The sequence below is a fragment of the Aythya fuligula genome, chromosome 1 (assembly GCF_009819795.1).
Source record: "Aythya fuligula isolate bAytFul2 chromosome 1, bAytFul2.pri, whole genome shotgun sequence".
Classification (NCBI taxonomy): domain Eukaryota; kingdom Metazoa; phylum Chordata; class Aves; order Anseriformes; family Anatidae; genus Aythya; species Aythya fuligula.
The window spans coordinates 205,959,798-206,077,746 of NC_045559.1; the positions used below are offsets into that span (position 1 = coordinate 205,959,798).

Here is a 117,949-nt window from a genome sequence, read left to right on the forward strand (position 1 = left end):
GGAGGAGGCGCAGGGGTGCCCTTTCCCATGAGCAGGCTGCCTAGAAAAGCCCCCCCCCCCCCCAATTTCTGCTGCACCCCCCCCCCCTCCCCGTAGCAAACCGGCGTTGAGAGCGGACGATAAAAAATGCGTAAAAGAAGGCAGCTCATAGGAAAGGGCTCCGGGGGGGGGACACGGGGAAGGGGCTGGACGTGGAGAGGGAGGGCTGGGGGTGCTGAGAACCCCCCCTTCCCAATTCCAGCACCCCCCCTTTCCCCCCCCCCAAGGGGTTGTGCCCACAGGCAGCTGGATGAAGAGCGACAACACGGCACGGCTGGAAGGTTATAATTGCGATCGGGTGATCCATAGGCTCCCGGTACAGGTAGAAAACAAAATCCATAATCATAAAAAAGAGAAGCAGCCTAAACGCACGGGGTCTCACTGGCGCACGCCGGCCCAGCCGGGGATGGGGGAGGTTTTTTTTGGGGGGGGGGTGTGGGGGGGGTGGGTGAGTGGCTCGGGGACCGGGGAGCTGGGGAGGGGTGGCCGCTTATCTGTCGTTGAGCTGCGGGGAGTTTGTGCGCTCCTCCTCGTCCTCCTTGTCGTCCTTCATGCCTTTGAGCCGCTGCCGGGCGAAGTCTTCGAAGACGATGTCGTCGTCACTGGCGGGGACATGAGGGACGGGGGGTTACTGGGGGGGACTGGGATTTGGGGGACCGGGGCTCCGCGGCCACGCTGCGGTGCTTCCAGCAGCCTGGGGGGGGGCTCTTAAACACCCTCCCCATCGTCAGCAGCCAGCCTGGGTTCTCCAAGCACCCCCTAAAGCAGCCGGTGCCTCGCTGAGAAGCGCGGGGACGAGGTGGGAGACACCCCAGGGTGCATCCCCAGGGGTGCGCGCGGCACGCAGGGGGACCCCGGGGTTTGCTCGCTCCCCGGGGACAGCAGACACGCAGCAAAGCCCCCCCCCGAAGCCCCCAGGGCACAAAACTGGGGGTTAACCCGCGGGGTGCAGCACGGGCGCAGCATCGCCACCCTTGGGGATTTGGGGGACACGGCGGGGACACGGCGGGGACACGGCGGGGACACACCGCGACGCGCGGTCCCGGCGGGCGCTTTCTTACTGTGAGTGTCCTGCTCGGAAAGACATGCAGGGAGGTGGCAAAGAGGACAAGGGGGGGGGAGAAAAAAATAAAAAAAGGAAAAAAAAACAGGCAGGGCATGCGTTAGGGGGGACGTGCATGGGGTTAGTCAGCGGCAGCCGCATGGGGTGAGGGGGGTCGGGGCCAATATGTGGCCGTGCCGACCGCTGCCACGCTGCATGGCACGGACACGCGTCCCCCCCACAGCTCCCCCAAACCCCCCCCCGGGGTGTTTTTCTCTTACTTTGTGTCAAGCTCTATCAGGTTTGTGTCTATGGGGGCTTCGTTCTCTGGAACTGAACACAGGCACGTGGGTTAAGTCAGCGCGGGTGAGGTGGGGGGCGCATCGCCGGCAGCACCCCTCGGGGACTCAGCCCCCCCCCCGTCCCCAAAATTTTCACCCCGGGATTGCCAACGGGGCGCTGCGGGGTCCCCAAATTCCCCCCCCCCCCTCCGGGGGATTCACACCAATGGTTGGTGTGAACCCCGTGCCCCCCACCCCTCTGGGGGGGCTGCCCCGTGCGCCCCGGCCGGGCGGACACTCACCGTCCCGGTGCGCCGGCTCCTCCCTGGGTTTGGGGTGCATCAGCGTGAAGGGGAGCTCCACCGCTACGTCGCTGCGAGGGGGGGAACGAGGATGGGGTGAGTTGTAGGGCAGAGCGGGGGGGCTGTGGTTTTAGGCTCCCTCTGGTTTGGGATCCCCCCCAGGAGCTCCCCACGCGCGGCTATCCAAGGGCGGGCGCGCGCGCAAAGGGGCAGGAGGGAGGTGAGCGCAGAAAATCTGCCCTTTAGCAGGTTTTACTGGCATTTGGGGCTAAAATCCCGTGGGTTTAGGGGAGGTTGGGGGGTGCTGAGCACCCCCATGGGTGTAGGGCCAGCTGAGATGGGGCAGGACAAAGCTCTGCCTCCTCCACCCGCAGCGAACCCAGGGGAACGGGGATGCTGCGCGGGCACGGGGCGCCGTGGGGAAGGGGCTGGTCCTGGGGGGCTGGGGTGGGCACGGAGGGGACAGAGGGGACGGGGTGACACAGGGGGGTGAGTGGGGTGGCACACGCAGGCGTTACCTGGAGGCGAGGTCTCCCAGCAGGCTGGAGAGAGTTAAATGAGATGGGAAATCAGTCACCGCTCCCCGTCACATATCCCCATCCCCATCCCATCCCAATCCCAATCCCATCCTATCCCCATCCCAATCCCCATCCCATCCCCATCCCATCCCCATCCCATCCCCATCCCATCCCAATCCCATCCCAACCCCATCCCCATCCCCATCCCATCCCAGAGCTGCAGAGTGCTATCCCACCCCGGGGAGGGGGATGCCCAGAGAGGACATCAAGGGGAAAAAGGGTCCGCAGCACCCCGAGGGGGGGTCCGACCCCACACTCACCCTCCTCGCGACACCACCAGCTTCACCTTCACCTTGTAGGACACGATGATGCCCAGGATCTCCTTGTTGGCTCCATCCCTCAGCCTGCGGGAAGGGGATGGGGACGGGGAAGGAAGGGGGCATCAGCACGGGGAGGGGGTCCTGCCAGGGTGGCCCCAAAAAGAGGAGGGGGACAGGGGGGGGCTCACAGGGTGCTGGAGGCCAGGTTGGTGTCCTCGTGCTTCAGCTTCCCGTCCAGCGCCAGCCCCCGCTTCTCCCGGTTGTTGGCGAGGAATGGGGTCAGGGTGTACACCTTGCAGAAGGTCGAGCTCGGGGCCACCATGTCACTGGGGGTGGGTGACAATGGGGGCGGGGGGGTCAGTCCCGGACCCATTGTGCTGCCCCCCAAAAGGGCTGGGGGCTGATGGGGTCGGGGCAGGTTGGGAAATGGGGCGAAACCCTGCAGTTTTGGCTCTGCTTCGTTTATTGAGGGTGCGGTGTGGCAGCACCACGTCCCCCCTCCATGAGCACCCTGCATGGGGTGGAGTTTGCCATCAAAAATGGCCAGATTTTGCCAAAAAAAAAAAAAAAAAATTAAATAAAAAAATAACAATCCCCATCTCCCCACCGGTCCCACCAGGCTGCGCACGCCGGATCCATCCTCTGGCTGACCCCAAATGATTGAGTTTGGGCAGGAGACCTCCCCCAAAGGCTGGGCACCCCACGGGGTCCCCCAAAAGCCCCCCAAAACCCCAAAACCCCAGCCCCACATCACTCACTCGGCATCCTCCACGGCCACGGGGCACTTGTACTGGGCGGTGTTGAAGAGGCAGATGTCGGCGTACTGGCGCACTGGGGCGGGAGATGGAGAGCAAAGGGGTGGGGGGGGGGTCACGGTGGATATGGGGGGGGGTCCCAACCCACGAGGCGGCCCCCGGGGCGTCCCCAAACCTCACCTGAGATTTTGATCTTCTTCACCGTCTTGTTGGTGTTGTTGGTGACGTGCACGTTGACGCTGATGGGCTCCCCGTGGTAGTAGATCTGCGGGGAACGGGGGACGTGAGCGCACCGTACCCCTCCCCGGAGCCACCCCGATGGGGTCGTGACCCCCCCCGGGACCACCGACCCCAAGCCCACCTCCTTGTCCAGGGACGCCTCGAGGTGCAGGGGCTTGTCGGACATGAGGAACTGCCGGGTGGTCTCTGCCATGGGCTGGGGGCCGGGCCGCTCCGGGGCGTACTGCACCTTGCGGATGACCAAGCGCACCGAGTTCCTGCGGGGACAAGGGCAGGGCACGGGCGTCCAGCTGCTGGCAGCTCTCCCCGGGTTGTTTTGGGACCGTTTGGGGGCAAATCCTTCTTTTTGCGTGGGCCAGGTTGGCCCTACCAAGGGGCTCGTCCAGTAGCACCACAGCCATGCCAGCCTCACCGTATCCCAAAGGACATCTCCATCCCCATCCCATCCCAAAGGACGTCTCCATCCTCACCCCATCCCAAAGGATATCTCCACTCCTGCCCCATCCCAAAGGACATCTCCATCCCTGTCCCACCCCAAAAGACAACTCCATCCTCACCGCATCCCAAAGGACATCTCCACTCCTGCCCCATCCCAAAGGACATCTCCATTCTTGTCCCATCCCAAAAGACATCTCCATCCTCACCACATCCATGAGGACATCTCCATCCCATCCCTGTCCCATCCCAAAGGACACCTCCATCCCCACCCTATCCCATAGGAAATCTCCATCCCGACCATATCCCAAAGGACATCTCCATCCCTGCCCCATCTCATAGGAAATCTCCATCCCAACCCCATCCCAAAGGATATCTCCACTCCTGCCCCATCCCAAAGGACATCTCCATCCTCATCCCATCCCAAAGGACATCTCCATCCCTTCCCCATCCCAAAGGACATCTCCATCCTCACCACATCCATGAGGACATCTCCGTCCCAACCCCATCCCAAAGGACATCTCTATCCCTGCCCCATCCCAAAGGACACCTCCATCCCCACCACATCCCAAAGGACATCTCCACCCCTGCTCCATCCCAAAAGATGTTTCCATCCCAACCCCATCCCACCCACTGTGGGGTGCCAGAGCCAGGAGCCCCCTCCCCGCTGCCACTTGCTGCCCCCTTCCCGGGCACCCTCATCCCGTGCCGGCGTCCTCCCCCCTCACCTCTTGTGGATTTTCTCCTCCAGGTTCTCCGCGCAGAAAGCTTTGACCTCATAGTCCACACCACAGGCCTGCAAAGCAGGAGGGGGGGCAGAGGAGGAGGCCAATAAACCCCTCTGCACCCCAAAACCCGTGCACGACACCCTGGCATCCCATCCCCAAACGTGTCCCCAGTCCAGGGACATCACCTTTTGGGCTCCCTGGGGCTGTTTCACCCCGATTCAAGAGCCGGGCTTTGCTGGGAAGGGGCTGGGGGGGGATGCCCAGGGGGGTGCCACAATCCCATGGGACACGGCAGGGTGACCCCAGGTGCTCCTTACCTTCCCCGTGTCCTCGGGGCCCGGCTGCAGCGTGACGGAGCAAGGCAGGTTGGGGGGGATCTGAAACAGAAAAAGGGTGAGGACCCCTGCCCCAAATCCCCCTCCCCAGGGGGCTGTGGCATCCCAAGCATCGGGGAGGGGACGGGCAGGGGGGCGTCGTGCTGCCCTTCCCCTTCTGGCCAGGGTTAATCCGAAAAGACCCCGGAGACCCAAACCCCGAGGAGTTCCGAGCCGTGCTAATGCGCCTTTTTTTTTTTTATTATTATTATTATTTTTTTTTTCGGTTTAATCCGGGGGATTTGGAGGAATTAAGGTTGTTTTGCAAGGGCTCGCGCCTGCTGGTGATCCCGCTGATCCCCAGGGGGGTTTAGCCGAGAGCTCACGCCTGGAAAACGGCACCGGGGTCCCCCGGGGGGGCTCAGGGTGCCCGTGCCCCTCGCCACGGGGGGGGTGGATTTGCCCCCCCATTATCTGCCAAAACCCCCAATTTTGCTCCCCACCGCCAGCTCGGGAGGGCTGCGATGGAAATTTCCTCCCGCTCCTCCCCGGCTCCCAGACAAGGCTGGAATTAACGCAGCTAATTACCGCCGCAATTAAAGCGTGGCGGGGAGGAACAGCTCCGATCCCCTGTGCTCACGGACGCAGCAGGGGGGTCCCCGGGGATTTGGGGCTCCCCGGGGCTCTGCTTCGCTCGGGGGGGGAGCCCCCCGGGGCTGTGCCGCCGCCTGGCCACGGACCCCCTGCGCCACCAGCCCCTGCCTCAGTTTCCCCACTGGCTGCGTTGTGCAGGGGCCACTTTCCTCCGGGGCAAGAGCATCCAGAAGCCACCACGTCCACACCCAGCACCCCTTTTGGCCACCCCAAATCCCCTTGGGATGCTGTGCCTGCGTGCAGGACCCCAAAAAACCCCGCGCCCCAGCACCCAGCACCCGCACAGGCGATTTTGCGCCCCAGGGACAAGCTGGGGAGCGGCACCACCCCGATTTCTCCCCCCCTTTTGGGGGGTGAGAGGAAGAGGAGGGGGCCCTACCTCGAAGGTGAAGGGGTAGGCGTGCTCGCCCAGCTTCTTGATCAGCCGCTCCTGCAGCCGCGTCAGGGGCTTCTTCTCCTCGGGGACCGGGGGAAACGCCTGCACGTTGGCCACGAACAGGTCCTTGCGGAACGTCAGCCCCAGCACGTCCAGGTCCTCGCGGCCGTAGCGGAAGGCGCAGGTCAGCGTCACGAAGACTGAGGGGGTGGCAAAATTGGGGGGGGACACGGTGGCATCGCGGCACGGTGGCACCGTGGCACCGCAGGAGGGTGGCACTGCAGTGTGTTGGCATCATGGCGCAGTGGCACCACGGGCATGGGCACCATGGCACGGTGGCATCACAGCGTGGTGGCACCACGGCACGGTGACACCACAGGCATAGGCATCATGGCACAGTGGCACCACAGCATGGTGGCACTGTAGCGTGGTGGCATCTTGGCTCAGTGGCACCCCAGCACGTTGGCACCACAGCATGGTGGCACCATGGCACCGTGGCACTGTGGCATGGTGGCATTGTGGCACAGTGGCATGGCACCATGGCATGGTGGCACCATGGCATGGTGGAATCAAGGCACGGTGACACCACGGCACGGTGGCATCACAGCATGGTGGCACCGTAGCATGGTGTCATTATGGCCGGGTGGCACCATGGCATGGTGGATTCAAGACATGGTGACACCATGGCACAGTGGCACAATGGCATGGTGGCATCATGGCACGGTGGCACCACGGGCACGGGCATGGTGGCACAGCGGTACCCCGGCATGGTGGCACCATGGCATGGTGGAATCAAGACACGGTGACACCATGGCACAGTGATAAAATGGCACGGTGGCACCACGGCACGGTGACACCATGGCACAGTGGCACCGTGGCACCATGGCATGGTGTCCTTATGGCACGGTGACACCACGGCACGGTGACACCCCAGCCCCACCAGTTTCAACCCAGGCGGCACCGGGACGCAGCGGTGGCACCCGGGAGGTGCCGTGACAGGGAGCTGGGGACAAGTGGCACCGGCTGGGTCCCCGTGGGACAGGGATGGGGGTGGGGGTGCGACCTCAGGGCAGCCACCGCAGAGCAGGGGGGGGCTGGAAAACCTCACCCAAGGGCCCTGCAAACCCCAACACCCGATGAGACCACACGGGGGGGGGATCATTGTCCCCTGTGGGTGCCACCCCCCTGTCCCCAAGCGTCAGGGCCCCCCCGAGGTTACCTTTTCTCTCCTTCAGGTACTCGGGATCCACCAGCACCACTCCGTCTGCAAGGGAAGAGCAGCAGGGTGAGGGGGGGGACGTGCCAGCAGGGGCGGGGGGGGGGGGACACGCAGGGACCCCTGGCACGCCCCTGCCACCACCCTGGGGCCACCCGGGGGGACACCCGGCCCCACTCACCCACGGGGTCCACCACGTCGATGTGGTCCACGAAGTCCCGCTTCCCCAGGTAGACCGTGAGCTGCGGGGACACGAGAGGGACAGCGGGGTGAGGGCTGCCCCAAATCCCTGTCCCCACCTCGCTTTTGGGGTGGGGGGGGGAAACTGAGGCACGGGCATCACCCGGAGCTGGGCTGGAGGAGGAAATTTGGGCGCAATGGGGAGGTCCCCGAGCGCACACACCATTACTGACCCCACAGTGGGGACTGCCCCAGACCCTTTACAGCCCCCTGGCGCAGGGACCATGCCCAGGATGCTCCCCCCCAATTTGGGAGAGGGTCTGCGGTGAGGATGGGGGCTGCAGGGTGCGGATTTGGGGTAGTTTGGCCCCTATGGGGACGCCGCTGTCCCCATCCTTTTTCGCCAGGCGGACCCAAAAGGCTGCGAGGAAGCAGCGGTGCCAGCGAGCCCGGGATGCTGCCGAGCATCCCCACCGGGGGTACCCAAAGATTTCGGGACCCCCCCGAAATCACAGAGGGGACGCCGGGCACGGCGCTGAGGGAGAAGCAACACCAGGGGCTGTGGAGCTCCCGGCAGCCGCTGCCTGGCTGCGTCCCCGCAGCCCTCGCCACAAATCCGATTTGTGCCGCCCCAGCTGGAGCTCGTTAGACCCCAGCCTCATCCGATTAGGCTCCCGGGGGAGCCCCCCCAGCCCCACAGCCCGGCTCAGCCCCCACCAGCCGAAAGCATCCCCGTGGGGCGTGCAGGACCCCTGGGGGTCGCAGCCCCCGATTAAAGCCCTGACCGTGGGTATGGCCACGTCCCCCGGCCCTGTCGTGCCTCAGTTTCCCTTCTGGGGGCAGGGGGACCCCCGTGGTGGCTCTTACCTTCCCGTTGGGACTCGCCTTCTTGAACACCCTACAAAAAAAAAGCCAAAGGGGAAGGCGCGTTAGGGGGCACGGGGATGGGATGGGGGCCACGGTGCCGAGCTCCCAGCCCCTGCCTCAGTTTCCCCTTGGGGCTGGAAAGGGGGCCGGATCCAGCCAGGTTCCACCGCAGGGCCCTCGCTCCTGGCTCCTGGCAGCCTCGCAGTTGGCAGCCGGAGGTTTTTCCCACTTAATTCCCCCCCAGGGAAGCTTTTCCTATAAATCCGGCTGCGCCGGCGGTGTCTCCTTACAGCTGCTGGCCCGCAGCGAGCGCACGGGGCTGGGCAAGGCGCTGCTCCTGGTGCTGGCAGCACCACGGGAGGGGGCTCGGGGGGCTCCAACAGCACCCCCCCAGCCCCATCCAGCTGCACGAGGTGCAGTGCAAGGTGCTGGTGCTGTGCGAGGGGTTGTGCAAGGGGTTTTGCAAGGGGTTGTGCAAGGGGATGGTGCAAGGGGTCGTGCAAAGGCCCTGTGCCATGCACGCTGCTGTGCAAGGTGCTGGCGCTGTGCAAGGTGCTCTGCCAAGTGCTGGTGCTGTGCAAGGTGCTGTGCAAGATGCCAGAGCCGTGCAAGGTGCTGTGCGAGGTGCTGGTGCTGTGCAAGGTGCCGTGCAAGGGGTTGTGCAAACACCCTGCTATGGCGAGCACCACGCAATGGCCCTGCCGTTCAGGGCGTCGTGCAAGGTGCTGTGCAAAGAGCCCGCTGTGCAAAATGCTGTGCAAAGGTGTTGGTGCTGTGCAAAGTGCCAGCGATGTGCAAGGTGTTGTGCAAGTGCCACGCAAAGGCCCTGCTGTGCAAGGTGCTGTGCAAGGTGCCAGCAACGTGCAAAGTGTTGTGCAAGGTGTTGTGCAAGTGCCACGCAAAGGCTGTGCTCTGCAAGGTGCTAGTGCTGTGCAAGCTGTTGTGCAAGGTGTTGTGCAAAGGCCCGGCTGTGCAAGGGGCTGTGCAAGATGTTTGCAAGATGCCAGCGCTGTGCAAAGTGTCAGTGCTGTGCAAGGTGCCGTGCAAAGTGCCGTGCAAAGGCCCTGCTGTGCAAGGTGCCAGTGCTGTGCAAGGTGCTGTGCAAGGCATTGTGGAAAGGCCCTGCTGTGCAAGATGCTGTGCAAGGTGCCAGTGCTGTGCAAGGTGTTGTGCAAGGTGTTGTGCAAAGGCCCTGCTGTGCAAGGTGTCTGCAAGATGCCAGCACTTTGCAAGGTGCTGTGCAAGGTGCCAGAGCCGTGCAAGGCGCCATGCAAGGCGCCGTGCACAGGCCCTGCTGCGCAAGGTGCTCTGCAAAGCGCCACCACAACGCCAGGTGCCACGCAGAGGCCCTGCAGCGCCAGGCATTGTGCAAGGTGCAGCCCAGGGAGTTGTGCAAGGAGTTGTGCAAGGTGCCACGCCACGCACGGCCGGGCGCCCAGCAAGCTAGGAACAGCGGGGCAGAGAGGGGCAGGGTCCCGGGGGGGATCCCTGGGCAACCCAGGCACCGAAGAGGCAGCACAAAGCCCCCCAGAGCCTTCCTCACCCTTCCCAGCTTTTTAGGATTCCCAAATATCCCAAAAAAAAAGCAAGGTTTGCAGGTGGGGAGGGGGGATGCCAGCGGGGCGCCCCTCCCCGCCTCCCCCTGGCGCACGGCCACCCGTAATGGGCTCTCCCCGGATAATCTGCGCTCGCCGTGAAATTCTATTAAAGCTGCCCTGGAAGATTAGCAGCGGCGTTTTCAGGCCGGGCCTGAAACCATCCAAAGACAAAACGCCGGCAGGAGAAAGGAGCTGAAACCCCGCGCTTTTGGGGCAGGTGAAAAAGCGCGTTTTTTTGGTGTTTTTTTTTTTTTTTTTTTTTTTTTTTTTTGCCAGGAAGCGCCGTTCATTCATTTGGTTCCAGAAGGCAGAAGGGGGGAAACCCCAAAACTGTGTTTCCGCCCCCAAAAGCTCCCCGCTGAGGTCCCCGGCCCTTCCCGCAGCACGGCCCCCGGGGGTCCACGGGGACCCTCCAGCTCCTGGGGACCCTGCTGGAGGTTGGGGCGGGGGGGGGGACGCCACACGGCCCCCGTGTGCCACCGGGGACTTTTTGGGGTGCAGGGGGACCCCATAGAAAGCAGGGTGCTGTGTGGCCCAGCCACGGCTCTGGGTGGGGGCTCAGGGGACCACGAGCGTCCTGGTGGCCTCGTGCGCCAGCATCCCTGGTCCCCAAGGGCTCCGTGTCCCTGCCTGTGCCCCTGTGTCCCCAGAATTGTCCCCTGGGGGCTCTGTCCCAGTGTCCCCATGTCCCTACAGCCGTGCCCCGCTGTCCCTGGGTCCCTGCCCCGATGTCCCTGCGCCTCTCTGGCCCCATGTCCCCATGTCCCCGTGTCATGGCCCAGCGGGCACAGGGACATCGGGCACGGGGCCACCAGGGCGATGGCCAAGGCCACCCCATGGCGAGCAGGGCGTGCGGGGGCTGGGGGACATCTCCTTGACCCCACAGGAGCAGCAGGGGGATGGGGACACGGAGAACCCCCCCCACGAGTGGCACCCACAGCCTGAGGCTCCCCGGGGACCTCCGGGTGCGCTCTGGGCGCAAAGCACCCACGGGACCGGGGTGGATGTGGGACCACGGCCACGGGCTGGGTGTCACGGCCCCATAGAGCGTCACGGCCCTATAGGGCGAGCAAAAAGGGCGTGCTACGGGCGTGCAAAACCGGGGGGGTGCAGTGCCACCGGGGCGAGGCACCTTCCGGGTGCAAACGGAGCCGCCGCAGCGCCGGCACCGCCCTTCTCCGGGCACCCAAGGGTGACCCCATGGAGGCACCGGGGTCTCTCCACGCACTGGGGTCCCTCGGGTGCCCTCTCCCCGATGGGTTGGCTCGGCCCCGCTGCCGGGAAGTCCCCGCGGCCTCCTGGTGGCCCCGGTCCCACAACCCTGGCACACGGCAGAGCAGGAAATAATTACTCACGGCACCCGCCCGCAGGCGCGGGGCCACCCCGATCCGGGGCACGGCCGGCACTGGGGGTGGGGGATGTGGGGTGGCCCCACCCTGGGGGTGCGGGGACCCTAAAGCACCATGGTTTGGGTGCAGGGACCCCATAGCCCAATGCTTTGGGTGCAGGGACCCTAAAGCACCGTGCAGGGGGTGCAGGAACCCCAAAGCACCATGATTTGGGTGCAGGGACCCCATAGCCTCATGTTGTGGGTGCAGGGTCCCTAAAGGCCTATATTATGGGTGCACCACCCCATAGCGCGGTGCTTTGGGTGCAGGGACCCTAAAGGACCATGATTTGGGTAGAGGGACCCCAAAGCTCCATGCAGTGGGTGCAGGGACCCTAAAGAACCACGCAGCAGGTGCAGAGACCCCAAAGCCCTACACTGTGGGTGCAACACCCCACAGCCCCACATTGTGGGTGCAGGGACCCCAAAGCTCAGTGTTGTAGGCGCAGGGACCCTAAAGCCCCATGCAGTGGGTGCAGGGACCCCATAGCCCCATCCTACGGGTGCAGCACCCCACATAACCCTACAGCCTCCCCAAGCTGGGGGGGGGATCTCCCTGCCCCAAACCAGCACCGTTTAGGGAATACCACCAGGGATGGGGTGCCTGAACCCATGGGACATCCTGAACGGGGAGGGGGGTTCCCCCAGACCCCACAGTGGGATTTTGGCCCCCCCTTTGCCTGCTGCCACCCCACCCCGAGCTGGGGAGGGAGGGAAGAGGAAGCGCGAGGCCTTCCCTCCCCCCCAGCCCTTCCTGGTGCTGAGAGCTGGGGACGTGAGCAGGAAGCTGCCGTTGGCCCTATAAATCCCCTATTTCCCCCCCTGGGGGGCTGAGGGACCCCCGCTGTGGGGTTGGCAGCCCCATATCCCCCCCATACCCCACCCCGGCACCCTGCCACGGGGCTGTGGGGTTGAGCCCGGGGTGTCCGGATCCCGCTCTCGCCTCCGCATCGATCGGGTTCCTTAACGAGCTCGTTAGGCAGCCGCTCGGCACTAACGACCTCTTCGTTTGGTGGCCGCTAATTAATGGGGTCCCCGCTCCTCCGAATCCACCAGCGATGCCATAAATCCCCCACAGGGGTGAGGGGCAAGCTGCTGCCACCCACCCGCTCCCGGGGGGTCTCCGATGCCCACCGGGTCCCCCTGCGCGTCTCCAAGACCCCCGACCCCATAAAGGGGGGTTTTTGGCCCCAAAATCCTCTCCCTGCGCCTCGCTCGGGTCCCTTGGCACGGAAGCGCGCTGGCGCTGGGATCCGGGATGTCTGGATCCTGCTGTTATTTCGGAGAGTTTGTTCTCCAAACAAAGTCCAGGAAGCCAAAGTCTCCCCTCCCGGGCCGGCGGCCAGGGCTCGTTCCCGCACCCATCGAGTGGCCGAGGTCCCCAGCCCGGCTCCTGACCCCATAACCAGCCCTGGGGGCACCCCAAGAGGCTCTCTGGGGGTTTAGGGCCGCAGTTTGGGGTTAGGACCCCACTGATGGCCCCTGCACCCCATGGGTAGAGGCCATCTCCCAGCACCATCACCCCAAAAGCCCCCACGGCGGGTGGGACAGCGGGGTCCCAGGATGGCACCTTTGTAGGAACGGGTCCAGGGTGCGGTTTTGGGGACTCCCATCCCATATTTCCCCCCTCCCAGCTCCATTTTTGCCCCCACACGACCACCACGGCACCAGTGCTGGGGGACGCAGGCGTTTTTGGGATGCTGAGAAGAAGCAGGCGACGCTCGGCCGCTTATGGGGTCAGGGCAGCCCCGGTGGTGCCAGCGGCTGTAGGGCTCTGCTGCTGACCCCACAAGGACCTTCCCGGGCTCCTTGCAGCGCAGGGATTTAGGGGGGCTCATCGGGAGGCGGCTGCTGGTGCACGGGGCCGCACCAGCCGGGGAGCACCCATGGGTGCAGGGCCGGCTCCTGCACCAGGGGCTCGTCCCAGGCGCACCCCAAACCTGGCGACACGAATGTGGGGTGCGGGAACCGTGCTAAAAGCGGGGTGTCCCCCCCAAAACCCCACAATGCAGACATTGGGATGGGTGGAAAGGGTATCCCCCTTTTGGGGCATCCCCGGAGCCCGGTGGCGAAGCGGCCCCAGCTCCGTGCCCCCACCCTGGGGGTCCCAGGGGAACACCAAACCCCAGTGAATGAATCAGAGGGAGGGCGGCCCTATAGGGCTGCTCCCCACAGCCTCCAGCTGCTCCTAATTCCATCCCGACCCTTTTAATAACCTGCAGGGCTTCGGAAATAACAATGGGGCCACCGCCGGAGCGCACCGGGAAACCCGAGCGGCCGCGCACGACGCCGCGGAGCCACGGCGCACGAGGGGGTTGGGGTTTAGGGCTGGGGTGGGGGGGGGGATTTGGGGTTTGTCATCCCAATCCCTCGGCTCCTGGGCATTTGAGGGCCCCGAGCTGTGGTTTGGGGGGCGGTGGGATGCAGAAATCCCCCCCCCCCGCCAGGCCCCGGAGCAGCACCCACCCCGTGCCCAAAATCGCCCCGGGGAAGCCGAGCTCGCCATGGGGTCCCACGGGTGCCCCCGTCCCCGTTGCGTGGGAAGGGGGGGGCTTCCCCAAAACCCCCCCCCCAGATGGAACCGGGGGGGGGTTTGGGGATAAAATCACCGCGCTCCCAGGGGCACGGCCACGTCCCCAGGGTGGGGGGCGCGGGGGCTGCTGTCCCCAGCCACAGCACAGGGGTCCCCGCGGCGCGTCCTCCCCCCGGCGCTTGGGGGGGGGTCCCCAAAACCCCCCCCCGTGCCACCCCGAACGGCTGCAGCGTTTCTGGAAGCTTCTGCCAGAGCAGGGCCGAGCCCCCCCCCTCGCCCCCAGCCTCCCCTGCTGCTGGGGGGGCACGGGGGTGCCCTCACTTGCAGGGGACCCCCAAACCTCACCGCGGGGGCTGGGGGGCTGCGGGCAGGATGAGGCCGTCCCCGACCGCCCCTGGGGGGCGAGCGGCAGCCCCGAGCCCCCCCCCCCAAGCCCCCCAGCCCTAAATAATTAAGGACAGGCAGGGAAATGGGGGCAGCCGCAGCGGGGTGGCGGGGGGGCAGCGGTGACCCCCGGGCCCCCCCCCCAGGAGCAGGGTTGGGGGCGCACAGGAGGCGATGCTGAGCCCCCCCCCCCCCATCCCCATCCCCAGGGACCCCCCAAATTCCCGGGGGGCACTCCCGGGGGCGAGCACCCACGCGTGTGCCCGCGCCCCCCCCCCCCCGACCCAATGCGGGAGCACGGGGGGGGGGCGCACAACGCCTGCACACCCCCCCCTGGGGAACCCCAAACACCCACGGGGGGGGTCCCCACGGGGATCAACCCCCTCCCCACAAGGGCGCACGGAGGGGGGGGGGGGGGTGCAAGGAAAGGGGGGGGGGGCGTGGGAACGGCGCCGGCGCGGCCCCCCCCGGCTGTCACCGCGCTGCGTGCACGCGTGTTTGCACGCGTGCGTGTGCATGCAGGCGTGTGCACGCGTGTGCCCCCCCACACACACTCTGCGCCCCCCCCCCCCCACCCCATCCGCACTCACCGGGTGCCTTTGTCTCCCATGGCCCCGCGGATGCCGCGGCCGGGCAGCGCCGGCGGAGCTCGGAAAATTCCCGGTGGGGGGGACACGGGGGGGGGTCCGGGGGGAGGGGGGGGTCACTGGGGGGGGGGGGCGCTGAGCACGGCCCGGCCCGGCCCCGAGCGCTGCGCCCGCTGCAACGCCGCGGCCCCGCCGAGCGGCCCGGCCCGGAGCTTGTTGGGGGGGGGGGGGGGGGGGAAAAAACGGGATGGGGGGGGACGGGGAAAGGGGGGGCGCCCCCGCGCGGGCACGCGTGGGTGTGCACGGGGAGGGGCGTGCACGGGGAGGGGCGTGCACGGCGGGCCGGGCGCGCACACGCGCGGGGAGGGGCGTGCGCGGGGAGGGGCGTGCATGGGCACGGTGCTGTGCGCGCGCACGGGGCCGGGGAGGGGCGTGCACACGCGCGCGCACACACGCGCACGCGGAGGGCTGGGTGCGGGCACGCGCGCGCGCGCGCGCGCCCGGAGGGGGCTGCGGGGACGGGCACGCTGCTGTGCGCACAAGGGTGTGGGGAGGGGGGTGCGTGCACACACTGCTGTGAGCACACACACTGCTGTGCACACACCACTGTGCACACACACAGGGAGCTGCGTGCATGCACACACTGCTGTGCACACACACATCGTGCATGCACACACCACTGTGCACACAGAAAATACATGCACGCACCACTGTGCACACATACAGGGAGCTGCGTGCATGCACACACCAGTGTGCACACACACATACAGGGAGCTCGGTGCATGCACACACTGCTGTGCACACACACAGGGAGCTGTGTGCACACATACACACTGCTGTGCACACACGCATCATGCATGCACACACCTCTGTGCACACACAGAAGAAGCTGCATGCACACATACACACTGCTGTGCACACGGAAAATACATGCACGCACCACTGTGCACACACAGATTGTGCATGCACACACTGCTATGCACACAGAGCATGCATGCACACACCACTGTGCACACACAGAGGGAGCTGCGTGCATGCACACACTGCTGTGCACACACAGATTGTGCATGCACACCATGCTGTGCACACACAGAGGGAGTTGCGTGCATGCACACACTGCTGTGCACACACACAAATGGAGATGCGTGCATGCACACACTGCTTTGCACACACACACACACGCAGGGACAGGTGTGCACACACCACTGTGCACACACAGGGCTGCGTGCATGCACACACAGGGAGCTGCATGCACACACACTGCTGTGCACACAGAGCATGCATGCACGCACTGCTGTGCACACACACGTACAGGGAGCTGTGTGTTTGCACACTGCTGTGGACACACAAACAGGGAGGGGCATGCATGCACACACTGCTTTGCACACACACAGGGAGGGGTGTGCACACACTGCTCTGCACACACACACACACACAGGGAGGGGTGTACATGCAGACACTGCTGCATGCAGTGCACTCCCCTGCACACACACACACAGGGAGGAACACATGCACCCCTCTTTGCACACGTACACCCCCATTTGCACACACAGAGCTCCTCAGGGACAAGACTGCACACACCTGCGTGCACTGGCACAGGGGGAAGTGCAACACCCCCAGGCACACGCATGCATGGAGATGCCTGCACACACACACACACACACACACATGCACACACCGGTGTGCACACACACGTGGAGCTACATGCACACACACTGGTGTGCACACACAAAAAGAGAGGTGCATCCCCCGTGCACACACACACTCTTGTGCACACACTCTTGTGCACACACACTTGTGCACACGCACTTGTGCACACACACCCCTGTGCACACACACCAATGCAACTGCACCACACCTTGCACACCCACCCCACACGTGTGCACACACACACACGGAGGGGTGCACACACCCCCTTGCACACGAACACCTCCACGTGCACACCCCTTGCACACACATGGACGTGGGCCCAGCGCACCCCTGGGCTGGGCAGGGGCAGGGGCAGGGGACCCCCTCCCAAATTTCCTCCTCCAATGAAACCCAGCCGTTGCTGCGGGAAGCCCCTCCCCTCCATCCTCATTGGCTGCTGCCACCACTTGCCCCACCTCCTGCACCAAAGCAGCCAATCAGGTCCTCTATGCTAATCAGGCCGAGGTTATTCCCATGGGCACCCCAAAAGGCAATGGCCCTGCGTGCACACGTGGGTGGCTGGGGGTACACCGGGCACGGCCCCCTGCTGGGAGCCCAGCACTGGGAGCACTGGGAGCACTGGGAGCTGGGCACAGGGTGCACTGGGAGTCTGGCACTGGGCATACTGGGAACACAGTACTGGGAGTTTGGCTCTGGGTGTACTGGGTGCACTGGGAACCTGATACTGGGGGCACTGGGAGTCTGACACTGGCCATACTGGGAGCTTGGCACTGGGTGCACTGGGTGCACTGGGAATCCAGCCCTGGGTACAGTGGGTGTGCTGCTGGTTCAGCACTGGGTGCACTGGGAACATGGCACTGGGGGCACTGGGAGCCTGACACTGGGAGCACTGAGTGCACTGGGTGCACTGGGACTCCAGCCCTGGGTACAGTGGTTCATACTGGCCATACTGGGAGCCTGGCACTGGGTGCACTGGGAATCCAGCCCTGGGTGTGCTGCTGCTTCAGCACTGGGTACATCAGGAAGGTGGCACTGGGTACCCTGCATGCACTGGCCGCACTGGGAGCACTGGGATCCTGGCACTGGGAGCACTGGGTGCACTGGGAACCCCACACCGCTCTCTGCCTCAGTTTCCCCTGGGCGTGGTGCAGGGGTCGCAGTGGACAGGGGGATGGGGACACAGCCAGGTGACACCGGGGGGGCACAGGAGAGGGGGGCTCGTGCCCCGTACGTGGTGTCCGTCCTGGTGCCACCGCACCCTGAGGGGACCCCCCCCCAACCACAGAGCATCGCCAGGCCACGGGGAGATCGACGTATGAAATTTATTAGGAAAACCAAAACCGACCAAAAAAATAATACCAAAGAAGAAAGAGAAGAAGGAGAGGAAGAGGAAGGGGAAGGAGAAGGAGAGGGAGAGGGAGAAGGAGGAGGAGGAGGAGAAGGAGAAGGAGAAGGAGAAGGAGAAGGAGAAGGAGAAGGAGAAGGAGAAGGAGAAGGAGAAGGAGAAGGAGAAGGAGAAGGAGAAGGAGAAGGAGAAGGAGAAGGAGAAGGAGAAGGAGAAGGAGAAGGAGAAGAAGGAAAGGAGGAGGAGAAGGAAAGGAGGAGGAGAAGGAGAGGGAGAAGGAGAAGGAGAAGGAGAAGGAGAAGGAGAAGAAGGAAAGGAGGAGGAGAAGGAAAGGAGGAGGAGAAGGAGAGGGAGAAGGAGAGGGAGAGGAGAAGGAGAGGGAGAAGGAAGAGGAGGAAGGAGGAGGAGAAGGGATTAGGATTAGGAAAAGGATAATTAGGATTAGGAGAAGGAGAAGGAGAAGAAGAAAGGAGAAGGACAGAGAAGGAGGAAGAGGAGGAGGAGGAGGAGGAGGAGGAAGGAGGAGAAGAAGAAGAACCGTCTCCTGCTCAGGCCCTGTCCGCAGCGCCCGGGCAGGAGGCGCTGAGCCCAGCACAACCAGCACGGCGAGAGGAGAGGACCGAGAAGCTGGGGGAGGTTTTGCACACCCACGCACACCCCCGTGCACACCCGCTGGTGAGCCGGGCACGCGTGGTGCCCGTGCCGCAGGGTGGGCGCAGGGTGCAGGAGCGGGGCCACGCGCACACACCGGGGACCGGCTGGGGAACGCGCCCGTGGTGCCGGCCATCCCATAAACGTGGGGACACGAGGCCGTGGGACACCCCCAGCTCCGCCTGGCAGGATGCTGGCGGCACGGCACGGGTCGTGGTGCCCACCGGCGGCCACCCACGGGTGGTTTTAGGAGGCTCCGAGCACCCCCAGGGTGGCGGCACCGGCGCCTCGGTGGCACGGCGGTGCCGGCGTCGCGCAGCCCGAGCTGGCACCGGGGACGTCCGTAGAAATCAACACCCAGCGTGCACACGGGGTGGGCGTTTTGCATCAAAACCTGGTTTCTCGCCCCAAAAGAGGGGCTCCTGGCAGCGCCCGGTGGTGCGCCACGGCTGCCAGCGAGGGACGGGCGCGGTGCCGCCGGTGGGGTTGGCACCGCGCTGGCTTTCTCCTATATCGGTTTGGGTTTGGTTGGTTGGTTTTTTGTCTGTTTGTCTTTTTTTGTTTGTTTGTTTGTTTTTTGCCTTTTGGGGTCTGCTCCTTCCCGCTGGTTTCGTCGCTCCCTGCCCCGCGGCGGCACGGGGAGAGGGGGGCAGGAGGCTGAGGGAGGGGGGGGGTCTCGTAGGCGAAGCGATCGGCCAGCATCCGCGGGGAAGGGGCGGCGGGGGTCCTGCGGGGTCGGGGGGCTGGCCAAAGCGTCTCTCTGAAGGCAACTCCGAGGAGGTAAGGCAAAATGGACGCAGTTCGTCGGGACCGGCGCCGTTTGGGGTTTGGGGTCTCCCGGGGCTCCCCCAGGCGCACCCACACCGAAGCAGTCGGCTCGATGCTTAGAGGAGTAAACGGCGAGGGGGGCGCCCGGGGTGGGCAGCAAACGGCCCCGTGGCCACCCCATAACCACCCCATAACCACCCCACGGCCATCCCACAACCACCCTATGGCCATCCCATAACCACCCCATGGCCATCCCATAACCACCCCGTGGCCACCCCATGGCGCACCGGCCCCCCCAGTGCTCTGCACCACCCCAGCCCGACCCCACAGCTCTTTGGGGTGGCTCTGGCTTGGGGACATCGAACTGGGGGCTGTGGGACCCCCCCCCAGGGCTCTTTGCTGGGCTGTAGGATTAGGGCAGAGCCCCCCGGGGTGGTGGGGGCCGGGCAGGGTGGGCTGCAGGCAGGAGGGAGCAGGGGGGGGACCTGCGGGGTCAGCGCACGGCCAGAGGGACCCCAGGGGGGCACCACAGTCCATACAAGTGGTCTGTAGGGTCTGAAGGACCTGGGGAGGCCACCCCAGTTTAGGGACAGCAGTTTGTAGGACTGGGGGGGGCCACGGAAGGATGGCGGGGGGTCCATGCACTGGAGGGACCACGGGACATCAGCAGGGTCCATGCACGGTGGGTCTGTAGGGCCAGAGGGACCACCGGGGGCCATCAGTCCATGCTCTGTAGGATTTTGAGGACCACGGGGGCCGTGGATGGGACCGGGGGGGGCTGTGGACCAGCAGGGACCATGCAGGGTGGGTTGATGGAGCGGGGGGACCCTGCAAGGCCAGCAGGGGCCATATAGGACCAGAGGGACCAGCGGGGGCCACCAGTGCATCCCTGGTGGTTTGTAGGGCCGGGGGGACCACCAGGAGAGGGCAATCCCTGGGGGGGGTGGCGCCGGGGGTCCCTCAGCCCCCAGGTACGGGTGTAGGGCGCTGGGGGGGGATTTGGGGGGTCCAGGGGGGGCGTGGGCAGAGCGAGGAGTGGGGCTGGGGGCACCCCGTGCGCGTCCTGCTCCCGGTGCCACCCTCCTGCCGCCAGCCCCTCACTCTCCAAAAGCCGTGATTTGTCCCCAAATCATCCCATTACACTGGGGGGGCAGCGTTCGTGCCCTCTGCTCTCCTCTTTTGGGGTCGCTTGGACACAGGGCCAGCAGCCGTGGCACCATCCCCATCCCTTTGGGGTGCCCAGCCCCCGGGGGGGCTCCAGCCCCGTAGCCGAGAGCCCCCCAGCACCCCATCTCCCCCACCCCATAAATGCTCCCCTCACCCACCCCATGGCATCCCCGTGCCCTGTTTTTGGGGTCAGCCTGCCTGGAGGTGCTTGGGGGGGGGGGTTCCCAAACCCTCCCCACCTCTGGCTGCCGAGGGAAGCCGTCCCCACACCCTCACCACCAACCCCATGGGGACACCGGGGTGGCACCAGCAGCCCGAGGCACAGCCACCCTGACCCCACAGTGTCCCCAAATGCCCCCGTCCCCAAATACCACCCCAAACAAGGGGTCCGGTCACCCAGAACGGGGTAGGGGGGGGGGGCGCACCACGACCCCATAGCTCCACCAACACAGTGCCGGCGCTCACCGTGCCGCCGCGGATCCCCCCAAAATCCCCCCTTCACCCCCAAAAATCAAGAGGAAGGGACCGCAGGGCTGCGGGGTTGGGGGGCTCTCCTCTCCATCACCGCCTCCCCCTGGCCCTGGCGCCCCCCCCCCCCCCCCCCTTTTCCCCCTTTTAACCCCACAAGGCTCTCACTCGGCCCCCGATTCGGGGTGCCCCTCGGCGTCCAGGCAGCCGTTCATTTGGGCGTCGGGGGCTTGGGGGTCGTACTCCTCGTCCAGAAAATCCAGGGAATTGTTGCTGGGCAAGCCCCGGATGGTGAATTTATGGGACACCTTGGTCCACTGCTCCCGGTTGCTGGCCACCCGCTCGTACAGCTCCGACGCCTTGGGGAACAGATCCTGCAGCAGCCTGGGTTGGGGAAAAAAACCTCAATATTGGGGTTTTTGGAGTGGGACCCCCCCCCTAGAGGTTTGCGCTGCTTGGAAAAATCCCCCCCAAAAAAAAAATCCTACAGAGCGCTGCGCCCGGCGCCCCCCGTCCCACATCGGGATGGAAAGGGGGGAGAAAGGGGGAGCGTCTCCACCCCCCAAAAAAAAAAATAAAAATGAATAAAAACGGGGGTTTTTGGGGAGGTGGGGAGGTGGGGGGGGGGCTCACTTGTAGATGGGCATGGCGATGTGCTCCATGAAGCTGATCTGCAGCTCGGGGATGTAGGCTTTCTCCCGGTCCATCATCTCCAGGGGGCGGTTGCCCATGGCTTTCTCCTGCAGCAGCAACAAGGGGGGGTCAGCGCGACCCCCTCCGATAAAAAAAAACCCCACTGAGCCCCCCCCAGTTTAATCCGAGCCCCCCCCTTGGCGCTGGAGAGGTGCAGCCCCCTCCCCACCTACCAGGTCTCCCTGGGAGAAGAACTCCTTGTAGATCAGCTCCTGCAAGGGACAGGGGGGGGGACACCACACGGGGGGGGGGACACATCACCAGGGTGTCCCCTCCCCACCCACCCACCCCTTTGGGATAATTTCCCTTTTGGGGAACGGCTCCTCATTTTTTTTTTTTTGGAACGAGTCCCATTTTGGGGGATCGGTTCTCCTTTTTTATCAAAAATTGCCCCGTTTTGGGAACAATTTCCCCATTTTGGGAACAATTTTCCCATTTTTGGGAACGGTTCCCCCTTTTTTTCGGAGCAATTCCTGCGTTTGGGGGAAAAAATCCCCCTTTTGGGGAACAATTTCCCCACTTTTGGGAACGGTTCCCCCTTTTTTTTGGAGCAATTCCCGCGTTTGGGGGAAAAAATCCCCCTTTTGGGAACAATTTCCCCACTTTTGGGAACGGTTCCCCCTTTTTTTTGGAGCAATTCCCGCGTTTGGGGGAAAAAATTCCCCTTTTGGGGAACAATTTCCCCACTTTTGGGAACGGTTCCCCCTTTTTTTCGGAGCAATTCCCGCGTTTGGGGGAAAAAATCCCCCTTTTGGGGAACAATTTCCCCTTTTTAGGTGACGATGCCAATCTTTTGGGGAAAATTCCCCCTTTTTTTTTTGAGAAGAACACCCCATTGTTTGGTGACAATTCCCCATTTTTTGAGGACAACTCCCCTTTTTTTGGGAACAATTCCCCGTCTTTTGGGGAAAATCTCCCCATTTTGGAGGAACAATTCCCCTTTATAAGGAAAAATCCCCCCTTTTTGGGTACAACTCCTCACTTTTTGTTAACGACTCCCCCTTATTTGGGATCAATTCCCCCTTTTGGGAAACAACTCCCCATTTGGGGGAAATATTCCCTTGGTTTGGGAAACTTCCCCCTTTTTTTGGGAAAATTCCCTTGTTTGGGGGAAAAACTCCCCCTTTCTAGGTAACAACAACACACTTTTAGGAACAATTCCCCCTTTTGGGGGAAAAACACCTCCCTCTTGGGAACAATTCCCTTTTTTTTTGATAACAATTCCCCCTTTTTGGGGAACAATTCCCCCTTTTTGGGGAACAATTTTCCCTTTTTGGGGAACATCTCCCCCTTTTTTTCGGGATTTGGGGGACGTGGCTCTGGGGCCCGCAGGGCGCAGGGGGCGTCCCTTGGGGGGCTGCTGGTCCTCTGCTGGTGTGGGCACCCAGTATGGGGCAGACCCTGGGGGGCAATTGGGGTTTTTTTTTTTTGGGGGGGGGGTCCCGGGGGGGGGGTCCCCGCTCACCGCGATCTTCCTGGTGGTCTTCCAGCCCTTGGTCTGGTCGGAGAGGTCGCAGGAGGTCATCAGCAGGCAGAGCAGCAGGCTGTGGTGCTGCTTGTTTTTGGGGTCGTAGCCGACTGCGGGTGGGTGGGGGGGCAGATTTGGGTCTGGGGGGGTCACCACGGACCCCCAGTGCCCCCACGAGAAGGTTCTGGGGACATCCAGGACCCCCCACCAGCCTCGATGGGGCGAGCCCCCTCGGCACCCTTTGGGGACGCAGCGGGGTGCCCCGCGACCGACCCACCCTGCGCCCCACCCTACAACCTTGGGGGACAACGGGACCCCCCCGGGAGGGTCCGGGCAGCCCCCTCCCCACCTTCTGCCATCTTCTGGAGGTCCTTGAAGATGCGCAGGTGGTGGGCCAGGTCGGTGGCCAGGATGATGTCCCGCATCAGGTCCAGCATGCGCTGGTAATCCTATAGGGTCACGGGGCTCAGCACCCCCAGCTGGAGCTCGTGGCATCGTGGAGGGGGGGTTAAAGGGGGTTTTGGGGGGGGAAAAGGGGGTTTTTGGGGGGCTCACCTTGCGGGAGAAGTGGTCGAAGATGTTGCAGCCCTGGCTGTTGAGGATGGCAATGGCCTGGGCGAAGTGGTGGCGCTGCAGGGGGAGCGGGGACGTGGTTGGGGATGGGGGCGCACGGGTTTTGGGGGGGCGTCAGAAGGACCCCGTGAGTCAGGGGAGGGGGAAACCATTGCCAAAACCCAAAAAGAGTAGGGCTGGGGGGGGTTTTACCTCCATGACTGAGCCCTCGGAGCTGTACAGAGCCGCCAGGACGGATTTCTGCAAGGAGAGGGAGCCGGGGTCAGCCTGACCCAGAACCTGACCCTGACCTTGATCCTAACCCTAACCCTAACCCTAACCCTAACCCTAACCCTAACCCTAACCCTAACCCCTAAAGCTAAACCAAAATCTGATGCTGCTCCTGACCCTGATCCGAATCCTAAACCTGACCCTGACCCTAGCACTATCCCCTAAAACTAACCCTAAACGCAACCCCTAACCCTAACTCTAACCTAACCCTAACCCCTAAATCTAACCCTAATCCTAACCCTAACAATAACCCTGGCACTGACCCTAACCCGAACCCTAACTGTAACCCATAAATCTAACCCTAACCCCAACCCCTAACCCTAACCCCTAAACATAACCCTGACATTAACCCTGTCCCTAAACCCTAACCCTAACCCTACTGCTGCCCCTGCCCCTAACCCTAATCCTAATCCTAACCCTAACCCTAAAAATAATCCTAACCCTAAAAATAACCCTATCCCTATCCCTAACCCTAACAATAACCCTGGCACTGACCCTAACCCGAACCCTAACTGTAACCAATAAATCTAACCCCAACCAACCCTAACCCTAAACCTAACCCTAACCTGAACCTTAACCCTAAACCATAACCATAACCCCTAACCCTAACCCCTAAACATAACTCTGGCTCTAGCCCTGCCCCTAAACCCTAACCCTAACCCTAACCCTAACCCTGCCCCAACCCAAACCCTAAACCTGCCCCTAGCCCCTGCCCCTGCCCCTAACCCTAAACTAACCCCTAACCCTAAAACTAACCCCTAAACCTAACAATAGCCCTGGCACTGACCCTAACCCAAACCCTAAATATAACCCATAAATCTAACCCTAACCCTAACCCAAACAATAACCCTGGCACTGATCCTAACCCTAACCCTAACTGTAACCCATAAATCTAACCCTAACCGCTAACCCTAACCCCTAAACATAACCCTGACCCTAACCCTGACCCTAAACCTTAACCCTAACCCTACGGCTGCCCCTGCCCCTGCCCCTATCCCTAACCTGCCACTAACCCCCAACTCTAACCCTAACCCTAACCCTAACCCCTAACCCTGCCCCTGCCCCTGCCCCTAACCCTAACACTAACCCCTAACCCTAACCCTAACCCCTAACTCCTAACCCTAACCCTAACCCTAACCCCAACCCTGCCCCTGCCCCTGCCCCTAACCCTAACCCTAACCCCAACCCTGCCCCTGCCCCTGCCCCTAACTCTAACCCTGCCCCTAACCCAAACCCTAACCGTAACCCTAACCCCAACCCTAACCCAAACCCTAACCCTAACCCTGACCCTAACCCTAACCTTGCCCCTAACCCAAACCCTAACCCTAACCCAAACCCTAACCGTAACCCTAACCCTGACCCTAACCCCAACCCTGCCCCTGCCCCTAACTCTAACCCTAACCCTAACCCTAACTCTAACTCTAACCCTAACCCTAACCCTAACCCTAACCCTAACCCTAACCCTAACCCTAACCCCTAACCCTAACCCTAACCCTAACCCTAACCCTAACCCTAACCCTAACCCTAACCCTAACCCTAACCCTAACCCTAACCCTAACCCCTAACTCCTAACCCTAACCCTGCCCCTAACCCTAACCCTGCCCTAACCCTACCCCGGGCCATCCCAGCTCAGACCATTCCCCCACAATCACCGCTGGGTGACCCCCCCATGTCCCCACGGTGTCCCCGTGCCCCGTTCCCCCCGCCCCAACACCCGCTCTCACCGAGGCCACCTGGAAGGAGTTATTGGTGCCCCTGTGGTCCAGGTCGTGGCACATGCAGGAGATGAAGAGGGCGAAGATCTCGATGTCTCTGGGGAAGGGGAGGAGGAGGAGGGAAACTGAGGCAGGCGGGAGGGCGGGGAGACCCCGGGGGGGGTTTTTTATTTTTTAGGGGAAGGGGTCCCGGCCGTACTCCAGGTAGTTGACGAGCTCCAGGTTCTTGTAGAGCAGGTAGCAGAAGTGGGAGACGGAGAAGGCGTGCATCCAGTTGTGGTAGGGGGGGTCACGGTAACCCTTTTTCACCATCAGGCAGAACCTGGGGAGGGTTGGAGGATGATGGGGGGGTGAGGAGGGGGCTTCTCAGCCCCCCCAAAGACCCCAAAATTCGTCCCCGCGACCCCCACCTGGTGAGGGTCTGGCGGTCCATCTTGTAGGTGTTGATGAAGTTCATGTCCTGCAGCATGCTCAGGATGGCCTGGGGAGGGGATGGGGGTGGGCAAAAAGGGGGTGTCCCCACGTCCCCCACCCCCCCCGGCTCACCCCATGGGGGTGTTTTTTTGGGGACCGGCCCCCCTCTCCCCCACCCCCGAGCCCTCACCATGGAGGTGTCGTCCTCGGGCAGGGAGCGGGGGGTGTAGGTGAAGCTGGCGAAATTGGGGTCGATGGTGGCCACGGGCTGGATGCCCTCGCTCAGCAGCTTGGTGTACTCGTCGTCCGACACCTGGGGGGCACGGGCACGGCGCCCACGGGGTCCCTGAATTATCCTGGGGCACCTCAGGCAGCACCACGGCACGGGTACGGCACCCAGGGGGTCCCCAAATGTCCCCTGGGTCACTCCACCCAGCACCATGGCATGGGCGCAGTGCCCGGGGGTCCCCAAATGCCCCCTGGGACACCTCAGGCAGCACCATGGCATGGGTACGGCACCCAGGGGGTCCCCAAATGTCCACTGGGACACCGCAGCCAGCACCATGGCATGGGTACAGTACCCAGGGGGTCCCCAGATGTCCCCTGGGTCACTCCACCCAGCACCATGTCACAGGCACAGTGCCCAGGGGGTCCCCAAAAGTCCCCTGGGACACCGCAGCCAGCACCACAGCATGGGTACAGCACCCAGGGGGTCCCCAAATGTCCCCTGGGTCACTCCAACAAGCACCATGGCATGGGTTCAGCACTCAGGGGGTCCCCAAATGTCCCCTGGGACACCGCAGCCAGCACCACGGCACGGGCACAGCACCCAGGGGGTCCCCAAATTATCCTGGGGCACCTCAGGCAGCACCATGGCATGGGCACAGCACCCAGGGGGTCCCCAGATGCCCCCTGGGTCACTCCAACAAGCACCACGGCATGGGCACAGCACCCAGGGGGTCCCCAAATTATCCTGGGACACCTCAGGCAGCACCACGGCATGGGCACAGCACCCAAGGGGTCCCCAAAATTCCCCTGGGAAACCTCAGGCGGCACCACGGCATGGGTACAGCACCCAGGGGGTCCCCAAATGTCCCCTGGGACACCTCAGCCAGCACCACGGCATGGGTACAGCACCCAGGGGGTCCCCAAATGTCCTCTGTGTCCCTCCAGCCAGCACCACGGCATGGGTACAGCACCCAGGGGGTCCCCAAAAGTCCCCTGGGTCACTCCAACAAGCACCACGGCATGGGCACAGCACCCAGGGCATCCCCAAAATTCCCCTGGGACTGATGCCAAGAACCCCAACAGCTCGGTGCCACCTCCCCAAGGGCAACACGCTGACACCGGGGGGGGGTCCCATCCAGCAGGGGACCCCCTCCCCGTGGGCGCATCGCCCCCCGGGGGGGGGACACCCCTCACCTTCATGTGGTACATCATCATCTCGTTGGCCAGGTGGCTGCGGTACTGCGCCTCGTTCACCTTCTTGTACAGCAGGGACTGGGGGGCAAACGGGGGGGGCGTGGGCGCACTGAAGGCGAGCACCCCCCCTCCGGACACGTCACCGATCCCCACGTGTCCCCTCCCCAAGCCGGGGACCCCCCGGGGACCCCCCCCAGGCACTCACGTGGGCGATGCTGATGCCGCAGTAGATGGAGAAGGCGGTGGCCAGGTCCTCGTCGAATTTGCTGAACCAGGGCCCGTTGATCTTGTTGACCAGCTCGGCCACCCCGATGACCTCTGGGGACACATTGGGGTCAGGGTGGGGGCGGGTTGGGACCCCCACCCCACGGCACGGGGCTGTCAGAGTGTGCTGGGGGATGGTGCTGTGCCCAGGGGGTGGGTTTGGGGACGGTGCGATGCGCTGGGGGTGGGATTGTGCCCAGGTTTTGGGGACAAGACTGTGTCCTTGTTTTGGGGACGGGATTGTGCCCCTTTACTGGGGACAGGATCGTGTCCATGTGCTGGGGACAAGATTTTGCCCATGTCCTGGAGACACGACTGTGTCCATGTGCTGGGGACAATGTCATGTTCTCGTGCTGTGGACAGGATCGTGCCCATGTTTTGGGGACAAGATGGTGTCCTTGTTCTGGGGACAGGATCGTGCCCCTTTGCTGGGGACAATGAAATGCCCTTGTGCTGGGGACAGGATCGTGCCCATGCTCTGGGGACAAGATTGTGCCCATGTTTTGGGGACAAGGCTGTGTCCTTGTTTTGGGGACAGGATCGTGTCCATGCGCTGGGGACAGGATTGTGCCCAGGTTTTGGGGACAGGATTGTGCTCGTGTGCTGAGCAAAATGCAATGTCCTCGTGCTGGGGACAGGATTGTGCCCATATTTTGGGGACAGCATCGTGTCCACATGCTGGGGACAGGATTGTGCCCAGGTTTTGGAGACAGGATTGTGCCCCTTTCCTGGGGACAGCATCGTGCCCATGTCCTGGGGACAGGACCGTGCCCATGTCCTGGGGACAATGCAATTCCCTAATGCTTGGGACAGGCTTGTACCCCTGTGCAGGGGACAATGCCCTCACCCTGGCTCTCATTCTTGATGGGGAAGCAGAGGATGTTCCTGGTGCGGAAGCCGGTGCTGTCGTCCACGCCGCGGTAGAAGAGGGGGTGCGAGTAGGCGTCCTTGATGTTCAGGATCTTGCCCGTGGTGGCCACGTGCCCCGCGATGCCCTGGTCGGCGGGGATGCGGATCTCGTAGCTCTGTGGGCACGGAGAGGCTCGGGGGCAGCTGGCACAGCCCTCCCCGAGCCTAAAATCCCCCTAAATCTCCTTAAAATCGTGCCGCTTGCCCCCGCAGCCCACCTCACCTCGTCATCCACCACGCCGCCGTCGAACACCTTGGCCACCAGCTCGTGGCTGAGGCGGTCCAGCAGGAACACGGAGCATCTGCAAGAGGCCACCGTGGCACTCGCACCCACGGGACACCCCCCCCCAGGGTCCCCCCATGTCCCCCCCGTGTCCCCCTCCCCGCCTGGGGTCCCCGCTCACATCTCGGCGTTGCTGAGGTTTCGGGCTTCCGTGATGATCTCCTGGAGCAACACGGAGACGTCGTCTGCAGCGGGGAGAAGGGTTAGGGGGGGGGCATGGGGAGGGTGCCCCCCGTGCAGGTTTGCAGGCAGGGAGCCCCCCAGACCAGCGGGAAGCCCCCCACCCATGTGTGTAATGAGGGGGGGTCTCCGCTCAGTCTGCAACAAGCGCTGTGCATGCACCGGGGTGTGTGCATGCAGCAGGGTGTGCATGCAGCGGGGTGTGCATGCAGCAGGGTGCACCACTGTGTGCATGCTTATGCAGCAGCGTGCATGCATGTGGCACGTGCACTTGCAGCAGAGTTCATGTGCTTATTCAGCAGCGTGCACACATGTGCCACATGTGCATGCACTGGTGTGCATGTGCTTGTGCAGCAGTGTGCACACGTGCATGTGGCATATGTGCATGCAGTGGTGTGCACGTGCTTATGCAGCAGTGCGTGTGCATGCACATGGCACGTGCACCTGCAGCAGTGTGCATGTGCTTTGTGCAGCAGTGTGTGCATGCATACACGTGGTACATGTGCATGCAGCAGCGTGTGCTTGTGCAGCTGTGTGTGTGCGTGCATGTGGTGTGTGTGCATGCAACTGTGCACGAGCTTTGAGCAGCAGTGTGTGCGTGCATGCATGCAGCTCGCATGCATGCATGCATGTGTGTGCACACACAGATGTGCACACACATGCAGAAGTGCATACAGCCTGCAGGTGTGTGCAACAGGGTGTGTGCATGCTGCTGTGCATGCATGCAGCACTGCATGGGCATGCAGCAGACTGCTTGTGTGCAGTTTTGAGTGCATGCATGCAGACATTGCTGTGCTCACAGCAGGTGCACACTGCAGTGCGTGCAGGCACCCAGCTGTACAGGTGCATGCAGCTGTTTGTGTGCATGAAATGGTGCACGTGCAGCAGCGTGCATGCTTGTGACTGTTTGTGTGCATGCAGCAGTGCAATGTGCATGCACACTGCTATGTGCACACAGTCTGTGCATGCGTGCATGAGCAGCCAGCGCTGTGCATGCTCAGGGGTGCCCTCCTGCGACCAGCAGGGTTAGGGCTGGTGGCGCACAGCACCACGTCCCCCCCCCACAAGGGACAGGGGACCCCGGTGCCACCGTCACCCGGCTTGGCACCACCCAGGGGTGCTCCCCGGGCACCTACCCAAGTGCGTGAAGAGGTTCTTCGCCACCTGCAGCAGGGCCTGGTGGGGACAGAGGGGACATCAGCAGCAGGGGGGGCACCCATGGGTGCCGTGCATCCAGCTGGGGGCCGGGAGGGAGTGGGGGGGCTCACCTGGCACTCGCACTTGAGCTTTTGCTCCTTCTGGAAGGCCAGCGTGCTGGTGAGCACCGTGGAGGTGTAGCAGAAGCAGTGCTGGATCTTGTGCTCGTCCCTCTCCGTGTAACTGGGGGGACGGAGACCCCCGGGGATGGAGGGGACATCGGCTCAGCACCCACCAGAGGGAAATTGGGGATGGGGAGGGGGCGAGGACTGGATCCCGGCCACCCCCAGCCCACCCTCACCTCTCTCCGCTCAGCTTGTTGAAGGCGCAGGCCAGGGCCACCACCTGGGAGGTGGCACGGCTGATGACGGGGACGCAGAGCATGGAGGTGACCTCGGTGCCCAGCATGCTGTTGAGCTGCTTGTGCTCCTCCTGCAAGGGGGAAAAAAAAAAAAAAAGAAGGGGGGGGGGGGGGAAAAAAGGGGTGGGCAGGGGTCACCCCCAGCACCCAAGGGTGCCCTGTGGGGTTGAGGTTCATCACCCACCTCGCTGATGTCCTTCAAGGTGATGGATTTCTTGTCCTCCACCACCTGCCCCAGGCGCCCGAAAGTGAGCTGTGGGCAGAGGGGGGGCTGAAATAGGGAAGGGGGGGACACACCAGCATTGGCCCCCCCTTGGGGCGCTGTATCCCCAAAGCTGGCACCCATGGGTGCCCTCACCGAGAAGCTGATCTCCTCCTCGAGGACGCGGTCGCCCACCACCTAAAAGAGATGGGGCCACGGGGCTGAGCTTCTGGGGGGGGGGTCCGGGATATTTTGGGGGTCCAGGACACGGGGGGAGCCCGTCTGGGGGGGCACCCACCTGGCAGAAGAGCTGGTGGTTGTCCTCCGAGACCAGCAGCAGGCAGCAGCACAGCGACTGGGTCTCCTGCTTCAGCTGGGGGGGGGGGACACGAGGGCAGCCGTGGGTGCTCCAACCTGCCCCGCGCCCCCCCCCCCCCAGAGGGCAGGATCCGGCCCCTAACCCCTCCCCAGAGCACCCCGGGACCCCCCAAAGAGCGGGGTGCCCCCCTGGGACCTCTCCGCTGGGGCTGGGTGCGTTAACCCTGGAGCCTACTGATGGCACCCTGCTGCTAATTAAGGATGGGGGGGGGTGGGAACGGTGAGCAGGACCCCCCCCCCCCCGTGCCACCTCCTCCCCATCCTCGTGCCTGGGGTGGCACCGTGAGCTTTGGAGACTCCTGACAGCTCCGGGGCCGTTCACTCTGGTCCCTACTGATGACCGTGTTTTGGAGACGGGGGGGGGTTCATTTCAATTTGGGGGCTGTTTGGTGATTTTGGGGGATTCGGCGGGGGGCAGCTACTCACATAATTGATGACCTTGAGCTGCAGCGAGGCCGCGTCCAGGTCGTACAGCTCGCCTGCAAGAGGGGCGGCTCAGCACCCTGCCCTCTCCGCACCCCCCCCCCCCCCAATGTGCCCCCCACCCTGCGCGCCCCCCGCCCTCACCGCAGAGCTGCAGGATCTTGCAGTCCAGCTCGCTGTAGCTGCCCTCGGGAGCTTTCTCCGCCTTGGCCAGCGAGGTCTGCGAGGAGCTGGTGGAGAGGCTGACCTGAGGCCAGGGCTGCAGCTTCTGCAGAGCCTGCACGCGCCGGTACGCCACCAGGGTCTGCGGGGAATTGGGGTGGGGGGCGTCAGGGAGCTGGGGAGGGGGGTTTGGATGTGATGCAGGGGACGGGAGGCACCGTGGAGGGGTTGGGGTCACTCACGTGGCGCTCCAGGGCGCGCAGGTTCTGCTCGTCCGAGTCGCTCAGGGGGCTGCAGTGAACCTGGGGGGGCAGCGGGGGGACGCTGGGGGCTTGGGAAAGGCGCGTGGGCACCCCCAGACCCCCCAATTTGGGGAGGAGAAGTGAGGTTTTGGTGGTGGTTTCCATGCGCTTTTGGGGTGCGGTTCGGGTGCCTGCTGTCCCAACCAAGGGGTGTCCCCAGGGGATTCAGGGGGGTGTCCCCAGGGGTTTGGGGGGGTGTCCCCAGCTCTGTCCCCCCCCCCCCCTGCTCACCAGGAGGACGCACACCACGGCCCCGCTGTCCTTGTCCACCAGCGGGATGATGAGCACTGCAAGGAGACAGCGGGCTCAGCCCCCGGGGGGGTGCTGGAGGGGTGGCACCGACCCCTCAGGTTGGGTGTCCCCCCCTCCCCTTCATACCCCCTGTGTGTGCAGCCCCCCGGTGCCCACCCACCCACTCCGTGCAGTCCCCTCCCGTCCATTTCTCCACCCACCCATCCATCCCTTCTCCCATCCATCCATCCGTCCCCGACCCATCTGCCCACCCACCCACCCTCTTGTCCACCCACACCCACCCATAAATCCAGCCACCCACCCACCTCGTCACCCGTGCACCCTCATCCCTCCCTCCCTCCCTCCCTCCCTCCTTCCCTTCTTCCCTTCTTCCCTCCACCCATCCGTCCACCCATCCATCCGCCCACCCAGCCAGCCGTACAGAATCACAGAATCACAGCATTTCTAGGTTGGAAGAGACCTCTAGATCAGCGAGTCCAACCTCTGACCTAACACTAACCAGTCCTCAAAGTAACCAAGTCCGTCCATCCACCCATCCATCCCTCCATCCATCCATCCATCCACCCACCCACCCACCCACCCACCCATCCACCCATCCATCCATCCCTCCACCCATCCCTATATCCCTCCATCCATCTATTCTTCCATCCCTCCATCCATCCATCCATCCTTCCTTCCATCCACCCTTCCTTCCTTCCTTCCTTCCTTCCTTCCTTCCTTCCTTCCTTCCTTCCTTCCTTCCTTCCATCCATCCATCCATCCTTTTTTCCTTCCTTCCATCCATCCACCCACCCACCCATCCATCCATCCCTGTATCCCTCCATCCCTCCATCCATCTATTCTTCCCTCCTTCCTTCCTTCCTTCTGTCTGTCCGTCCATCCCTCCATCCATCCATCCATCCATCCATCCATCCATCCATCCATCCATCCCTCCATCCATCCATCCCTCCATCCATCCATCCCTCCATCCATCCATCCATCCATCCATCCTTTTTTCCTTCCATCCATCCTTTTTTCCATCCTTTTTTCCATCCATCCTTTTTTCCATCCATCCATCCATCCATCCATCCATCCATCCATCCATCCATCCATCCATCCATCCATCCATCCATCCATCCACCCACCCCTCCCTCCCTCTCACCATCCCACCCCCGACCCCCCACCCACCCCATTTACCCCCCCACACCCATTTCCCACCCCCTCCCCATTGCCCCCTCCCCTCCCCACCCCACCCCGTGCAGCCCCCACCTTGCGTGCCGGGGGCGAGGGGCGCAGCCAGGGGGCCCAGCTTCTGGCCCTGCAGCTCGGCGGGGGGCAGCCCCCCGCACTCCACCCGCTTCTGCCTCCGCACCGCATCCCTGGGGGGGACATGGGGCACCCTGAGCCACCCCCCCTGTGAGGCCGGGTGGGGGGCTCCCACCCCAGGACCCCCGCCCGGAGGCTGCTTTGCTCCCAGCCTCTCTTGGACCCCCCCCCCAGGATGTGTCCCCCTGTTTTTGCCCCAATAAGGGACCCCCCCAGGATGGACCCAGTGAGGAGGGGGCTGGGAGAGCTGGGGGGGGGCAGCAGTAGGGGACCCCCAGCCATGGGGCAGGACAGCTGTGGGGGTGGGGGCAGCCCAAAAAATTTGGGGGGAGGTAAAAGGGGGGAGAAAAAAGGGTGTGCAAGTGGTTGGGGAGGGATTGGGGTGGGGGGGGTGTGCACAGGGAGTGTGCATGCGTGTGCATGGGGTGTGTGGGTACGTGTGTGCAGTGAGTGTGCACACAGGGAGTGTGCATGCGTGTGCATGGGGTGTGCATGGTGTGTGTGTGCATGGGGGGTGCATGCATGAGCACAGGGTGTGCATGCACAAGGAGTGTGCGTGCACAGTGAGTGTGCATCTGCATCTGCATGTGCACAGTGTGCATCCATGTACATGGCATGTGCGTGCATGTGCACGGTGAGTGTGCATGCATGTGCATGGTGTGTGCATTGCACAGTGAGTGTGTGCATGTGCACAGTGTGCGTGCATCTACATCTGCATGTGCATTGTGCTTGTGCATGTGCACAGTGAGTGTGTATCCATGTACATGGTGCGTGTGTGCGTGTGCACGGTGAGTGTGCATGCATGTGCATGGTGTGTGCGTGCATGTGCATGGTGTATGTGTGCACATGCATAGTGAGTGTGTGCATGTGCACTATGTGTGTGCATCTACATCTGCATGTGCATCATGCGTGTGCACACTGAGTGTGCATGCATGTGCATGGGGTGTGTGTGCACGTGCACGGTGTGTGTGCACGCGCATGCTTCATGCGTGTGTGCTGGCATGTGCACAGTGTGCACACACATGGCATGCAGGGGGTGTGCACATGCACCGAGTGCGTGCGTGTGCATGCACAGTGCATGTATCCGTGTGTCTGTGCATGCCTGGCCGGGCAGTGCACATATGTGGCTGTGTGTGCAAGGCGTGTGCAAGGTGTGCACACGTGCACGGGGTGTGTGCATGCGTGTGGCTCATCCCAGACCCGCAGCCCAGCAGGGCTTGCAGCAGAACAGGGGGGCTGGGGGCGCACAGCACAGCTCGGGGGGGCCCAAAGGCTCCAAGGAGGGGTCCACGGGGGGCTCACCTGAGCTTCCCCTCGGCGGGCAGCTCGTGGGGGGGGTCGTCGCAGGTCAGCCGGGTGTCCCCATCCAGCAGGTAGATGTAGACATGCTCCTGGAGGGGGGGGGGGCAGCAGCACCTCCGTGAGCCCCCCCCTGCAGCCTCAGCGCGCTCCCGTGCACGGCGCAAGGGGCAGGACCCAGCACCCCGCGTGGGGCTGGGGGCTGCTCCCCCTGCAGCCCTCCCTGTGCCCCCCTCCTGGCTCTGCAACCCTCTCAGCCCCCCCCAGAAGCCCCCCCAGGATTGGCACGGCGTGCCTCAGTTTCCCCAGGAGCATTTTTCCAGGAGCTCCACCACCCTGCAGCAGGCAAGGTCGAAGCCGAGAGCCCCCCAGCTTTGGCACGGGACCCCCAAAACCTCGCAACGCCCGGGAAGAAGGAGGCAGCAGAGCCTCACCAAGCGGCCCCGGCACGCTCCAGCACCCCAGGGAGGGGTGAAAGGAGGGAGGGAAAGGTAATTCATGGCAGCGCCGGGCGATGAAATCCCATTATCAGCTGCCAGCGGGGGAGATAACGCGCGCAGCGGCGGCGCGGCGGGGTGATTTAGTGCTGCGGTGCCGCGGACACGTCAGGGGCCGTGGCTCCGGGTCTGTTCCGTGCCAGCTGCTCCCTGGTTGATGGCCCCGAGCTGTTGGAGCCCTCGGCGGCGGGCAAAGGCCGGATCTCAGCAGACTTTCCGGGCCGAGGGTTTCAGCAATTGCGTGTTCGGCGCCCAGAAATAACACCGGAGGCGTGCGGGGATGCGCAGGGAGGAGAGAGGCAGGATCCCACGGGGATGGGGCAAAGGGGGGAAACTGAGGCAGAGCTGGGGGCCAGGGGGGAGTTTTGCTCGGCTGGGGCATGGTGTTGGCACGGTGTGCGTGGTGCCAGGCTGCCAGCAGCACCCCGGGGACACCAGCACCCCGGGGACACCCCCACCCCGTCACCGGGCACGCCAGCACCCTCCTGCTGCGGCACGGTCTGACCCCAAAAACAACGCAGGGGCTCAGCCCTTGGCAAATGCCACCTGCTGCTGGCAGGGGGGGGTGACAGCAAGGGGACAAGGAGCTCAGGGGTCCTGGTGGGTCAGGGGGTCCCCACCTACCACTTTGGGCAGCAGGGAGAGGACGGCATCGCGCAGGGCGTCCCGCAGGCTGGAGACATCGATCACGGCCCCCAGGCTCAGCAGGGCGTCCTGGGGAGAGAGCAGACACGGGGGGGGGGGACACACGACGGGGAGGGGGCTGAGGTGGTCACCGCTGCGACGTCACCGACGTCACCACAGTGTTTTTTTTTCCCCCCTTTACCCCAAAATCCCCAGCGGGTGATGCCGCCCGCCTGGGGGGCGCACGGTGCCAGGGGCACCCCATGGGGACGGGGAGGGGACCCCGGTGCCACCTCACTGCAGAGGGCTGCTGGGGGCTGCGGCTTGCAGGAAGGTGGGGGGGCGGCCACCTCTTTTTTTGGGGTGCCCCTGTGACCGTGCAAACGGCCATCCTGCTGGATTGGGGCGTACTGGGAGCACTGGGCAGGCGAGCAGCCCAGGATGTGGTGTGACACGGGGCTGGCACTGACACAGGGAGCCGCACGTGGCCGTGTGTGAGCCCCTCTGGTGTCTGCTCCGACCAAACCAGCACCACCAGTACCACACCAGTGCCTGCACCAGTGCCACCAGCACCACCCCAGCACCGGCTGGGAGCAGCAGCAGGGCGGCCGCGTGCCGATAAATCCAGAGCCGGGTCCCCCGCGCTGACCCCGGCCGGCTTTATTTACGCCTTTGATTTCTTTGCATGAATAAAAACGAGCCGAGCCTGCTCCTGCCTTCCACGGCCCCGACAGCCGACGCAGCTGTGGAATTTTAATTTTTTAGCAGCTTTTGTGGGCACCGAAATCTGGCAAAATCCCCGAGAGCCACGCGCTGCGCCCCGGCCACCTTCCCGAAGTGCACGGTGAGGGCACGGCCACCCGCTGGCCACCCTGGGTCCCCGATGTCCCAGCACGTGGCACAAACCCCAGGTGGGGTCGTGCCATGCCCTGGGCACCACCGGTGCAAATTTGGGGCTCCCGAATTCCTCCCACCCCAAGCAGCTGCTGGGATGGGGCGTGTGGAGCGGGGATGGAGCTGCGGTGGTGGCGTTTGGGGAGGAGGGGGCTGAAATTGTCCCCTCAGCAGGGACACCCAGCCCTGTGTCCCTCTTTCTGGAGCAGTGTCACCGAGGGGGAACCCACTGACCCCACACCACGTCCCCAGGGCACGAAATGGGGCTGAAAATGGCAGGGGGTGCATGAGGGCGAGCAGCACGAGGACGGAGAACTCCGGCTGCTCCTCGCTCACGTGCCAATAAATCATCCCGGGGAAGATGAACCAGGAGGGAGGAAGGGGAGAGAGCGAGGAGGAGGGGAACCAAAGAGCTCGTACGTGCCGAGAGCTGGCGGATGCCTCCCAGGAACAGCCCCGTGCAGGAGCAGGGGGCACGGGGAGCAGCCCCGAGACGCGCGCGTGCGCCTGGCACAATTGCGCACGGCTCCCCGCTCTGCTGGGCGTCTCCAGGCCTTGGAGAGGGCTCCGGGTGCTGGGATCCGGCGCCGGTGGGAGCTGAAGATTTGGGCTCTGGCTGTGATTCCAACAGGGCTGCATCTCCAGCCGCTCAGTAACACTGGAGACACATGCACTGTAGAATACAGCCAGGCCTCGGCCGGGTGCCGGCTGCGTGTGCCCGGCATCCCCGCTGCACCCCCCCCCGGGGGGACGAGGCAGAGCCCGAGCGGGACCAGAACGGGTGCTGGGGGGCTGGGGGGCTTGGGGACGAGGGTCCAAAGCCATTTGTCCCCTCCCAGGAAAGCCACAGCGGTGGCACGACAGCAGGGTGACGGCGAGGTGGCAGCTGGACGCGAGCGGTGGCTGTAAAAGGGATGGGAATCCACCCCCCGCACCCCCCCTCAGCCCCATCCCAGGATGGAAAAAAGCTGCGGGAGCTATAAAAAAACCCCAAAAGCCAGCAGAGAGCCAGGTGGGCATCCCGCTCACCCTGCTCCCAGCAGGAGGGGGGGGTCTGGGGGGGGCTTTTTTTCCCCCTTCCCAAGCCCGGGGCATCGCCGCGCTCCCCGGTGCCGCACCGCACCCCTCTGCGCCCCTGCCCCGTGCGGGGCCAGCGTTGAATTTCTTGCCATAAATAGTGCTTGTGGTGTTGGCCCCCCCTCCTGCTGTCCCCCCCCCCGGCCCCGCTGGGGCCCTGCTGTCAGCTCTGTTTATTGCCTTTGCTTAATTGCCGCGCTCAGGAGCCGGCGCAGCACGGCGCGCGCCCTCCTGGGCGCCGAGGGCTTGGCCCCCCCACACCCCGCCCTGCACAAACCTGGAGGGGGCCGTGGGGGGGGGTGGGATTAACCCCTATCCCCCCCCCAAATAAATCCTTCTCCTCCTGGGGGGGTGCAGTGATGCGTGTTGGCCGGGCAGCGGATGAGAATTTTGGGGTCACCGTGCCAAATGGAGGGGACACGGATAGGGAGGGGGCTCGTCCCCCCCCCCCAGCTGCATCCTGCACCATGTGCCGTGATTGGATCCCCCCCTGCACGGTTATGGGGATGGGATTTTTGTCAATAAATCCCCTTTTGTGCCCTAAGAGTGGGATAAATCACCCCAAACACCGGGGACCATACGGAGAGGCTGAGCCCCGCGGGGGGCGCCTGGCCCCATCCTGCGCCGCCTGCAGCACCCCCGTGGCAATCCCTGCTGCGTCGATGCTGCTCCCAGCCCGGGCTCCAGGCACGCAGCCCTGCCAGGGAGCTAATTACGAGGTTAATTAAGCTGCGGGGCCTGGCAGGAGGAGGCTGTGTTGGCACAGCCCGGCGCCCTCCTGCAGCGCAATGCCCGGCAGCCCGGCGGTGGCACCTCTGGGACCCACCGGGGGGGCTCAGCCCCAACCCCAGCCCCGTGCACACCGGGGCTGGGGACCAAAAACCCTTCTCTCTAGAGTACCAACGCTTCCTGGGGGGGTTAATTAACTCCGGGGAGCCGGGGGGGGGCACCATAGAAAGCCTGGGCGTGGAGAGGTCGCGATTCCCAGCTGTCGGAGCAGGGCCTGGTGCCCTCATCTCCGAAAATGCCTCCTGCAAGGGGGGGGCGAGGGGAAGGACCGATTTTTGGAGACACAGCCCCCCCCCCCCCCCCAAGCAGCTGTGCGTGGAGGAGAAGCCGCCTGCCTGGCACGGCCGCACCTCCCCAAAGAGCCCACGAAATCATTGGGGTCCCGGCCCTGGTGTGTGTCTGTGTCCCCCCCACCCCAAAAAAAATCCTTTGTAATAGTGCCAGGGTGGCAGGAAGGGGGCTGTGGGGGCAGGCTGTGTGTCGGGGGGGGGGACATGGAGCTGCGGGCAGCACCTCGGGGTGCCCGTGGTAATGGGGTGATCCCACCCGTGGCCCTGCAACCCCCCCTTGGCTCACCCAGCCTGGCCACGAAGGGCCCCCCCCAAATGGTACCAGCACCCCAGGAGAGCGAGGGGCAATTAAATCTCCATCAGCTCCCCTTTGGGGGCGCCAGGAGCTTTGGGGTCCGCGCCCCCTGCCCACCCCATGCCCCAGCTCCCTTTCGGCTACCACACACCCCCCCAGAAGGGCGGTGAAGCACCAGAGCTGCATCCTACCCCCCCCCGATGTTTCTCGGCGGAGCCGGGGGGTGATTAATGAAGCCATTCATCTCGTTAGGGTAAGCAATCTGTCCGCGCCGACACAAGCCAGGGTGCAGCTACCGGGCAGGAGCCCCGCGTCGGCACCCAGTGCCAGCACCCCACATTCCTCCCGGGGGGTGTGGGGGGGGGGGGAGCACCAGGCAGGTATTTAACCCCCTTTTTCTGCCCTTTCCCTGCTTTTTTTTGTAGGGCAGGGGATTTGTTGGTGACTGGGCAACGCCAAGCCAGCAGTTTTGGAGAGGCACCGCCGCGCTCTGCCCCCGTTTACCCGATGTTGTGTCCCCCCCCCACAAGGGGTGGCAGCACCCAGCACCCTTCCCTGCATGGAAGGGGCTGGTTGGGATTCCTGGGACCACCCCTGCACCTTTCTCGCCCCATCCTGCCCAAATTTCCAGCCTCCTCCTGCCCCACGGGGATGTTTACGGCGCGCCGCGATCCCATCCCGGCCACCTTCCTCTCCAGAAGGGGACGAGAGGACGAAGAAAACCACCTGGATGCAGCAGGACGCGGGTGCTTTGGGGCCTCCCAGCACCCCAAATCTTTTTTGGGGGTCTCTCAGGGCCTGCACCCTCTTTTAGGGCTCCCACTTTTAGGGACAGGGAGAGCGTCCCCGTTGTCCCCAGCCCCTCAGGTGGCCGTTCGCCCCTGGCGCAAGGATGCCACCCGGCACCACCAGCAGGCAGGAGGCGTTTGGTCCTGGTCCCTGGTGCTGTGCTGGTGGCACACACCCTCACCAGGCTGTGTGAGCACCCATGGGTGCTGTCTCCCATGGGTGCTGGCTCCCAGGAGCTCCCCGAGCAGGGAGCCGAGGATGGGATCCCCTCCCCGTGCCGCAGCCTCTGCTGACATCCTCCCAGCGGGGCCGAGAAACCCGGAGCAAATTCAGGATTTTCCTAGCTGAATTTTTCAGCCCAGTTTTTTTTTTTTGGTAAAGGCCACGGGTAAATCACTCCCCGAGGGTGCCAGGAGCCGGCTGGGGTCGTGGTCCCGGCAGCGGGTGGCGGAGCTCCGAGCCCCCTCAGCCCGGGAACGGGAACGCGTCCACCTGGGGACGCGAGGGAAGCGGTCTCAATTAATTTCTAAGTGGATTAGTCAGGGCTCATTAGCCCCCGCCTGAAGGATCGCCCCGGGGATGCGAGCGGGCAGCCGCCGACCTCCGCTCCCCGAGCCGGGGGGGGGGGTGGTAAAATGGAATTAGGGCCCCGCCGAGCCCTGGCCACCTCCCCAAATTGTGCTGGGTGCCGTGGGCAGGTTTGTGCCCCCATCAGCAGCCCTACGACAGCTCCTGGAGCCAGCCTGGGAGCTGGGGGGGCTGCTGGGGGGTTGGGAGCAGGGGGGGGGCCGTGCGTTTTTGGAGAGCTGCATGAGGAAGGGGGGGTGCGCACGGTGCTGGCTGGATTTGGGTTGTGTTTTGTGGGGCTGGAGCCTGGGGAGGGGGGAAACAGGGGTTGGGGGTGGGCATGGAGGAGGGAAAACCATGGGGAATTGGGTTGGGGGGGTCACAAGGAGCTGGGGGGGGGCACAAGGTGGCACAAAGCTGCGCCCCAGGGGTACCCGGGGGGCGTCTCCTCCCCTCCGGGACCCTCCGGCACCACACCGAGCGTCCCCTCCCTGCCAGGAACAACACAGCCCTTTGCACCCAGCTGGCTGTCACCACACAGGGACACGTCTGTCCCCCCCCCCAGCAGCTCCGAGACCCCCCCCCTGGACCCCCCTCGGCCAAGCCTTGCTGCCGGCTGCCAGCCAGCGCGCGCGCCGCCCTCCCCAAGCATCCGCGGAGCAATCTGGCGGCGTTAAAAATATCCCCGAGCTGTCCTGATGCAGGCAGCTCGCCCGGCCCCCCCCAGCCTCGAGGCTGTCGAGCCCCCCCGGCCATGCTGCCCCCCCTGGGTGAGGTTAAATTTAGCCCCGGGTGCTGGTGCGGGGCACCACGAGGCCTCCCCGGCTGTGTTTTAGGATCCCTTGGGGTCGGAGCCTTGCTCTGCCCCATAGACTGCATCCACGGGGCATGGGGGGGGGAAATGGGGCAGGGTCCTGCTCAGGAAAGTGAGAGGAGGGAGGGAGGGACACAGATGGATGGAGAGAGGGGTGGGGGGACAGATGGAGGGGAAGGAGGGACGGGGATGGAAGGACAGATGGAGGGATGGGACAGAAGGGTGGAGGGAGAATGGGAAGGATGGATGGAGAGAGGGGGGAGGATGAAGAGAAGGACGGATGCAGAAAGGGACGGAGAGATGGAGAGAGGGATGGAAGGATGGATGGAGGGTTGGGAGGACAGAGGAATGGACTCATGGAGAGGCAGACGAAGGGAGAGGAGCTCTGCCCATCCGTCTGTCTGTCCCTCCACCCATCCATCCGTCCCTCCCTCTGTCCGTCCATCCAGCCGTGCCTGCAGTCGCGGCCGGGCGCAGTGCTTTCGCTGGCAAATTACATTGCTTTAATCCAATCAGGCAGCAACAACCTGCAAGCCGAGGTAGCCCCTAATTACCTCATCCTTTATCTCGGGCTAATGAGTGTAAACGGGAAGGAAACACTTCTGGGATCTCTCTTACGTCCCAGATGTTATTTCGCCCGGGGTCCTGGCGCGGCAGATAGATGAGGAGCTCGGCACCGTTGGCAGGCGCTCGAAGGGCACGGAGCTGGCACATCCCTGGGGCTTGGACCCACACCCTGTGGGATCAGGCAGCCCCTACACGGCCCACAGCCCTGCTCCACCAGCATCATACTGGGATTTGGCACAGATGGAGGAGTAATAGGGCCGCGGGGAGCCCCTCTGCCCCATTTGAGCCCGCTGCGCCCAACCAGCGCCTGACCCACCACCGAGCAGGCACAAAGAGCTGGCTAACAGCACCAGCCCGAGCCCTTTGCTTCTCCTTAAATAGCACTTGGAGAGGCATTTCAGGTGTTTTTGCCCTATTAGCGAGTCCCAGCTGACGAGGCTGCGATTTAATCACCGCTCAGCCCGGCCGGGAGCTGGCACGGCGGCGTGGCGCAGGGCACAGGGCGCAGGGCGGGCAACCAGGCTCACAGCCACAATTTTGTGCACGGGGAAAGGGGCACTGGGGGGGCTGAACGGGGCAGGGGGAGGCTTGCACCAGCAGCGTGCACGGGGCTGTGCACACAGCGGGTTTTGCACGGGAGGCACGCACGGGGTGGATTGTGCAAGGGGCGCGCGTGGAGCAGTGCGCACGGGGCGGTTTGCGCAGGGTGCTTTGCACAAACGGTGTGCACGGGGCCCTTTGCACCCCAATTTCCTTTTTTTTTGTGACAGATCCAGCTGGAATCGGTCTCCCTGGGGAGCACACGGGGGTGGTGGGGCACGGCGGGGTGCTCCCCAACCATCCCCGTGCACCCCGCGTCGCGGCCAGCCCGGCCGCGGCCGCATCCCTCCACCCGCGAGGGGCCAGCCACGGCCCCGCTGATAAAAAGGGGCTGGAGTCAAGGCCGCTTCCTGTTGATGTACCATTGTCAGGCAGGACAAACGGCCCGGGGACCGCGGCCGTCGTCGTCCTCCTCCTCCTCAAGGATTTCCCGTCACCCAGAACATCGCGGCCTTCTTGGAACAACAGCCCCGCAGGGCTGGCAAAAATCCTTGCGGCTAATTAGCTGCTGATAAGAGCGGGGCTGGAAAGGGGCTCGGGATTTCTCCCGCAGCAGCAGCAGCAGCAGCAGCAGCAGCAGCAGCCCGGCCAGGGAAGGGAAGGGAAGGGAAGGAAGTTGTTACTCGGGTGGTAAACAAATTGCGAGGAGCAGATAAATGGCTTGTCACAGCCCCGCGCCGCGAGAGCCGCGGTGCCGCGCGCCGGCAAAGCCCCGAATCGCCCCAAACCCGATGTTTTTCCTAAGGAAAGTGCTCGGCCACGTCTCCCCTGCGTAAATCGGGAGCCTGGGGTCACCCATGAACCCCGCACAGCCCCGCGTCTCCTGCCCCGTACCCGCTCCTGGGGGCAGCCAGGGGTTGCTCCTGGTGTAAATGGGGTGAGCGCAAGCACCGTGGGTGGAAGGGAGAGGGATGGCCCCGTGGAAGGAGGTGCCGTGACACCCCGGCGTCCCCAGGAAGGGATTTGCCCCCTGCCCTTGTGTTCCCAGCATGGCGAGGAGCTGCTGGCCCCACAAGGCTGCTGCAGCCATAAATAACGTGCTGGAGGATGGGGGAAAGGGGAGCGGGGCCGGCTGTGGGGCGAGGCGGTGGAGCTGCGTGCCTGATGGGTTGGGGACACGTCCAGCCCTGGTGCTGCTGGCCCTACAACTGCCCCCTCCGGCTCTCAGCACCCGGGGGATGCTGTGGCTCCCACCTCGCAGCCGCCGGGGCAGAGGGAGAGCACAACCAGCCCCTAAAACCCTCCTGCACCTCACACCACCGGTGTCCCCAGCCCCACGCGCCCTCCCCGCGGCACCCCGCAGCGAGCACAAGCTCCATCCCTCAGCACGGAGCCCTCTCCACCTCCCCACCCCGTTATTAGCAGCAGCCCTGGCCCCCAAACTCCTTGTCCCCGGGGGGCGCAGACACCCGTGCGCCCCCGCGTTGGTGCCAGCCCTTTGTAGGGTGGCAGAGCCAGGCACGGTGCCGGCACCGCATCCTCGGGACGCGGCGTTCCTGGAAGGCTCCCCCTGGCACCCGGTCCCTTTCCTGTCCCCACCAGCAGCCTGCGCCTCCCGGGCTGCCACCGAGAGCCTCTCCAAGACACCCTGCTGGTGGCTGGGCTCGCCGAGAGGTCACCGTGGCGAGGAGCTGGTGGCCCCCCCGTGTTCCCAACCGGGAGCGGGGCTTTTGGCTATGAGGGTGCCCAGCAGGGAGGGCGTTGGGACAGACCCCAAAAGGAAACCGTGGGGGTGTGCACGGAGCCCCTGGGGGGATGTGGGCACGTGGGCATGGAGAGGGACCCAAAAGTGGGGTCTGGGCAGCGGCGCAGGAATGAGGGGGGGGGAAATGTTCGCACGTCCCCACCCCAGCCGGCACTAATGGGATCTGCGCGGTGATTAGGGAGCTCATTTACCAGCCTCTGATTGAACTGGGGAAATTTAATTGCTGGCCATCTGCAGCCAGGGAGGAATTCGATTTGGGGCAGCTCTCCAAGCAGTACCTGGATGGTCTGGGGGGGGGCCCAGGGCTGTGCCAGCGTTGCCCGGCTCGGTGGGGACCAGGCACGGAGCTGCTTGCAACAACACCACCCTCGGGACGTTGCTCTGTGTGCGTGGAAAAGCTGCTCCTCCCTCCCAAAAAATCTTTTATTTTCCATATATTGAGGGGTTTGGGTTGTGGGGTCCAGCCCTGGAGGTGTCTGGCCCCATGAACTGCAGGAGTTGAATTATTCGGGGGGGGGGTGCTGAGGCGCAGCCCAAAGTCACCCCTTAAATCCAGGCCAGGGCCAGGAGCAGAGCACGCGGCCAAAAACCCGCGGATCTGCCCCAGAAAAGCAGCCGAGCCCTGCCTGGCTCCATCCCTGCGCCCAGCGGGCTGGAGGAGGAGGAGGAGGATGGAGTGGCATCGCCTGGGTGGCATCGCAGCCCCCACCCCAAATCAGCCACCCCTGAGAGGAGGCTGCTGCCCTCCCCAGCTCCAGAACACATTTTAGGGATGCTCACATGAAACCTGGATCCAGCACTGTGAGCCCCCCAGGGGTCCTGAGCCCCCCCCAGGGTCGTCCCCGCTGCGGGCAGGGCCCCGTGCCGTCGCCTCCGTGCTAAATATCTCAGCTCAGCTCGAAAGGGACAAGGTCTGGGGGCAGGGAGCAGTCGCTGTGCCCGTGAGGATGATGCTGGTGCTGGCTCCAGCATGAGAAATTCCTCCCCTCCAGCAAACACCAAAAATCAAAGCCGCTGCCCCAAATCCTCCTCTCTTCCCGGTGCGCTCGGGGCAGCTCCAGCCGGGCTCTGGGCTCCCCCCGCAGCCCCTGAACCCAAAACCCACCCGGAGGTGCCCAAAAACCCTGACTGTGGGCACAGCAGGACGGGGAGCCCACGGGATGTCCCCAGGAGAAGCGAGACCCACGGGGTTGGCGCAGGAGCTGACGAGAGGGTGGGTGGCAGTGACATCCCCGGGGACTTCACACACCTCACCCCACGGACACGGGAGATTTTGGGGAGCCACGACCCCAAACGAGCAGCACCGGGGCAGGCACCGAGGCAGCACGGGCTGATCCTGCACAGGCAGGACGAGCTTTTAAATGTGGGACCCCCTGGATGAGGACACCCGGGGGGTGCCCAGCTCCAGTTTGGGGGTCCCGCTGTGCCCCCAAAACGGCAGGGTGGGGGCCGTGAGCGGGGCAGGGGAGGGGAGGAAGCCGTCCCCCGTCGCACGTCATGGAAAGAAGCGCCCCTGCATTGTGCGGCGCGGCCGCCGCGGCCCTTTCCTCCCCTTTATTACCCTGCTGATGTGTTTGTGTCAGCGGGAGGAAACGGCGGCCGCGCCGAGACAAACGGCTGCGCGCACACACGCATGGCCCCACGCCGCCCCCCGCCCCACAAACCCGGCCCGAGCCCCCCCCAGAACCCATCCCAATGGGGAAACCGAGGCAGGAGAGGGGTGCGCCTTAAAAATCGATGTCCCCAAGGTGGGTTGGGGTGGCCGGGGGGCGCGGGGATGCGGCTGCCCCCTGCCCTGGAGCTGCGCCGTGCCCCCCCCCGGCCCCAGCGCGGGTGCAGCAGCAGTGGGTCAGTGCATTTTCCCCCCCCCCCGGCTGGCTTCCTGCTCGGCCAGGCTGCGAACACGTATCAATTAGGATCTGATTCATGGGCCAGTCAGCGGGTAATTGCATTGGGGCCGCTGCCTGGGAGAGGAGGCAGGGAGAGGAGGCAGCGGTGGAGACGCCGAGAGCTTGGCCGGAGCGGCCTCACCCCACCGTGGGGTGCTCGGGGTGGGGTGGGGGGGACGCATAAAGCTAAAAAAAAACCCCAAAGGTGACGCAGCCCCACAGCTCCGGGCTTGGGGATGCTGGTCCCAAAGCAGCCAGCGCCACCGGTGCTGGTGACCGCGGTGATCCCCAGAGGGACATGGTGTCCCCGTGTAGGGCAGCAGAGCAGTGTCCCCCCCCTCGCCACGCACCTCCCCGTGGCCCCACTCCGGTCCCTTCACCTCGTGCTGCTGCAGCATCGCCCGCCGGAGAGGCAGCTCTGCCCGTCCCGTGTGTCCCCCGGCCCCAAAACACCGAGACGGATGCGCCACAGGCAGCACCGGTTGGGTCCTGGGGGTCTGGGACCACTGGAGACCCCACACCACATCCTTTCACCCCAAAAACTATCCCGGGGGAGGAATCACCCATCCTGCCCCTGCTGGGTGACAGCTCGGATGTCCCCAAGCTCAAAACCCCGCAGCAAACCGTGCCGACCCCGGTCCCTCTCCGCCGGCCGCGGGGCTGGCCGGTGCTGCTGGCCTTTCCCTCCTGGTTCCTTTCTCTCCGTCAGCAGCTTTTGGTGGCTTTGGAGCATTTTGTTTCCTGCCCCTCTTTTCGCAGGGCAAAGCCCTCTGTTCCCCTCCTCGTTCTGGCAGCAGCCAGGGGGACGCCGAGCCCACGGCCCCATTGCCCGCACCCAAACCAAGGTGCCGGGTTTTGGGGTCAGGAAACCCGGCCCTGGACACTCTAGAATGGGGCAGAGGGCTCAGGGTTGGAGCAAAACCCACCCGAGCTGCCCCAAATCTGGGTGCGTGTTCCCATCCTCCTCACCCAGGGCGCATCCTGGCCCCGAAACCTGCGTGCGAGGGAGGATTTGGGGCACGGCGCTGCCGGGGGGGCCCGACGGTGCCCCCCTGCTCAATCCTGGCACAGCCACCCCGGTGTCAGCCCCACGGTGGGCACGCTGCCTGCCCCCAGCCGTGCACCGAGCAGCCTGGGGGAGCGCAGAGCCGGGGACCCCAACCCCCCCCAAAGCTTCTCCAAGACGCACCAGACCCCAAAGCGGCACCGCAAACGCACGGGATGCCCCCCACCCACCCCCCACCCCCTGCCCCCCAAACCCATCCCGGAGCCCAGCGACCCCCGGGACTCCCCCAAATCCTTCCCCACCCTTCTCCCCCAAGCCCGGAGCCCCCATTTCGGGGTGGGGGGTGGCCGGGCAGAGCCCCCAGACCCCGGCCTTACAGCGTCCCGGAGGGTGCCCATGGCGCGGCCCCGGTGGCGGCGGCTCCCGGCGCGGCTGCGGGAGGGCGCTGCGGGCCCGCCGGGACCGGGACCGGGGCCGGGGTAGGGGCAGGGGCTGGGGCCGGGGCCGCCCCCCCCCCCCCCGGAGCCAGCCCATTTCCTCCGGCCCGGCAGGATCCGCACCTCCCCGCAGGAAAGGCAGAGCGGGGGGGTGCGCGCAGCCCGGCGCGTCCCCGAGCCCCTTTCGGGGTGGGGGGGGGCACCGCTGCCCCTGTGCCTGCCCGGGGGTGCGCTCCCCCCTCATGCACCCGGGAGGGGGTCGGGGATGGGGGGGTCCTTGCTGCTCCCCGGCTGGCCCCGAGCTCCGTGCCTCAGTTTCCCCACCGGGCACGACCCCCTGTGTCCCCCCCCCGGAGCGGTTCAGGACCCCAGAAGCTGTCGGGGGCGCTGGGGGTTTGGGGAGGGGGGGGGTTGAAGCCCCCTGCCCGGCCGGGAGGTGCCGTGCGGGATGCTCAGCCCCGGCACGGGGGGGTCCCGGCCCCGCATGGTCCCGACCCGGCTTTTCCAGCAGGACCCGCGGCTCCACCGCCCCCCCCCATTAATCCTCATCCCTCCCCCTCCCCAAATCCCTGCCCGCTTTTAACACCGGGCACCCCCATTATCGGGTCGGGGGGGGGGCGCACGGGGCGGGGGGTCCCGAATGGGAAGGGTGGGGAGACTGGGACGGGGGGCGCGGCTGGGAGGGGAGTTTTGGGGACCCAAGGGGACACCGGGGGGGGTTAAAAAGGGGGGGGGGGCTGTCCCCGTCCCTACCTGTAGCGCCTCGGAGCCGGGCACGGCGTCCTCCACCTTCAGGAAGACCTGCTGGCCCCGTCTGAAAAATTGAAGGAGGGCGGTGAGGAGATGCTGCAGCACCAGCACCATGCCTCCTCCTCCTCCTCCTCCTCCTCTTCTTCCTCCTCTTCTTCCTCCTCCTGGCCCGGTTCGGAGCTGCACGGCACGGGCACGGCCCCGCTGCTGCGCTCCCCGCCCCCCTCCCGGGCAAGGGGGGGGGGGGTGCGCGCCCTGCGCTCCCCGCCCCGCTCCGCCCTGCGCTCCGCTCCGCTCCGCTCCGCACCTGCTGCGGGAAACGCGGGGACCGCGGGGGGGGTAAGGGGGGGGAAGGGGCATTGCCCCCACCCAAGGTGGGGGACCCCAAAAAGGGGGGGTGGGCTGCGAGCGGCGATCCCAAGGTGGGGGTGCGCCCCGGTGGGTTTGGGCACTTGGAGAGGGGTTGGGGGCACCCCCCTGTTTGTCTCGCCCCCGCCCCCCCCCCTTGGGCTGGGGGAGACCCCAGTCCCTGGGGGATTTGGGGGATTGCCACCTTTAAAAGCCCTATATTGAATGAGCCACCCCCCCCTCAAAGACAGAGGACACAGACCTCCTGGAAACGAACCCCCCCATAGGGGTGTGGGGGCTGCTCGCCCCCAACCTCCCCCCAAAAAAAGAGGTGTGTGCCCCCCCTGTGCACTTGGTGGGAAGTTCCCCCACCCCTGGGGGGGCATTGAAATCCCAGCCAGAAGCCCCCTCCCGTTCTGGGCAGGGATGTGCCCCCCCCCCCCCCCCAAAGTCCCCCGGGGCTGGGTGGCCGCCCTGCTCGGTGCCAGACCCCAGAAAGAAGGGGGAAAGGGCAATGAAAGAGGAGAAGCCCCCCCCCAAAAAAACTCCCCCAGCCCCTGCCTGCACCCCTCGAGGGGCACTGGGGGCTTCGCCCCCCCTCCTCATCCTCCTTTGGCGAAGGGGCTGTGGGGTGGCACAGCCCTCCCCATCTCCCCGACACGGACCCCGAGCCAAATAGCAGCGGCACCAAGAGCCCCCCCGCTGGGGGGTTTCCCAAATCCCAAATTCCCAGATTCCCATCACAATTCCCAGATTCCCCTACGGAGGAATTCCCGTCCCCCTCTCTGTTCCCTGCACCAAAAGCAGAGCCCAGGCAGGCGAGGACGCAGGGACACGGGTGGGCACGGGGTGTCCACGCAGCCCCGGGGCCGAGGGCTGAGCTGTGGCTGCAGCTCTGACTTCCAGCCCGGGATGTTTGGGCACCCTGCACCCCACAAACCGCATCCTGCACCCCACACGATGCCTCCTGCACCCCACAAAATAAACCCTGCACCCCACGAGCTGCGTCCTGCGCCGCACACCCCGCACCCTGCGCCCTGCATGCTGCACCCTCCAGCCAGCTCCCTGCATGATGCATCCTACACCCCATTCCCTGCGCCCTGCTCCCTGCATGTTGTACCCTCCAATCTGCTCCCCATTCCTTGTCCCCTGTTCCCTGCTCCCATTCCCTGCTCCCCATTCCCTGTCCCCAATTTCCAGCTCCCCATTCCCAGCTCCCCATTCCCAGCTCCCATTCCCAGCTCCCCATTTCCAGCTCCCCAGTCCCTGTCCCCCATTCCCAGCTCTCCATTTCCTGTCCCCATTCCCAGCTCCCCATTCCCAGCTCCCCATTCCCAGCTCCCCATTCCCTGTCCCCATTCCCAGCTCCCCATTCCCTGTCCCCCATTCCCAGCTCCCACTCCCTGTCCCCAATTTCCAGCTCCCCATTCCCAGCTCCCATTCCCAGTTCCCCATTTCTGTCTCCAGTTTCCAGCTCCCCATTCCCAGCTCCCCATTCCCAGCTCCTCATTCCCTGTCCCCATTCCCTGTCCCCATTCCCAACTCCCCATTCCCAACTCCCCATTCCCAGCTCCCCATTCCCAGCTCCCCACTCCCTGTCCACAATTTCCAGCTCCCAATTCCCAGCTCCCAATTCCCAGCTTCCCATTTCCAGCTCCCCATTCCCTGTCCCCCATTCCCACCTCCCAGTTCCCAGCTCCCCATTCCCAGCTCCCCATTCCCACCTCCCCATTCCCATCTCCCCACTCCCTGTCCCAATTCCTTGCCCCCATTCCCATCTCCTCGCACCCCTCAGCCCCCGGGCGGTGCCGGGGGGGGGGCCCGGCGGAGCCGCAGGGCCATCTAGTGGCCAGAGCCACCCGGGCGAGCCCGGAGGACACCCACAGTGGCCCCAGGGCGCACAGGGGGCGAAGGGGCTGGGCAGGGGTGTGGGGGGGACACACAACAGCTCCTGGCTCTGCCCGCAGGTTCCCAGACCTCGGCACTCATCCGGCAGCACCCTGGGAGCGAGGGGTGCCGCAGGGTGCTGGGTGCAGGGAGGTGGGTGCCTCACCTGGGGGTGGCAGGCGGGGATAAAACCCTACACGGTGATGGCACAGGGTGCTGGCACCTCGCCTGGGGGTGGCACAGGGTGCTGGCACCTCACCTGGGGGTGGCACACAGGGCTGAAACCCTACACGGTGATGGCACCCTACACAGTGATGGCACACGGTGATGGCACACGGTGGTGGCACCTCACCCCGAGCGATGTTATCCATCTGGGCTCAGCTCCTCACCCCCTCAGGGACCCCAGGAGCTTTTTTTTTCCTCTCTCCAGGGCCTTGGCCTCGCATCAAAGCCCCGTGGGCAGCAGGCGGCCTCGCCCCCGCGCCCCCCTGCCCGCCCCACAGCCTCCTTGGCACCCTCAGATCTGCTCAAATCCCCGCTGCGGATTTTCGGCCTCGGGTTTTTGTTCTCCTCCCGCTGCTCGGCGGATGAAAAGGAAAGAGGGCGAGAGGTCAGACGCTGGCGAGCTCCTCAGCCCTCCCAGCCTGCGGAGGAACCCTTCGGGGAGGTTTTTTTCCTCCCCTCCTGCCTCAGTTTCCCCACGCCAGCAGCCGGGAGCCTCCCAGCTCCGGTGCCGGAGGCTGTGGGCTCGATCCCCGCGGCTCGCAGCCCGCAGCGAGGGTGTGTTTCTATGGCAATGGGGATAAGTGCCGCCGAGATGCCAGCTCCTGCTTGGAGACAGACGCTGCAAACAGCTCTGGAGCCGCAGACCTGGCTGCTGACAGCCCCGGAGCCTGGGGGCGAGCACCCCTGCGCCGGGCAGGATGGGACCCCCCAGCTCCACCTCGTCCCTAAGGGTTGGTGCTGCTGGAGGAAATGTCCCAACCCAAAGGGTTTTTGGAGAGGGTGCAGCACGCACCTGGATGGGACGTTTGGCACCTGGGGCTGTGCACCAGCCCTGTCCTGTCCCCGTTGTCACAGCCCTCCCTGCACAAATGGGGCCGACCCAGCGGCAGCGCACGGCTGCGGGGGTTTGGGGTGGGAAGCGGAGAGTCCCATCGCCAGGCTGTGCACATCCCCGTGCAAAAGGGGTGGAAAAACACCCCAAAAAACAACCCCAGGGCTGAAAACCCCGCTCACCCTGCCGGGCAAAAGGGTGGTGGGATGCTGAGCCGCTGGGTTAGCTCCGGGACCCCTGGGGTTGGGGGAAAAGGACAGAACCGGGGCCGGGGGCTGCTCCCGGTGAGTCACCCCAGGGCTGTGCTATAATTAGAGATCCCAGCAAGGCAAGGAGTGAGGAGATTCGTCAGCTGCTGGCCTTAATGAAGCAGGCAGCAGCAGGGCACCGGCACAGCCACGGCGTGGCACCCCGGCGGGGCTGGGGGAGGCAGCTGGGGGGGGGGGGGGGGTGAGGGCTATTTCCAGCTCCAAGCACCAGGGACGCTGGGGCTGGATGCTCACCCCACTCGGTTCTGCCCCACAGCCAGCCCACGGGGCAGCAGCTCACTGTGGGGCAGCCGATGTGCCCCACACCCTGCCCAGGCCCCCACGGGACCCCCAGCGTCACCACGGGACCCTCGGCACCCCCAGGTCCCCACGGCGCAGCCCCGCGGTCCCCAAATCCGGGGACACCACGCTGAGGGGACCGAGCATCCTCTCAGCCCACGGGCTCTGCTCAGCCCGGACGCACCCTGCCCGCTCAGATTCAGGTCCTGTGCCCCGTGCACGCAGCAAATATCCCATGGGGACAGCAGCCGGGGGCCCGATTGTCCCCAGGATGAGCCGGGTGCACGGCAGGGGCCGTGCCAAGCAAGGCACGAGGTCACTCACGCAGGACACGGGCCTGGCACAGCTGCCCTGGGGACAGAGGGACCATTGCTGGGGCCACACAAGGGCGCAGTGTGGGCTGGCCCCGGCCCCCTTGGCCACCCTACAACGTGGGGAGCGGGGCTGCGGGACCGCAGGTGCGCCCGGGCTGCTTGCAGGGAAGCAGCGCCTTAATGCCACGGGGGCTCGTTAAGGACCCGGTGCAATTAGCAGCAGAGGGAGATGGCAGAAGGGGATGTGGCAGCGCCGTGCCCCTGTCCCAGGGAGCTTCGGGGAGTAAATCCAGGCAGAGTGCTTCCCGGCGCATTTTGGTGTGTTTTTCCCTGCTCCCAGCCGATCGATCAGCTGGGCCCCCGCCGTCTTCAGAGACTCAGCGGGGCTGGAAACCCGCCAGGCATCGACAGGCAGCTCCAGCCAGAGGGTATTTAATTGCATGGGAGGGAGCAAAGTTCGCTGGGCTGGGAAATATTAACCCTTACGCGGCACCAAGGCGCTGCTCCTGCCCGGGGGGGACCCCTCGGGGCTCAGGACCCGCGCGTCCGGGCACTTCCATCACACAGGCACCGAAGCTGAGTGAGTTTTGAGGGCTAAGAGGCAACACCGAGCCCAGGGAGCAGCCCTACAATGCGTTTCACCCCACAGCCAGCCCCTCTTGCAGGTCGCATTTAGGGAAAACCTCCCCCAAGGCTGCGCCTCCGGCTGCCACTGGGCGCACTGGGGGCACTGGGGGCACTGGGTGCCACGGTGCCACATGGGGCTGGGGCAGGGGGAGCGTGGCCGGCACGTGCTGTGCTGGTGGGGCTGCAAAGTGTGGTGGAGCAGCACAGCCCCGTTGACCCTACAGAGGTGCTGAGCCTCAGCACGGCCTCATTAACCCGGGGGGGCCCCGCTGGGGGCACGCACGCGGCAGGCACCGAGGCATGGCGGGCACGGGGACAGCGCGCACGTGGCCGGGGTGAGCCGAGGGGTGAGAAGTGCCCTCGGGGAGGCAGGAGGGGTGCAGCAAGGATCAGGACGCCCTCCTTGCATCCCTCGGGTGTGTGGCAGGGGGTGGGGGAGACCCCAGCCCTGCTGCCCCTCCCCGGCGGCGCATCCCCTGCTCGGGGTTTTGGCACGGCCACAAATCAGAGCCGCGTTCGCTGCTCGCGGAGGAAGGAGGTGACGCTCCTCTTCCTCAGCCTGTGTTGATAAATGTGCCTGGCAGCCTGGCAGCAGATGCTCCAGGGTGCTCTGCTCTGCTTTTTGGGGTCAGAAAGGACAAATTTGGCCCCGCTACATGGCTGCGGGGTGCAGGAGGGCTGCCCGCGGGGAGCGCGCGAGCAGGCGCGAGGAAGACCCACGGCAGGGCAGGGAGGAAGAGCGGGGCAGGAACCCAGTGCCAGGGCCGTGCCGTGCGTGCACACGTGTGCGTGCAGAGCCGTGAGCTTGTGTGCTACCCGTGGGCTTGCACATCCGTGTGGGTGCACGTCGGGGGGCGTGCGCGCTCGGGGGGGCACGTGCGCACGGATGCGTGGGGGTGTGCATGCACGGGGGGGGAGGAATGTGTGCGCGTGGGAGGGTGAGGGGGCGAATATTTGTGTGCACTGGGTCTGGGTCTGTGTGTGCACCCCGCACAGCCTCCTATTTGCCCCCCCCCGTGCACCCCTGCACCCCTCTGCCTGCACCCATGCCGCCCCGTGGGGGCTCAGCACCACGCTGACCCCCTCCGGCTGCATCATGCACCGGGCTCCGTCATCACCAGCAGGGGCTGGGGGCAGTTGCAATGGGGCAGGACCCTGGGTTCACCCCTTTTCTGCCCCACTGGGCACAAACCCAGAGCCAGGAGGGGACATCCCGGTGCCCTGCCCCGTGCCAGGAGCCGCCATGCCCCCAAAACACCGGTGGCACCTCCGGGGGGGGCGCAGGCACGGGTTTGTTGTCCCCGTTGCTGCTGTTACTGCTGTCTCCGTGCTCTTAGCTGGAAAAGGAAGGGCCCCGGCGATGAATAAGTGATGAAGCTCTGCCAGGATCTCTATGGAGACCGCTGGGAGCCGGCGGCGCGGGCAGCGGGGGGGACGCTGCAGCCCCCCTGCCCCAAAACACCGTGTCCTGCACGCAGGGACCCGGGCACGCGCCTGCTGCGGGCTGAAAGGGATGAGGGACAGGTGACAACCACGGGGACAGCGAGGGACAGCGCGTGCCCGGAGGGACAGCACGCATCTGGAGGAACGTGTGCCTGGGGGGGGGACACGCTGGGGGACAGCAGGCACCCCGAGGGACAGGAGGAGCCCGCGGGGACAGCACATCTGGGGACAGCGGGTGCCGTAAGGCGCAGCGCGTCTCGAGGGGCAGCTGGTGACCGAAGGGACAGCGCGTGTCTCGGAGTGGGGGGGGGAGCTGGACGTGTCCAGAGGGACAGCTTGTGTTTTGGGGACAGCGTGTGCCTGAGAGAGCAGGGATCCGGAGAGACAGAGTGTGCCTCGAGGGGCGGCACGTGGCTGGGGGACAGCAGGCACTCGGGGGACGGCACGTGCCTGGGGACAGCGTGTGGCCATCCCCACCGCGTCCCTCCAGAGCTCCCACGGTGACAGCAGGGCAGGTGACATCCCCACATGGATCCTAGCTCTGTGATGCCACCCCGTCCTCACCGCTCGGCGCGCCCCAGCCCACTCCCACGCGGGGACACGGGGTGTCCCCACGCTGTCACCCCGAGGACGCGCAGCCCCCGGGGTCCCCGGAGGTCTCCAAACCAACCTCGGCCACGGCTTGGCCTCACCTCCACGGCCACATCCCCGCTTTTGGGACATCCCCACCCCTTGGGGACCGCAGGGACGGGGAACACTGCCGGGCAGCCCCTTCGGCTTTGTTCGGTTTTGCCTTATCGGGAGACTTTTCCCCCATTTTTTTATCGCTGTAAATTTCCCTTCTGCTCCATTACAGGCGAAAAACAAACGAAGCACCTGAGCTGGGCGGGCAGTGCCCGTCCAGAGGTACTTACACAACTCGTTAGCGCCTTAATGACTGCGCCAGCAGCCGCTGCAGGTGGCCGGGCAGCAATAAGGAAAGACCCCGGGAGCGCTCCGGGCGTGCCGAGGACGTTCGTTTGGTGCCGGATTAATTAAAAGAGTAACAGGCAACATCAGCAGGCAGCGGGACGAGTTGTGCCTCGCTCTGCTCCGTGCTGGCCGGGCTGCGGCTGCAAGAGGGGATTTGTGCCACCCGGTGCCACCCAGACCCAAGGGGACAATGGAGGTGAGGGGTCACTGCTGGCACCGGGAGAGCTCCCACGCACGGCTGTGGGATTTGGGGGGCTCAAGGCAGACCTGATCTGTAAACCCCCTGAGTATGGGGTGCTCCGAGGATGTCCCCGGGGTGCTCTGAGCCTGATCTGGGGGTGCCCCGCGCCCCTTGCAGCCCCCCCAGCCCGGTGCATTGCTGGAGCAGCTCCGTGCCCGTGTCCTGCAGCGGCTCACACACCAGTTTTGGCTGTCGTGCCCTTTTCCAAAAAGCCCCTAATTCCACCTTTAAACCCAAGGAGGAGCACCTCAAAAACGGGGCACAAGAGGACCCCAGCCCCTTTGGGTGCCTTCCTCCAGGGCGAAATCTCCTCCTCCTCCTCGGTGCAGCAGGGCACGAGGATGCTGCACGCAGGCCAAGGGGCAGCAAAGGGGCGGTGGGGGCTCTCAGGGTCCCCCCCTTATCCATGGGTGACCCCCAGCTTTGTCTCCTGCCCTGGTGTCCCCAGGGATCTCCCCTAAGGGACACGCTCGGCTGGCGTCCCCTGTCCCCAGCTGGGCGCCCGCTGCCACCCTGGCACCTGCCCGCTCCAATTCCCCTCGTTATCTCTCCTTCGTTAACGACGCCTTCGCTCACCAATTTAACCTGGATTAAAACTGGATCGTTTCTCTCTCTCTCTCTTTTTTTTTATTTTAATCCTCCAATTAATTCGTTCGTCGCTTCCATTTCCAAATTAATCCATCAGGCTCTCCGGGCAGGGAGCGGCGCGCCGGGGCTCGGCGAGGGGCTCGTGGACAACCAGCCCCAGGGGAACAGTTTAGGGGGGGGCACAAATTGGGGTCCCCCCGGCCCCATCACGGCCACCACGGGGCAAAACCCCCATGGGGGGGCAGCGACAGCCCTGGCCCAGGCGAGGGGAGGGGGCAGCCAGTGCCCCCCGGCACCCCCGCGGGGTTACCGCAGGGTACAGGGCGTTGGGGCTAAAAATATGCAGTGACTTTCTCTGCATTTGCTCTAATGACTCATTCTTTTTTTTAAGTAATTTATTGCTCGTTACATAATCACTTTCATTTTCAGCTGGAGAAAAATGGATTTTTTCTTTTTCTTCCCCTTTTTTTTTTTTTAAATTTTATTTTTTTTATTATTTTATTTTTTTTTTTTATTTTATTTTATTTCGACGCAAAGGGCACTTAGCGAAGCCTGCAGCCGCCCGGTAATTAGCTGCTTCCCCAGCCCTTCGGTAATTAGCTGCTTCCCCAGCCCTTCGCCAGATGATGCCGGGGCTCGTTTCCCTTCGGCTCGGTCCCGAAGGGGCTGGGTTCCCCCTGCCACCTCCTCGTGCATCTTTTTTGGGGTCCCCAGGGTGATGAAGGAGCAAAGCCAGTGCTACGACCCAGTAAACCCAGTGCTATGGCCCAGTAAACCCAGTGCTATGTCCCAGTAGAACCAGTACAGTGCCCCAGGAAACCCAGTGTCACGTCCCAGTATGCCCAGTGCGGTGTCTCATCCAGCCCAGCGCCGTGTCCCAACAAACCCGGTGCCATGCCCCATCCAGCCCAGTGCTATGTCCCAGTAAAACCAGTGCCGTGTCCCAGTAAGACTGGGACCACATCCCAGCAAAACCAGTACAGTGCCCCAGCAAACCCATTGCCATGACCCAGCAAACCCAGTACAGTGCCCCAACAAACCCAGTGCCATGTCCCAGTAAACCCAGTGCCATGTCCCAGCAAACCCAGTAGTGTCCCAGCAAACCCAGTACAGTGCCCCAGCAAACCCAGCGCCATGTCCCAGTAAACCCAGTACAGTGTCCCAGCAAACCCAGTACAGTGTCCCAGCAAACCCAGCGCCATGTCCCAGTAAACCCAGTACAGTGCCCCGGCAAAACCAGTGCCATGTCCCAGCAAAACCAGTGCCATGTCCCAGCAAAATCAGTGCCATGTCCCAGCAAACCCAGTACAGTGCCCCAACAAACCCAGTACAGTGCCCCAACAAACTCAGTGCCATGTCCCAGTAAACCCAGTGCCATGCCCCAGCAAACCCAGCACAGTGCCCCAACAAACCCAGTGCCATGTCCCAGTAAACCCAGTGCCCTATCCCAGCAAACCCAGTGCCAAATCCCAGCAAATCCAGGGGGGTCCGGGCACCAGCCTCCCCCCCCCATCCTGGTGGGGCCGGGGGTGGCCCCGCTCCCCTCTGCTCTGCTCTCCGAGCTGCCGGCGAGGAATCACTCCGCCAAATGTTTTATTTGTGCAGAAACGCAATTATGCTAATTAAGGCACATCTGTAATTACAGCACTTAGCGGCCCGCAAGTACACAAGCTTCCAGCGATCTGGAAGCCCGGAGGGCTGCACGTGTCCCCTGCAAGGCGAAGCCTCGTCCCCCTGCCACCGAGCTCAGCGGTGGCTTTGGTGACAGTGGTGACCCTGGCACTGGGTGGCGGGGCGCAGGAGCGAGCTGGGGTCACTGGAGAGGGTGCTGGGGGTGGTCCTGACGGTTGCGTCCCTTCACAGCACGTCCCATATCCATGTCCTCTGTCCCATTTCCATGTCCCACGTGCCCCGTCCCGTGTCCCAAGCCCCCAGCAGCTGCATTCCCTCCTGCCGTGGATGCGAGAGGTCCCTGGCGCTCCGTGGCTCATCCTGCCCGGCCCCAAAGCAGCGGCAGAAAATCGCCAGTTTCCTGCAGGCAGCGAGCCCCAAAACGAAGGATTTCACGTGGAAATGCAGGGCACGGAGTGGGCGTTAGGGGCTGTGGGGACGCCGGGTGCCCTGCGCCCTGAGCGCGAGCGTGGCACCGGGACGGAGCGCGGAGCCACCGCGCAGCTCAGGGGGGGGGTTTAATTTGGAGCCGAGCTTGGCTGTGGGTAATTGCAGCATGAATATTAATGGGCAGGTGCTGCAGGATGCTGCGGGGCCCCGGCGGCAGCTGGCAGGAGCGTGGGAGGGGAGGGGAAAGGTGGCACCCCCGGGGCTTCCCGGTGCGCTCTGTTTGCTCAGCAAACGCCTCGAGTGCCGCCGCTCCGGCTGGGCGCGCTGAGCGGTGTTTGCACGGCGGGCACGTTTCCTCGGTGCCGTCCCAGCAGCGTCGCACGCCCACGGAGCAGCTGCGGAGCGGGCACGCATCCGGCACTCCAAGGAGCACCAGGAATGTGGCCCGGCCCCATCCCCAAACCGCCAAGTTCCCAGCGCGGCACACCTCGGAGATGCGCAGGGTTTGGTTGATGGGGGAAGCCCCCAAATCCCATGGGGTGTCCCCAAAGGGGGGATGCTGGAAATGCAGAGCTCTCCCCGCCGGGAGCAGAGCAGGGGCAGCAGCACCCCGAGGATCCGAGCAGAGCGCCAGGGCGCTGACACCGAGATCCTCGGCAGCAGGCAGGAGGCGCGGCGGGGCGGGGAGGAAACGCTTCGGTTACCCCCGGCTCTCCTGGGAGTTGTCCTTGAATAAAGGCAGCCTTGCAGACTTTGCCAACTCATCATTCAATTAGGAGGTTTAGTTGATAACCGGGGAAAAAAAAAAAAAAGAAAAAAAAAGAAAAAAAAAAAAGAAAAGAGGAGCTGGAGGTGGCGTTTCCTTCTGCCTCCTCTCCCTTCCCAGCGCCGCTCTGGCCCTGCACTTTTGCTTCCCCTGCAGCGGGTCCGAGCCCCCAGTTTTCCCAATCCAATCCCAGTTCAATTCCCATTCCCCCAGTCTTTCCATCCCAACGCCAGCAGGATCCCGGTGCTTTTTGGGGAGGAGCAGGAGCCCCATGTCCTGTCTGCCCCCTGCCTGCCCCGCGTCCACCTCCCCTGGTGCCCGAATCCTCCCGGCAGCCCCACGCAGCGACTTCACCTGAAGCCTCCACGTGCTCCTACGATGCACATGGGGCTGATTAGCCCCGAAATTAGCCCCGAAATTAGCCCCATCCCAACGACAATGAAATAAAAGCACCCAACCCCGCAGGAGGAAACGCTCGGTGCAAGCACAAAATATTCCTGTTAGCCGGGGGCAGCCGGGCATGGGGACCATGGGGAAGGAGAAGGACACGGCTAAAAGTCTCCCGTGCCTCTGAGGCTTGTGAAAACGAGAGCTGCTTCAGCTGACACCCGCGTGCTGAAAAGCAGCATCTCGCTGAGCTGAGCCCAGGCTTTTTAATTTGCAAAGTCACCGCTTTTCCTGGGAGGGGGCCGCAGGGGACGGAGCCACCTCCCAGCAGCAGCCACGGCTCGACCAGGAGCAGGGACACGAGAAATGGGGCTGGGGTGGGCAGCGGTGGCAAAAAAACATCAGGGAAGGGGCTGGCGAGTGCACACGGGTGTGTTTGTGTGCGTGTCCCCTTGTGCACACGTGTGCGTGCCACCTCCATCTCCCCAGAGCCCTGCTGCAAGCGCCGCACGCGACCCTCTTCGTGCCACCAGTGCCGAGCTCCTCCGGGCTTGCTGCCACCCCCACCGGGCATGCAGGGGGCACGAAGCCCCCCCGCCAAGCCCTACAGACCCGGAGCAGGGGGTGCTGGGTGCCTGCAGTGAGCAGCGCAGCCGCGATGCCCGGAGGCTGAGATCTTGGCCTTAATTCGTGGCGTGGCGGCTGCCGTCTGCGCGAGCCTGCGGTGCGGCGAGGAGACATCTCCCTGCGTCGCTGTCTGCTGGGGGCAGGCTCCGGGGGGGTGCTGGGGGGTGATGGGGGCAGCGGTGGGGTGCTGGGGGCAGCTGGCCCCAGTCCCATGGCTGGTCCTGCTTTGGGGACGTTGGTCCTGCAGGGGATGTGAGGGTCAGGGGGCAGCTTGGCCACGGCGAGGAGATGCTGTGAGCCCTCAGGGACGTGCCCAAAGCCCCCCCAGAGCCCCCGGCACCATCCCTTCGTCCACAAACCCCACTCAGCAGGCTCCAACCCAAGGCAGGACCACTTCTCCTGCCCCTGCTGAGCACCAGCAGACCTCAGAGCGCAGGAGGGCTGGGAGGGAGCTGCCCCCTGCCCACGCTGCGTGGCCAGCCCCCGCCGCCGCCGCTCCCCGCGGGCTGAGCTCCAGCTCCAGCACCCCGCTCCCCAGCTCCCAGGCACGGCGACGCATGAGCAAGGCTGACTTTGCACTTCTTTGGGAGCTGCAGGCTCCCCAGCCCACGGACCTGCTGTCACAGCACCGTGCCAGCTCGCCGGGGAAGGGTCCCCAGCAGCGCCGTGCGCCCCGCGGGGCTGCCAGGACCCCACCTCCACGCGGCCTCTCCGCGCTCACCCCAGCTTCCCACGCCACCCACGGGGGCAGAGACCCCTTTCTCCTCCCCACGGCCCCGTTTTGGAGGGGCTGGCTCAGCCCCCGAGCTGTGGGGCAGGCGGGGAGCCCCCCGTTTGGGCGCGGAGAGCAGGGCTCGGCCCCTGCGCCCTCAGCAGCTGCGGGTGGCTGTGGCCATCTCTGCAGCACAGCCACGATTCGGGCAGAGAAAAGCAGCACCCAAAGGGGCCTCGTGTTTATTTTGGGGGATGCTCGACCTGCAGCAGCCAGCTGGTAAAAAAATAAAAATAAAAAAAATATAAAATAAATAGGATTCAAATGTTGCAGTGCTCGGCTCCAGGAACCCGAGCCTCTGACAAAGCAGAGCGCTGGAGGTAAGCAGGGGAAATAAAAGAGCAAGAATCGAATTAGGAAAGGTCACGCTGCTCCTCCACGGCGAGCCCTCCCCACCCAAACGGGCACCTCCAGCCCTGGAGCCAGGCTCAGCCCTCGCTGCCTTCCCTTCCCCTCTCCAGACACCGTGGGCTCGTCCTCCTCACCGGGCTCAAACAGCCCCCAAAGTTTTGGGTGCTTCCTCCACCAGGTTTTCCTGGCTCTGCGTCAATCCCGAGCAGCTCAGTGCCCCGATGTCCCTCCCGATCAGAAACCCGAGGTGTCCCCAAAGGATGCTTCAATCCCTGGGGTGCCTGAGCTCCATGGGAGCCTCCATCACCCGGCCAGACCCAGCCCAGCAGAGCGCACCCAGCTCATGGGCAGAGATTTTGTGCCCGGGGCAGCTGATAATAAAACCCTCAGGGCACTCGGCTCGAGCCAGATTAAAGATTTTGCGGGTGCCAACACCTCTGCCCATCGCCTTGCTCGGCGGAGGTTTCGTGCTCAGAGGCTGCCCAAATTCTGCCTCCTTGCTGCGCGTGGGAAGGACGCTGCCACCAGCACCCATCCTGCTCCAAACGGGACCGAGGCGGGCTGAGCGAGCCCAGAGCCCCAGCACGTGGATGTAGAGAGAGGAGAGCTCAGATCCCAGCCCATTTTATTAATTCTGGGGGAAAAAAAGGAATTTGTGGCATCCCCGCGTGCTCCCCACCCGCAGCACCCTCCCCGTGGTCCCTCCTGCTTGGGGTTCCTGCCTTGGGCCAGCAAAACTCAGCTCCTGGAGGTGTCTCCAAACACCCTCTGGCTCCACCAGGGTGACATCCACACCAGGCTGATAAATCCCAGTGCTCTCCAGGGCTCCGTGCGCTCGGATCCAGCCTCTGGCTCACCCAGCTGGGCGGCATCCAGGCCGGGAAGGGCTCAGGTCCCGGGGAGCAGCTCCCCGAGAGGCTGTGGGACACAGCACCGTGTCCCTGTCTGTGCAACGAGGTGGGCTGTGGGGAGCCCTGCCTGCGAGGAGGGGTCTGCACGGAGTTTTTCCATGGGGAGAAACGGGCACGGGTTGTGTCCCGCTGGTTCTGGCTCTGCAGGAGGCGGAGGAGCGGCAGCACCGGGGTGCAGCAACCCCAAACTGCAGCTCCCTGCCCCATCCCTGAATTGTGCTGGCCCTAAAGCCGGGACAGCGAGGTGCTTGGGGAGCTGCTCATGCAGACGGGGAGGTTTTTGGGGCCAGGTTGTCACCACCTCGCAGCAGCTTCCCTCCTGCTGCACGGCCACGGGCGCGCTGGGGCGAGAGGGCGCGCGGGCGACTTTGCCCTGCACCAGCTCAAGGGAAGAAAGGGGGGGGAAAAAAAGCCCTGAAACAGGCTTAGCCTTTGAAATGCTCATTATAAATAGCTCCTCACTGTCTTCTGAGTCACCCAGCTGAAACGTGCAAGCTAATAACTAGCTGGGAAGGGGCTGGCTGGCTCAGGGAAGCGATCAGAAGCCAGGGGAGGCTTTCTGGCTCAGGCTTCGCTTCCAGGCTGCTGCCGGAGCTGCTGTTTGCTTTTTTGCCTTCTCAGGTGCCTTTGCCCTCCCCTGCTTCTGGCAAAAAAAAGGGGTTTGGTGGCCCTGAGGTGCTCTGCAAAGCCACCCTCAGCCCCCTGAAACGCCGGTGCCAGGCTGATGGGACCTGGTCCCGAACCAAAGAGCCAAACTGCAGGTGGTAACAGTCCCTGCAGGAGATGAATCTGTCCAAAACCACCTCCTTTTTCTACTCCATTTGTTCAGGAAAACACAAATTGCCACGCACTCAGAGGGCCTGAGCCCACCCAAAGCCCTGCCTGCACAGGGAAGCTTTGCAGCCTTCCCACCCCGCGGTTTTCCCAAACTGGCCTTGGAGGCAGAGCCCCTGGGGGCTTCAGGAGCTGGGTTTCAGTGAGAAACCCCCCCCCAGGAGCCCCCAGGAGCACTCAGGATCTGCAGCAAGCTGCTGGGCCGCTCCTTGAGGTCACACACACGGGGGACAGGGCTCTGGGGACACCTCCCCACGGGTGCCAGGGGTGCCGCCGCGCCGCGCACCGCTCACCAAAGCCCTCCTGCTGCTGCAGCCACGCAGAAAAAGCATCCTTGGGCTCGCCCAGCCCCTCGTAGCCCCCCCCCGGGGACCAGCCCGAGCATTAAGTAGGGCAGCTCAGCCCTGCTAGGGGAAGGATGGACGGGCAGAAAAGTCCCAGGCAGCCCCGTGCCGCCCGGTTTGCGCCGCTGGCTGCGGCCCAGCGCGGCTCTCGGCGAGCCACGTGGGAGCAGGGATGGAGACAAAAGCGAAATCGAGTACCAGGCTGGGGAGGAGAGCGCAGAGAGCTGGGCGAAAGCATCAGGGGGGGGGGGTCCCAGAAAGGATCTGGGTTCCTGCCCTGGGTCGATGCTGGTTCCCTGCCCCTGGGGCTGAAAGCGCAGCTCACCAGCCTGCTGTTATCTCCTCCGGGCCCACATCTCGCAGGGGGGCACACGGGGCTGATGCCAGCCCACGAGGCAGAGCAGGGGCTGATCTGATGGCCCCCGTCTGTGCCAGCAGCTGGAGAACACCAGAGGTGAATTCCCAGCACTTGGGCACCACCAGAGGCTCCGAGGATGCTCGGGAGGAGGAGGCTGGAGGCTGGATGCTTGATGGATGCAGGATGGAGCCTGAGGGTTTGGTAACGTGTTTTTGGGGCTTCCTTCTCCCTCCTGGATCCGCGTGGGTCCAGCATAACCCGGATATTTGGCTGCCAGCAAGGCACGGCCGACGCCTGCTGCTCCCCTGCCCTGTGGGTAAGCAGCAGGGTCGGATGCAAAGCCTGCACCACGCTGAAATCCGCCCTGAACTGCAAGATGCATGGGTAGCACAAAGCCTGGCGTCCCCCGGGCAGAGCTCAGCAGGGCACAGCGGAGCCAGGAGGGCTCTGGGGTGGATCCCAACCTCTCCTGGTCGCCCTCCTGCCTCTCCGGGGCTGCGTGCCGAAGCGTCGGGGGGATGCCAATGCACCTCCTGCCCCAGCTCTGCTGCCAGGCACCCCTACAAGCTGGGGCCCCCCTGCTCCTGAATCCTTTTTCCCCTTGTGGGGCCGGATCCAGCCTTGCACAGAGCTTCAGACCTGCGAGGCGGGGGCTGGGAATCATCACAGGTTTGGGGCAGCCCCCAGCGTGCTCGCCAGCCTGCCCTCGCTCGGAGAACCCCAAAAGGACGTGACATTTACCTGGAGTAAGAGGCACAAAAGCGCACAGAAAACACCTCTGTCCCCTCGCAGGCCCCCAAAACCTTCACCCCGGTGACTCCCAAGGGTTTCCTGAGACCCACGACCTCAGACCTCCTGAGATCTTCCCTGCGCCACCCCTCGGCGTGTTTTCTCCCCCAGCACCACGTTTCCAGCCCGCGGAGCTCGGCTCTTTCTCCTCCAGCCCCAACTGCTGCCAGATCCTGCCCTTGGGCACCCCAACACCACATCCAGCTGGACCTGCTCCCCGTCCCGGTGTGCACACACACTCCTCGTGCTTGTCGTGGATTGGCGTGCTCCTCTCGGATTTAATCCCAGCTCTGCTTCCCAGCTCATCCCTTGGGGAGCAGGGCTATCCGTAATGCTTCCCACCGCCCCCCCCTCGCTGCGCCCTGCTTTAACATGAAAATGGGATCCTGGTGGAAGAGGGGAGAGGCTGGTTTGCAAAGGCACAGCAGATTTGGAGCCTGCTCTCCGGGGCTGGCTGTGCTCGCTCCGGGCACCCTCGCATCCAGCACGCGCCGCTAACCGGGTCAGGAGCCGCCAGCCCGGGCGCACGCTTCCCGCCGGGGGGGAAAAAAAGGAGGAAATGGGTTAAAACGTGACCTGGATAACACAAAATGGCACTTGACTGGCTGCCACCTGCAAAATAAATCGGAATGTATTGACAGGGCTGCGCCGCGCACATGGGGACGGGAGAATCACAGAAATGTAGGGTTGGAAGGGACCTCAGGAGATGATCGGGTCCGACCCCTCTGCCAAAACAGTTTCCCCAGAGCAGGCTGCTGGAGATCAGCACTTGGGGAGCTTTTCCAGCTCCCCTTTTTCACACACAGGGTGTGTGAATGCGATCAGACATCTTCTAGGCAGAAGGCGAGGCTACGCCCTGGGCAACGGGGGAATTTCTGCACGAAGTTTCGGCAGCATCCACCTGCCTTAAAGGTCGCTCAGCAGCAGCTGCAAGTCACACGAGGCGCTCCAGCCGGGGGAAGCATTTGGGTAGCGTGGCATTTCGAGACCTTTGTGTGCTTTGCTGGAAGGAAAGGACACGGGCACACGTCCTGATGGCAGCGTGGAAGCGTCTCCGCCGGGAACAAAGCACTCGGCGCCAGAAAGCGGCTCCTGGGGTAAGGCAAGGTGGGTCCAAGCCCCACCACGCGTGGGGCTGGAGGCAGAGGAGGTGCTGTAGGGTATTTCCTACCCAGAGAGAGGCAAACTTCTCTGAAGGTCACCCCCGAGAAGGTGTGAAACGTGCGCGGTGCAGGGAGGGGAAGGCTCCGTGCTGGAGCAGGAGCAGCCTCCCCCTGCGCCCCAGTGCCGTGGCGTTAGGGGAGGGGTGAGCGCACCCAAATAGGAGCTCAGGGTGCTCCCGGCCCCATCCCCACGCAGCTCCCAGGCTGCTCCCAGGCTGTGCTGCCAAGCCAGGCAGCTCGGCCGCTGTCTGAGCACGTGGAGCTGGCAGTGCCAGACAAAGGAATGCAAGCGCCGAGCCGCCTTCCTCCTCTCCCCCCTCTGCCCGCGTCCCTTCCCCGCTGGCTCAGCTCACCCCTGGGGCAGGGCGGGATCCAAAGGGATGGGGAGCACCCCAAATCTCCCCACACTCGGAGGCAGGGCACCCCCATCCTGCAAACCTCCTGTGCACAGCCTGCTAGCCGGAGCCTGGTGAGCGCAGCAGGCGCGCACGCAGCGCCGGGGGGGTCTCCGCCACCCCCCAGCAGAGCACCCCGGGGTGCTGGGAATTCACCGCGTGCTTCCCGTTAGCCAGCTCAGCCCCAAATTCCCCACGTGGGCTTCTCCGGAGCATCACCCTTCCCCGCTTGCAGGGAGCACTGTCATCCCTCAGCAAGGTCACCCCACGCTCGTGCGCGCAGCCCCCGCTGCCCGTGCCGGTGGAGCGGGAGCCCCGCCGAGCCCCGCAGCCCCCTCCCCACCCCGCTGCACGCAGGGAGGGGCAGCGGCACCCGGACCCCCGGACCTGTTGCGGGGGTGGGTGTGCGGGGGTGGCCGCCCTGCCCTGCGTGGAGCTGTGGGAACCACGTTTCAGAGGCCTGACCCCGCGCCTCACCGAGGCACCCGGTGCCTGGCCGTGCCCCCCCCCAGCCCACCGCAGGGCCCGCAGCCTTCCACCCCCCCAGGAAAACGTGGTGGGGGGCGAGCGTGGCTCCCGAAACACAGGGATGCTGAGCACGGCGGCCCTCTGGCACGCAGCTTTCAATCCCCACCAGCCCTGGGCGAACACCAGGGGGGCAACAGGGGGGGGGTCAGGGCCCTTTTGTGCCCCCTCCCCTCCAGCTGTCATGCAGGGAGAACTTTTGCCCTGCCTCCCCTCTCCCCATCCCCACGCAGCCACTGCTCCCTCGCCCCACAGCCCCACGGAGGACCCCTCCCCGAGCATCCCCCTCGTCCTGGAGCATCCCCCCGGTTCCAGAGCATCCCCCCCATCCCAGAGCATCCCCCCCATCCCAGAGCATCCCCCCGGTTCCAGAGCATCCCCCTCGTCCCGGAGCATCCCCCCCCGTCCCAGCTCGGTCCCCCCCACGCCCGGTGGCGACAAGAGGGGGACTCACAGGTCAGACGCGGCCGCCTGGTACGGCTGGCTCCGGCAGAGGATGGAGTGTCCGCAGCCCTGCCCCATGGCTCCGCATGCTTCGGCAGCCCTGCCAGGGGGGAGGCGGCGGTGGGGGGGGGGGCTCGGCGGGGGCTGCGAGCAGCGAGGAGCCTCCTCTGCGCCCTGCTCGGCGCTGGCTGGCAGCGGAGCCGCTCGGCGAGGCTGTCACCGAGCCCGCTGCAGCGCGCCGAGGCGCGCGGGTGGGGGAGGAAGGAGGAAAAAAAAAAAAAAAAGAAAGAAAAAAAAAAAAAAGGAGAAAAGGGGGGGAGAAAAGGGAGGTGGGGGGAGCTGATTGACGGCTCCGCGGGGCTGGGCGGGGGCCGAGGAGCTCCGGCGGAGGCCCCGATGGGCTCCGCACCTGCCCCCCGCGCCCGGCCGCCGAACGCCGCGCCCGGCCGCGCCCGCTGCGCCGCGCCGCTCCCTGCGGCCGCAGCCTTTGTCTGGTAGGGGCGCGCAGACCCTCCCCGTTCCCCAGCCGTGCCGCCGTCCCCCGGTGCCCCCGGGGGAATGGGGTGGGTCTGGGCAGCGCCAGAGCCATGGGCAGGGTGCTGGTTTGGGGTGGTGAGAGCGGGGAGAGGCTCTGGGCAGTGCTGGTCCTGAGGGTCTGGAGGGGTTGGGGGGTGTCAAGGGGTGTTGGTGGTCCCACAGGGTGCTCCGGTAGCACCAGGGTGATGCTGGGATGTGCTGGTCCTGCCCACTGGTCGGGCTGTGGGATGCTGAGTGCTGCGTTGGCACGGCTCCGTGGTGCTCAGCCGGGGAAATCGGACCTGGAGCCAGGAGAGGATGGAGCCTGGAGCCCTCGGCCACCCCAGCTGGGTGGGTTCCCAGCCTGGACCTGCCCTGGGCCCCGGCCCACACCCTGTGCTGGGATGCAGCAGCAAAACCAGAGCTTCCCAGGTGCCTGCAGCACTGCTCCGTGCCGTCACCTCCCGAATTAGCACAGCTCCCCTCTGGGAACCCTGCTGAGCGCACAGCCCTTTGCGTGTGTGCAGCACCAAGCACCACCAGAGCCTCTCTTGGCTGGGCTGGAGGTGCCGCCGTGTTGTCCCTCGGGACATCAAGCAGGGCTGTCCCCCAACGGGGGGACCACAGCCTCACCGGGGTCTCCTGCCTTGGGCCTCGCTGTGCCCGGGGGGGCTGTCGGGGTGTGTGGTCACCCAGGGTGCGGGGTGCCAGAGGTGGGAAGGGAACAGGTTGTGCAGTCAGATGCTGTGCTCCGAGGAGGGACCCCAGGGAAGGGCATCCTACACGGAATTGGGGTCAGAGCGAGCTCTGCCTGCTGCAAAACCCCACAGCTCCTGGCTCCGAGGGAGGGCATGAGGGAGCGAGTGCAGCCCAGATTTAACATCCAGCTCGGGTGCCAGAGCCCTGGCACGGGCTGCCCAGCACCGAATGGTTGGGCAGGAGCGTGCTCAGGAAAATTTTGGCTATCCCTGCCTTGCTCTTCCACCTCCCTCCCTATGGCACCTGCACTTGGCCACCAGCAAAGAGGGGCGATGAGCCTCTGGTTTGGCCCAGAACGGCCAGTTTTGGGCCACCCTGGTGAACCCAGGAGCATCCCTGCAGGTATGGGGACATCTTCACGTGAGGGATTTTTTTCTCAAAAAAGGACCTGCTCCTGTCACTCTTCAGCAGCCCTGTGGATCTCCGTTCCTCCAGGGTCTCTTTCTGGGGGGGGGGGGGGTGAAAACGCTGCCAGTTCCAGGCTCCACCATGAACTGCTCAGCTGGGACGAGGAACGGCAATAGATATTAAGAGATTAGCACTCAAATCACTTCAGTCCCTGTCAAATTCGCCAGGATTAATATCCCCGTGGTCTAGAGCCGTAAGCAGCGCGCTGAGGAAATCAGACAAGATTCACTGCCCGCGTTGTCCAGAGGGGGAAATTGAGGCCCAGACCCATGATGACTTGCCCAAATTTTATCCTAGGAGTTGAGAGCGGATCCCATGCTGATGTGGCATTATAAAGGGCCATCCCTTTGCTTTAACCTCACCCTTTATCTCCTTCCACTCCAAGCCACAGGTTCAACGACCAGCCCCAGGTTTTTATTTTCTGCCTGGGCTCAATGAGGCTTTTGGAGCTCATCCCACGCTCCTTTAGGGGGCTCTACTTTGAGCCCCAGGGGTTGGAAACCATCACCACTCACCCATCTTCTCCCCACACCATGGGGCCAGTGTCTGCTATGGGGACAAAGCCACGGCGCAGGCAGCAGCGGGGTGCCCCCGGGGCCGTACCTGCCCTGCTGGATTCCCCAGCCGTGACTCAGTGCTGGGGCATCCTCTGGCTGCTGCCTGAGCCCTGCCAATTCTGGCTTTGGGGCGTAAAAACCACACTCCTGGCAGCACGCTGCCACCCACACCCGTGCTGCGGCTGCCCCAGATTTTTCGGGCAACAAATCTCCCCTCGGCTGGAGCGCGCGAGCTCCTGCCCCTCCTGCTGCCGCCGGCTCTCACGGCCATCCTCCGACCTGCTGGGTTCATTTGTCCCTCCTGCTCGTTTTTTTTTGTGGTTTTTTTTTTTTTTTTTTTTTTTTTTTCCATCTTGTTGTTATTCGATTTCCTCCCACCAGCCTGGATCTTTGGGGGGAAAAAGGGCTCTCATTTTGGCACGGGCTGGTTCAGCAGGCTGTCGCGGCACGCTTGCACTTAGCGCTGTTATTAATGCAGCCTTCCCATTTGTCTCCATTTCTGGGCTCTGGCGGAGGTGTGGACGAGGCAGGAGGAACGGCACGGCCTCGCTCTTTGCTCTTATTTCTTGGGGACTTTCTAGAGAGCTCGGGATGCCCTGGAAGATGCGGCGTGCCATGCCCGTGAGCCCTGCAGCAGGGATGGAGCAGCGTGGGTGCAGCTTGCAACCCCTGCACCAGCAGCGTGGCGCCGAGCCTGCTGACCCCTGAGTGTCAGAGCCGGCCTTCCCACATCGCCTTGGCAAGAAAACATCCACGGGGAGTCCCCTCTTCCCAAGAACAGCCGGTTCCCATGCTCATTTATCACCAGCCCGTCTCATTCCCAAGTGGAATCAACGCCTGGTGCTGATCACACGATGAGAGCAGCTTCGGGTGGGGAGGACGCGGAGCCTCCTGACCCAAACATGTGGCACAGACCTCGGCACCCACCCGCGCCCACCGCGATGCGCCCAGCCTGCTCCTCACCCCCTCAGCCCCTCCGTGCAGCCAGCGTGGTGCCGCCTGCCTCTCCTACCCAAAATGTGATTCCCGGTGCTTTTAAAGCTGCTTTTTTTTTTTTTTTTTTTTTTTTTTCCCTGCTACATGTAGGTCTGTACTATTTTCTCCTCTAGAGAAAACTTAGCCCGGTATCCAAGCAGCTTACGATAGTCCTTCTGCAAACGGCAGCGCGAGCTCCCGGGCTCACTCGCTAGGAGACGGATCTCCTCCTCTCAGCAGCCCCTGGAGTCTCAGAAATGCTGAGAAATTTAAATAGCCTGATGAAACGCTTCCACTTCTTCTAAAATATTTTGATGCATTCCATTAGAAATGTTCTTTTCTTTTTTTTTCCTTTCCAATCACTCCCAGCTAATTCCCTGCTCGCTCTTCTCATCTGGAAGCACCCAGCAGCGTAGGGGAGGGCTGGACCCGTGCTCCAGCCCCAAGCACTGGGGGGATTTGGGGATTTCTGAGCATGGGAGGGCTCCAGGCTCCCAGCCAGGGCCAGAGACATCGCACAGAGCTCAGGAGGATGTGAGCTCCTGATGGATGCCACAAAAACAGGACGCTAAGGCAGAGGATCCTGAATCACCAAGCTTTGTCACCAAAAGCCCGTGGCACGTTTTAAGGAGGTTTTTTAGCAGGTTTCTCTACTGCTCTCAAGCAAAGAGGTCTTGACCTCTGCTGCTGCTCCCCACCACCACGGAGGAGACTCGCAGTGCTCAGATCTCTCTGGTATCACCTCTGCACCCCAAGGAGCTTCCCTCCTGCCACACACGTCCCCGCGGCCCCGCTCCTCTCCGCTGCTGTCGATCCGGCGCCTCCCAAAGCGGCTGCCTTCGGGCACAGGAGGGGAAGGCAAGGATTCCTGCAATCAACTCCCTCGGTGTTTGCAAGCATTCCCAGGTTCCTGCCCTGCTGGCACAACCACGAGGCTCTGCGTGCGTAAAAGCTGCCGTGGGTGCGGTCCCTGCGCGCATTTCGGAGGTGCCCGTGCAGGCGCCGTGCCGGCACCGCCGCTCGCTCCCATCTGTGCGTGCCGTGGCTGCGTGCAGCCAGCCCAGCTCCTGCCTCCTCTCCTCGAGTCCTGCCCCAGCTGGGATTTTTGCACGGCCACGTGCCACCAGCCACGAGCTGCAGGGCATTGCTGCAGGTTTGGCACACCTTTGGGCCACTCGGCGGTGGGAGAGCTTCTCCACGCACCCAGTCTGAACGTCCCTGCCTCCAGCTGGTCCTGCTCGTCCTCCTGCCACGCACTTTTGGAGAATCCTGGCTCCGTCCTAGGTGCAGTGACAACCTGGAGGCACCAGCGGGCTCTGCTGGACCCCTGACACCACCACTGCTGCAGGACGGCCAAGCCCAGCTCCCTCGGCCACCCCTCAGGGCATTTGCTCTCTCAGTGCTCTCCTGCTCTCTGGGACCCACCTAAGCAGCTCCAGCTGTGTTTTGGGATGCTTTGGGAGCAGCACTAGCAGCAAAGCAGCCACCGACCTCGAGCACCCAAGGGTGCAAGAAGCCAGCGGCTCTGAGATGAGTTCCTCCGAGTTTTCCTGGGGGAATTCGTGTCCTGTGTTGAACACGGGGAATTTCCTTGTGCCTCAGGGATCCCAGCTGCTGTGTCAACCGCTCTCAGCTGTGAAATTTCTGCATTTACCTCTTTTGTCTGAATTACCTAAATCAGCACCTCGCTGTGCTCGTCTGCAGCGCGCAGCCTGGAGCTGCCGGGGTGCCTCCCCAGCTGGTTGCTCCCTGATCCTTTGGACACTCGGCCAGCTCTGAGACCTTTTTCCCCACCTCCACGTGTTTCCCTGAGCCCACCCGGCTGACACCGGGCTCCCAGGACATCACACACAAAAAAAAATGCCCCCAAGAAGTTGTGGGGGCTCCTCCATGGGGTCTCCAGCAGCCGCCAGGACTTGGGGCTGGGCGAGCGGCTCCGTGGGGCTCTGCTGGGGCAGGGGCCAGTCCAGATCTCCTCCAGGGGTCCCTCCCCAACCCCACCACCCCCTGTGGTTCTGAAGAAGCTCCTGGACGTGGAGGATGGTCCTTTTCCCCCAGCACCATGCCCCAGCACCATGCTGGCTCCCTCCTGCACCCTGCCCCAAGCTCCTGCCTCGCGCCGGGGGCGCTGGGCTGGAGGCAGAGGGTCCCTGGGCGGCACAGGGGTCCCTGCACAAACCACTCCTGCTCCTCCACATGATTCTGTTCTAGATGATGCCAAAAACCCCTCTGGCCAAGCAGACAGCAGCCCGTGCTCCTGGCGCTGCCACGAGCTGCACATCTTCATTTATTGCCAAGAAGCCCGAGCGCTGCCGGTGTTCCGAAGGCACCGCTGCAGCCCCGTGCCCCGGCAGCGATATTTTTGTGCCGTGCGTATCCAACCAGCCTTGCTTTCCACTTCTGCCGAGCCTCCTTAGCTGCGGTATTGAATTTTTATTTTTTTTTTTATTTTATTATTTTTTTTCTGAGTTCTGAATAGCTGCGCATTGTCCTCGAGTGCTCATTGTGCCAGGATACCCATTCCGCCGCTCGTCTAAGATGTATTTGCTGATACAAAGCAATTTGCTCGGCGGATACCTTCCCCACAAAGGGCTCGCGGAGACGCAGACCTGGAGAGAGCAATTTGCTCCTCGAAGCCTGCTTCTCCCCCCGAGGAGCACGGGTTCAGGGGGTTTCCAGCCCCCAGGTTTCCTTTACGCCTGCTTCTGGAGCTCCCCTGGGTGTGCACGCACCCCGAAAGAAGCCTTCAGGGCAGCGGGGAGGAGGTGGGGGCCCTTTTTGGACCTCTCCATGCTCTTGTGCTGGGGGCTGTGTGCGTCTGGCAAGGGGCTGGGAGGTGACCCACAGGGATGGGGCTGGTGTCTGGGGATCTCTCCGCCCTGTATCTCCGTTTGCTTCCACGGATTTTGGTGCTGGGCAGAATTTCGACCCTTGCTGAGCCCCCGGTGTGCTCAGATGGGCCTGGGGGGCACCAGGGTGTAAGTGAACACCCCGTGCTCGCTGCTGGATGCAGCCCCACAGGGATGGGGACGTGGCCACAGCACGGTCACACTTTGGGGGGGGGTCCCACTGCTCGGGGACGTCCCCATCGGAGCTCGCTTCCAGCAGGGAAAAGCTGCACTTTTCCCTCAAAACGCATCGTGCCGTCACCAGCTGGATTCCCCCCGAGCGCAGCACTGTTCTTGTCTCACCAGCAGAAAAATCTGAAAGAAAGTCCCACTTCAGCAACCCTTTTCTTTTCCCCCCCCCATCCGATTTTTTCCGCTGTTTTTTGTTTTTTGTTTTTTTTTTTTGTTTTTTTTTTGTTTTTTCCCAGCACACCCAGCAAGCCGAGGAGCCTTTCAGGGAGGGAAGGGAAAGGATGAAATGAAGAAAAGCTTTCCCATTTTTCGGTGACATTTATCACGGGAACGGAAAAAAGAACAGAAAACAACACCCAGAGGAACCTGGAGCGTTGTTTTCATCACAAGGTCGGTACAAGCTGTTCTCAAAAAAAAAAAGAAAAAGAAAAAAAAAATAAAAAAAATAAAAAAAATAAAAGGAAAGAAATCCTCAATGATCAGGAAGACGATTTCATGCGCCGGCAGGTGGGGGGAATCTGATAAAAATGGGGCAGGGAAAAGCACCCCCGGTCCTCACCCGGCACCGGCTGGGGGGTCCCATTCAGGGGGGATATTTTGGGTGGCCCTGGGGGGCTGCTGGTGGCCTGCCACCCCCCCTCCGGTGGTGATGAGAGGCACGCAGCAGCCTGCAGCTCCTGCTAATGAAAAGATGCTGGCAGCAGATAGGGAGGGGAAATTAAAGCAGCGTGGTGGGGAAGGGCGAGCTGCGTTTGCCACCGCCTGTCCCGGCCCCCCAGCAGGGGCTGGAGAACCCCAAAAGCTGCCTTGGGTTTGGGGCTGGAGAAGGGCAGCCAAGGATGGGTCCTCCTGGTTGTAGGAGGAAGGAAGAAGGCACATTTTTGGGGAAAAAATCTGAATTCTGGTGTAGGAGGTGTCCCCCTGCCCCACACAGGGGGGAGTGGGGTGGGGATGGGGATGGGATGGGGATGGGATGGGGATGGGATGGGATGGGATGGGATGGGATGGGATGGGATGGGATGGGATGGGATGGGATGGGATGGGGATGGGATGGGATGGGGATGGGGATGGGGATGGGATGGGATGGGATGGGATGAAATGGGGCTGGGAATGGAATGAGAACAGAGATGGGAAATCTCTTCCCATCCCCCATGGATTTGGGGATGGATTTACAGCACTCCTGGCTCCAGCTGGGTCCCAGCATCCCCCCCCAGCACAGCCTGGAGCTGGCAGGAGCAGCAGAAGGGTGGCTGGTCCCATCTCCTGGGGCCACATCCCGCGTTTGTCAGTGAGCTCTGCCCCGCAGCCCCCCCAGCTCGCCCTGCCTGCTCACATCTGTCAGCCGAGCTGCGCGGCGCAGACGGGGGACCCGCGGGCTTCATCGTGCTGAGACTTCACAGCAAACCCTTACCCAGGGCTGGCAGAGGGCCATGAGCTGAGGGGTGGTGGCATCTGTCCCCCGGGACACTCATGGGACAGTCCCTGCAGAGATTTGGTCCCCGGGGACACCTCCACCAGGGGACACCGGCACCCCTGGTGCCACCGCGGCAGCACCCCCGGGGGCCTTGTGTTCGGCTCCTGGTGCTCAGCACCCTCCGCACCTCTCCATCTTTGGGGAGAAAACTGGGGCTAAAAAGGCCCACGGGAAAGAAACAAGACATGGGAAAAAAAAAATAATAATAAAGAAAGAAAAATCAAGAGAAATCAGCAGCGTGCCCAGCCAGACGCGGGGCCGTGGAAAATTATCAGCGTTACCAACCGCCTCCTCTGCGCGCGGGGGCTGCCTCCCCCGGAGGGGAGGGGAGCAGGCAGGGATTAGCTGTGCGGAAAGGCAGTGATGGGTTGCAGAAAATCAATGCCAGGCAGCGGCGGGGGCTTTTGTCGGGCGCTGCCGAGGCGCCGTGCTGCACGCAGCGCCGCAGAGCATCGGCGTGTCGCCCTAGGAGCGCATCGCTGACCCCCACACCCCGCACCAGGGACAGGCAGTGCGCCCCCCGGGGGGGGGAGTCCCGTGGGTTGGGGGCTGCACAGGCTTTGGGGGTGGTTTTTTTGGGGCTGAGGCACAAAATCTGGTGTTTGCAGCTGCAAAGAGCTGGGATCAGGGCTTGGATTCTGCAGGATCCAGGGGTGTTCCCTCCTGATGCGTCGCTCCCACGGCTGCCCCCAAAACAGGCAGAAATGTCCCCAAAGGGTGGTGCACGGCTCTGAAACCAAGGCTGGCAGAGCTCAGGGCACTCCATCTGCGTTTCCCAAACAGAAAGCAAACCAAAGCCTTTTTACTCCTTTATTTTGCTCTGTTTGGAAGAACCCCCAGGTGCTGCCATGGGAAGGAGCCAAACGGGAGACGGCGGCAGCCAGACAGGCTGCCTGGGAGGAATGTCCTCGCTGGGGGGGTGGCGGTGAGGGTGGCACCCTGCGGTGACAGTCCTGCTCCCTGCCATGCTCGGGGGCTCCTTGTGGTGGGGATAAAACAGGGCTGAGATCTCGAGTGGTGGCAGGGGGACTCGGTGCCTGCGGGGACAGAAGGGACCTGGCGTCCCCAAGCATCCCTGGAGGATCCCACACGGGTTGTGGATCGGATTTTCTGCCCTCGCTGAGAGCTGGTGCTCAGCTCTCCCTCCCCAGCAGGGCAGTGGCAGCATGGAAGTGATCAGAGCTGTCTGGAAGCAGGGACAGGGACATCGGTGTCCCCCGAACCAAGAGGAACGAGGTCCCCACCGCAGCAGTGCCAGCACATGGGGGCTGCGCACCCTCCCCAAACCCTCCCAGTGCTCCCCACTGCCTCCTGCAGCCATCCCAGCCTCCATCCCCTTGTTGCACCCCGTGGCATCTCCCCAAACCCACCCGGCCACCCAGGTGACCCCAACACCTCCCCAGCCACCCCAGGATGTTCCCAAACCCACCCAGGGCCCGGCCACCCCAGCACCCTGCGCCCGCCGCCTCCTCTCCTCGCCACGCAGAGCCAAATCCACGCAAGTTTGCAAAGTGCCACAGCAACAGGTGCTGCAGCACGGGGTCTGGCACCGGTGGGCCCGTTGGGGACACGCGGCACATGGGGCTGGCACGCCACCGCCCCGGCAGCGCACGGCGAGGGCTCGCAGGTAGCCATGGAAACCTCCCGGCGGGATGCTGCGCAGATAAATAGCCAATTTAACGTGATTCTCCTCAAAGAGCTCGGCTTTTTTTTTTTTATGATTAAGTCCCTCGGCTTTTTTAGCTTTTCCTCTTTTTTCTTTTTCTTTCTTTCTTTCGCCTTGGGTCCGAGGTCTGGAGGCGCCGTGTGACGGTGGCTGGCGACACCTCTTTGTGTCAAAAGCAACGAGGCAGGCTGAGTTTATCCTGGCGGTGACAACCGTGGAGATTTGAGTCTGTTCCCAGCCTGCGTGTGCACGGGGCTGCTGCACACCTGGGCGCTTGTTTATCCGTGTGTCTGTGTGCACGTGCACGTGCCCGAGTGTGTGCACGCGCTCGAGTTTGCGCACACATTTTGGATGCAGAGCGCACGAGCACGTGTCCTGCTTGTGCATCCTGCACACAACATCCACATGTGCATGTGTGCGCACACACGGGTGCGTATCCATCTGTGCACCCAGGTCAGAAAATCCATGGGGGTGTCCCCACCAAGCCCCCATCAGCTCCTGGGTACGATTCCCCCCCGAAACTCCCCGCAGCCGGAGGAGCAGTGGCCAGGCAGGAGCCCGGGCGCTTCCTTCTCCTGAGCTGGCATTGAGAGGGAAGCTGATTTATGCCCCGGGTTTCGGTTTGTCATTTGTTCTCTTCCAAACGATTCTCCCCTTCCCTCGTTCTGCTTTCTGATTTACTTCTTCTCCAAGCCTCTGCCCTCGGGAGAGCGCCGGCACCGCGTTCTGCTACAGGGGGAGGGCTCGGGGCTGCAGCGAGGAGGGATGCAGAGCTCCGGGGGGGATCCCTTTGGCTGTCCCCATCCCACACCACCCTCCTTGGGCCACCAGCTCACCCCTCTGCCCGTGGCGAGTGCCACGTTGCAGTGCCAGGATGTCACCCAAACTGCGGGGACACATCGGGGCCCCTCTCGGTGCTGCCAGCGTGGCTGCGAGGCGGCTGGGGCGGGAGGCGATGCCCGCGGGGAGATTGAAAGCTCTGTTATTTTTAAATAAATGGAAATTGCTGTCAGCTTAATGGAGAGAGACGAGGCGAGCTCCTCCTCGCAGACAGCGCGACAAAGGCGGGTGGGCGAAGAGGAGCCCGGTGCCCACATGGGCGCACCCGGGGCTGTGCCGAAACGAGGGCAGAGCAGGGAGCAGCAGCAGCAGCCTCACGGAGTGGCCCTGGGGTGGTTTTTTTTCAGGGGAGAAAATTTAATTCTCGGGTTTAATCCACCACCTCCACCACCGGCTGTCCTTGGGCTTGTCTCCTCGCCCAGAAACCTTCCCCACCGGGCACGTCCTCATCCATCCTCCCCAGCTGCCTGATGCAAAGTCCCTGGTGCCCACCCGAGCCCCTCACTCCAGGGGGCTCAGCACCAAGCCCCCAGCACCGCCAGCACCCCGTGTAACCGAGGCCAACCCAGCAGAGGCATTTCCTGGGGTCACCCCAACTCTGCAGCCCCTTCTCCCCAGCTCCACGCCTGCTCGGCACGCATTTATTTTTTTGAAATTTCCTTTATTTTCCCCATTACACCAGGAGCGGCGTGTAGGCGGCTGATGGAGAGGGAGGAGGCGAGCGTGGGAAGGGGGTGGGGAGCGCGTGGATTGAGGAAAGGTTGAAAAAAAAGGGGGGGGGGGCTCTCCTTGCTCCGTCTCTTTACGCCCCTCTCCCCTTCCCACCGCCACCCTGCTGCCCCTCTCCGTGGGGTCAGGGGGGTGAGGACCCCAGAAAACGGGGCTGGAGTTTGCATCTGCAGAAAGTTTCTTCCTCCCCATGGAGCAGCCCCAAATGGGAAGCCCACGCCGAGCCCATTTTACCGATGGGTAAGCTGAGGGTGGGCACGGGGGGAAGCAGTCCAACATCCTTCCCCCTCCTTGGCTTTGACAGCATCCCGACGAGGCCGTGCTGCTCCAGGGGAGGAAGGCAGCGTCCCCGTGCTCTGTGCTGCTGGGGTGAAAAAAAAACAAAAAACTGGTGATGGAGAAAAGGCGGGAGGGAGAGAACGAAAAAAAAAAAAAAAATCTGAGAGAGCGCACAGCAAAGCCCGTGACAGTTTAATGGGGCTGCTGATGAAATAATGATTGTTTTAAAGTCTGCTGGAGTGTGGCTGTGCCTCTATTAAATCTGGGAGCTGATAAGCCGCGGAGTTCATTACCATGTTGGGGAGAAAAGCGGCCGCTCGGCGGGACGTGGGGACGGGGTGCGGGTCCCCGTGCCGGTGCGCGCCGTGGGCACGGCCGTGCTGGCACGGGGGCACAGGGGACGGCCCCCCACGGGTGTCCTGGGGCAGCTGCAGCACCGCAGCGGGCACCTGGGCTCCCTGCACTGCCCCCATCCCTCTCAGCTCCGTGCCAGGGCCAGGAGTGTGGATTTGGGGAGCCCCCCGAGGGGAAGGTCAAGGGGCGCAGAGGTGGCCGCTCTTGGTGCGTTTGCACCGCGCCTCCCCGGTCCCTGGGGACCTTCAGGGCCGGCCAGCTCGGAGGTGCTGCGTGCCTGCTGCATGCCAGGGAGGTGCCAGGCACTTTACATAACTTGGCAAGCTGCAGCAGCACCGCGGGCGATGGATCCCCTCCCGCACACCCAGCGCAGAGCCGCTCGCCCAGGCACCGCCACGGGGGCGGCAGCGGCCACCCCCTGCGCCCGGGCAGCAGCGCCCACGGGCAGGGCGGCCCCCTCCTCCTGCTCACACCTCCAGCCCTCACACCTCCAGCCCTTGCACATCCAGATTTTGCACCTCCAGTCCTTGCACATCCAGTCCTTGCACCTCCAGCCCTTGCACCTTCAGCCCTTGTACTTCCAGATTTTGCACCTCTAGCCCTTGCACCTCCAGCCCTTGAACCTCCAGATCTCACACTTCCAGACCTTGTACCTCCAGTCTTTGCACCTCCAGCTCTTGTACTTCCAGATCTTGCACCTCCAGCCCTCACACCTCCAGCCCTTGCACCTCCAGCCCTTGTACTTTCAGATTTTGCACCTCCAGCCCTTGCACTCCCAGCCCTTGCACCTCCAGCCCTTACACTTCCAGCCCTTGCACCTCCAGCCCTTGCACCTCCAGCCCTTGCACCTCCAGATCTCACACCTCCAGCCCTTGCACTCCCAGCCGTTGCACCTCTAGCCCTTGCACTCCAGCCTTTGCACATCCAGCCCCTGTACCTCCAGCCCTTGCACCTCCAGCCCTTGCACCTCCAGCCCTCCCACCTCCAGCCCTCCCACCTCCAGCCCTCACACGGGCAGCACGCACCAGCCCAGGCTGCTGGGAGGCACTCAGGGATATTTCAGGGGGGCCAGGGACGGGCTCGCACAGGGCACTGAGCCACCACACAGCCCGCGCGGAGGAGGGGGTGGCATCGCTGGGGAAAGCAAATACTCGTGTTCAAACACACCCACAGCGGCTCTGCGCTCTCTGCCTGCTCACCGAGGGGCCAAACCTCGATCCCCAGCAGTGCAGGGCCAGCAGGAGGAGAGGCTCAGACCCTCAGAGCAGCCCCTGCCCACCAGCAGCCCCCAATCCCTTTGTGGGTGCGCACAAAGTCACTGCTGCTCCTGGCACCGCTGGTACCTGCTCTGCTGTGTGGCAGAGGGTGGCACGGTGGCACCCAAGGGACCCCTGGCACCCAGCCCGGGCCGGGGCCACTTGTGGAAGCAGCACGAGCCTGGAGCGTGCCGAGGGCTCCGTGCAGCAGCACCGGGTCACAGCCTGCGGCTGGGGAGGGCCCAGAAATCGCCCTCACGTGCCGGCACGCCGGCGGTGTCGGGAATTTATTAAGTTGTTTGCAAATGACTCCGCGATTAATCACTTGTCTGTGCAAGGTATCACATGGCGCTCGCCTCCGCAGCTCTATATATAGAGGGGAGGTGTAGGTAGGAGCCATCCATCCCGCTCCTCGGAGACAGCCTCTTGGCTGGGCTTCCTCCTGCGGCGGGGCCAGCTCCGAGCTGGGGTCAGCAGAAGGGGCTGCAACGTGCCTGGTCCCCCCTGCGCCCACCCTGGGTCCCCGGAGAGCTCTGGGTTCGTGCTCAGAGGGGCTGGGCAAAGGGCAGAGCCCCCCCGTGTCCCCTGGGCCCTCCTGGGTCAGGTCCTCACCAGGTCACTGGGGAGAGCCCATGTGCAGGCAGGGAACCAGGAGGGAGATGAAGGGAAAACCAAATCCCACCCTCGAGGGTCCCAGACCCGATGGGAACCACGGTATTGATGTGGTTCAGCCCAAACCACCGCCGTGGGTGGCTCTCAGGCTCTGCTCGTGGCACCAGACAGCCTCTAGCACAACCCCAAAGGCCAGAATGAGTCCTCAGAGTGAAAAACTCAGCTTGGAGCTACCCGGAGGCTCTGCTCCCCTTTTTTGGGTGCTGCACTGCTCGCCTCCCCACCAGCATGCGCAGCCCTCAGGGGCACGGGGCACAGAGCGCACGGTGCAGGAACCAAAGGCACAGGCATGCAGCAAGCACATGAGCAGGGCACACGCATGGTGAGGTGCAAATATGCACTTAAAAACACCCCACGAGTGTGCAAATGAGTGTGCAAGCCAACTGAGTGCACGTGCATGCGTGTGCAGGCACCGAGCACGCTGCAGCCTGAGCCCGCGCGCCGACCCCGAGTGCGCACACGAAGCCAGCCCCACGTGCAGGCTCCAGGCACACGCGCAGGAGTGTGAGCTCTGCCGAGGGCTGAGCGTGTCTCACGGACACCAGGCACGCGCTGCAGACCTCGAGCAGACGTGTGGGAGCCAAAAAGATGCAGGTGCAAGCAGCGGGTGCCGTGCAGACACCGCAGGCACCGAGCACGCAGGCGGGCTCCGAGCGCACGTGCTCAGCACCCGCAGCTCTGCTCCTGGCCGTGGGTGCACGGCTCTGCACGCTCCCTGCAGCAGCCTGCACTCCTCTGTGCTGATCCTCTGGGGTCTCAGGGATCTTGGGGACCCCTGGCCTGGCTTGCTCTGGGTTCCTTTGCTGGGGGCACGGCACCCGACTGCATGGCCTGGGGGCTGAGTTGCGTCGTGGATGTCCCCCTGTGGGGTAAATGCAGGGAAATCCAAGCCCAGCCGTCAGAAACAGCCTCTGCTGGAAGCCCTGATGGTCTGGGGGCGAAGAGCTCCTGGTGGAGGGCAGGGGGGGATGGCTGATCAAAGGCTGGGAGGGAGGACAGACGGACAAGCTGGATGTAGGGCCATGTGGCCATGTGGCAGGGTGCCATTGGTGCCATTGGCAGGGGCTTGGTGCCATTTGGTGCCAACCTGGAGCCCCAAGAGCCACATCCCCACTGGGAACCTCCAAAGGGGGTCCCCGAGGGGTAACCCAGGCTGGGAACACCCCAGGGTGGGACAAACCCTGGCTGTGCCCAGCCCTTGGTGGACTCCTGTGCCCCATCCCCACCCCGTGGTGTCCCTGCGCCCTGGGGCTCTGCCATGGAGTGACACGGGGTGCCCTTTGGTTTGTCATTTATCCATCCTGTAGGAAAGCCCAAGCACGGATTCGGGGAGCATTTCAGCAAAACGAGAGCCACAAAACCCCCAAAGGGGAGGTGGGCACGCTCTGGCTGCCACGGGAGCACCAGCATCGCCCCATCCCCGTGTCTCTGGAGCAAATATTTCTCCCCCCGAGCCCCTCGCAGGGTGAGGGTGCTCCCCACCACCAAACAGACCCGGACACCCCCGCACCGCTTCCCCCAAAACATTTAATATCAACAAGACGTGGTGCCAGGACGGGGGCAGCTCCCGCCACCCCGCTGCCCCGCGCCCCCCGGCCAACAGCAGAGGCTGGATCCAGGGGAGGGGGGGGTCCGGCTGAACGCAGCCCTCCCCAAGCCCCCAAGCCCACCCTGCTGCCCTGCCCGGCACGGGGAGGGGGGCGCAGACCCCAGGGCTGTGCCACCAGCTCTCCAGGAGCGATGGGGGGGGGGCTGTGGGGCGGGGGCTCCGCGCATGGTTTTATAGGAAGGATTTAAAAACAGAGGGAGGAGGAGGAGGAGGGGAAGGACGAGCCCCCCGCTGCGGGGTGCCCGGCCGGGCGCTGCCTCCCTGCCCGGGGCTCGGAGCAGCAGCAGCAGCCAGGGTGGGGGCGGCCGGGCTGGCCCAGCCTGGTTCCCCCCCAGGGGTCCGTAGCCGCTGCCCCGCTGCTGCCGTGTCCCCTCCCGGCTGCCCGTGGGTCACCGCCGTGGTGTTGGTTCCCCGAGGGCTTCCCCGCTCGCAGATGAACCTGGGGGACAAGCAGAAGGTCAGGGAAGTGGGGTGGGGGGCACTGCTTGTGTCCCCTTTTGCTCCGTGCATGGCACCGCAGGCGTCCCTGCGTGCGCCTCCCCACGTGCACCCCGTCCCCAAACCCGTGCGCCGCGGTCACCCCGCAGGCAGCAGACACCCACCTGGCGTGTCAGGCCTCCAGCTCAGACGTTTCGGAGGAGCTGGGGACAGGGAGGGAGAAAAAAAGACCCCCGTTCATCCCCCCGCTGCCTGCACGCCCGCCCGGGCATCACCAGCAGCTGGGGGGCGTTTTTTGGGGGAAAAAAAGGGGGAGCAAGGGGCAGACCGGAGCGGAGCATCCCCAGCAGAGCAGCCCCCATTTCCCAGTTATAAACCCGAGCCAGGCTGCTGTGGGGTGCACCCCAGGCCCCCAAACCGTGCCCTAGGGACACGGCAGGGGACACCCAGCCGTCCCCAGGCTCAGGTTTATAACAGCAACGAGGCCCCCGCGGGGTGCTGGGGCTGCCCCCGCGGACCCCGTGGCTGAGCGGGGACACCCCAGGCATGGGGTGGTGGTTTTTGGGGTGGGGGGGGGACACCCCGGCACACAGCAGCCCCCGGGGAAGGACGGCGGTTGTGGGGTCCGGCAGCGAGAGAGAGCAGGAGGGGAGCTGATCGGTGACCCCACCACCACGAAAATCACCGCTCCCGCAGCACCCCCTCGCCCTGCATCACACGGTTCGGGGCACCCCCAGCTCTTAGGATAACCCCCCCCAAAAAAAAAAAAACACCCCACAAAGGGGCCGGGCAGGGCGCAGGGAAGGGACGTCCCCATCTCCCCAGTCACCCCAGTGTCTCCCAGCAGGGCGACGCCGTTCCATAAGGGGTCCCCCCCCCCCACCACCTCCCACCCCCCCCGTGTGATGCAGACTCACGGTCAGCGGGTCAGTAGCGAAAGCAGCCACGCTGCTCCTCATCTCGCTCTCATTGCCGCGCAGCGGGATGAGGGAGATGTTACCCAACCTGGCGTCCTGCTGCCTCCGCGACGCCCGCACCTTGCAGGTCTCCGAGGGCCACAGGGCGCCGCCGTGCTGGGAACGGGGGCGGAGGCGTTGTGGGGTGAGCCCAAATCGGAAGGGGACCCCCCCAAACCCACCGTGCAGCCCCGCAAGGGTTTGGGGTTACCTGCACGTGGAGGAAGGTGGCGAACCACTCCCGAAGGTCAGCCTGGGTGTCACAGCACAGGTACCTGTGGGGACACGGGGATGGCACCCACCCCACATTAGGGGTGTGCTCCTGTGGGGTCGGGGGCACCCGGCATGGTTTGGGGTGGGGATGCCCGTTTGGAGCTGGGTGCTTGGGAGCTATCCGAGCCCCGGGATGGGGGTGCCAGGGGTTTGGCAGCGATGCAGCAGGTGACAAATTGGTGGTGGTGGCATTAGCCAGCTGGGGACACCCACAATCTGATGGGGACACCCGCTGTAGGGTGAGGGGGGAGGCGCAGGGGGTGCGCCCTGGGGGGCACAGATGGACCCCAAGGGGGCCGGGAGCTGCTGCTCTGCACGGGACCCTACAGACCCCAGGGGATGAAGGGGACACGGAGCTGGGGACATCCAGGGGCAGGATCCGACCCCGTTGGCACGGCTCTGCCCGTGGAGACCCCCCCCCGGTGCAGGGTGTCCGTCTGTCCTGGCTGGGGTCGGCATCCCCCCGCCCGCCCCTGCCCTCACCATTGCTGCTTCTCGTGCTTCTCGTTCTCGTAGAAGACCGTGAAGCCCCAGCTGGAAGGGGAGGGGTGAGAAGATGAGGAACAGCCTCACGGCACGCCAGGTTTAGAAGGATTCCTACAGTTATCCCCATCCTACAACCATCCTATTCCTACAACCACCCAATATCCCTACAACCATCCCCATATCCCTACAATCACCCCATCCCACAACCATCCCATCCCTACAACCACCCCATATCCCTACAACCATCCCCTTCCTACAACCATTCCCATCCTACAACCATCCCATCCCACAACCATCCCATCCCACAACCATCCCCATATCCCTACAATCACCCCACCCCTACAACCACCCCATCCCTACAACCATCCCCATATCCCTACAGCCACCCCCATCCCACAACCACCCCCATCCTACAACCATCCCATCCCTACAACCATCCTCGTATCCCTACAACCACCCCATATCCCTACAGCCATCCCCATCCTACAACCATCCCCATCCTACAACCATCCTGATATCCCTACAACCATCCCCATATCCCTACAACCACCCCCATCCCACAACCATCCCCATGACCGCACACACGCGTGCACACTCACATGCACACACACAGTCACACACACACACATACATGCACAGATGCATGGCACACATTTGCACACACACGCGCATGTGCACACGCATGTAGACACCTGCACGTGTACTTAAACGCACACGTGCACACTCATGCATGCACCATGTGTGTGCACCCACGTGTGTGCACACGCACACGTACTGACACGGATGCACACGCCCACAGGCACACACGTGCACATTTACATGCATGCACACACCCTGACACGGATGCACACGCATCTGTGGCATGAAGACCCACTCGCACGCACACACCCCCCCCCTCGTGCACACTCACACTCCGGCCTCCCCCCATCGCCTCCCCCTCGTGCGCAGGGACAGTGCCAGGTCCCCGTCCCCGCGCCGTCCCCAGGCTGCAGCCCGCGTCCTGCGAGGCTGCTCTGACATCTGGTGGCAAGAGGCACGGCCACCACGAGCCACGGCCACCGGGATCCACGTCCCCGTGGCCACCGCGCCCCTGCCCCTGTCCCCAGGGGGCTGTCCCCGGCAGCAGGGCACCCGGAGGTGCTCGCTCACCACGTCGGCGGCCGGAGCTTCTTCTTGATGCCCAGGTAGACCCGCAGGTTCCTGATGGGCCACTCCTTCTCCGGCTTGTGGCTCTGCGGAGAGAGCTCTGCGTTGGGCTCCGCTCCTCCCCTGGGCTTGCCGAGGGCGAGCGGAGGCACGGGCAGGGTGCCACAGCCCCAGCACCTCCCCGTGCAGAGGGGACAGGGGGTGGCGGGTCCCCCGGGCACGGCGCTGGCTGCTTTTTGGAGCTGGGAGCACCCCGGGGATGTTTCCCAGCAGATGGCAGCCTGAGATGAGGCACGGGCGGCGTGCTGGCCCTGCGCTGCCTCCTCTGCAAACGTTCCTGCTGTGGGCACGGCACGGCACGGCATGGCACAATGTGGCACAGCATGGCATGGCGTGGCACGGCTTGGCACGGCGTGGCACGGCTTGGCACGGCGTGGCACGGCTTGGCACGGCATGGCACAGCGTGGCACGGCGTGGTGCAGCACATCACGGCACGGCACGGCACAGAAAAGCAAGGTGCAGCACACCACGGCACACCACGGCACGGCACGGCAAGCAGGTGCCCCCCCAGGACCGCTCTCACCCCCCCCTGGGGCGCAACGGGGAGCCCCAGCTCTGTCCCCACCTCCTCGCACCATCCGGGGGAGCCCTGCCCATCCTCGCGTCCTCTGGGTGCTGACTGGGCAGCACCCAAAGGTGGGGGGGAACGTGGGGAAGCCCCCCCCACAGGTGCCCTGCTGCCCCCCCAGACCTCCTGGTGTGTCCCCAAACCCTCCTGGTGTCGTTGCTCTCTCGCCATGCCCCGTGTGGTGGCACAAGCCATGCTCCGGCAGCGGGTGGCACAAGGCGGGGCACCTCGGGGCCCCCCCCCCTTTAGCACACAAGCGGGTGACTTACAAGGGCCTGATCCAATGCCTGCGGGATGGGGGCGTGAGCCCAATCCCATCCCCTCCGTGCGCCCCCTCCCCGGACCCCGTGCCCAGCTCCTGGGGCGGAACCGGGGGATAACGGGGTGCCAGCCGGTGTGTCCCCAAAGCTGGGGGGCCACCTGGGGGTAACGGGGAGGGGACCCTTTTGTTACCCACCCCCACGGAGGGGCCCAGCACGTGCTGAGGGCTGCAGGATTGGATCGGGGTCGAGCCCCGGCAGCCTTGTAAGGGCAGAGGGCCAGGGCTCCTCTGCGCGCCCCGGCTCGGCCCTCTACTCACGTTCTCCAGCACGGGGCTCCGCTGCTTCAGGCTCTGTTTAACAGAGGAGCGGGGTTAAACCCGACACGGGGACCCCCCAGGAGACCCCCACGCAGCCCACCAGGCACGCCGGGCCTCGGTAGGGGATGGGGGGGCTGAGCAGGGGGGCGGCGGGGATGGAGAGCACCCCCGAGGGACCAAGGGAGCGCTGGGGATCCCTCCTGAGCCCCTGAGCTAACGGGGCCGGCTCCTGGCTCGTGCCCACCAAGGTCCTGGTTTGGGGGCAGCTTGATCGGTGCTGGCAGCAGCCTGCAAAATGCCAGCCCTAAAAGGTGCCAGCCCTAAAAATGCCAGCCCGAAAAGGTGCCAGCCCGAAAAGGTGCCAGCGCGATGCCCCACGTGCCAAGGGAAGGGAAGGGAAGGGAAGGGAAGGGAAGGGAAGGGAAGGGAAGGGAAGGGAAGGGAAGGGAAGGGAAGGGAAGGGAAGGGAAGGGAAGGGAAGGGAAGGGAAGGGAAGGGAAGGGAAGGGAAGGGAAGGGAAGGGAAGGGAAGGGGAATACTCACCCGCACTTCCTTGTAGAGCCGCAGGCAGGTGTGGTTGAGGATGAAGTAGCGGTCGTGGAAGCCGGTGCTGAGGCCGAGCCCCAGCAGGTTCCTCTCCTCCCGAAATTTCATCATGCCGTGCTTGCAGTCGCCCACTCTGCTGGCTGGGAAAGGGGGGCACCCAGGGGGGGGTCAGGAGCCCAGGAGGGGTGCGGGCAGACCCTGACCCCCTTCCCACCCCCCCCGTCCCGCTGCCTGCTGCCCTCACCGAGGTAGATGAGCATGTTCTCCATGGAGAGCTGCTTCTTCACCACCAGGTAGCTGTCGGTGCCCAGGCAGTGCAGGATGGGCAGCACTTTCTCGGAGTAGTGCAGGGGACGCTCTGTTGGGGGGACAGGCAGGGCTCGGGGACACGCACAAGGGGGTCCCCCCAGGAGGGCCAGGTGGCCGCTGAGCCGTTGCAATTGCTCAGAATTGCCAAAAAAAATTAAAAAAAAAAATGTGTTGCAATGGCAAAATGCGTGTGGTTTCTAAACACAACGCTGGAGGCCGTGGAAAATCTGCACACGTGCTGGTAAAACATTCATGGAGGTAGCTCGTGCGCACACATTTCCATCCCATCTCCATCTCCATCCCCATCTCCATCCCCATCCCATCCCATCCCCATCCCCATCCCCATCCCATCCCCATCCCCATCTCCATCCCCATCCCATCCCATCCCATCCCATCCCAATCCCATCCCCATCCCATCCCATCCCCATCCCCATCCCCATCCCATCCCATCCCCATCCCATCCCCATCCCATCTCCATCCCATCCCATCCCATCCCATCCCCATCCCATCCCATCCCCATCCCCATCCCCATCCCATCCCCATCCCCATCTCCATCCCCATCCCATCCCATCCCATCCCATCCCATCCCATCCCATCCCATCCCATCCCATCCCCACCCCATCCCCATCCCCTCCACCACACCGACCCGCCTCCTCCCTCTCGTTCACTTCGAAGCAGCTCCAGTAATCCTTCTCCTTCGTGACGATTTTCCTCCGGTCCAGGATCTCGAAGGTGAGCTCCTCGGCCGTCATCGTGGCCGGGATCTGCAGGGGACAGGTCTCTGTCACCCAGTGCCACCCCTGTCCCCGTGCCATGCCACCCTCCCTCGGCTCAGAGCCGAGTTTTGGGCACACAACGGGGGTCCCCGTCCCCTCTGCGCCCTCCTCCAACCCCTCCTCACCTTGACGTGCTGCTCCGTCTCCGTCCTCTTCTCCTCCAGGTACACCGTGCAGATGAAATCCCCGGCTTGCTGCAGGGCAGGGGGAAATTCCTCTCGCCCACGGCTCCCCACGCACGGGATTTATCCCCCCCCACACCGTGTAGCCCCCCCCAAGTGTGCTGCTGCAGGTCCCCACCTGCGTGCCGCTGGACGCCGCCTCCCGCATCTTCATGATGGCCGTGATCTCGTCCTGCTGCTTCTTCATCTCTTGGTCGTTGACCTGCCGAGGAGGGGAACCCGGGGGGGTCACGGGGATGCAGCCCCCACGCCGTGTGCCTCCAAAATAAGGAGGATTTGTGGGAAGAGCAGGGCCACCTCCCTCCCACCAGCCCCCATCCCTCGGGGAGCCACCCGTGCGTCGGCACGGTGCAGGTGCCGGGGGTCCTGCAGCAGCTCCCACCCAAGGGCAGAGCTTTTTTGGGTTTTGGGGGAGTTTTGCGCGTCCAAACCTACGTTGAAAATCTTGACGTAGTGGCTGATGAGGTCCTCCACCACCCGGCCCGCCTTGTAGTCCTTGCCGTCCGTCTGGAAGAGCGTGGGCCCGAAGACGATGGCCAGGTTGTGCGTGTTCATCTGGTTGTCCCCCGAGAAGCGCTGCACCCTGCGGGGCACCCCACGATGATTCCTGCCCCGTGCCACCCCCCCCACCCCGGGACCCCCATCCGGGACGTGGTGCTCAGCTTGGAGCACCTCTGCTCCCCAAATCCTCATCCATCTCTTGCTCGGGATGAAGAGGAGGAGGGATGAAGGCTCTCCTGCACCCCACACCCCCCCCCCAGAACCCCACAGAAAATGGGGCGATGCCCCACGGGGCGCTGGGGACCCGCAACGTACCGAAAGAGGTGGTTGATGAGCGCCTTCAGCGTGGCCCTGTTCACCGTGGGGAGGGTCTCCAGGAGCCGCCGGTACTCCCCAATCTTCGCCTCCTCATCCTCCAGCGCTGCGAAAAATGGGGAAAAATGCAAGCATGAAGGGGCGTGAAACCACAATGAGGACCCCCACCCACCCCAGATCCCACCTCGGAGCCTCCCACCCCATCACCGAGCTGTTGGGGCCGGCGCACCCCAGATTTTTTTGGCTGTTTCGCCCCCCCGGGTGCCTCCAGCAATGGTGCTGGGGGGGCTGGATCCAGGAGCAAAGGGCGAGCCCCCCCCTAGCCACACCTGGGCGCGGGGCCGGCGGGCGCATTCCTCTCCCCACCCCGGGCTCGGCGCCCGGCGGCTCTGACTCACGGCCACCACCGTGCCGGCCAAGGCAAACATCTGGACCCCAGATGCTCAACGAGAGGAGCAAGCAGGGAGGGGGGCCAGGCTCAGCTTTTCGGCAGCGGGACGCCCCCTCCCCGCGGCCCTCGCCCTCACCCGTGGCCCGCAGCCAGTCCTGGCTCCAGCGTCGGGTGAAGAGCCCGTCGCCCAGGTCGCGGAAGAAGCGCTTGAGGGTGTTGGCGACGTCGTCCACGTGGTGCTCGCCCTCCTTCAGGCGCACGCTGCGGGCGTCGCGGCGCAGCATCTCCAGCAGGCTGGTGGTCTTCGAGTTCTGCCCGCTCTTGCGGTAAATCCCCTCGGAGGTCAGCCCTGGGGCAGAGCAGAGCCACCGCCAGCGCTGAGCCCCCGGGAGCGCCGCGGTTTGGCCACCACCCACCCGCGCTGGATGCTCATCAAAGGGTCCCCGAGGAGGGGGGACGCGGTGCTCCCCACCCTGCAGGTGCTCCCCGGCCACCGAGGAGCTGTGGGCAGGAGCCAAGCCCCGCTCCAGCCTCCCAAGAAGCCGGAGGAGATGCTCGGGGAGGGAGGAAATCGGGTCTGGGCACGCTGATGGGGTGACCCAACGGGACCCCGTCCCGCGAGGGCGCGTACCGCACTGCGTGATGTAGTCGATGCAGCGGTCCACCAGCATGGGGACGTCCCCCTCGGTCAGCTGCTGCTCCGACAGGGTGTCCCCCGAGCTGCCCGCAGCCTTCTGGATGGCGTGCACCCAGCCCAGGAAATCCAGCCTCCGCTCGCCCTGGATGTACAGCGTCCTGCCGGCGGCCGCGGAGCTCAGCGGGGGCCCAGCCGCCCCCTTCCCAAACCCACAGGCACCTTCCCGGACCCCAAACCGGGCTCCCCCGAGGGTGAAGGCGTCCCAGGAGCAGGGTGGGTTTGGGCAGGGGGAGATATTTTGCTGGAGGGGGGCTGATCCCCACCCACCCTCCAGCCGGGCTGCGCCACCAGCTCGGCGTTTACCTCCGCCTCTCCACCAGCACCAGCACCTCGTTGTCTCCCTGGATGGCTGCGAAGGGAAGGCAGGAGCCCGTCAGGAGCCGCCCAGCTCCAGCCCAGGCTGGGTGAGCAGCAACGAGGAAGAGGATGGAGAGGAGGAAGAGCTGCCAGGAGAAGCGCCCTGCCCAAAGGAGGGTCCCCAAGCTCCCAGGACGTGGGAGCGGCACCCACCAGACCCCCACCACGAGCACCCTGCTGGCCGCCACCGGGCTGGATAACCCCACAGCTGCTTGGGACAGGGTCTGTCCCCCCCCCAGGACCCCCTTTCCAGCCTGAACGTGGGTCCCACGGGGGGGGCACGGGGCACCTACAGAGCTCCTGCAGCTTGCGCAGCTGGAGAGCCTCGTGGCGCTCGCTGTCCTCGAAGCAGACGTGGAGCGTGGAGCCGGCCAGGGCGAACCAGCCCTCCTTGGCACGCTCCAGGTTGAGCCCCCCCTTGTAGAGCAGGCGGCCGATCCTCTCGAAATCGTGGCTCAGCAGCTCCTCTGCGTGGGGAGGGACGAAGGACTGGGGAGGGGGGCACGGGAGGGCCGTCAGCGCGCAGCCCCCGGCCCCCACGCCGGCCCCAGGTCCCCCAGTTCCCACCTTGGCGATGGATTTGAGCCATTCCCGAGCGGCCTCGGGGCAGTCCAGCCCGAACAGGTAGAGCCTCTCCGACTCGATGTACACCTCGAACGTGCTCTCGATGCTGCAGGAAGAGAATTTCGAGGAACCTCAGTGCCCGGGGAGCATCCGCGGCACGAGCGGAGAGGGGCTCAGCCCCACCGGTGGTCCCTCTGACTGGGGACCCCCCCAGCACATCCCCAGGGCCCCCGAGTGCTTTGCACACTCTCCCAGAGACCCAAGATGTTAGCAAAAAGCTTGCAAAGAATAAAATGTTAAACAGGCTCCTTGCAAAATGGGCAGCTCAGTGCCGTCGGGGCCAGGCAGCAGCCCCGCGGAGGGGACAGGGGGGCCGGAGGGGACACGGGGGACCAGAGGGGACAGGGGGGTGCCTTACCCGTGGGTGTGGGGCGGGTTGTTCACCAGGCACACGATGTCCCCTGCCTTGATCTCGCCGTTGGGCACGGCGTTGCGGTCGTTCTCGTAGTAGCTGAGGACGCCGTCCTGCAGCGTGCACCACCGCCGGCTGAACTCTGCGTGGCACCGGGGGGTGGGGGGTGCTCAGCAACCCCACGTGCTCCGGCCACCTGGGGCCACCCAAAGCCACCCGAGACCACCCACTAGCCCACCAGCTCAGGGCACAGCCCCTCGCTCCCAAAACCTCCCCAAAACCTCCCCAAAACCTCTCCAAAACCTCTCCAAAAGCAGGCTCGCTCCGCACCCCCGGCTGTCTCACCAGTGCCCCGGGGAGCTGGGGATGCTGCAGCCCCTCTGCCCTCTCCCCCTGCTGGGGCTCTCCAACCCCCCGCACCCCTTTTCCCCCCAACCCCGTGAGCCCCCACCTACCTTCCTGGCCCTTCCTCTCGCTGACGGGCTTGGCCATGGAGGGGGTTTTGTAGAGGAAGCCGTTGTGCGTGACGCAGGGCAGCAGCACCGAGTAGTGCTTCTCCTCGCCGCCCCCCACCTCCAGGCGTGGCGTCTCTGAGGAGGGGAGAACAGCCTGGCACGGGGCTCGGAGAGGGGGGCCACGGGGCCCTGAAATGCCCCCCGAGGCTGGGGGTTTCCCCTGCCGGAGCCCCCGTGCAGCCGCAGAGCCGCTGGGCACCGCGGGATGAGCTCAGGGGCTCGGGTTTCTCCGGTTCGCACGGAGGGGGCCTCGCTGCAGCTGCTCTCCCAGCCCTCTTTTTGTGCTGACAGCTCCAAAATCGCAGGGCCAGACCCCTCCTGGGCCAGCTCCAGCTCAGCGGGAAGGGCTTGGACGGGACTGGAGACTTGGGAAGGGCTTGGAGGGAGGAGGTGGCTGCAGCCCACGCTGGCGTGGGGTCTGGGGCTCGCTCCCCGTGCACCTCCACGCGTCCATCCCGCAGTGGGGATGCTCGTGGTGACGTCCCCAAGCACCAGCACCGGGACCCCGGGCAGCACCGGGGCTCCCCAAAATGCCCGACGTGCCGCAGCCTCTCCCCTCCTGCCCCAACCCAGCTCCTGGGCACCTCTGGGGCTTTCCCAGCAGGGCCAGACGAAACCAAAGGTGCAGAAATTCCAGCGAGGGGCAGAAATCAGGGGCTGGGGGGCTGCCGTTGGGAACGCAGAGCAAGGCTGCGGGGTGGCAGGAGCTGAGCTGAGCCCGGAGGCGGCTGCGGGCTCAGGAATTCGGGGCGGATCGCAGGGCTCCTGCGGTCCCGCTCTGGTATTTTGGTTTGGGGCTGGAACCCGGCATGAGCAGAGCCCGTCTGGGTCACACAGGGCTGCCTTGTTCTGCACACAGCAGCGCCCCGTGCCAAGCGGGTGGCGGAGCCAGGATCAACCCCAAAAGTCTCTGCCTCTCCCCAGGTCAGGGGACACCAGGGGACCCCCGGGGATACCCAAGGGACACCCGGGGACACCCAGGGGACACCCGGCGATGGGGACAGCCCTTACCCGAGGTCTTGTTGTGCAGCAGGAACTCCATCTGCAGCCTCTGCCCGCTCTTCTCAGCCAGCGCCAGGGGGACGGGGCACTGGGGGTCCCCGGTGGCGCACGTCACCGCCGCCCCGCAGAAGACCAGGGCCTGGGTCTCGGCCAGGTCGCTGGTGGTGACGGCCGCACACAGGGCCTGCGGCAGAGCAGGGGGGGCAGGGGGTGAGCTCCGAGCCTGCCCTTGATGTTGTGGCTCCAGGGGTGGGGGCGAGACCCCCGGCGAGGAGCCAGCCCTGCGAGGTTACGCCGCAGGGGAAGGAGCCGGGGAGCGCAGCCGGGTTCCTCCCTGCCGCCGCCAGCGCCGCCAGGGCAGGACAAAGGAGGGAAAGAAAGTTTTGGAGCTGGCGAATCCCTCCCTTAAGGAGCCCGGGGTGAAGTCATCCCGGCAGCAGCGGGGTGGGACGGGCTCTCGGAGCAGAAAAACAAACAAGCCCACATGCGAATTCCCGCGGCCGCCGGCACGGCGCAGCGCGCCCCCGGCTCTTGTGCAAACAGCGGCGCGCCGAGGGGAGCTGCACAGCCCCGGGGCACGGGGAGGCAGCACCCCGGGGTGGCTGTCACAGCACCGGGGGCACCAGGCTGTCCTGCTCCCAGTCCTGCTCGCAGCTGGGATGGGAACCAGTGGGATTGCCGTGCCCCGCTGGGAGCGCCTGACCCCGGTGCTTGGGGAGGTTTTGGGGTCAGGGGGTGGTGGAGGTTTGTGGGGAGGGTGCAGGAAGCAGGGCACCCATCGTGCCAGGGTCAGGCAGGGCATGGGGCTGCGGTGGGACCCAGGGATCCCAAAGATTTGGGGATAACACAAGGGGTGCTACAACCACGGCGCTGCAGGCTGGGAACAGAGCTGCGATCCCAGCTGGCTGTGCCCCGTAGCGGTGCCACCCGGTCCCTGCGGGGTTCCCATCCCGCCTGGAGACCCCAGGCTAAGGCTGGGGGGCACACGGGGAGAGCCTCGGAGGCTGGGCTGATCCAGGCAGGGAGGGAGGCAGGGATGGAGACCACCCATCCCCCTGCAAACCAGGACCAAACCCCCGTCCCCAGCACCCCAACGGGGCGTCCCCAACCTGGTACCATTCCCACCGCCCACAAAGTCCACATCCCCGCCCCGAGAACGAGGGGAGACCTCGCTCCTGTGCTTTTGGGGACCCTCCCCCAAGGGGCGACACCCATCCCCAGGACCACTGACCCTGTCGAGCTCCTCCTGGTTGCCGAAAAGCGGGTGGTAGCGGCGGTACTTGCCCTCGCGGTACTTGGCGATGAGGAAGCGCCGCCGGTCCTGGCTGCTGCTGCCGGGGCCGATGGCCTCGCTGGGGGGCACGTTGGCGGCCCAGAACTGGTTGGCCACGGCGTTGCCGATGTGGTGGAAGAGCTGCGGGGACAAGGGGAGGCCGGCGTGGCTGGGGGACGGGGTGGGACGGGGTGGGACGGGGTGGGACGGGGTGCGACGGGCTCTGTGGGGCTGGGGGAGCCTGCAGGGAGCTTGCCAGCCCACCCCAAAGCGGTGATGCTGAGGCTCTCCGGGTGCAGGGAGGAGGAAGAAGAAGGCGTCGTGCACAAGGAGTGGAGAAGGGGGAGAGGGGCTGAGCCCAGGGTGGGGGAGCACCCGCCCGCCACTGCGCTGCTGCGCCGCGGTGTGACCCTAACCCGGCCCCGGCTCCAGGCAATTCTTCCCCTGCAATCCTTCCACTCCCCTTCCTGCCCCAGAAAAAAAAAAAAAAAAAAAAAAAGCACATCTGGAAAGCAGCACTGAGAGCCCGGGAGGGGATTTAAAGAGCTCTCCGCAGCCCCTCGCCACCCCGCTCCCCGACCCCATGGTGCACAGCCCCCGTTTTGCGCCCCGGGGCCGGGAGGTGCAGGTCTGCCCTGCGGCCCCGTTGCAGCCCTGTGGCAGCCGTGCCCGCCTGCTGCCGTGCCATGAAGCAGCAAAATTTGCCCTGGGGACACTTTTGGGAGATGGCATCACCCTAGCAAGCCCCATGGGGTGCTCAGTGAGCGTCCCCGTGCCCTTTGGGGTGATGTGGAGCAGGAGAGGGATGGAGCTGGGGTGCACGGGGGGCACGGAGCAGGCTGGGGCGCACGGGGACGTTTCCAAAGCTCTCTGCGAGCCCGGAGGGGTTAAGGGCAGCCTTCCAGGAAAGGGGAGGATCGGGGCTGCAGCTGGAAGGGTTTGGGCTGGGGAGCAGACAGCCCGGAGGCGGGGGCTGCAGGGTGGGACAGGGGCAGGAATGCAGCACCCGCTGGGGCCGCGGCACCGGGGCGCACAGCCAGGGCGGCACAGACCCCGTGCCACGGGGTGGGCAGGGTGGCACGGTGCTGGGGACGAGTTTTGGGGCCAGCTTAGGGTTCTTTCCAGCGGCCCCACAACCCACGAGGGCCCCCGGTGCTGCTGAGAACCTCGGTGCCGTGTCAAAGCCCAGCCCAACGCCCACCCCTGGTGCTGGTGTTGCCAAATTCCTCCTCCTGCCCGGCCCCGGGGTCATCCAGCAGCTCCGCAGCCGTCACCCCGTGGGTGTGCAGGTGCCTTCTGCCCCCCCAGCCTGGGCGTGAAGCCCCCCTCGTGCCCCCGGGGTGCACCGCAGGGATGGGGGCAGGGGGCTGCTGGTGGTCCCCTCCCTACCCGAGTCACGGCACGGGTCGGGATGGGGATAACAGCGGGGGCTGCGATGGGGGGGGACACGGGGTGGCTGCCCCCAGAGCAGATTTCGGAGCCCATCCGTGCCGCTACCTGGATCAGCTCCTCTGTCCACACCTTCCTGTCCATCTTCAGGCTTCGGACCTTGGTGATGCCGGGCCCCAGGCCCCGGTGCTCCCCTTGTGGGGGGGTGAGAGGAGCCGTTAGGACCCCCCTTTGGGGTCAGGGGGGGACGCAGAGCCGTGCCCCTCTCCCCCCAAACCCTCCTGTGCTGCACAGCACCACGGACCGAGCAGGGGAGGAGGTTTGGGGGAGCCCCCTCTCCCCGATGCCGGGTGCCGTTTGGAGAGGGGCCGGGTGCCGGGGCGCACGCAGCACCCCGGGGTGCTTAAGGCGGGGGGGGGTCGCTACCTGCACATCTCTTGCAGATGACGACGCAGAGGTTGATGGAGGCCCAGTCGGGCTGGGGGGAGCCGCAGTCGGCGCAGAAGCGGTTGGGCTCCAGCGCCCAGATCCTCTCCGCCACCTCCGAGTTGGAGAGCGCCTCGGCGATGGCGTGCCGCATGGCCTCCACCCACTCCTCCTTCTCCTGCTCCGACTCGGCCGAGAAGCTGCGGGCGGGGAGGGGAGGGTGAGGGAGGGATGGCCACGGGGAGGGGGGTGGGTGGCACCCCGTTGTCCCCCTCCCCGGGCTCACCTGAAGATCCTGTAGGGCGTCGTCAGGTCGAAGCCCCTGCGGTCCACCTCCTTGACGTTGCCCACGTTCATCTCGATGTAGGTGATGCCGATGCCCTGCCGGTAGTCCTGGGGGGGGGGCGAGTGGGGAGGGGGTGGGCGGAGAGGTGAGGGAGGGCAGCCCCCCCTCCCCAGGGGTCCCCACGCACACCCCAACCCCGGGGCGCTCAAGGTTTGGGATGGAGACGCCACCGACCCAAGCGGGCGCGATGCTGCTGGGGTCCCCAAACCGCGTTAAGGGGGTCTGCAGCTTGGGGTCTGCCACCCTTGGGGTCTCCCCTCCCCATTTTGGGGAGCCCCAGCTCATTGCTGCTCTACCCCAGCTGCCAAAACGACGGGTGGGGGTCCCCATACAGAGCGCACGAGGGTCCCCAGCCCCTGCACCCACCTCCGAGTTCTTGTAGAGGAAAACTTTGTCCCCGGCCACAGCCACGAAGAGCTTGTGCTTGAAGCCCCTCAGCTCCAGGAATCCACTCTTATCCGCGGGCTCCGTGGCGTCGGGGGAGGTCGGGGGCACGGGGGTCCTCTCCGGAGCTTTCCCCTTGCGCTCCTCCGCCACCTGCTGCAGGGTCTGCATCCACTCGTTGCGGTCGGCTGCGGGGTCGGAGCACAGAGGGGTCAGGGCTGGGGCTTGGGGGGGGGCTCATCCGAAGGGCCAGGGGGCTGCCAGGAGGAGGGGAGCAGCCCCGAAGTGGGGTCGGGGCTGGCTGCCCGTGGGTGTCCCCCCATCCGCTCACCGTCACTCTCGGCCCTAAAAACGAAGTTGCGGTTGGTGGTGACCACCTCGAATTTCTGGTCCCCGACGCTGGCGACGCGGGAGATGGAGGAGACGGGGATGAAGCGCTTGGAGTAGGCGTCCTGGGGGGGGACACGGGGTGGGGGGAGAGACGCACCGTCACCATCACCATCACCGCCTTGGAGATGGGTCGGGAACGACCCCAGGATGGAGCTTGGGGCACCTCGCTCCCGTGGTGCGCCGGGGACGTTGTCCCTTGGCACCTCCGTGCCACCAGGGCGCCCAGAGGGATGCGAGGTGGGCTCGGTGCCCCCCGACACCTCCAGCCCCCATCCTCAGCCCTCCTGCCCCCCTCACCTTCTCGCTGTCGAAGTAGCGGAGGTAGTCGGCGTCCAGCTTCACCCAGCGCTTCTGGTAGATGTAGGAGCTGGGGAGGGACAGGAGGGGCGCCTTGGAGGGGACGGGGCACCCAAACTGCACCCCGGGGGGGCTTGGGGAGCACCCAAATGGGAGCACGAAGGGGGCTGGGACAGGTCGGGCACGGGGACCCCAACACAACGCGGCCCCCTGCGTGGGTTTGGGTGCAGAAAGGAGGCGAGCCCCCGGCTGCAGCAGCGCCCTCAGCCCCCCCAAAATCCCCCCCATGTGCCCTTGAACCCGGGGCCTCTCCGCCTGTGCCTTCACGCCCCAGTTGCCGACAGCCCGGGGCCACCTCGCCATCGACCCTGGTGGCAGCAGGGGGGGGGGGGTTTGTGCTTTCCTGCAGGCACCGAGGGAAGCAGGGAGCCGAGAGCGGGGGCTGCCCCTAAAAGCACCTCGTCAGATGCTGACCCCAATTAGCAATCGCTGCCAGAGCCCCCCCCCGGGTCGGTGGTGTCCCCATTCCTTGCAGGGCCCCCCCGGGCACCTCGCGCCCTCGGTGCGCATCAGCATCACCGGGTGGGGGTGCAGGGGGTCAGGCCACCCCGGAGCCCCCTGGCACCCCCCAAAAAGCCTCCGGCAAAGCTCCGGGAGCCCCCTTGGTGCCCCCCCAGCTTCGTGGGCCGTTGCTTAAGCGCTTGTTTGTTCAGGAAAGGATTTCAGCACCGCCACACGTGACCCCGCCGCGCTCGGCCTTTACGGAAGGAGGAAATCCTTCTTGAGGCTCTGGGCTCTTCCACCGGCCCTCCCGTTCCCAATCCCCATCCCACAGAAACCCCTCAGCCCTCCCGGCTGGCTTTAGGCACTCAGGGTTGGAAATTTGGGTTGGTTTTCTTTTGGTTTTCCTTCCACTGCCTTCCCCAGGCTCCGGCTCCCCACCCAGGGAGCAGCTTCCCCCTCCCCGGCTCCCCGGGGAGCTCTGCGCGGCTCTCACTTCCCCAAAACCAGCCCCGGGTTCCTCCTCCCCGGGGATTCAGGCCTCGGGGTTTCCTCGTGGCTGGTGTTAAGGTGCAGGCGGGGACCCGGGGCTCCCTCAGAGCCCTCCCCGTGCCACCCCTGGGTGCCACGGGCGCAGTGCAGGGGCGCGGAGCCCCGCGGTAAGGGGTTGGCACACAAACCACTTTTATGGAGGTCTGTGTGCCCCTGGGTGTTATCCCCCAATAACCCACAGGTGGATGCAGCAAGGGCACTGCCAGAAAAGCCTCCTGCAGCACTCACAGCGAATAAAATAAAATCTGAGCCCTGTGGGGAAGGCAGGGTGGCCGTGCCGGTGGCGCGAGGCAGCCAGCAGCCACCACTTCTCCCCAGACAGCAGCTTTCCGGGACTGCTGCCACCCCCGGGCTTCCCCGGAGCGAGCAGTGCTCATTTCCCAAAAACCCGACCCCACAGTGCTTGGACAGGGGGAAGCTGGAGCTGCAAAGTGAGGCCGGGACGGCAGCGGGGGCGTTGGCAGCGGGGCCACGTGCGAGGCTCAGCGCTCGGAGAGCCGCGGTCCCCGTCCTGCTCCCCAGCCCCGTTCCCCTCATCCAGCCTCCCCTCCTGCTTCTCCTTCCTCCCCCGAGCTCCCTCCTTCCTCCTCCTCAGCCAGCTCAGTGCACCCACTCGGAAAAAGGGCCTTTCACTAAAACCAGCTACTTTTAACCTAAACCAGGAGGCAGGAGGTGGCCGCAGGAGCCCCTTTCCACCAGAGCGCGACGCCTCCCCCAGCGAGCAGGAACCACAAGGGGGAAAAAGACAGCAAGGGGGCGACACGGACGGCACGGGGAGGGCAGAGGGGCTGCGCCCCAAATCTCACTCACCCCTGCGGCGGGTTCTTGTCCAGCCACCCCGCTCGGATGGTGGGGGAGAGCTGCGGGGTGGCCGAGCGCTCCATGCCGTCGCCGAGCGTGCTGGGGCTGGGGCCGTCGTCGCTCCAGCCTCTGCCTGCGCTGGGGAGCGGGAGCCAAGCAGGGGGGGGGGGGTTACGAGATGGTGAGGGGGTGGGCACGGCCCCCCCTGCACCGCTCAGCACCCTGGGGTGTGGAGTGATGCAGGCGTGCACGTGCACCCCCGTGCGCACCCCCGTGCGCGCACGCATCTTGGGCATCACCAGCAGCGCGCGCACCCAGACGCATGCTCACAGGCGAGTGCCCCCTCCCCAAATGTTTACAGCCCCCTCCCCAAATGTTTATAGAGCCCTCCCCTAATGTTTACAGCCTCCCCTGAATATTTACAGCCCCCCCCCGTGCACGCACAGCCCCTCACATGCACCCCCCCCAGCCTCGCACACGCGTGCTCCTGCCCGCACGGCGCCGCGCACGGCCCCTGCCCGCGCACGCTCGCACGGCCGCAGGCAGGCAGGCGTGAACACGCACACGAGGAGCGGCAGGAGGAGCCCCTACTTGGCCGGGGGAGCATCGTAGTCGTCCTCGATGAGCTCGTCCTCGCTGAAGAGGCTGTTGAAGCGCAGGGACCGCGGCCGACCCGTCACGGCCTCAGCATCCTCCTGCGGGGACACACGGGGGTGACAGCGGCAGCCCTGTGCCCTCCCTGCTCCACACCAGGGCGCTTGGGGAGGGCTCCAGCCCCCTCCGGCCACCCCCTGCACCCAGCAGGGTGCTGAGCACCCCACGCAGCTCGCAGCACCACCACCAGCTAGGGATGCCCATGGAGAGGCAGGGAAAGAGGGCGCAAAATGCAGCGGCACCGCCTGCATCGCCCCTTTTTGAAGCTTCCAGCAGTGCCCGAGGCTCTGCGAGGTGGCGTGGTGCTTCTGGATGGTTCTGGATGTCCCCCAGCACCAGGGGTAGCGGGTGGCACGGTTGGGGCCAGGGGAAGGCAGTGCACATCGCCAGGAAAAGGATGGTGAGGGCTCTGGGTGCTCAGCGTGCCGCAGCCCCCAAAATCAGCCCAGACCCGCACGAGTTCAGCGCGTGGCGGATAAAAATCCCAAATCCAGGCAATAAATGTTGGCTGCGATGCTTCAGCCGTCCACTAGCACGCACTCCATGCACGCCAGCCTGCGGGGAGGCTGCACTTGGGTGAAGCAGCAGCCCCATGGGCTCGCAGAGCACCCTGCCCCTCTGCCCCGACCCCAAGCCGTGCCCAAAAACCCACCCAGGACCAGCACCACCATCGGGGTGTCCCTGCACGCCCCCTGCTCGCCGCCCCAGCCCCTTCCAGCACCCACACCAACCTTGTCGGCCATCTGCCCCGCGGGGCTGGCTAATTCCTCCTCCCAGGCGGGGTCCTCGTAGTCAGAGTCATCTGCAAGGGCGAGCAGAAGGTGCTGGGCAGCTCCTGGCACCACCGCAGCCCCTCGGCACCGCTCGGGGGGTGGCTTCGCCCCATCCAGGAGCTGTCCCGGGGGGTCCCAGGGCTCTCCCCAAAACCCCTTTCTGTTCCCCTGCCCCTTTGCTCGTCGCCCCAGCTGCCAGGTGATGCCCCAGAGGGACCCCACACCACGCCGGGGGTCCCAGAGGAGGATCGGGGACCCGCTGGTACTCACCGAACTCGGGCACGAAGGGACAGGAGGGCTCGGAGGGCGGCTGGGGCTGCGGGGCCGGCTGCGGCTTGGCACGGGGCAGCAGGGCTGGAGGGGACGGGGGGACGGGGGGCTCCCTGTCGGGGACGGGGACGGGGATGGGGACAGGGACAGGGACAGGGACGGGGACGGGGACCTCCTCCTTAACAGGAACGCTGCGGAGAGACAGGAGCAGGCGCTGCGGGACGGCACCGCGGGCATCCCACGGACCCTCCCGCACCCGTTTCCACCCCAAAACCAGAGCCCCTTTTACAGCACCGACCCCATCCCAAGCCCCAAAACCCTCCCGTGGTGGAGGCCTCACCCCGCGCGGGCTATGGCGGCGCTTTTCAGGCCTGGAAGGATTTCCTGGCACCCGGCCCCAAACCTCCCTCGCAGCTCAGGTTTCTTATCAGGGCCCTCGGGGACACCAGGGGCCGCCTCCAGCCTTGAAGCCCGGTCCCCTATCAGGTGTTTTGTCCCCTGGAGCTGGGTCCCAGGGGACCCAGGGGCACAGGTCCCAGGCTCGCAGCACCCCAGCTCTCCGCCTGGGGCCCCCCCAGCCCCAAAACAAGCCGATTTTGGCTGCCCCTCGCCCGTCACCGCCGCTCTCCGCTCGCTTCCTGCCTCCCCAGCCACTGCGGGCGGGCAGAAATGCAATGAAGCCCTCCGCAGCGCCGTGCTTCTGGGGGGCAGGAAATCAGGGGAAGTTCCTGCTGGGTGTAAAAATAAGAGGGACCTGATTGAGCGGCCCCACAGTGACGGAGTGGGGCCGAGCAGGGAGGAGGCTCGGCACGGCCCCGCAGCCCCACGGGGCGCCGAGCTCCGCCGGTGGCACGGGGGGTGCGCTCGGAGAGGGGACCAGGAATGGGTTTCTGTGCAAAAGTCGTGCACCAAACACGGCGTAAAGCCAAAAGGGGGATCTCATCGGGCTGCCATCCCACAGAGAATCACAGCCCAAGCCCCACACAACGTAGCCAGCGAGGTGGAAAATTCAGCTCCACACCCAGGGGGCTCTGGCGGCGGTGATGCCAGCCCTCCGCAGCCCCAGGGCACAGCCTCACAGACCCTGGGGCAGTTTTTTGGGCTGTTTTATTCCCAGCCCCACTCCAAATCGCTCACTGAAGAGGTTTTGGGGGCAGCTGACAGCCTGTGCTGGAAATAGACGGGTGCCCAGGGTGGGTGCTGCCGAGCCATGGGTGCCACCGGAGACGTTCCCAGCCCTGCACTGGGGCCACCGTCCCCATCCATGAGCCCTGCACCTCCTGCCTGCACTGCAACCCCAATTTGGGGCGTCTGGGCAGGATCCAGACCCCAAGCACCAAATCCCAGCAGTTACACGGAGAAAGCTCAGCACCTCCCGGGCTGCTCCCAGCACCCAGCGCACCCCAGGGACGGCCACGCCGGGTCCCCAAGCTGCCCTCTCCGCGCCACCGAGGGTGCTCGGGAGCTTTCCCGGAGCCTCGCAGAGCAAATTTGTCCCTCGGCTGCCAGGCTGCGGGTCAGGCTGACCTCATTTCTCAGCAGCATTGCCATGGGAACCAGCCACAACCATCCATACATTAGGGGAGCGGGGGCCAGTCCTCCCGCAGCTCCCAGTGCCACCGTCGGCACCGCCAGGGGTGCAGGGACACAGGGGCAGGGAGGTGACAGCGGGTTTGTCACAGCTTAAGGGGGCCACTTGAGTGGCCTCCAGGCCCCCCGTGGGCTGCGTCGTGAGCCCCAATGCCAGCAGCGAGCCGATGGCCCCGAGGTCCCCAAGCTGCTCCAAGGTCCCCACGCCTCCCCGAGGTCCCCAAACCTCCCCGATGTCCCCAAGCCTCCCCAAAGCCCCCAGGCTGTCCCATTTCTTGTTGTTTCACACCGTGACGGGCAAGGACAACCACTGCCTCCTCACCAAGGACACCTCAGGACACTTTGGGAGGACACCGTTCCTGCTGTCACCCGGTCCTGCCCGCGCAGTGCCCCCCTGGGGCTCACGGGACGAGGCCAGCAGCGGGCAGCCGCAGCGTCCTCGCGGCACTGATAACGTTTCAGTTCCCCAAAACACCCAGAGGAGAAGCTGCAAACGCACCAGAGTTGCAGACACCCTGGGGCTCCCCAACCCCAAAAAAAAACGTCAGAAGCTCTCGCGGCCCCGCACGGGGAGCGCAGCGGGACCCCCAGCGCCTCCAAAGGGTGCACACTGCCCCGTGCCAGCACAGGCAGGGGGCACAGCCCAGAGCAATGCCCCCTCCTCGGCCACCTCTCCCTGCCCTCCTCCATCCCTTGGGGACGAGGAGGTGACCGTCCCCTTGTCCCCATGGGTGCCCCCCCAGCACAGCCCCTCCGCTCGCTCCTCTTGAGGTCCCCAAGCAGGGCGCAGGAGGGCTGGGGGTGACGGTGGCACCAAGGGGTGATGGTGGCACCCAGCAGCTCTGGGGGTGACGGTGACACCCAGGAGGGCTGGGGGTGACCTGGCAGGGCTCGGGGGGGGCACGGTGGGGGGGTCAGAGCTGGCTGGAGGGCAGCAGCAGCAGCACAGAGGAAACCGCAGCGCGACGCTCGCTCTCCGCAGACCTGGAGCCCGCCGGGACCCCACAGCTCAGCCCCCCCCGGGGTCTGGCCCACAAGTAACTTTTGCAAAATGCCCCCCACCGTGTCCCTGCCACCCCCCCGGGGCCGTTTCCGTGGGGGTCGGTCGGGGAGGGTGTGGGTACGGCCCCACAGCGGCCGTGCCCTGCGGGAGGAAGTGCCGGGGACCACGGCGGCGCTGCCGGAAGAGGGGGAGCCGGGGCGAGCGGCTGCACCCCCAAAATGCCGGGCAGCCGAGCAGAGACGGCCCCAACGGGGGTCCGAGGAGGCAGCAGGTCCCCCCCAGACCCATCCTGGGGACACCCAAATGTCCCCCTGCAGGGGCTGTCCCCTCCCGGAGCCGTGGCTGCTGGGGACGGAGCCGTGCGCCGGTGTCGCTGCCCGATGGCGAGAGGGCGCAGCACCCAGATGGGGGGGGAACCCCCACCCCGAGGTGGGGGGGCATCGCCCAGACGTGCACAAAAAGCCCCCCCGGCACGGACAGGCATCACCCAGCCCGCTGCAAGCGTTGATCCAACGTGGAGAAGCCCCCCTGGATTTTGGGGGAGCATCACCCCGCTGCTTTGGGTCCCCACGCCCCTGGGGACCCCTGTGCTCACCAAGCTCAGGGCCCCAGTTGTGGGGCAGGGGAGGGCACCGGGGGCTGGGACCTGAAATTCTGAGCCGTGGGGGTCCGCAGCAAACCCCAGAGCAAGTCTCTGACACCCCGCTCCCCATCCACTCCCCGCAGCCATCACCTCGGGGTCCCCACACCCAAAACCCGCACGAGCTGCAGCTGGGGCTGTCCCCAGCTCCCCCAGTCCGCACCAGTGCCAAATGGACCCGGAGGGGGGCCAGGCACCCACCGACACCCAGCACGGGGCCAAATCCTGCTGTGCACGTCCACGATGGGAACCAAGCACCTGGTTTTCACACCCTACTGTGCGTCACGTCTACGGGAACCCGGTGTCACCGTACCCACGCCCTGCTGCGTGTGGCCTCTGTAGGAACCAGGCACCAGCGTGCCCCCAGCACCAGGAGCCGGGTGCGTGCGTGCCGTGGGTGCTGTTAGGGTGCTGCAGCTGCCACACCACTCCCTGCAGCAAGCACGGCCACCACGGGAACCCAGCACCTCCCTGCCCTCAGCTCCCTGCCTGCTGCGTGCGCCCACCAAGTGTGCGCGGAGGATTTCCACGCGTAAAGGCACGCACGCGGCACGGGCAGCAGGGCGCACAGGGTGACCCACGGATATGGGTGTCCTGGGGAATTTGGGGGCAGCACGGGGTCAGGAGGCATCCCAGTGCCCATGGTGGCACAAAACAGCTCCTGCCAGCCTTCCTGAAGCCAGCAGGCCATGGTGAGGACGTGTCCCTGTCCCTGTCCCTGTCCCTGTCCCTGTCCCTGTTCCCGTCCTCTCCATCACCAGACACGCCACCACCAGTTTGTCCCAGTGGGTCGGAGCCTGGCCAGGCCCAGCTGTCCCCACGCAGGACCCATTCCCACAGCTCAGGGTCCCCAGCGTGGTGGTGACACTCAGCGCCCTTCCACCACTCGCTGCTGGTGCTTTCGGAGCTTCACTGCCTCCAAAATGCCTCCAAAACCCTGCAGCAGGGAGTTCCCCAGTGCCCCAAGCACCTCCTGGTGCCACCCGGGTGGCCCTGGAGGGGAAGGGACACGGGGAGAGGGGAGTGTGGCACCCTGGGGACGCGTCCCCACCTCCCGGGGCGCAGGGGAAGGAACTGACCCTGCAAGGAAAGCAAAACAAAAAGCAGGAGGCGACGCTGCCACATCCCCCCCGGGGGTGTCAGCGCGCACTCAGGCTCCGACCACCTCGGTGGTGACGCACAAAAAGGGTCAGAAGGCACAAAAAGGGTCAGAAGGCACAAAAAGGGTCAGGACGCACAAAAAGGGTCAGGAGAGGATGGTGTCCCCTGCCTGGCACCGGGGTGCCCGAGGGCGCCGTGCCACGACTGTGCCTTGGCCACCCCAAAGCCCGGTGGCACCGCGGCACCCTGCGCACAGCCACCCTCCCTCCTCCACCCCAAATTCACCCCCATCCCTCGAGCCAGAGCGGAACCGTGGGCTCAGAAAGACTCAGAAAAGGCGCAAAAGGCGGCGAAATTCCCACTTTTGGAGAAGAGGAAGCTCCGTGATTCCGTCCCCTGTGCAAAACCCCCCCCCCGCCCTCCGCCACCGAGGCTGCGCTTCGCCACGCGCGGCGGTGGCCGTGCCCCTACCTGGGTTGGGGTGGGGGGGTCCCGGGGGGGGCCGATTTCGGCGCCGTGGGGCGAGGCGATGCCGGGGAGCGGAGCTGGGCCCGCTCGGCCGCCCCCCGAGCACTTCCTGCTCGGCGCTCGCTGCGCACAAAAAGCTTCCTGAGCCACCCCAAGGCGGCCGCGGCCGGCCCCAAACCCACAGCCCCGCGAGGGGCCTCGACGGCCTCGCTTCCTCCCCGCGGGGAGGATGGGTCCGTGGGGGCTGCGGGGATGGGGAGAGGGGTGGGGGCACGGGAGGGGGACACGGGGTTTTACACGGGATGGGGACACGGGGTGGGGAATGGGGAACTGGGATGGGGACGCGGGATGGGGACATGGGATGGAGAGAGGGGATGGGGACACGGGATGGGGACACGGGATGGGGAATGGGGACATGGGATGGAGAGAGGGGATGGGGACACGGGATGGGGAATGGGGACATGGGATGGGGACATGGGATGGGGAATGGGGATGGGGACAACGGCTGGGGACACGGGATGGGGACATGGGATGGGGAATGGGGACATGGGATGGGGACACGGGATGGGGAGTGGGGTTGGGGACATGGGATGGGGAATGGGGAACTGGGATGGGGAGTGGGGATGGGGACAACGGATGGGGACACGGGATGGGGACATGGCATGGGGACATGGGATGGGGACACGGGATGAGGAATGGGGAACTGGGATAGGGAGCAGGGTGGGGATATGGGGTAGGAAACGGAACGGGGATGGGGACACGGGATGGGGACACAGGATGGGGAATGGGGAACGGGAATGGGGAGTGGGGATGGGGACATGGGAAGGGGACAGGGAACAAGGACGGGGAGAGGGGATGGGGACACAGGATGGGGACATGGGATGGGGAATGGGGAACGGGGATGTGGAGTGGGGTTGGGAACACCCATGGGGACAAGGGATGGGGACACGGGATGGGGATAGAGGATGGGGACACGGGCTGGGGACATGGGCTGGGGAGTGGGGACAGGGGGCTGCCTTTCTGGGGCCATCTGGGCGCACAGAAATGCGGCACTGGAGAAGGTCCCCGGGGCTCCAGGACCCGCGGGGGGACAGCCAGGGCCCTGCCCCAGGGGTCTTCGGGAGCCCAAACCCCACAGCTGGGGGTGTGCCCACCCCACAGCCCCCCCCCCCACACCCCCTGGGGGCATCCTGCTGCCTTGGTGCCCTAAAACCCCCCCTGGGGCCACCGGGGGCCCTTCCCATCCTGGCCACATGGACACCTTGGTGTGGGGGGGGCACCCTCAGCCCTGTCACCACCACAGCCCCCAAAAAACAGCGAGCCCCGGTTCAGCTCTGAGAACATGGGGACCCCCCCCAGGTCCCCCCCATGGCATTATTTCTGTAGGACGCCCCCCAGGTCCCCCCCATGGCATTATTTCGGCAGGGACCCCCCCCATGCACCCCTCCTGAGGACAGGGACACGATGGGCGCTGTCACCAGAGGCTGGAGAAATGGGGTCACCAGGGGGGGCTCTGCCTTTTGGGGGGGGGCTCACCAACCACAGGAGCGCATTGGGACGCTGGGGGGGGGGCGCACACACGGCCAACATCCCCCCCCCCCTTTTACAAGCACTGTGCCCACGTCCACAAGCAGGATTTTGGGGTGCACAAGCTCTGGATGTGCCCTGGGGGGGGGGGAAATTATTCCCCTGGGGGGGGGGAATTTCCAGCCCTCTGCACCCTCTCAGCCCCAGCTCTGCGGCTGCACCGGGGCCGCTTTCGCTCTCAGCTGCAGCTTGGGGGGGGGGACACACAAAAAAAGGGGGGGGCACACACACATCCTCACCCCCCCCCCAGCCCCCCAGGGCTGTGCTCGCTGCTGTCACCACACCGCAGCCGCCTTCATGTGACGGGGAGGGGGGGGGGACAGCAGCTGCCTGCGGTCTGCAGGGCAGGACGAGCTCTGAGCCCACACCGTAACACGGGGGCTGTGCCGGGGTGGGGGGGGGTCCTACAGCCCCCCCCCAGGGCTGGGGGAGAGCGAACGCACCCCCAGGATAAGGTGGGAGAGGGGAGGGGGTGGCGGGGTGCATGGGGTGCCCAAGGTGCCCCCCGGTGCCACCGCGCCCCAGGGTGCCCACGGCACCGAGGGGCAGGGAAATCCCCCCCCCAAAACCCCCCCCCGGGGCATTTTTGGCCCCAAACTGCCCCAACTGGGGCAAATAAAATGAAATAAAATAAAAATGACGATAAAACAGTAAAATCCAACTTTCAGCCCCCCCAAAAAAACAGCAGCAAAGAGCGAGACGCAGAGCGCGGGGGGTGCACGGAGAGGTTTGGGGGTCCCTCGGCACCGCCCCCGCCAGGGATTGGGATGGGGCTGGGGGTGTCCCAGTGGGTGTCCCCCCCCCCATGGGGACACAGTGACACTAGAGGGCACCAGTGACCGGGACAAGAGGAGCCATGGGGTGTGGGGGGACTGGGGGGGGGGTGAGATGGGGCTGGGGGGACGGCAGGGGGGTGGGAGGGTGGGGGGACCCCCAGGGGGGTGTGCTGGGGGTATGGGGACCCCCAGGGGGACTTATGGGAATTGTGGCACCCCCAGGGGGGTGTGGGGGTGTAGGGACCCCCAAGGGGGTGTGATGGAGGTATGGGGACCCCCAGGGGGACACACTGGAGTTGTGGGACCTCCAGGGGTATACGGGGGTGTAGGGACCCCCAGGGGGATGTGCTGGGGGTATGGGGACCCCCATGGGGAAATATGGGAATTGTGGGACCCCCAGGGGGATGCATGGGCATAGGGACCCCCAAGGGGGTGTGCTGGGGGTATGGGGACCCCCAGGGGGATGTACTGGAGTTGTGGGACCCCCAGGGGGTGTAGGACACCCAGGGGGGTGTGCTGGGCATATGGGGACCCCCATGGGAGACGTAATGGAGTTGTGGGACCCCCAGGGGGAAGCAGGGGTGTAGGGACCCCAGGGGGGTGTGCTGAGGGTATGGGGACCCCCATGGGGATGTATGGGAATTGTGGGACCCCCAGGGGGATGCAGGGTTTAGGGAGCCCCAGGAGTGTGTGCTGGGGGTATGGAGACCCCCAGGGGGACATACTGGAGTTGTGGGACCCCCAGGGGTATACGGGGGTGTAGGGACCCCCAGGGGGGTGTGCTGGGGGTATGGGGACCCCCATGGGGACGTAATGGAGTTGTGGGACCCCCAGGAGGGTGTGGGGGTGTTGGGACCCCCAAGGGGGATGTACTGGAGTTGTGGGACCCCCAGGGGGTGTAGGACTCCCAGGGGGGTGTGGGGGGGATATGGGGACCCCCAGGGGGACGTAATGGAGTTGTGGGACCCCCAGGGGGAAGCAGGGGTGTAGGGACCCCCAGGGGGGTTTGCTGGGCATATGGGGACCCCCAGGGGGACTTATGGGAATTGTGGGACCCCCAGGGGGGTGTGGGGGTGTAGGGACCCCTAAGGAGGTGTGCTGGGGGTATGGGGACCCCCATGGGGACTTATGGGAATTGTGGGACCCCCAGGGGGATGCCGGCACGTAGGGAGCCCCCCAAGAGGATGCGCTGGACCCTCCCCTCATAGCAACCCCACAGCTCGCCCCCTCCCCATTCTCACCCCCCCCCCAGCACCCACCGCTCCCCATTCCCAGCCCCGTACCTGCTGGCCTCGTACTGGGACCCGGCCCTGGGGGGCAACGCGGGCGGGCGGCTGGGGGTCGGGGGGGTCTTCAGGGACTGGCATTTGCCCCCCACCTGGTGCCGCTTGGCCGGCAGCGGGGGTCTCGCCGGGCTCTCGGCTTTGGGGGCTGGCAGAGGGGGCAGCTCGGGGGCCGGGCTGCAGGGGGGGGGGCGGCTCGGGGGTGCTGGCAACGGGGGAGAACTTAACGGGGGGCTTGCAGCCCACCCGGGGAGGGATGGGGGGGGGCAGCAGGGGGACGCTCGCGGCCCCCTCGGGCTCCAGCAGCGGCGGGGAGCTGGGGGGCTCGGTTGGCACGGCGGTGCCAGCTCCGGGGCGGAAAATGTGGCGCTTCATGGGCACCGGTTTTCTCGGGGGGGGCTCGGGCAAAGTGGCCTCGGCGAAGGCTTTTTGGACGCCCAGGAGGATGCGCTTGCGGTGTCCGGGCAGCAGCACCCCCAGGCGGGTCAGCCCCTCGTCCGTCAGCGCCCGGCAGTCCCAGACGGTGCGCAGCTCGCTGCGCTCGAAGGCCTCGGCGTACTGCTCCAGGTGGAGGGCCGCCAGCCAGGCGGCTACCGGTAGCCATCCCCCTTCCTCCTCCATGGCACGGGGGGGGGGGGTCCCGAGGCGCTCAGAGCATCTCCTCCGCCCGGCGGGGCTCGGCACGGCGGCGGGACCTGGGGATGGAGAGGGACGGGGTGAGCGCAGGGCGGTTTTGGGGGGGGGGGGGGCCCTCGTTCCTTCCAGCACCGCGCGCGTCCCCGTCGGTTTGGTGCCCAAATGGGGCTGGGGGGGAGCTGGGGGCGGCACGGTGCCAACCCAGGCACCGAAATGTGGGTGTCCCAGCGCTAATTAGAGCCACACTGAGGGTTCTAATTAGAGCCATCACCCTTGGGAGAGCCGGGCACGGCGCAGCAGCGGGTGCTGGGGGTGCGGGGAGCAGGCACAGCGTGGTGCTGGCCCCAAAGCAGCCACGGGGTTTAGTGATGGGCTAATTAATAGGGTGCAGGGGAGATGCTTAAATGGCTCTGCAGGGCGGGCAGGCAGCTGAGGAGCCCCAAGGAGCTGGGTGATGGCGTGGCACAGACCCAAAAAGCCTGGACAGGGGGACACGGACACAGGGACACACGGACACAGGGACACAGGGACACACAGCTCCCGAAACGCCAGGCAAAACCTTGGCATGGAAGCGTGGTGCCGAGAGGAACCGAGGTCCCTGCTGGTGGCCGTGGCTGTCCCCAGCTTGTCACCGTGCCCACGGAGCCCCCCGTGTTTTATCTCATGGCCCAGGGGCTTGGCTGCAGGTTGCTGCCCTGTGCCACCCCCGTGCCCTCCCCGTGCCACCCCCGTGCCTCCCCGAGCCGTGGCTGGTGCCCAAGATCTGGCACGAGTTCGCCCCCATGCCCAGGCCAGCCGCTGGTTCCTCAGGGACTCAGCACCCCCAGCACCACAATCCCAAATCCTTCTGCCCCTCTCCCACCTGCAGAGCCTGAAGTTGGCAGCAGAGGAGCCGGCACCGAGCGCACGGGGACAATTTTCGGGCATGGGAAGCCCCGGGGGGCTCAGCACCGCACAGGGCATGGGCGGGGAGCAGAAGTAGGGCTCACCCTCGGCACCCCAGTTCCTGGTGGCTCTGGGCAGGAGGAGGCTGAGCTCCCACACCCCTGAACTCTGATCCTGGCCACGAAGAGGGCTGGGAGGCAGCGCTCAGACCAACACCTCCGACAGGAGCTGTGGGGCTGGGACCCCCGGCACCATCCCCGGCAGCACCCCCAGCACCTTCCTGAGACAGCGGTGGCACAGGGGGCTCCTTCCCGAGGAGGAGAGCAAAGCAGGGTGCTGAGCATCACCGTGCACAGCCCCCTGACCTGTAAGAGCAGCGGTGAGGGGAGATCCTGACCCCTGCCACCCCCACGTCCCCGTCCCCGCGCGCCACCGGCGGAGCAGCGCCGGTGTCCCTGATTCCCCCCGCCGGCCTGACCCCGGCACACGCTTTATTTCGGGCTCTCCGGGAGCTCTTTTCGCCCTGCTCAGTGAGAGCCAGAGGATTTCCTGCTGCTAAAAATACGCCGATCGCGAAATCTGGCCCTCGGAGTCACATTTTTTCTGACTCATGTCCCTCCACCCCCTGTGGTTCCGGCAGCTGCTGCTGCTCCTGCCCGGCGTGGTGCTGTGAAGAGCTCATGAAGAGGCACATTTATGGGGTTTTATGGGGTGCAGAGCGAGCCGTGGGGCCGGGGCAGACCCCCCCTTAATCCCCTAGGATGTTTTTAGGGTGCACAGCCAGCAATAAACCCCCCCCCAGAGGCACAAACCCCGGCAGCCCTGCGGGGATGCGCACGCAGCCGGGCACTTTCCCTCTCACACTCCCCTGGCGCTAAAAAAAAAAAAAAAAAGAAAAAAAAGAAAAAAAAAAGCCACCTGGCATTAAAAATAGTGACGCCGTGCGGTGACACTGCTGTCACAGGACGTCCGGCGCTGCCTCTGCGCACGCGGGCTCGGCCCCCGGCTGCTCCCTGCCCCTGCAGGGGGAAAAGCAGAAGGAAACGCAGCCCTGCCACCGTCCCGTCCCCTCTCTGCCACATTTTTTGCAGCAAAAAAAATAAAATAAAATAAAATAAAAAGCCCTGAAAGCCCATTTTCTGGTCCTCGCTGTGCTCCGTGGGGCCGCGCGAGCGCAGCGCCAAGCACAAAGCTCTGAGCCCCGCGGCACGGCGGGGGCACGGGGAGGGTCCCAGGTTCTGGGAGCATTTGGAGAGAAAAACAAAGCCCTGGGGGCTCCCCCACCTCGGGACGAGACCCCCAAACCCTGCTAGAGCACCTGGGGGGGGGCAACACCACAAAAAGGGGGGGTTTGGGGAGCGCACGGAGGGGCAGAGAGCCACCAGGGCCACGGTTTGGTATTTCCAAGCAGCGCGCAATCCCCAAAGGGATAACATCACCCCGCACAGGGATGGGAAGGAGGCACCAGGAGCACCAGGAGCTGGGGGCGAGGCGGTGCTGGGGGTGCCCCGAAAAACGGGGGGGCGTTGCAGCGGGGCTGGCGCACCGAGGTGGCACCACCGAGGCCACCCGCAGGCCCTGCCCCGTGGGCTGGAGGCGCCTTCGCTCTTTAGCACTTCGCCCCCGGCGCGTGTCGGCCCCGTAAATCATTCATCAGCCCCTCGCCCGGCTCTCCTCCCCGTGCCATGAATCATTTAACCTCCACCCGCAGGGAGACGAGGAAATTCCAGAAAGAGGAGAGCCGCTGGAAACGACACCACGGGCTGCTGCAACCTGAGCGGTGGCACCCAGCTCGCTCCCCACACCCCCCCCCCGTCCCCTTTTTGGGGACACGGTTTCTGGTGGCACGGCCCCAGGAGATGCACGGAGCAGCTCCGACCTCCAGGGCTGGGTGAAGAGGGAGCCCCCCCAGATCCCGGTACCCAAATCCCAAACCCACCCCCGTGCTTCCCGGCCGCATTCCTCCTGCGATTAGGCAGCGCCTCTGGGGTTTTGTAAGGGATTTAGCGGCTGGGGAGCCTCGTGCCTGGGGCTGCAGGCACGGCCCCTGAGCCCGGAGGATGGAGCCTGGGCCCCAAAAGAGCTGGGAATGGACCCCACCGGCCCCACCAACAGCTTCATCCCCCTGCCGTGCCTCAGTTTCCCCATGCTGGGGACGCAGAACGCGCTGCATGGTCACCGTATGTGATTAATCCAGAGCGAGGTGCTCAGCGACCCCTCTGCTGCGAAGCAGGGGGGCTGGCTGCTCGTCCGTGTGCTCCCCACCCACCCCATATCCTCCCGGACCTGGCCTGCTCGCACCCAAATTAAGGGAGATATTTGGGTGCAGTCCTGGGGTCCACCAGGGACCCCGTCCACCCCGTCCTATGCGCCAGCACCCCCTGTCCCAGCTCCTGGGGGGCACCCTGCTCCCAGGGTCCTCGGGAGAGCCCCCCAAAATCCCCCACAAAGGCAGCTCGTGCCCCCCATCCCCTCAGGGCGTGCCGCCCGGTGTTTCACGGTGATGCAGCAAAGGGGGGGACACGGTGCCAAACGGAGGGGATCCCCAAACCCCACAACGTCCCCACGCACAGCCTGGGGAGCTGGGGGAGCTGCCAGCATGAGCAAACCCCATCACCTCCACCCCATGAGCCAGAAGGATTCATTCAGCGTGCCAACACCCCCGCGCCCCCAGCCACAGCCCCAGTGGGTCAGCAGGCCCCCCTCACCCACTGTTCCCCCTCCGGCCCGATTTACCCCAAAAGCAGCTCCATTTCCAGAGCAGACTGAGCGAAGCAGGAGCACCGAGGTGCCCTCCCCGCTGCGTGCCCCCCAGCCCAGCAGCAGAGCCCCCCCCCGGACCCAAAGTGGCCGTGGGCTCTGCGCCGGGCACGGCCCCGTGGGGGATCCCCGGCACGCACCCCCAGAAACCCAGCACCCCAACTGCAGCCCCCCAGCCCCCCCCGTGCCATGCTGGGGTCACCCGGGGGGGGCACACAGAGCCTTGGCATGGGCTGGTATGGGAGCAGGACCCGGAGCCCTTGGGCGTGAAGCGCTGGGCGCACCGGTCCCCATTCCTCTTTCAGCATCTGCAGCCCGACAGGCGGGGCGGACGGACAGACAGACAGACAGACAGACCCCGCCGGCACACCCAGGTTCCCCTTCCCGAGCCCTGGGGCTCCGGAGGTGGGATGAAAGCGGGCGAGGAGCATGTACCTGGGCTCAGCTCCGTGCCGTGGGTGGGGAGAGCGCTGCCAGCCCGCAGCCCATGCCCGGCTCGGCGCCGCGGCTCCGGGCTCTGCGCAGGGCTTGGGGACTTCCTCAAATGCCTCCTCGGAGATCAGGAACTTGCAGAAAAAAAACGAGGCGCCCGTTGAAAGCCCCGCGTGCATGGGAACGTGTTGCAATAACCGCTGCAAGAGGCCCCACGGGGTGAGCGTGGCCCCTGCTATCTCGGCAGGACAGCCAAGCGCCTCCAACCGCAGCCGCCGCGGGACCCGCGCGGAGGAAATCAGGGGGCCGGGGGCATCAGAGGCACCCGGTGAGCCCAGGGCTGGCAGCGGGGACCCAGGCACCAAGAAGGGGACATTTCGGGGATGGAGGGACAAGCAGAGCCCGGCCAGGGCAAGGCTGCCACGTCCCCCCCACCGGGACCCCACCCCGGCGGCGGAGAGGGCGGAGGCGCGAAGCCCCACGGAAGCAGCGGCCAACGCAGGACGATTTCAGCCTCTCACCAGGAGGAGCAGGCCTGGGGGGGCCTGGTCAGCTCGGGGCTCGCATCCAGACTGCAGCAAGCCCCCATCCTGCACGCCACGGGGGTCCCAGTGGGCACCGGGGACATGTGGATGGGTGGTGGGGAAGGACCGGTGGGAATTGGGTGCCGCAGGGTGCCCCGCGCCTTTACCCGTGCCACATCGGGCAACCCGGCCACCACACCGAGGTCATTTTTACCTCTTCCTGCCTAAAATGGAGCAAGAATCCTCAGCAGGACCTGGGCTGTGCCCAGCCTGAGGTCCCCAAGGTCCCCAAGGTCCCCGCAGCATCCGGGTGGGTGGCTGGGAGCGAGGCTTCAGGAGGAGAGACCGAGCCGCTCCCGGCCAGGAGTGGGAAGCTCCAGCATCCTCACACCGAAACCTGCCACCACAAATCCCGGGCGAGCTGAAAACATCCAAAAAAGCAGAAGCAGGGCCCTGGGATCACAGCGAGCCCCGGCTCCCAGATGCACCGCGGCCCCAGAATCTCCCATGGGAACGACTCCAGCCTTTCACCGCTGCCGAGTCAAATTAGTTCGGCAGCAGCAAGGGTTTCGCTTTGAGAAGGTGAATCTGTTTCATTTTCAAGCTTTCACGGCGGCGGGCAAGCCAGTAAACACAGCATGCAAATAACATTCAAACACGCCAGGCCCTGGGCAGCCTCCTGCTATCAAGTTCTGTCTTGCAAAGTCAGCAAAAGCCGGGGGTGGAAGAGGTTCCTCAGAGCCCCTGCTGCTGCCAGCGATCGCAATCTCAAAGTGCTCCTCGCGGCAGGCTGCTGGAGCTGCCTTTCAGCTCCTCCACACCTCTCCGGGGCTGCCAAAACCGTGCGTGGTGGGAACCGCCTGGAGGTGGCTGGGCACGGCGCGGCGGGCATGCACGGACAACCAGGGTGTGCACGGCACGGCGGGTGTGCACAGACAATCAGGGTGTGCACGGTGGTGAGGGTGTGCACGGACACCCAGAACTGGGACACCCTCAGTGGGGTGCGCAATCGGGGTGCGCAGGGACGATCGGGGTGCGCATGGCACCGCGGGTGTGCCCGGATAATCCGGGTGTGCACGGCACGGCGGGTGTGCACAGGCAACCAGGGGGGTGTGTGGACAACCAGGGGCGTGCACAGGCACTCGGGGTGTGCCCAGGGGTGAGGGTGTGCGAGGAGGATCGGGGTGTGCGTGGATGACGGGGGTGCGCGCGGCGGTGTGGGTGCGCGTGGATAATCGGGGTGTGCGTGGCGCTGCGGGTGTGCACAGGCAGCCAGGGGTGTGCAAAGACAATCGGGGCGTGCACAGGCAGCCAGGGGTGTGCACAGACAGCCAGGGGTGTGCACAGACATGAGGGTGGCAGCTCGGCAGGGGAGTCGAGCCGTGGTCGTACCGCAGTGCGCCCCGCTCCCCATCCCACGGCACGGGCAGCTCGGGGGCTCCAGGCCCCGCCAGCAGCACCCAGGAGGCGTGAGGAAGGTGATGAGGAGGGCACGGGGCACCCTGAGGGGCTCCCTGCCCAGTTCCCCCTCGCAGTGCCGGTGCCGTGGGGCCCTCATCCCACAGCTGGAAGTAAAACCTGGGAAGGCGAAGCGTGCCCTGGGCTGCAGCACGAACGGGGAAACGCGCGGCCCCCGCCTCCCCCGCGGCCCCAGAGCTCTCCTTCCTCCTGCCTTGCACCAACGGGACGGATCCAGAGCCAGCCACGTCCAAGGGATGTGTCCCTCGGCCCCAGGAGGCGTTTACCCCGCAGGAGATGCTGCAGGGAGTGGGTATATAAGGCAGGTGGGGCAGCATTTGGGGTCACCCTCTTGCATTCGCCACCAAAGCAGTCCCTGAGGGAAATTTTCTGGGCTGAAACGAGGGCAGAAACCCCCCCTCTGCTTCGTTTTTCATGTGCCAAATGGGGGGCAGCGTGCTCTTTGCACCTCGCTGCAAGGCAGATGAGGCTGACCCCCGGCTCCCGGCCTCCCCTCCCCGGGGATGGGGACGGGGATGGGGACGGCGCGGCCCCAGCTGGCTCCCAGGGCCCCTTCCAGCCCCGTTAGCGTGCGGGCAGGCGCCGTCCCCCCGCGGTGCCTGACACACTTTCTGCCTCCTGCAAAAATAGGTCAGGAAACCGGGCCCCGTCCCGCCGGGTCCCAGCGATGCCACGAGGGGGCTGCACCCACCCCAAATCGCTGCTCGGGGATGGGACACGGCGTGGCACCGGGTGCCACCCGCATCCACGGCACCCAAGGATCAGGACGAGCCCTTGCCACCAGGACCCCGCAGACGGTGCCGGGTTTGGGGCACGGGATGCATCCCTTGGGATGCCCCACTGCCTGCTCCCTGTCCTCCTGATGGTCCCAAAAGGCCCCGACCTGCCCGTGGTGGCCCCGTGGGGTGCTCCTGCTTTTTGGGGGGGCCCTGCAGGGCCTCGTCCACCCCACGCACTCAGCACCGCCGCTGCTGCACGAAACCCACTGGGACCCGGCTTCGGCTCCCCACGAGTGGGAAGTGAAAGCTGACCCAGGCAGCTGCACCGGGACCCCTGGCTGCCTTCCTCCTCCTCCTCTTTCTCCTCCTCTTCCTCCTCCCTCCTCCTCTGTGCTGTCCGGGGCCCCCGTGCCAAACCGTGTGCCTGGAGAGGGCCAGCCCCGTGGGGTGCAGCAGCACCGCACCCCTGTGCCAAAAAAAAACTGTCCCCAAGGCACCCCTGTCCCCAGGGCACCCCTGTCCCCGAGCCACCCCTATCCCTGA

The 117,949-nt window shown here is 64.9% G+C and overlaps 3 protein-coding genes across 3 annotated transcripts; all 3 read right to left on the bottom strand.

Annotated features, from left to right (window-relative positions):
- Positions 1 to 216: 216 nt before the first annotated feature.
- On the bottom strand, positions 217 to 14,844 carry ARRB1 (arrestin beta 1). The gene is made up of 16 exons (XM_032207524.1): positions 14,760 to 14,844; positions 8,268 to 8,298; positions 7,402 to 7,462; positions 7,224 to 7,268; positions 6,008 to 6,204; positions 4,978 to 5,037; positions 4,661 to 4,728; positions 3,619 to 3,754; positions 3,438 to 3,522; positions 3,261 to 3,333; positions 2,691 to 2,828; positions 2,503 to 2,586; positions 2,183 to 2,206; positions 1,665 to 1,735; positions 1,363 to 1,414; positions 217 to 641 (listed from the first exon to the last, which is right to left on the bottom strand). The coding sequence occupies exons 1-16, from the start codon at positions 14,777 to 14,779 to the stop codon at positions 530 to 532; spliced, it is 1,257 nt and encodes a 418-aa protein (XP_032063415.1). The 5' UTR covers positions 14,780 to 14,844; the 3' UTR covers positions 217 to 529.
- Positions 14,845 to 20,503: 5,659 nt separating this feature from the next.
- PDE2A (phosphodiesterase 2A) lies at positions 20,504 to 67,469 on the bottom strand. Its single transcript, XM_032207160.1, has 31 exons — positions 67,230 to 67,469; positions 48,471 to 48,531; positions 35,999 to 36,088; positions 34,881 to 34,969; positions 33,522 to 33,631; positions 32,253 to 32,308; positions 31,962 to 32,021; positions 31,702 to 31,861; positions 31,561 to 31,613; positions 31,055 to 31,129; positions 30,913 to 30,954; positions 30,739 to 30,807; positions 30,495 to 30,625; positions 30,265 to 30,376; positions 30,133 to 30,172; positions 28,938 to 29,001; positions 28,757 to 28,835; positions 28,472 to 28,649; positions 27,566 to 27,678; positions 27,361 to 27,438; positions 26,129 to 26,251; positions 25,935 to 26,005; positions 25,724 to 25,846; positions 25,534 to 25,621; positions 23,732 to 23,779; positions 23,522 to 23,596; positions 23,316 to 23,415; positions 22,964 to 23,076; positions 21,672 to 21,710; positions 21,439 to 21,545; positions 20,504 to 21,189 (listed from the first exon to the last, which is right to left on the bottom strand). Exons 1-31 carry the CDS (start codon positions 67,295 to 67,297, stop codon positions 20,970 to 20,972), a joined length of 2,835 nt encoding a protein of 944 aa, XP_032063051.1. The 5' UTR covers positions 67,298 to 67,469; the 3' UTR covers positions 20,504 to 20,969.
- Positions 67,470 to 82,532: 15,063 nt separating this feature from the next.
- On the bottom strand, positions 82,533 to 101,549 carry ARAP1 (ArfGAP with RhoGAP domain, ankyrin repeat and PH domain 1). Its single transcript, XM_032208061.1, has 33 exons — positions 101,524 to 101,549; positions 101,212 to 101,282; positions 100,418 to 100,521; positions 99,836 to 99,964; positions 97,973 to 98,042; positions 97,617 to 97,737; positions 97,268 to 97,473; positions 96,842 to 96,948; positions 96,556 to 96,755; positions 96,238 to 96,323; positions 94,699 to 94,881; positions 93,477 to 93,651; positions 92,406 to 92,540; positions 91,957 to 92,092; positions 91,542 to 91,644; positions 91,268 to 91,463; positions 90,921 to 90,966; positions 90,552 to 90,715; positions 90,057 to 90,269; positions 89,530 to 89,635; positions 89,149 to 89,296; positions 88,832 to 88,915; positions 88,657 to 88,725; positions 88,402 to 88,519; positions 87,691 to 87,804; positions 87,444 to 87,586; positions 86,901 to 86,933; positions 85,696 to 85,778; positions 84,544 to 84,594; positions 83,999 to 84,062; positions 83,749 to 83,904; positions 82,996 to 83,034; positions 82,533 to 82,832 (listed from the first exon to the last, which is right to left on the bottom strand). The coding sequence occupies exons 2-32, from the start codon at positions 101,221 to 101,223 to the stop codon at positions 83,017 to 83,019; spliced, it is 3,573 nt and encodes a 1,190-aa protein (XP_032063952.1). The 5' UTR covers positions 101,224 to 101,282; positions 101,524 to 101,549; the 3' UTR covers positions 82,533 to 82,832; positions 82,996 to 83,016.
- Between the last annotated feature and the right edge of the window lie 16,400 nt (positions 101,550 to 117,949).

Excerpts from the sequence above, each read along its gene's own strand:
- PDE2A (XM_032207160.1), bottom strand. The coding sequence starts at position 67,297 with ATGGGGCAGGGCTGCGGACACTCCATCCTCTGCCGGAGCCAGCCGTAC. Across the intron at positions 31,614-31,701 it reads CAAGATCCTGCAGCTCTGCG|GCGAGCTGTACGACCTGGAC; the intron begins GTGAGGGCGGGG and ends CCCCTCTTGCAG. Across the intron at positions 30,173-30,264 it reads AGCTCAAGTGCGAGTGCCAG|GCCCTGCTGCAGGTGGCGAA; the intron begins GTGAGCCCCCCC and ends TGTCCCCACCAG.
- ARRB1 (XM_032207524.1), bottom strand. The coding sequence starts at position 14,779 with ATGGGAGACAAAGGCACCCG. Across the intron at positions 8,299-14,759 it reads ATGGGAGACAAAGGCACCCG|GGTGTTCAAGAAGGCGAGTC; the intron begins GTGAGTGCGGAT and ends TTTTTTTTGTAG. Across the intron at positions 2,207-2,502 it reads CTGGTGGTGTCGCGAGGAGG|CCTGCTGGGAGACCTCGCCT; the intron begins GTGAGTGTGGGG and ends AACTCTCTCCAG.
- ARAP1 (XM_032208061.1), bottom strand. Across the intron at positions 90,967-91,267 it reads GCGCAAGCTGCAGGAGCTCT|CCATCCAGGGAGACAACGAG; the intron begins GTAGGTGCCCCG and ends TTCCCTTCGCAG. Across the intron at positions 84,063-84,543 it reads AAGCACGAGAAGCAGCAATG|GTACCTGTGCTGTGACACCC; the intron begins GTGAGGGCAGGG and ends GTGTCCCCACAG.